At 42.7% G+C, this 144179-nt stretch overlaps 1 protein-coding gene across 8 annotated transcripts; it reads right to left on the bottom strand.

Annotated features, from left to right (window-relative positions):
• Positions 1-23215: 23215 nt before the first annotated feature.
• ELOVL7 (ELOVL fatty acid elongase 7) lies at positions 23216-82478 on the bottom strand. Of its 8 annotated transcripts, XM_043514990.1 has the most exons (10): positions 81778-81931; positions 78220-78326; positions 42504-42600; positions 38681-38899; positions 36879-37069; positions 33732-33812; positions 32878-32934; positions 30610-30715; positions 26626-26762; positions 23216-25268 (listed from the first exon to the last, which is right to left on the bottom strand). In XM_043514990.1, the coding sequence occupies exons 4-10, from the start codon at positions 38691-38693 to the stop codon at positions 25059-25061; spliced, it is 795 nt and encodes a 264-aa protein (XP_043370925.1). In that variant the 5' UTR covers positions 38694-38899; positions 42504-42600; positions 78220-78326; positions 81778-81931; the 3' UTR covers positions 23216-25058. The 8 variants fall into 8 exon arrangements, with proteins under 8 accessions (XP_043370925.1, XP_038259315.1, XP_038259316.1 ...); XM_038403387.1 differs by lacking the exons at positions 38681-38899; positions 81778-81931 and adding an exon at positions 82311-82478; XM_038403388.1 differs by lacking the exons at positions 38681-38899; positions 81778-81931 and adding an exon at positions 82080-82343.
• Between the last annotated feature and the right edge of the window lie 61701 nt (positions 82479-144179).

Here is a 144179-nt window from a genome sequence, read left to right on the forward strand (position 1 = left end):
GTAAATTGCACCTTTGATCTCCACCAAAGACAATGCCTGTAGCCAATCCTGTAACAAACTATCTCAAGATTTATTAACTAGGAAAAGGAAATAAGAGTTATTCACAAGTTCCCAGCTGGAGGTGGGTAGTGAGACAAAACAGGTAAAATACACAAACACACACACAAATGAGTTACAGTCTTTGGTTCCAAAAGATAATAGAGGCTGCTGTAATATGCAAGCTCTCTAAGTCCTTTAGGCTTAATCCACATAAGTAGCTGTGGATCCCTTGCTTATTCTTAGAAATCTTGCCATATCTAAGTCCAAGCAGCATAGAGATGTAGTTTTCCTGTCTGAGATTTTATTTCCTTCTTCCATAGTTCTAGCTGATGGGACCAGTCCCCATGCACATCTCCTCTTCATGAGCATGGGGAAGAAATGAAAGTAGTTTGTCCACTGATGTTCCACATTGGTTTGTCTGATGTTTATGGGCCTTCTTTTGTTGGACAGGTGATAACATTTCCTGTGGCAAACTAGTATTTCACACTTGGAAATGCTTTTCTCCTGACTCTGACAGTTTACAGTTCCAGGGCAAACACTTAAATGTTATCTTTTAACATGGGATATGGCTATTATAAGTGAGATTACTGCTTGCAGCAGCTTACAAGCATTCCATAAAGTCTAAACACTAAAACCATTTTCATAAACTTAATACCTATTTTAACAATGCTAACACACAGGTGAGCCAGATTGGTTTCCAGCTATTCATCTGTCAGTGTTCAGTGAGACCTAGGGGCCTTGGCATGAGCTGGCATCTAGTCTGCCAGCATTACAATATCTAAAAGATTTCCTACGTTCCTAAACAAAGATCACGTTCAGCAGCTCCGCTCCTCTGCAAATAGAACATCTCTCTACAATAAGGATGAAACTTGTCTGTGCAGTAGACAGAACTTTCTGAGGGGCTGAATGTCCCCAAGAGCTAAGGACCCTCATAAACCTCACCACCTTCTGCTCCAAGTGCAAGGCCTCTGTCTATGTATACTCTAATATAAACACATAGCAACATGTATATTCAAATAATTAAAACAAAACCTAAAATCCAGCCAGAACTAGACACTGCACTGCACACTCTTCGATCCTTGTGGAGAGGATGAAAGAACAAACACCATATGACAGATGTATAGTCGCTTTGCTTAGTGCACTATTGGAAGGCACTCAGATACTGCAGTGATGAGTTTGATATAGGACAATACAATAGATGTATATATTTAGACTACAGTCAGGCATTTGACACAGTACCATGTGACATTCTGATTGAAACGTGACCACTCTATACGTCATCATTAAAAGGTTTAAGAAATGGCTAATTGTCAAGGTAGTTGTCAGCGGGAAGTCATCACCGAATGGAGGTCTTTCTAGTGGGGGTTCTGCAGGGCTCAGTAGTAGGTCCAACACTATTTAACATTTTCACCAGTGACTGGGTAGTAAAATAAACTCACTCTTGATAAAATTTGTGGATGACCCAATGCTTGGCAAAGTGGTCAATAATGATGAGGCGAGAGTAGTCTTATAGAGAGATCTGGATTCAAGCAAAGCATGTTTAGGAACCAGGAACACAGGCCATACCTACCAAATGTGGGACTGGAAAGCAGTCACTCTGGAAAGGATCTAGAGGTCTGCGACTTACTGTTGTGCTGCGTAGCACTTAGGTCACGGGGTCCCAGCTCTCCCCGTCGCGTGTATCCCTTGCCAGCACTCCCTCCAGCTCTGCGGCTGTCCCTCTTCCAGTCAGTAGTAACTTGGCCCACCAGCCAGGTTACCAGTTGAGTCAATTCCCTTCAAAAGTAACAGAATCCAGCAAGATATAGGTGTCCAATGTCCCCACAAAATGAAGAGCCTCAGCCTCCTCTAGGCTCCTGTAGGCTGCCTGCCCTTGCCTCAGATCTCACAACATCTGTATTCCCCCTTAGTCTGGAGAAGGGTTTGTTCTTGTTTCATGAGAAAGGTTTGGCAGAGGAACGTGGGGCCTCCCTCTCCACTAGGCGCTGACCAAGGGCTCTGCAAGTGGCAGCAATATCAAGTGCCTCCCTGGGACACTTCCTACTACTTACTTTCCCAGGGCATGATTGCAGTACCAAACAATCCAAGTGAAGGCTTCCTTAATCCTTAGGGATAAATTAATCCCTGCTCTGGAATAGCTGCTGTTTGTGGACTCACCTTTCCTGCAGCAAGGGCTTCTGCTATATGCTTGCACATGAGCTGCTGGATTATTCCACTAGCCTATGTGCTATTTCCTCCCCTAACTGAGCTGCCTGGCTCTCTTTTAAACTCCTCTCTAGCTAGTGCAGGCTTTGCAGTGGCAGTGGTATGGGAGCCCAAAACTGCTTAGCCCAATTCTATCCCAGTGTGGGGTATATATACCCCAACGTAGGAGTATAGAATGATAGAAATATAGGGCTGGAAAGGTCCAGCCCCCTCCTGCTAACACAGAACCAAGTAAACCTACACCCTCCCTGTTTGTCCAACCTGTTCTTAAAAACTTCCAACAATATGGATTCTACAACTTCCCTTAGTATTTAACTATCCTGATAGTTATAAAGTTTTTTGTAATAGCTAACGGTCACAGGGTAACTGCTCTCTGGGGTTAGACTGAGTCTAGCACCTCTGCACTGGAACAGCTAATCCTAATCCAACTAATTAAAGAGGGCTGGGGAGCAAAGTCATGTTGGAGTAGAGCTAATGCTGGTGGTGGGTCCCTGGAGCAAGGTGGCCAGGAGCTCTAAGAAACAATCCTGTGGCTGCTGCTCCAAAAGGGGAGCACAGCTGGCAGAGGTGACGACGCTGCCAGGAGCTAGAGTACCAGAGTCCTGTGGGAGGGGTGGCCCTGAAGCCTGGGTAATGAGTTAAGATTGCCTTCTGTTTCTTTTGCTATCCTTTGTTATAAAAAAATTAAATAAATAAACCTCCTTTACTGAGACTGAATGTGGCAGCATGTGCTTAGAGCCAGGGAGTAGTGGTGGCTTACATGGTGACACTAACCTAAATCTCCCTTACTGTAGATTAAACCCATTATTCTTGTCCTATCTTCAGTGGACATGGAGTACAACTGATTACTGTCCTCTTTGTAGCAGCCCTTAACATATTTGAAGGCTGTTATCAGGTTCTACCCCATCTCCTACAGTCTTCTCTTCTCAAGACTAAACATGACCAGTTTTATTAACTTTTCCTCAGAGGTTAGGATTTCTAAACCTTTGATCACTTATGATGTTCTCCTCTGGACTCTCTCCAGTTTGTCCACATCTTATCAAAAGTGTGGCACCTACAATTGGACACCTTACTCCAGCTGAGGCCTCACCAGTGCCCAGTTACCTCCCATAGATATGATGCTTGTTAATACACCCCAGAATGATATTATTCTTTTTGCCATTGCATCACATTGTTAGCTCATACTCAGTTTGTGATCCATTATTATCCCCAGATTCTTTTCTATAGTAGTACTGGCTCGCCAGTTATTCCCCATTTTGTAGTTGTGCATTTGATTTTCTTCCTAAGTGTAGCACTTGTCTTTACTGACTTTATCTTGATTGCAGATGAATTCTCCAATTTATCAAGGCCCTTTGAATTATAATCCTGTCTTCTAATGTGCTTGCAACCCCTCCCAGTTTGGTGTCATCCACTAATTGTATAAGCATACTCCCCATCTTTTGCTCTGGTATCCAAGTCATTAATGAAGTGGAAAAGTAACTGAACAGGAGCTCGCAGTGCAGGGGCTAATGTGATTGTTGGATATATAAACAGGAAAAATGAATAAGAACATGAAGGTAATTTTACCTCTATTTATGGCAATGGTGAGACCAATACTGAAATACTGCATCCAGTTCTGGTGTCCACATTTTTTAACGGATTATCAAAAATTGGAGAGGGCACAGATCCAAGGGCTTGAGAAAATGCCTTACAGCGAGAGCGTTAAAGAGCGCCATCTGTTTAGTTTATCAAAAAGAACACTGAGATTTGACTTGATTAGGGTGTGTAAACACCTTCACAAGGACAAAATACTAGGCATTAAAGGGATCTTAAATCTAGCAGAGAAAGACAGAACAAGAATCAATGTCTGGAAGCTGAAGCCAGACAAACTTAAAATAGAAATTAGGCACAAATTTGTAACGAGAGTGATCAACCACTGGAGCAAACTACCAAGGGAAATGGTAGATTCTCCATATCTTCAAATCAAGAGTGGATGCCATTCTTGAATGTACATTTTAGTCAAAGACACTTTGTTACTGGGCTCAGGACAGGGGTAACTGGATGAAATTCTATGGTGATATACAGGATATCAAACTAGATTATCTAATGATTCTGTCTAGCCTGAAAATCCTTCAATCTATGAAACCCCATTATTGGCCCTTCTGCACACCTTTTTCAAAGCTTTCTCTTCCATGGGGATGTTTGGTGCAGTAGTTAATTGTGTTTGGAATACAGACCATAAAAACCTTTTTATGGAGAGACAGAGAGCACCACATTACAAAGAAACTTCCTTTCTGTGCAAAACAGGGTCATATGAATGCTTAAATATAGGTGTCATCAGTGATCGTCATTAACAACAATAGCAACAATTGCTCAATTAAAAAATATTTTTATAATAAATAGCAACTTTTTATTTTACAATTTCGGAGTCAAAGTAAACACGTGCGAATGATTACGTCAGTTGAGTACACATCATTTCATTAATGGTGAATCTTACTCATTACACTTGCAGTTAAGTCTGATTACAGAAAGATTCAAACATTTGATCCTTTGCTACTTCCATCAGAGATGTCTGTGCATGACAATAAGTTAAGTTGAAAGAAAACTAGACACATTTTGGTGGATACATCTCAAAAGTAATCATCTGCATCTTTTCAAATACCATTCACTGACTATTCAAACAAAAAATAAATGCCCCTACCCAGAAAATCTTTCATGTGCCCTTTCTGTAGCTCTTTTCCAAGTAAATTTAACATAGCATTAATATTTAAATAATGTTTCAAATATTGATTATTGCAATTAAGGTCATCAAAATATTGGCATAAATACTAGAGTTTATTAAAGCAAGGTGTTGTCATTATAGGTACAAAGTTTTTGGGATAACATACAACAGTGGTTCCAAAACTTGTTCTGCCGCTTTTGCAGGGAAAGCCCCTGGCAGGCCAGGCTGGTTTGTTTACCTGCTGCATCCACAGGTTCGGCTGATCAAGGCTCCCAGTGGCCGCAGTTCGCTGCTCCAATGGGGGGCTGCTGGAAGCAGCGCGGGCCGAGGGACGTACTGGCTGCCACTTCCAGCAGTTCCCATTGGCCTGGAGCAGTGAACCATGGCCATTGGGAGCTGCAATCGGCCAAACCTGCAGATGCTGCAGGTAAACAAACTGGCCGGCCCGCCAGGGGCTTTCCGTGTACAAGTGGTGGAACAAGTTTGGGAACCACTTACATACAACATTAGAAACCATTTTGTATGTTTCCACAAACTTGGTCAAATTGATGGCTGGCATGTCTGTGATGGAGTTCTGGAATTAAAACAGAAAGGAGGCTAAGATATTTCTAGCCACAAACAGAGTTTGCCACACTCCATTAAAGTGTACCAAGCCACATTGCCATTGCCTGAGTCTCATAGCAACACTAAAAGCACTAGCTACTTCAGCTAACTGTAGTATACAGGAATAGGATAGTATTCCTTTAAGTAGCTTGTGAGCACCTAGGGTGTTCACTGTTTTCTATGCTATTTGAAGCCCTGTGGATAGCACTAAAACTAACAATAATCAATTGTAATGTTTACTTGCTATTTAGGAAAGTGATGAACAGGAGAGGTAGGTACTGAATCTATTTGTGGGGTGGGGGGATAAAATAATACAATTTTTTTTAAAAGGCTGAAAGACGAATAGAGCACTGTAGATATTCACCAGTAGCCTGGAAGGTATGGGGAAGGGTATAGTGTTGTGGAGATGCCCCCTACTCACAGCATCTTGCAGGCTATATGGCAGTAGCATAAGAAAGAGGGCGATTCTTTCATCCAGCAGCTGAGGGTGGTTGCTTCACACCTATCAGACACTCACTAGACTTAGGGTGATATGAAATACGTAAAAGATGGAGCACATATGCAGTGTCCCAGAGCAGCACTCTGCTTAGATTATCTATATCTGGGCCCTGCCAAATTCACGGCCATGAAAAATGTGTCATGGACCATGAAATCTGGTCTCCAGCAATGAAATGTGGTCTCCTGTGTGCTTTAACCCTATACTATGCAGATTTAATGGGGAAGACCAACATTTCTCAAATGAGAATTCTGACCGAAAAGGGGATTGCAAGGTTATTTTAGGGGGGGTCATGGTGTAGCGACCCTTACTTCTGTGCTGCCTTCAGAGTTGGGCGGCCAGAGAGTGGCAGCTGCTGACCAAGGGCTCAGCTCAGCATACCATACTATGCCATCCTTACTTCTGCACTGCTGCTGGCTGTGACTTTGCCTTCAGACCTGGGCTCCTAGCCAGCAGCCGCTGCTCTCCGGCCACCCAGCTCCAAAGGCATTGCAGCAGAAGTAAGGGTAGCAGTACTGCAACCTCCCTACACGAACCTTGCAAACCACCACCCCTGCCCCCAGCAACTCCTTTTTGGGTCAGGACCCCTCCGGTCACAACACCATGAAATTTAAGATTTAAATTGCTGAAATCATTAAATTTATTATTTTAAAAATCCTATGACCATGAAATTGACCAAAATGGGCCACGAATTTGGTAGGGCCCTATCTGTATCCCTCTCCAGGAGCTGGTATCAGTGGTGAGCAGTGGACTTTTCATCATAGTATTTCCTTCGATCTTCCCGGTGGGGCCCCACCCACGCAGTTTTCATATCAGCTCTGACTTGTAGGTGTGTGGTAAAATGGTAAGACCCTGTGTTAATCCCGTATGTTCTACCGTTTCAGTAAGGGTGTTATCAAATGGATTTTTCTCCTCCATGTAATAACTTCAAAATGCAAGTGATGCTCTTTTTCTGAAGTTTGACTTAGTTTTCATGTTAGTTATTCTAATTTCATATTATCATCCAGTATCTAAACAAGCTCTGCCAACCTGGAAGTAACTGAAGTTTTGTTGAAGTAAGTGGTTTACTGCAACAAGTGCAAAAGACAGATTTTATCACATCTATTAGTTTTTGATCATCAAATCACACACAAGGCCCTGCAAACCAACAAGGTAACATTCTCCTGAACAGGAAAAGTACTTAGCACTACCTCCACTAGTTTGGAAAACATGAGAAATAAAAAATCATGGAATCATATTTGGGACGATGTCTTGTGAAATGCCAAAAATGCTGTAATTTCTATTAAGGGAGAGGAAGACAAAAGGTGTTTGGAGACCAAGGTAAAATTTAAAACCAAGCGACTTCATTGTGTACTCAAGCAGTGGAGCAAGAGAACACCTTCCAGCTGAACCACAGAACCTTAAGCAAAAGTGGTGCCAACCACTTTTTTCCCTCAGTTATTAATACATTAATGTGGAAATTAAAAGAAGGTTTTCTGAGGAAACGTCAATGCTTGCCAGAAGTGTAAATGCCATTCTGACTTGTGAATCTCTCACAATTGACAAGGTGCTGGAAACCTAAGGGAAGATCATAGCAAGCAATGCCAGTTTAGCAAAATCTGAAATGCAGATTGCACATACTGATACTGAATCTCATGGACAGGTTGTAATATTAGAAAATCTGAGATCCAAGCTAACAGCCTCAGATTTCTGTAAACTGATTCAGTTAGCTCTTCACTGTCTGCTGGCTCAGTAAAATCTCAAACATCCTTCTCAGCAATGCATCGAATTAAAAACATACTTGAGAACAATGAGCCAGGAAAGGTTTTCAGCTTTGGCTATCCTGAACATTGAATCTGACATCACTAAAGATCCTTCAGAAGCTGTGAAAATTTATGCTACCAAGGGAAACAGACAACTTCTACTGGAATAAGAAGGTAAGAGCAAGGTTTTTATTATTTGTGTTCTTGCTGAATGTGTTTACTATCAATGTAAGTGGACTAACACAAGATAAACAGACTGGCCACTGGGTTGTGGTCAAATGGTGTCTACAGTAAGCAAGCAATGTTTCTGTTTGCAGCTTGAATATATATGTAAGCAGGGGAATAGTCCTGCTATTGTGGGGAACTTTCCTGGCTTCTGCACTACCCCAGTGAAGTGGGCTGGCGAAAGGATCTGAGTCCTCGCTCCCACTTCCTTTACCCAGAGGCCTCCCTGCCTTGAGGACTCCCCTTCCACTCTCCTGTCTGGCAGAGTCCTCATAACCCCAACAAGGCTGGGCCCAGGATTCCTGGGGGGCTCAACCCACAACCCTGCTGTGGTCACCTTGGATAGGGGCTAGGGTGCCCCACTCTGGGTACTCTCTCTGCACTGGGCATCTCTGGCCCACTGACCATTACATACAATTTAAAGCAAATGCAAGTTATTTAATCAATTTATTTTAAAAAGAATAAGGAAAAATGGGAAAGGTTAAAGGAAACACGTCACCCTGCTGTGGCAGGGAACATCACACACAGCGTCTCTGGAACGTCAGGGCAGTTCAGTCTGTTCCTTGTAAGTCCCAGACCTTCTTCTCAGGCCCTGGCTGTGCTGCAGGGATGCTGTGGGCTGGACACTTGCTCTGGTGGTGGCCACACACTCTCAGGCTCTAGGTGGCAGGACCTTTCTTCCCAGCATTGCCCCCACCCTGTCAGGGTTACCAATCCCCCTCAGAGTCTGGCCTGCAGAGCCTCCTGGCTGAGGTGTCTCCCTGTGCTGGGCCCGCTGCCCAGGGTCCCCAGCTCTCCCCAGCAGCTCACCACACCCAGCTCTGGACTGCTCCAGCTCCAGCTCCACCACTCTGTCTCAGCTCCAGCCCCACTCTGTCTCAGCACAGCTGCAGCTCTGCCTCCAGCTCCCTGGGCTGCTTCTCTGGCCCCTCTGGCTCTGGTTGCTGCAGCTCTGCTCCCAGGACAGGTCTGCTCTGCAGGCTGCTTCTGAGACTCTGCTCCCAGCCCTGACCTGCTTCCTGGGCTGCTTCTCTGGCCCCTCTGGCTCTGGTTGCTGCAGCTCTGCTCCCAGGGCAAGTTTGCTCTCTCTGGGCTGTGCCTCTAGCTTTGGGGCTGCAGCTCTGCTCCCAGGACAGGGTCTGCTCTCTCTGGGCTGTACCTCTGGCTTTGGGGCTGCAGGTCTGCTCCCAGCTCTCTCTGGGCTGCTTTTCTGGACCCTCTGGATCTGGCACAGCTCTGCTCCCCAGCTCAGCTTGGGCACCTGTTTTCTCCTTAGCTCGGACCCACTCTATCTGACCCAGGTAATTCCAGCCTCCTTACTCCCTGATTAGTCTGCCTGCCCTGTCATTCAGGCTGACCTGGAGCATTGGCCTCTCCCCATTGTTCCTGGGGACTGTCAGTCTCAGGGTCCTGATTTCCCATCGACCTTCCCCTTTTAGTACTGGGAGCTAGCCAACCAAAACACCCCCACTGAATGTTAGTAAGGGGGCAACAGTCCCCTTACATATACACTATTATACACCAAAACCACTGCTGTCGGAATCGCACAATTTTGAATGGCACAAAATGTTCCTGAGCACAGTTGCTATTAAGTTTCATTCAGTCCCCCAAAGAATATTTTCACCAGTCACCTTTGCTGGCTGGAATGTGAGACTTTGTTCTACCCCCGCCCCCCCAAAGTTTCCTTCCTCCCCCCCCCACCCCAACTTATTTCTTCTTCTTATCCCTCTCCTTTTTCCTTCTGTCTAATAAAAGTCTGGCTCAGCCAGCCAATACTACATATTTTACAATACCACTGAAAGCCTGTGATCAGAAAACCAAGCAAAACAGTGCCCTACACAGCCCCACACTGGAACACACTCTCCAGGTTTTGGAGAGGCTGATAAAGCTGAAAGACTGTGCCGGTGTTTTTCCAGCAGAGAGGTTGCAAGTGAAAGTCAGCACCAGAGACAGAAGCTGCATTTGATATTTTTACTGTTCTTTTCTTTCCCCTTTTGTATGTGTTTGTCCTGTTTTGTCTTCTAGGAAACAGGAAACAGCAGTTTCAGCCCATATTAACTAGCATTTTCTCTTTTCCCCCTGTTATTACCAGTGATGTACTGCTAAATTTTATAGTACAGGAGCCCTGCAGAAATGATCTCACATTGGTAATTCTGCCACCCATGAGATAGTTTCCAAAATCTATCTTGTGTGACATCACATAAAGTACCCATATTCAAAACCTAACTAACATTTTACCAGTAAATTTTATCTAACTGAAAATCTGTGCAACAGCATTATGAGACTTCACACATTAGTAATACGTACACACATCTCATCAACATAAAAACACATAACTCATCTTATATGCCAAACAGTAAACTAAGGGTATGTCTACACGACAAATTAGTTTGAATTATAGAAATCGGTTTTTTAGAAATCGTTTTTATATAGTTGATTGTGCGTGTCCCCACACAAATGCTCTAAGTGCATTAACTCGGCAGAGAGCTTCCACAGTACTGAGGCTAGTGTCGATTTCCGGAGCGTTGCACTGTGGGCAGCAATCCCACAGTTCCCGCAGTCTCCAGCGCCCATTGGAATTCTGGGTTGAGATCCCAATGACTAATGGGGCAAAAACATTGTCGCAGGTGATTCTGGGTACATGTTGTCAGGTCCTCCCTCCCTCCTTCCCTCCGTGAAAGCAACAGCAGACAATCGTTTTGTGCCTTTTTTCCTGAGTTACCTGTGCAGATGCCATACCACGGCAAGCATGGAACCCGCTCAGCTCACTGTCACCATACGTCTCCTGGGTGCTGGCAGATGTGGTACTGCATTGCTACACAGCAACAACCATTGCCTTGTGGCAGCACACGGTGCAATAGGCCTGAAAACCATCGTCATCGTGTCCGAGGTGCTCCTGGCCGCCTCGGTAAGATCGGTCAGGAGCGCCTGGGCAGACATGGGCGCAGGGACTAAAATAGGAATGTCTCAAGCAGGTCATTCTCTTTAGTCCTGCTGCAGTCCTATTGTACCTTCTTCTGCTGAGCTGACAGGAGAGGATGACTAGCAGTCCTACTACCATCTGCTGCCAGCCAAAGATGTAAAAGATAGATGGAGTGGATCAAAACAAGAAATACACCAGATTTGTTTTCTATTCATTTGCTTCCCCCCTCCCTCCCTCTGTGAAATCAACAGCCGACAATCATTTCAGTGAGGTCTGTCAGGGGCATCTTGAAAAGTTTAATGGAGATTCAGTCCTGCTTGAAATACCAGGGGGAGGGATAGCTCGGTGGGTTGAGCATTGGCCTGCTAAACCCATGGTTTTGAGTTCAGTCCTTGAGGGGGCCATTCTGTGTGACAGTTGCTTTTGTTTCTCCTTAATGTAAAGCCACCCCCTTTGTTGATTTTAATTCCCTGTAAGCCAACACTGTAAGCCATGTCGTCAGTCGCCCCTCCCTCCATCAGAGCAACGGCAGACAATCGTCCGTGCCTTTTTTCTGTGCAGACGCCGTACACAGCAAGCATGGAGCCCGCTCAGATCACTTTGGCTATTAGGAGCACATTAAAACACCCACGCATTATCCAGCAGTATAAGCAGCACCAGAACCTGGCAAAGCAATATCGGGCAAGTAGGCGATGTCAGTGCGGTGACGAGAGTGATGAGGACATGGACACAGACTTCTCTCAAAGCATGGGCCCTGGCAATGTGGACATCATGGTGCTAATGGGGCAGATTCATGCAGTGGAATGCCGATTCTGGGCCCAGGAAACAAGCACAGACTGGTGGGACCGCATAGAGTTGCAAGTCTGGGACAATTCCCAGTGGCTGCGAAACTTTCGCATGCATAAGGGCACTTTCATGGACTTGTGACTTGCTTCCCCTGCCCTGAGGTGCAAGAATACCAAGATGAGAGCAGCCCTCACAGTTGAGAAGCGAGTGGCGATAACCCTGTGGAAGCTTGCAACACCAGACAGCTATCGGTCAGTCGGGAATCAATTTGGAGTGGGCAATCTACTGTGGGGGCTGCTGTGATGCAAGTAGCCAACGCTATCACTGAGCTGCTGATATCAAGGGTAGTGACCCCAGGAAATGTGCAGGTCATAGTAGATGGCTTTGCTGCAATGAGATTCCCTAACTGTGGTAGGCCATAGACGGAACCCGTATCCCTATCTGGCACCGGAGCACCAAGCCAGCGAGTACATAAACCGCAAGGGGTATTTTTCAATAGTGCTGCAAGCACTGGTGGATCACAAGGGACGTTTCACTACAACGTGGGAAAGGTAAATGACACTCGTATCTTCAGGAACTCTACTCTGTTTCAAAAGCTGCAGGAAGGGACTTTCTTCCCAGACCAGAAAATAACTGTTGGGGATGTTGAAATGCCTATAGTTATCCTTAGGGACCCAGCCTACCCCTTAATGCCATGGCTCATGAAGCCATACACAGGCAGCCTGGACAGTAGTCAGGAGATGTTTAACTACAGGCTGAGCAAGTGAAGAATGGTGGTAGAATGTGCATTTGGATGTTTAAAAGCGCACTGGTGCAGTTTACTGACTCAGTTAGACCTCAGCGAAACCATATTCCCACTGTTATTACGCTGCTTGCTGCGCTCCACAACATCTATGAGAGTAAGGGGGAGACATTTATGGCAGGGTGGGAGGTTGAGGCAAGTCGCCTGGTCGCTGGTTACATGCAGGCAGACACCAGGGCGGTTAAAAGAGCAGGAGGGCGCGTTGCGCATCAGAGAAGCTTTGAAAATCAGTTTCATACTGGCCAGGCTACGGTGAAAGTTCTGTTTGTTTCTCCTTGATGACCCCCCCACCCCACCCCCTTGGTTCACTCTACTTCCCTGTAAGCTAACCACCCTCCCCTCCTCCCTTCGATCACCACTTGCAGAGGCAATAAAGTTGCTTCACATTCATGCATTCTTTATTAATTCATCACATAAATAGGGGGATAACTGCCAAGGTAGCCTGGGAGGGGTGGTGGAGGAGGGAAGAACAAGGCCACACAGCACTTTAAAATTTTAAAAGTTTAAAACTTATTGAATGCCAGCCTTCTGTTACTTGGGCAATGCTCTGGGGTGGAGTGGCTGGGTGGCTGGAGGCCCCCCCACCGCGTTCTTGGGCATCTGGGTGAGGAGGCTATGGAACTTGGGGAGGAGGGCGGTTGGTTACACAGGGGGCTGTAGCGGCGGTCTGTGCTCCTGCTGCCTTTCCTGCAGCTCAACCATATGCTGGAGCATATTAGTTTGATCCTCCAGCAGCCTCAGCATTGAATCCTGCCTCCTCTCATCACGCTACCACCACCTTTCAGCTTCAGCCCTCTCTTCAGCCCGCCACTTACTCTCTTCAGCCCGCCACCTCTCCTCCCAGTCATTATATGTTTTCCTGCATTCTGACATTGTCTGCCTCCACGCATCCGTCTGTGCTCTGTCAGTGTAGGAGGACAGCATGAGCTCAGAGAACATTTCATTGTGAATGCGTTTTTTCCGTCTTCTAATCTTTGCTAGCCTCTGGGAAGGAGAAGATCCTGTGATCGTGAACACATCCAGCTGATGGAGAGAAAAAAGGGACAGTGGTATTTAAAAAGACACATTTATAGAACAATGGGTACACTCTTTCATGGTAAACCTTGCTGTTAACATTACATACATAGCACATGTGCTTTCGTTACAAGATCGCATTTTGCCCACACCCACCGTGGCTAACCCCTCACCCCTTCCCGTGGCTAACAGCAGGGAACATTTCTGTTCAGCCACAGGCAAACAGCCCAGCAGGAACAGCCACCTCTGCATGTTCCCTTAAGAAAAGCACCCTATTTCAACCAGTGACCATGATGATATCACTCTCCCGAGGATAACAGAGAGATAAAGAACGGATGTTTTGAATGCCAGCAAACATACACTGCAATGCTTTGTTCTGCAATGATTCCCGACTACGTGCTATTGGCCTGGCGTGGTAAAGTGTCCTACCATGGTGGACAGAATAAGGCTGCCCTCCCCAGAAACCTTTGGCAAAGGCTTTCAGAATACATCCAGGAGAGCTTTATGGAGATGTCCCTGGAGGATTTCCACTCCATCCCCAGACACGTATTCAGACTTTTCCAGTAGCTGTACTGGCCACAAATGCCAGGCAAATTAATCATTAACATGCTTGCTTTTAAACCATGTATACTATTTAAAAAGGTACACTCACCATAGGTCCCTTCTCCGCCTGGCGGGTACGAGAGGCAGCCTTGGGTGGGTTCGGGGGGTACTGGCTTCAGGTCCAGGGTGAGAAATAGTTCCTGGCTGTCGGGAAAACTGGTTTCTCCGCTTGCTTGCTGTGAGCTATCTACAACTTCATCATCATCATCATCTTCCTCGTCCCCAAAACCTGCTTCCATGTTGCCTCCATCTCCATTGAAGGAGTCAAACAACTCGGCTGAGGTAGTGGTGACTGAACCCCCTAAAATGGCATGCAGCTCATTATAGAAGCAGCATGTTTTGGGCTCTGACCCAGAGCGACCGTTTGCCTCTCTGGTTTTCTGGTAGGCTTGCCTCAGTTTCTTAAGTTTCACACAGCATTGCTTCAGGTCCCTGTTATGGCCTCTGTCCTTCATGCCCTGGGAGATTTTGACAAATGTTTTGGTATTTCAAAAACTGGAACGGAGTTCTGATAGCACAGATTTCGCTCCCCATACTGCGATCAGATCCCGTACGTCCTGTTCGGTCCATGCTGGAGCTTTTTTGTGATTCTGGGACTCCATCATGGTCACCTCTGCTGATGAGCTCTGCATGGTCTCCTGTAGCTTGTCACACTGGCCAAACAGGAAATGAAATTCAAAAGTTCGCGGGCCTTTTCCTGTCTAACTGGCCAGTGCATCTGAGTTGAAAGTGCTGTCCAGAGCAGTCACAATGAAGCACTCTGGGATAACTCCCGGAGACCAATACCGTCTAATTGCGTCCACAGTACCCCAAATTCGACCCGGCAAGGCCGGTTTCAGCACTAATCCCCTTGTGGAGGTGGAGTAAGGAAATCAATTTTAAGAGCCCTTTAAGTCGAAAAAAAGGGCTTTGTCGTGTGAACGGGTGCAGGGTTAAATCGATTTAACGCTGCTAAATTCGACCTCAACTCCTAGTGTAGACCAGGGTTAACTAGCAAGGCACTTCCAAAGCACATGTGCATTTTGTCAAAAGCTCATGGGCAATACATGTAATATACTGGTTTTACAACATTAATATGCTCTACAAACTTCAAATAAAGCATTTAAGTTTCCAAAAGAGTAATTGACGCTGATCTCTTTACATGGATTTTAAGTTTCGAGTCTGCAAATTTGGAATGGTATCAGGTGATTTACTTTATGGTAAAGGATTATACACTTCTCTTCTAGAGCAGGATTATGACCAAAGGTGCACAATGAGACATTTTCTGCCTGCTTAATGTCAGAGAGCTAATGATGAGAATTACCACTTTTTCCTTAGTTAATTTCACAAATGCTCATGGGCCTCTGTGGCATGTGAGTTTATGCTCAATTGGCTGAATTTTCAAAAGATTCTCACTGAAGTTCTTGAGTCACCTTTGTGTTACTTCAGTTTCAAGTTTGTGTAACTCTACTGGAACTAAATGAATGGAGTTACACCCCTGTAAAAGCAGAATTATTCAACAGAGATTCTGAACCCTCAGTTTTGCCCCTGGAAAAACTTGCAATTTGAGCACAAACAGCATTTGTTTGGCATTCCCCAGTCATGCAGGTGGGCACCAAATGCAAACAAGTGGTCATCACAAATATATATCCTGTTTTTGAAAATGTGTTCTCTGTGTCACAGAAATCAAATACTAAGGATCCATATTGCCATGCAATTTAAAAAAAATATTAAAACAACTAACCAAAAAAAAAGTCCCACGGTCAAACTTTACTTTATGCTTAATCAGTCTGAATTGTTCATGGAATGCTGAGAGAACTGGAAATACTCCTATTTGGTTTAAATTTGTCAGATTTTCATCATGTTTAGATAGACCTTTTCCTCCTATGATGTGTCTTAGGATAACACAGGGTTGTGAGCCCTTAGTGTCAGGAAGTCTTTTCCGTGCCTGCTATGAAGCAGCTCTCTGAATCCACCAGCCTCTGTCAACACAAACCTTCCAGGCCTCCACAAGCCTTGCTCTCTCTGTACAGGTTGCAATGGGCACACACTAACCTCTGAGTCCTCCAAGCTTCCCTCTGGAGTGCCCCGCTCCTGCTTCACTGAACACTCATAGAACACTCAGATCCACTACTCCTGAAGGAATAGTACTCCCTGCTTTCAAGATTCAGCTCCGGATCCGCAGCCTACTTAATACACGCCATTGGGGAGAGAAGAGAGCGAGAGAAAAAATACAAAAAATGAGTTTATCATCAAAGAACAATTCAAATGATAGAAAATAAGAATATTGAGGGGGGGAATGGATATGATAAAAAAAATCATAACACAATTTTTAAAGCCTAAGCTCACAAGGCATTCTGCCCCTATCTACTACAAAATAACTTACACCAGTCCTTTTCTTAGCCTTTCAACCAGTTTGGCTGAGATCCCTTCTCATAAGATCACACCATTGGCGGCTCGTCATCACACATTGAAGGAATAAGGGTGTACCTCCATACCCCTTAATTTATACTCACAAAAGTTCATTGTCCTTATTTCAAACAGGGCTCTCCCTTGTTTTCTTCTTCTCAATGTCCTGTCTTTGACGATTTCACAATCCTTCATTACCAATCCACTCAGACGCTAAATGACTGCCCCTTCTGAACCATACAATACCTAATTTACATCTAAACAGACAGATGGATAAACATTTGTTGCCTGAAAGGAAACCTGCTTTTTACTTCTCTGGTGACCAGTCCCTAGTCACAGAATTTAAGAACGTAATTTTCAGTAGATATACATAATTCCTTACACAACACCCATATATATATATACATATATATATATATATATGTGTTTTGCAGTGATTATGATGACCATGTGACATAGACTTTAAGTAGAGACCTGACAAGGTGTTCTTTTAGTGACTCAGGGGATCTCTGTATCCCTGTACCCTCTACCACTGGGCATCCAGAAGTTCTTGCTCACATGTAGGACGGAAGAATCCCATGCACTGCTATAGGGCTGGGGACCGACTGGCTAAGCGGGCAGTTCTGCAGAAAAGGACCTGGGGATTATAGTGGATGAGAAGCTGGATATGAGGCAAGCAGTGTGCCCTTGTTGCCAAGAAGTCTGCATTAGTCTGCATTAGTAGGAGCATTGCCAGCAGATCAAGGGAAGTGATTATTCCCCTCTGTTCAGCACTGGTGAGACCACATCTGGATTATTGCATCCAGTTTTGGCCCCCCCATTACAGAAAGGATGTGGACAAATTGGAGAGAGTCCAGCGGAGGGCAACAAAAATGATCAGGGGGTTGGGGCACATAACTTATGAGGAGAGGCTGAGGGAACTGGGCTTGTTTAGTCTTCAGAAAAGAAGAGTGAGGCGGGATTTGATAGCAGCCTTCAACTACCTGAAGGGGGGTTCTAAAGAGCATGGAGTTTGACTGTTCTCAGTGATGGAAATGACAGAACAAGGAGCAATGGTCTCAAGTTGCAATGTGGGAGCTCTAGGTTGGATATTAGGAAACACTATTTCACTAGGAGGGTGGTGAAGCACTGGAATGGATTACCTAGGGAGGTGGTGGAATCTCCATCCTTAGAGGTTTTTAAGACCCGGCTTGACAAAGCCCTTGCTGGGATGATTTAGTTGGAGTGGTCCTGCTTTGAGCAGGGGGTTGGACCAGATGACCTCCTGAGGTCTCTTCTAACCCTAATCTTCCATGATTCTATGAAATCTATTCATTTTAATTATCTAGTCAATTTGTAATTAGACACCATATCTTCCATTCTGTCGATACTGTGTTGAAAAGGATCAAGTTCACACCAACTTCTTTGAAATGTAGCACAGACTTAAGGCCATGCCATAGGTAAAATATTGAAATCAATTCTTTTTCTCATGGCACAAATAAAAGTACATGTTTTCTTGCTCTGTTGAGTGTTTCATTCCCTAAAGCTAGCATCTGTGCAGGATTCTAACTCCAGGATCCTAATAGCAAGACTAGTGGAACTCTCCTCGTTTGCTGCCTCCCCCACACCCAGAGGCTGCCCTACCTACAGGCAGTTGAACAGGGTGGCAGCTGCCTATGGGGTGGCAGATTTCTGGGAGAAGTGGCTCTGCAGATGGGAGTGTGAATTGCAGAGCACCGACAACGCTGTGTAGACTCTGCTGGCATGAACTAAAAGGTACCTTTGTGTGTGGGTTGACATATTCCTTCGCTGCGGTTAGAACCATCTTTATAGCCATCCAAGAGACTGTCAGATAGTGGGTTCCCTCTAAAAGCTCTCTTCAGCTCGAGAGAAAAGGAACAAAGCATGTTGTTAAAATGAAAGCCTTATTTAATACTTTACATTTGAAATGCTTTAACTGGTTTTTCCTTTTTTCTTGTATTTTAATAAAGAGTTAAAAAGATTTTTAATGATGTGTTTGCCATGGTATTAAGCAGGCTGAGGTCTCTGTATACCAAACCCCAACCCTTGTTTAAAACTGTTTAATGTTAGACAGTTGCAGGGTCATGTTAACACCTTTGACTCTCTGGGCCCATTTATTCAAATTAAATGAATACAACTCCCCTGTTTAGCAGTGTGCCTTGTCTACACTAGACTCTTCTAACGTATGCTAGCAACACATGTTTTATTCAGGGGTGAAAGTAACATAAAAAAGTTACTGGTATGGGGGCCCAGCTCTGGGCCCCTGGAAGGGGCGGGGCCTTGGCAGAAGGGGTGGGGCTGGGGTCAGCCTCCCCCAGCCAGCCCTTCCACAGTGCCCAGCTTGTACCACCTGGGGTTCCGGTTGTGATTTAAAGGGCCTGGGGCTCCAGCCGCTGCCATGATAGCAGCGGCTGTGGCCGGGAGCCATGGGCCCTTTTAAATAGCCGGGCCCTGGGGCAGAGGCCCCTTTTGCCCTCTCCCCCCCACATTGGTGGCCCTGGAAGGGGGGGGCAAAAGGAGCAGCAACATTAAAGCACTGCCATGGCAGTGTTTAAACATCTGCTGTGTACAGGCTGGTCCTGGCGCCCACATCTTAGTGATACACCATACCAGCCCACTTTCACCTCTGGTTTTACCCTAATGTAGGTAAGGCCTGGGAGAGCAGTATAGCACCTGCTGCCTCCATGGGACAGAAGTGGAGGAGAGAATGAGTTAACATGGCCACCACAGGCAGAAATGTGAGAGAGAGAATGGGAAGTCTCTGCTTGCAGCAGGCAGCAGCCACGCCTCTCTCAGCAGCCTAGAGTAGTGTCTTTATCTAAAAGAAGTAGTTACAGAAAAAGGCCAGGCTCTGAAGCATCTAGAGTTCGAGAGAGATATTTACAATGCTGGTTCTAGTTAGAACCAGCATTGTAAATATTACTGCCTAACATCACTGCCAAGCTTTGTGCAACTCCATGTGACATTTTATGCAAATGATTTGCAAATTGGCTCATCATCAAATTTGTATAGGATCATAAACTTCAGCTCCAAGTCAATACACCTTTCTCCAAGCAGTGCCAGGGGTAGGACAAGGAACAACACAAAACGTGGCAGCTGCTGTTGGTAAGTGAGTGCCAAAGGGTATTTTAGGAGCACAGGCAAAAGGCTATTGAGGGCAAGAAACAGGGCAGCTGGGTTTGGGGGAGTATCTGAGTGGAACTAGTGATAATTGAGGGCTGGTGGAGGGGCTGGTAGAGGATAGGTAAGGGAAGCCATGGGGAAAAGATGTGGGGAGATGTGGGTGTAGGAGTATGTCCATAGGTGGTTGGCTGAATGGCAGTGTATAGCTGTTGCTTCTACTTTCTACTGGTTGCTGTCTCCAGGACATCTGCTTAGCAAGCCCTGGATAACATGTGAATCATTTGCAGGAACCTGGAAACTTTCCTCCAGTGAAAACTTTGATGGCTATACAAAAAGCACTGGAAGGTACCAGACTACAGCGGTACCTACACACCTAAGGCCCAGTTTTAGGTACCACCGTGATTCACAAAACACCATGCAGCTGCAGCCTACCACTGTAGGTGCATAAACTCACTCAGCACCTAAATTTCCACTGTAAAAGTTCCCTAGGTGCCTATGGCTACATCTACACAGCAAGCAGAAAACCTGAGCACCGAGTCTCAGAGCCTGGGTCTACAGACTTGGGCTTGAAGGGCTTACGCTATGACACTGAAAATAGCTGTGTAGATGTTCAGATGGGGTGGAGGTCATAGCCTGAGCACAAACCTCCACACAGCTATTTTTAGCACCATCACATAAGCCCAAGTCTGTAGACCTGGGCTATGAGACGCTACCATATTTTTTTGCTTGCTGTGTTGAGATACCCGAAGTTTCTGCCCCTGGGCACGTGCGCTGACTCATTCTGGGCATCCATATGTCTATCTCACACCTAAATCCTTGTGCTATCCATGAACCCAGACAAGATTGGCCAAGGAGCACCTAGCTCACTTGTGAGACCCAGTCCCGTAGGTGTGCTCAGAAGTTACTTTCAGGCCTGAATCTCAATCGCGAGCTGGCTGCCAGAGGAGGTGGAGGTGCTGCTACCACCTCTGTTATAACTTTTAGCCCAGTGGTTAAAGCACTCATCGGGACTGTAGGAGACCCAGGTTCAATTCCCCCCCCTTCTGCTGCTAGGGAAAATGGGTTTGAACACAGGTCTCCCACACATCTCAGTTGAGTGCTCTAATCACTGAACTAGGGGCTGTTCTGATGCACAGCTCCTCAAGCATCTCCTGTTAAAACTGTTCCAATGTGTATAACTAAACAGAGTCACTGGAGTAGGGGGACTGGACCTGGCCTCTGTCACCTCCTGTCAGGGGTGACCTGGAAGGCTGTAGCGTTATTCTCAGTCCCTCTCTTTCTGACCCAATGACTATTTAAATATTTATACAGCAGTGCTCTTAAAGGTGGTTGATACCATTTTTCCTCACGCAGTAATGCTGACAAACAGGAAATTTTACTGACAATTACTACAATTTGTACTTTCAAGTAGTACATGTCCAAATCTCATTGGTAATAGCAGTATATGTCTGTGAAGAAAGGGTAGTATATGGCTCCAATGTTGTTGGCACGGTTTATGGACCAAAATTTAAAATTGAATTTGGTTCTCACAAGGGAATGACTTATGGACTAGTGGCTGAGGGGGCTTTTAGTTTGTTTTCCTAGCCAGAAGAGTAGTAACTTTTTTCTTAATGATACTAAAACTATATTAAAATTCTCTGCTGCTACTTTAAGAAAATTCAAGATGCACACACAACCTAGAGCCACTTATGAGCTACCAGTGGTGCACTCTATTTTAGAGAATTTTCAGCCTTGTGAAAAGTTTGCTACATCTGATAATCTTGGCAATGGGAAACTGATTGTTTCAGGATAACATAGCATCTACAAATTCTTGCTGATTTCTCCCCCGCTCATCTTTTCAATCAAATTTTTTTCTTGGTCACTTTTTCCTAACACTCTTATTACAGGTAGCCACCTCTGGCCTCCAAGACATCCACCTTTCTACCCCAGAGCTGTCCAAAATAATCTCCCCTCACCAGCCACTCGAACTCCCTTCAATATTTTTCTCCCCATTGCGAGAGTCATATTTAAACTAGGCCTAATCTACTGCCCTCTATGCTTTCACCCTCTCTTCTAAATTGCTCTTTCTTGCAGGAGGCCAATAAACCCTAAAACATGCCTTGCTTCGCTTCACTAAGGAACAGTATTGTTTTACTTGTTCTTTCTCTCACTTCCCTATTTGGACATTATCTAGATAAGTTTGTAAACTCTTCAGCACAGGAGCTTAGTCTTCATATATGTCTAGAAAGCACCTTTCCCAATAAGACATTAATCCTGCTCTGGGAACTGATTTTAGCCACTATTTTATAAAGTGAAGATGTCATGTACACTATGTAGTACAGACAGTGCAAGCACTAGGTTTTCAGGTAACTCTTAAAGTTAGAGTTTCATCCAGCAGAGGGCTCTAATACCTCAGCTAAACCTTTGAAACAAAACTCAAACCAATTTCCCTCAGTATCAGTAGACACCCCTTCATACTGATTGTTCCATTTTCTCTACCCACTTATTCTGACCTAAAACATAATAGAGAGTGGGTCTGAGTTTTTCCAAGCATGGTTTGGGCACAGAGACAAACTGATTCTTTTTATACAAATATGTACTAGCCTTAGGGAGAAGCCCGTCTAGTTATTAAAGAGGAGTGTCACGAAAAATGCTACATCAGGCTCTGTAGTTTGGAGTAGCCAAAGGGTTTTGTGCACTGTAGTGAATTTGAGAATAATTTGAAGTACTTAAACTATTACAACATACTGCACATACATTCAAACCTATCGAATGAGTCAGGACCACCCCTCTGAAAGGATGAGTTCCCCTTCAAGTGTTACCAACTCAGATGTTTACTTTCAACAACTTTGAGGTGGAGAGAAGTAGGCCAAAGGACTTGTGAAACTAAAAGTTGACTCTGCTCTTGCTTAGGGGTGAGCCAGGTGTGTATACCATGATGGAGCTAGGATTGTTTTTCACATCACTACTCACCTTCCAGAAATAGGTCAGCAACATTCTTTTCTTATTGTCTACCTACTCTTTTGTTTGCTGGTTAAATAAGACTTCCTGGGAAAGAGGCTGGCTACAGCGTCTGGCCTGGCCACATAAAAGTTATGGAAAAATATTCCAGAATGTGGATAAGAAATTACTGAAGTAGAGAATGTTTGCTCTTCAGGGGTCTGTTAGAACAGCAGTGCTTTTACCGTAAGAAAACTAAGCAGTAGCAGCCTCTCCTCACCACACATACACAGAAGGAAAATGTAGCTTTATTTCCCTTTCCCCGCCTCCACCAGCTCCTGAAAATGTTTTCCAGAAATTAACAGGCATGAGGCGTAATTTTTGGAAACCTGATATTCCATGTAAATTGTGGGTGTACATACATTACTCTCATAGAAAGATGGGCATTGCTAGCACAAGTGTGTATCTTGGTCTTCCCCAAGATTTGTTTGCCAATTCATCTAGTTTGTGCAAGATGAAGGGCTTAAAAAAAATAAAATAAAAAAAATCCACCAAAACAGTAAATCAAAACTTCACTCACCCAGCAAGTTTGGAAATATGAGTAATAAAACACTAATTTAAGAGATTAATAACTATATGCTGGAAGATAGGTATAAATCATAGTTCTTTAATATCTTATTACAGTATTTCAAAACAACTGACGGAGTTTTTTCATCATGTTATTAAAAACCACCTTATTGGGGGTATTGGTCTTTTACACAGATTAAGATAAAATTAATGAAGAAATTCAAACTAAGCATTGCCGCATTGTGATCTATTTTGTTACAAGAAAACAGTATTAGAAATGTATGTCTAATAGACCTAAAATAGCAACTAAGTCCCCCCATGACACTTGAACATTGTAGGAATACAAGGCCGAAAGACAAGCAGCAAATCTCTGTTTATTAGTTCAATAAGGAAGACTCAGATATATATTATTTTATAAGAAGTCACTTGCAACACTATTGTGGTAATCATGTCCATATAAACAACTAAACATGCCTTTTTGGAGTTCTTCAACCACCAATACAAACGGGTGGGTCAGAAGACATGTTAGAGAACATCACAACTCCAGCAGATTGGAGCAGAGTACAAGACAGATTTCAGCCCACTACTCCCAGGAGTTGTCACAAAAAACAAAATCAATCAATGCTGTATGGTGTGCATCTCAAGGCAGAATATAGCTCCTAGTTTAGTTCTGCATAACACAGTCATTCCTTGACCATCTCACGGAAGTAGAGAGATAGTATCTGCATATAGCTCTAGGTCCTATAAATTGCTACTAAGCCAGCTAACATGTCTCTCTGACCAGTCCCTGGAGATACCTTATCAGTTCATTCTGCATAGTTCAGAGTTTACTACACAATCATCTGTCCCTTCTCCCTTTCCATAAATCTGTGTAGTTTCCAATCTCTTTGGACAGTTCATTTAGTACCACAGGGCAAAAACAAGGCACTAGTGCTATTAACAGAGAAACAGCCATGAATTATACAAAACAATTTCTCATTAGGCACCATTCATTTCCACAGGCAGTGGAAAGGAGAAAGAATACAGCAAAATAAAGTAATGAAACTGCCATTTGTATTTTACACAAAACCTGTTCTAAAAATGTAATAAGGTTTTGGTTGTTGAATTGCATGGTGTTTTCCCAGTAAACATTCCTATTTGCTGATATCAAAATACATCCACAGACAATTTTGAATATTATTCTACTTCAATGAATCAATCACTATTTTTTTGACTGGATGTTAAATCAAAAGACAGTTTTTATGATTATAATGTTCAATTAAGTAAATGCAAACATTTTTAAAAGTTCATTAACAATCATTTTAGTTAAAAAAACGTTATAATCCAAAATCCATCTTTTTTAAAAAAACACATTCAATCTGTCAAGGTTTTATTTAACTTACATTCTTTAATATGGTACAGTGCGTACAAAAATATGAATGTTTACAGGTATTAACAATGTGTTTTAGTCTCTAAGTTATGCATGTAACAATGATTTTTCATTGATATTTCAATAAAATTAAACTATAGTTTCAACATCTTATGATATCAGTTAAAATATTAATGCTCTTTATACCCTTTCTTAGTGCTCAAAGTATTCTGTACTTATCATACACATTTTCTTAAAGAAGATCTTTTTATTTATATGCATCTCACCTGTAAAAATGCAACTAAATATTCATTTCTTCTAGGCATAAAGAGAAAATTTCTCTAGATACGTGCAGCAAGTTGCTGAAAATCTGCAAATCTTTAATCAGAAAATTACCCCTCCCCCACCCCTCCGCAACATCAGAAACCCAAATAACTTATGGTAAAAATACAAGCTCTTTGTTTTGGAAAAACATAAAATGTACACATTGTAGTGCGCACCTAAATATCTTGATTGTCAAGTAGTACAAGTTACTGATCTGAGATGTACACATTCATATAGATGAGACATTGCTTCAGTGATCTTTGCTTTTGCTGATTCCGTTTTTCACAGTCTTTGGTGGTCTCTGGCCCCTTGTGTAAGCATGATACCAGAAGTGGAGAAACAGGATTAAAAACATAGAGCCATAGAGCCAAATAACGAATATGAAAACTGGATACTGGTATGGACAATCATCCATAAAGTAGATTTGTCCTATGTGAACTGTAACCATAAGAAACTGAACCTGGAGGAAACAGACAAGGAAAAATATGCTCAGTTATTCATTGCAGTTTTAAAAATGTAAAAAGATATACTAGAGAGAAGTTTAAATAGCTGTCAGCATAATGTGCGCACACACAAAAAGAGAAGGTTGGTGAGAAATAGAATTTGTGTAGTCCTGCAAAACTTCACTCTCCTACTTGGCCAGGGAGAGGTGGTTTTTTGATGAAGTAATTTTTGTTTGTTTGTTTAAGTTATAAACATTATCATGGTGCAAGGATAGGGGAGCAGATCCATATCAGGGGGACCAGGGACGGAACTCTCCCTAACAGTCAGAGGGAAAGGCCTGGCTGGAGCTATTTACAAGGTGGCACATTCTCAGAGGGATTGATTCTGCCACCCCTTAAGTTGACTAGTCCCACTGACTACTTGCGTGATAATGTGGTAAACTAAAAGTATTAGGCCATTGAGCAGAGGCATAAACAAACTTCTCTTCCTATAGAAGATTTTAATAGTTAGGGATTACATCTGTTTAGTTTAGAGAGGAAACAAAAATGGTAACGTCTAAAGTATATAAAATCGAACAGAAGGTCAGTGGGGTACTCTTGTTTAGTTCAAGAACAAAATGGCAGCCAAAGAAATTTAAAAGGTAACCAAGTTAATAATGGTTAAAAAAAAAAGTTTACTTGCTTTCCCCTTTCCACCCTATGATTTATTTGGAGAACTCAGGGCCAAATAATATTGAGGCACAGAATTTAAAAGGGTTTTTTAAGAAAAAGATTTTCATATGAAAATCATAATGCACAATTACAATAGCTATGATAAAAATGCTTGAGATCATTCAGTTATTTCTTCATAAGGCCAAATCCAAATTAAAGAGATCATCAGCTTCTGTAGACCCAAATGTTTACCTTACTCTAAAGTAAGATAAACCCTAAGAAATAGTCCTTTTGTTTTTAAATTTAAAACTGTTACTCTATTTAATACTGTTTTGCAAATTTCTTAAAAAAAAAAACAAACAACCAAAAACACTTTGTTCCTAGTATAAGTCCATACTCCAACAGTTCTTAAAATGGACAAATAGTTCTTTATCAATACACTTAGAGTACAAAGCAATTAAATACACTGAGTACCTACAACTCCTACTGACTTCAGAGATAACTGTGGGTTCTCAGAACCTCTGGAAATCAGGTCAACAGATTTTATTTACACAGTTGACTGGTCTCATGACTTCTGCTGAACTCAGTTGAAAAATGAAGGTAAAACTCTTTTGTGCCATTGTAAAAAATAATTCTTAACCATGTTCATAGAAGTGACATTAAAAACTCACTCACATACAGCTTGACTGACTGCAAAAAGTCTGGCTCAGACACAATACTCACAAGCTGTATAGTTGTCATGTGTTTTTTCCACCACAAGTATTTATAATAGGCTGGTCCCAGTGAACAGAGTCCATAGTAGCTGTACATGATGACGTGCACAACACAGTTTAACAGAGCATGGAATGTTCCTAACCCACCTGTAGAATAATAAAAATAGTCTAAGATTGTTACACCAGGGATTCTAAAAAACCCAACCCTGCGTCTAGCTACCAAGCAAGGTTTTTGCCTTGCGTTAGTTAGTAGAAAACTAGATAAAAGCATGAGGCTCTATTTGGAGGGGTCTCCAACTTTCACTAGCACATAAAATACAAAGATTCAAGTTAAGCTCTGTAGTTACCAACTCTGAAGGATTTTAGTAGTTCCCTCTCTTCTCAGCAAATGCTTATGTAAATATTTTAGCCAATACCCTAGTAAAATGCTGCAATGTTTTAAAATCAATTTTCCAAAGCTGTAATAAAAGTCTAATTAGTTTTACTGAATGCAAATAAGTTTTTTGTTAGTGTGTTACATGAAGGGGACTCAAACACCTCTGCAGCATCACCCCTCTTGCTCTACCTCTTTTCTAGATCCCATGACTGGCTTTTCACAAGTCTAGGGTTGCAACCATGTAGCAATACTATCTCTAGCCCTTAGAGGTTCCCAGTAAAGGTACTACAGCTCAAGGCTCTACTCTCTATTCTTTTGAGTCACTCTCTGGGGACAACAAGGAGTCCTTGTGGCACCTTAGAGACTAACAAATTTATTTGGACATAAGCTTTCATGGGCTATAACCCACTTCATCAGATGCATGGAGTAGAAAATACAGTAAGCAGGTATAAATATACAGCACATGAAAAGTTGGGAGATGTCTTACCAAGAGGGGGTGGGGTCAGTGCTAACAAGGCCAATTCAATTAGGGTGAACATGGCCCATTCCAAACAGTTGACAAGAAGGGGAACATTACTTTTTGTAGTGCTAACGAGGCCAGTTCAATCATATGGATGTGGCCCATTCCCAAACAATTGACAAGAAGGTGTGAGTATCAACAGAGAAAATTTTTTGTAGTGACCCAGCCATTTCCAGACTTTATTCATGCCTAATTTGATCGTGTCCAGTTAGCAAATTAATTCCAGTTCTGCAGTTTCTCGTTGAAGTCTGTTTTTGAAAGTTTTTTTTCAAAAAAGCTGGGGACAGCTCCAGAGCATCCATGTTCCCAGGACCAGGGACGACCCAAGGGGCAGAGGTGTGGGACCTTAGCTGCCCATGCAACCCTCAAGTTTGGGACCAAACCCATTAAACAGAATGTTAATGAAGGAACTTGTCATTGAGGGGATCCATGCAGATATTTCCTTCTTCAGAACCCTCTCTCCTGCTCGGTTTCCAATAGGGTTAGATTATCTTGGCCATAGTAGTAATATTTAAGAAGTGAATTGAGTTTTAAATATAGCTGGTCAAAAAAATGGTTGAGAGAGAGAGAGAGAGAAAAGCATTTTGATTATTTGGTGGAAATTCAAAATACAAAAAACATTCTACATTTCCAGGTGAGAAGTCCATGAAAAAACTTAGCAAAAAAATAATTTGGTTGAAAGCCCAATTAGATATCAAAACCAGTTTCAACTAGCCCAATTTTAAAAACTAAATGTTTCCTTTATTAATGATTAGAGCACTTAGTGGAGCTTTCCCCCTCCACAGATGACCATCACCAGTTTCAATTGCAAATTCTCTCTGAAATGTTGTGTTTCTAGATCACATATTCCCAAACAATTTGACTGCTTTTCTGAGACTAATGTATTTACTTTTTTGCACAGTGAAAATTCATGGAAGAAGCCTCAAAATGAGTTACGTTAGGAAAAAAAGCTACTAGACATTACAAAAATACTGTTACACAAGAAAGTCACTGCACAAAAATGGTTTTCAATTCTCTACGTCAAGTCCTAAGAAGGAGAAGATCCCATCTCTTCACAATCTCATTTGGATGATTTGGAGTAAGAACAAGTTCAGAAGGCTGGGCAGTAGACAATTATAATGCCATTATTTAAAGGAAAGAAACAACTAGGAAATGAAATGCAAGATAAACAGTTGTACTGAAATTCTTGGAAATTATTTTAAGGTGTCAAAGAACATTTGGAAAGGTTAGTTTAAAGACAGGCAATAAAGCTTTGAGAAAGAAACAATACTCTAAGATTACATGAGGGAATATTACTGACTCAAGTCAAAATGGATCTCTCATACTTTGTGGAAACTATTTGCCAGATTACTACAGAGGAGATTTAAATCAGATGCCTTGTCATGGAACAAGTGCACAGCTGGTACACTGTTCTGAAGCCCAGCTAAAGAGCAGGAAATTAACAGTATGGGTAACGTAATCTTTTTTTGGGGGGGAGGGGGGACGGGAGACGTAGTATTAAGTACTGGGAATACCAGATTAATGTGTTTTATATTAACAGATCTAAAATGGTCTGATTTGTAAGCAGAGGAAGGTAACTCCAATTTTAGCATTACCATACCACTGATTTGGGGAAAAGGATGCAGTTCAAAACATGAGAGTTTCTTTATAGGGGGTTTCAAAGAGGATGGATCTAGACTGTTCTCAGTGGTAGCAGATGACAGAATGAGGAGTAGTGATCTCAAGTTGCAGTGGGGGAGGTTTAGGTTGGATATTAGGAAAAACTTTTTCACTAGGAGGGTGGTGAAACACTGGAATGCGTTACCTAGGGAGGTAGTAGAATCTCCTTCCTTAGAAGTTTTTAAGGTCAGGCTTGCCAAAGGCCTGGCTGGGATGATTTAGTTGGGGATTGGTCCTGCTTTGAGCAGGCGGTTGGACTAGATGACCTCCTGAGGTCCCTTCCAACCCTGATATTCTATATATTAGAAACTGGACTCAAATACAGTGAAAATGTAGCAGTCTCCTTCATTAGCTGCACATTAGATAACTTTTCATGGAATCCATGCAAAGCTTTTGAACCTCTTTCAGAACATATTTTTGTATGCATGCAACTAATATACATAGGAGGGATCAGGTAGGCAAAGGTTCAATCCTTCAATTAAGCATCAAAGTTGTGGGAGAAAAACAATGCCAAGGAAAATGGGTGAAATGTTACAGAAAAGAAAACTATGTCCAGACAAGTACTGCTGTTGTCTCCACTGATTTTTCAACTTGTAACCTCTTCCAGACACACCACCACTAGGAATAAAATCCCCCACCAAGGGTTCCACCAGGTTTGCATTCTCTCTGCAGGTTTCAAGCTGTATGCTCTTTTTAGGCTACGTTTACACTACAAGGAAGGGGTACGATTCCCCAGCTCACATACACATTTGCAGTAGCTTGATGAGAGCTAGCACGAGTATAAATATTAGCATCACTGTGGTACAATGGGCAGCAGCAACACAATTTAGCTAGTATGTGCCCACTCTTTTCAGGAATGCTTATACTCTTCATGGCAAGCCATGCCCGACACTGCCTGTCTGGCTGCAGTAAGGTTACTATTTATATGTGCACTAGCACTCATCAAGCTACTGCAGGTATATGTATGCGAGCTGGGGAAATCATACTCCTAGCTCAAGATGCAGCCTTAAGTCCATTACACTGTAAAGCCCCAGGTTAGAAAGACCATGCATTCTACAAGCTTCTTATGCAAGGATCTCTCTGGATTTTTGTCATTTCTGTTCTGTGGAGAGATTATTGAGGAGAGTGGAGGAATTTGTAAGGATAGGGTAAACAAGAGAGTATAAAGACCAAGATGAGGGGAAAACAGCAACCCCCAGCAACAGGGGAAAATGACTATATACAAAGTGTTGTCGAATGAACCAACTGGAAGATTTCCCCTCCCTTATAATCTAGTTCAGGTACAGTAATCTTTGGGCATTGCTTGTAACTCTAGTAGATACAAATTATGACAAAGTAATTTTTTTTTTAAATTGACAGTGTCCATTTTAACTTGTTTTTCATTTAGAGTATGGAGGTTTTACTACTACACTTAAAGTATAATTTCAGCTCTCGACTACCTGCAGCAAATTTGACTCCAAACCACCAGGTCCACGGCATGATTGAATGATGCAAGACATGCAGGAATGTAATTTGGCCCTCTTTCTTTCGCAAAACAAAAAAGATCTGAAATAGTTTTAAGAATAAGAGATTAGAAAAGTCACATGTGAAAGTAGTTTGCAGTTAGTTGTACACACAAACATAGGTTGCTCAATACCGTACATATAGGTTGCTCAATACCATACATTAAAATTCTTTGCACTTATGCTCATTTTATGTATGTGGAAATTGAGTGACAGACTGAGGGGCTAATTTTCAAAGGCACTGAATAATCTAAACTTCTATTACAAATAATGCAAGATGCAGAAGACCAGCATTTCTAATCAATCATCAGTTCAGATGTCTCAACTCCTAGCTCCATGCTCAAGCCACTAGACCACAACCACCTCTCCTAGGACTCTTCATCCACACTATTACAAAAAACTGTCCATACAAGATATTTCCAAAAAATAGTCATACTGGTTCACTGTTTCATCACTGAAGAGAGGGTCTGAAAATCAGGCCCAGGTACCCCCACCATTCTTCAATTTCTGATCTGTATTAGGGTTATAATGGTACTTCACCTTTTTAAAGTCCTTGAGATCTATGAATGAGAAACATTAAGTTCAAAATTGAACTTATGTGAAGCATGTAGGCAAGGTTTAGAAAGAATTGTCAGCAAGAGAAGTGTGGCTTTCAACATATTTAGCAAGGAAGTCAATTCCAGATGCAGCAAAGTGACATCCATTTTATGGTGACTAGTTACTGGGAAGGAACTTAAGAGGCCAAGACCTAGGAATGAGAGTGTGCAGGATGAAGAGGTGGATCTAAAATCAGAGGGTTGAATGAAATAAATCCATATAGAGTCCTGAAAGCCAGAAAAGGCACTTAATACATCAGGGATGGCTATGAAGCCAGTGCAAGTAATGGAGGATGAAGGAAAGATGGCCCCAATTCCAGGACTGAACTGTCCAGCCAGAGTATTTTAGACCTCTTGAAGTTCTGAGTATAACAGGTTGAGAAGAGTATCGGAGGCAATTGAAAAGAAAGGATGATTTAAAGATCTGACTTTAAGGCACAGAAGAGGTACACAGAAGACAGAAAAGATTAAATCAGAACCATCATGTAACTAAAGAAAGACTATCTAGCGCCTGACATGTTAAAAGCACTACAGAGACAATAACTACCCAAAGATGTGAAAAGAAAGGTGCGATAGTATTGAGAGGCTTGAACGTGGATATTCTCTACGGACATAGTGCTGCCATAGTAAATGTCCATCAATCTGCTGAGGAAAACTTAAGGGAGAAAAGGGCAAAAACATTCTAAAAGCAGAATCCAATAGATGGGAATAAATGTGGCAATGAGAAGAGTAGAGTCAGATGGCAAGAGCAGGTAGAAGATGGCACCCAAAAAGAGGGGAATAGAGTGGTCAGATGTGACAGAGAAAACACAGACAAAACTGTTTTCATATGGCTAGAAACAGTAAATTAAGCAGCACAATAGTAACACGTTAGAGTGTTGCCAAAGTTCCAAACATTTAAACTTCCACAATCAAACTAAAAAGAAGCCGAGATATAGGTACAAGTATACAACTAGAAAGATTCAGATGAAGAAAATATCTTTTCAGGTCCAGGCCTAATTCAAGATCACCAGTCAGTAGATAGTAGAGAAGACAGGAAAGTCACTCAACTTCCTTTTCCAGCATTCCTGGTCCCTCCAACAGGAGATCTGAGATCTAGTTAGTTGGGCCTTAGAAACAGTCCAGAGTGGTCAGGCTAACTTTGTATTACTACTCATGACTACCAGGATAGGTATTTTAAATTGAGGCAGGTGGGTACAGTCGGCTATGCCATACCACTAACTGCCAATGTTTGAGAAACAGGAGGGAAAGTTGTTGTGGAGGAAGACTTGAAGCATAACTAACCAGCACTTGTTACCAGCCCACCTACCCTAACAGAGCACTTCCCAGGACAGTTTAAGAGAGACATACCATGCTACCATTTTTAGAGACTTCCCCTTGTAACTAATGGGAAGATATGCTTAAAAGTTTGTGGTACAGAAATGCCTGAAATGTTTCTCCGCTCTCACTGTTATCCGTTACTAACGGATTCTGTTGATTGAATATATGAAGTCTGATTAGCGAGCAAACAGAGTAAAGTGACTGTGTGATCCAACTGCTATAAACACCAGTGTCCTTTTTTCTCTATGGAGATCACAGTATTTAGCAGGTTGGGTCACTACATACTTACAGTGTCTAATAATTCAATGAATTTGGAGAAGTAGTACAGCCAACAAGTCCGAACCATCTAAGAAATCCAAAAAATACACAGGGTCAAGTCTAATGAAGTCATGAGAACATCAGTCTAATTTTTGTTGGTTTTCTTCAAAAACAAGGAAGCAAAACAAATGCCTTTTCAGCATCCGGGAACTTTAAAATGTTGAACTGAATAAGCAAACACTGGATAAATAAAAATATTTAAAAAAAAAAATAAACCATTTTAATGAAATCTGAATGTCACACAAAAGATATGTCAAGACAACACTTCATATAAATTTCTTAAAACATTTGAATAAAAAAAAAATATCCTGAATCCATGAGTCTCTATCAAAACTGAGTTAAAAGCTGCTTTTCCATAAAAAGAAAATCTGGGGAAAAACATTTGATTTTGGAGGTCAAGCTTTATAAATATGGCACAATACATCATGTAATGTATAAAGGGCTTGTTTTGTTTACAAACTTACGTTCTCCTAGGTAGAAAAAGATATACCAAATCTAGGATAAAGGTTCTATTTAGTTGTAAATCAACGTGTTTTAAGGGTTATATGAAGCAATGAAAATATACCTTTCTTTAGAAAATAACTGAAGAACAAATAGAAAAGTTGATTAATATTGAAGATTTAAATCAAGGCTTCCACTTGGTGATTTAAGTCATGGATTTAAAATCAATCCACCCTACTGGCACAGGTTGCCTCCAACATCCCTTTCATCCCCCTTTATAGTCACTTACATGCTCTTCATTATGCATCAAGGCATTTTCATTAAAAGCATTTAAAAAATATAAAGTTAACGTAGCATAACAATTAGCTTCATTTGGTTACTTACTCTCAGAGCTGTAGGTGACCTGGAGTAGTCAACAAGGTCACATCGGAATGAATAACCTGTGGCCCAACCAGACATAAGAAACTGTAACAAGGAGAAGGGGGAGAGGAAAGATTTAGTTGATCACTTGAGAAAATTCATGAATTTCAGTTGACCTTAATAATCACGTAATGATTAAAGAAAGCCTGTGGATTCAGTCAGCTTGTCAGCTATTATCTACCTCAATGTGGGATGGTAACACTATAAAAAACTCTGTTGCTGTAGCTCTGTAGAAAGATTTGAATCTCATAACTTGACAATATGGATGAGAACCCCAACTATACCCACTTCAGTGTGCCTAACCCTCAGTGCCACAAGAGAAGAAATAGTTGCTCCCCCGAGCAGACATTAGATCAGTGTCTCTCTTCCCACTATGGGAAGCAGGTGATTGAAACAAAAACTATCCCAAAAGAGTGAGTATTGGTATTGAATCCAGGCATTTCAATACATAAGACACTTAAAAAAGAGTCAAGTACTAACACAGAACCACACACTTTTATTATTTAGAAGTTAACTCAATTCTTCATAGATTTTCTACAAATGGAAATATGCAGGACCAGGGAATTCAGCTAATTAAGTCTTTGTATTACAATTTAACCTGTTCACCATGTATTTGTGACTGACCAACAGTGTAATAAAATAATATCACACCATGATGAGGAAATCCTAATAAGAACCAACATCCAAAGCTTTTTGGGGTCATTAGAAGTTACCATGTCCACATAGAATTAGAACTGCAATTTTTATGTTTGCCAGAGATGCCCTATGTACTTAATGATTTTGGCCAATTCACATACCAGGTTGAACTGCATATAGTTTCTTAGATCGATTTGCAACAAGTCCATAAAGGGGGACAAAAAGACCATAAAAGACAATCCAAAAAAAGTTAAGCAAAGTAAATAATGTTCTGCCATGGGTTTTCCCCACCTCCATTTACAACATCCAGCTGAACTTTAGTTTATACACATACAACCTCTGTTTCAACAACTGTTTTAATGAGTTTGATTATCTGTAGCCCACAGAAGGGGCTTGAGGCTAGAGAACAATCAGCACTGGACTTCTTTTATTTGGTACCATAGTACCTCAATTTCTTGTCAAACATATTTACTTTTTGATGCAAGTTAGACTAGAACTGTCAGAAGATATGGGGAGCCGTTTTCAGATCACATGCAGATGTACATTATCAATGGATTGTAAGAGGCGTCACATCTAATACTCCTTCTATTACTATATTAAAACTCAGCCAAGAGTAGCACTGTAAATATTATATTTTATTTGCGTCTTCTCTTCCTCTCCCACCCCAAATCCCAGCCAATACTATAAAAACTCCACTTGGGTTGAATAAGTATTCGTTAATTAATCATAATTATCCATGCATGTATAATAGGAAGCCAAGTTTTCCTGGTAGGTGAAGAGTTGTAGTTTCAATCAAACATCACTTGAATAAGACAAGTAAAAGATTACTCATTTAACAAGTCAGACGCCGAAACCAACAGGATTTCAAACATTGTAAGCGAACATAATCCCAACACACCCACAAAATGGCTTATATCCAATGAGGAAAAGAATTAATTCTATCTGGTATACAGTATCTGTGCATTCTTTTGTGGCATTTTAAATAAAGGCTTAATGATAGACAAATCAATAATCATGTTAGCGTCAAAAGTGAAACAGGCAAGTGTTTATTTTTTAAATACTCCTAAAAACAGCACAATACTAACAAGATCTGTAGAAGCAGGAAGTGCAAAAGGAAAGCATGCTTTCATCCTTCTTTGCATTTATGGTATTTGCACAACAATTATTAGCCAATGTATCAGTTTCTTTTTAAACAACAGATGTAAAGACTTTGGAGCACTGTTTTTAAAAGCAAAAGCTCAGTCTAATCCATTATGAAGGTTATGGGAATTGGGTTAACTGAAGTACAGCCAATTTGGCAGCAGTATCTGAACAATTCCCTAAACAGTATGCCAAAGATGAAAATAGCTACCACAATAGTGTTGTTTCAGCTGGCCAGTTGTAGAAAACTAATCAGGCAGCTGCTTGTAGCCACACTGTTTATTGCAACAGTGTCCCAATTTCGTCTCTTTACACACTTAAAGAAATGCCAGTTTAAGAGTTAACTCTAAATGACTATTTGCAGGTGCCCACCATGTACATATAATAATTTATTTTCTCGATCATTAAACCCAATGCATCTCACTTGATCACAGTCTAATAAAAATGTTCTTTTCTCCTAAAAAGTCTCGCTTTTTGTTGAGCCACAAGTTGAGGGGGAAAAAAAACAATACCCCAGAACTCTTCTAGGAAAGATTTTATTAATTATTCTAAAAACCTTGTTTTATGTGGATTGAGACCCTAGACTAAATTTTGTAAATAAAAGGATCATTTACAAACATTAGGAAAGTGTGATTGTGCAATCTGAAAACCAAAATCTAATTGAAGAGGATCTTGCATGTAAATATTCCTTGTGCAATGTGGAAAATGTCAACATATTCTATCATGTGGCAGCCAAAAAAGTAAGAGACTATAAACCAAGCATGCAACCTACCAGTCTAGTTCAACCTTCCTTGCCCAAAAGTTCAAAAACTAAACATCTAAATACTTTCCATTCTTTAAAGCAGGGGTTCTCAAACTGGGGGTTGGGACCCCTCCGGGAGTCGCAAGGTTATTACATGGGGATGTCAGCCTCCACTCCAAACCCTGCTTTGCCTCCAGCATTTATATTGGTGTTAAATATATTAAAACATGTTTTTAATTTATAAGGGAGTGCGGGGGGGTCACACTCGGAGGCTTGCTATGTAAAAGGGGTCACCAGGACAAAAGTTGGAGAACCACTGTTTTAAAGCATTCTATTATGGTCTTTCTAATATAAAATATACAATCACCCTCTTGACTCTGTTTAACTTTCATTTACAGTCATTGTTAAATTTCTTTTTTGTGTCTAACTATATCTGTAATATGTCCTAAGAAAAATGTCAAATGATTTTTCTTGAGGAGGTTCTCTCTAATCTATTATGCTAAATGTCGCAATTAGGGTATCCAAAAATTACATAATAGTAGCTGAGCTAGCTGAAGTTAAACAAGTAAATTATAGAAAAAATAAATACTTACTTCATAAGTCATATACACTGAAAGGGCTACTACACCAAAATTGTAAAATGCCATTATTTGCCTGAGTTCAAAAGGTTTTCTGTTTTCCATGAGTTTTGGTCCCAAAGAAGTGACAAAATAAATATAGGCTCCAATGATAATAGTCTGTGGCACAGGTGAAGACATGAGTAGGAAGCCTTCCACTCTTGGATCTAGAAGAAGGGGGAGGGGGAAAAAAAGTCACAGGTATTTCATAATGCTTTTTACATCTACATTAACTTAATGAGGATATTCTTTTCTCAAATTCCTGATTAAATTATTTTCTTAAATTGTTTCTGCTTTCACTGCTCAGGTTTTAGAATCACTTACTAGCTTCAGATTTTTATAACTTGCTTTAATAAGATTTAGTGCCTCCAGGTTCTTAGCCTCTTCATAAACCAACATTGGTCCTTGCCAGATTTTTTGGAATACCACTCAAGGTAAGCAATTAAAGCCATTGCTGCCCTTGACCACAATCTCTGGAGACCAGAGGTCAGTTTTTTTCCATTCATCACCTAGCAGTGATTTATTCTCAGTTTAAGTCTTCACATTCAACTCAAATTGAAAAGGACATTTTATTGGCAACAGTGTGAAGAAGCTCTGTCCTTGCCTCCGTGGGTCCCGCGTTTCCTGGCAGATTTCGCTAGCCTCAGAGGCTCACTGTGACCCTGCACATAACCCTTCTTTCTCTAGAGAGAAGGGTCACAGTTTACTGAGCCATTTTCATAAGCCAGCAAGGGAGGTGAGGAGAAGTTATCCTTCCTTGCACAGTTTCTGTTGTCTCCCAGTCTCAGTGATTAATCAGGGGACAAAGGGAGGGGAGCCCAGGCCCACCCTCTACTCCGGGCTCCAGCCCAGGGACCTTAATAGTATCAGCTATGGTAGCTGACCTTTTAGAAACATTTACATGTACAATTCCCTGGGCTACTTCCCCCACAGCAGCCCTCACTTCAAGCTCCACTTCACCTTTACCTCAGGGCCTCCTTCCTTGTGCCTGATATGGTGTGTACTACTCAGCCTCTCCAACAGCACAACTTCTTTCCACAGCTCCTGACATGCCCTCCCACCTGACTAACTGGGAGGTTTTTAACTAGTTTCAGCCAGCCCCTGGTTGGCTTCAGGTGTCCCAATCAACCTAGCCTTCTCCCTGCCTTCTGGAAAGTTCTTAATTGGCCCCAGGTGTCTTAATTGACCTGGAGCAGCTTCCATTTCACTTAACCTGGTACCAGGGATTTGTTTAGCCTGGAGCTAATATATCTATCTCCCACTACTTTTCCATAGCCATCTGGCCTTGCCCCATCACAGTAGAGAAAAACGTTAATATATACTAAGCTACACTAATACTATAAATTGCACCATTAACCAGGCACAAAAATCTTACACTTAAAGTTTACATATGTGTTCACCTCTACTGTGCACCACATCATCCTCATAGGTACAATTTGCTGTTCTGTCCCACACATTAGTACAGATAGTCGTTAAAAGGATATTGCCTAATTCCCCACTTCCAATCTCATATGCATTGTCAGGCAATTCTCAGTCCACACCTTGAAGAAAATTCTGGGCATGCTGGCTAAGCAACCCTTGCCCAACAGACTCCTATGGAATTCTAAAGCTATTTGCCCAGATAGAGTCATCCTTCACATACTCCTCCCTCGCCAAGATAAAAACCAACAGAAATCTATTAACAGGTATACTTCGCAGATTTATTCATCCATAGATGGTAAGCAGAGTTCACCCTCCCCCTGCTCTTGGTCTATGGAGTTTGTTTCACTTGAAGTTACCCCTTAAACTCATCTGGCACAGAGTTATGTCCTCTGCACATATGACATTTGTAGCGTTCCTTCTAAGACATTTTTGATGCCGTCTGTTGGTGCGACAGTCTTCCCAGCAAAGGTTTTGGTTAGTGGGAGTCTGCAGGGCTTCCAATTAATCTGGCTATAGAGTGACTTTCAAGGCTGTTTGCTGGTTGTCTTTGGGATGAAAACTCCAGTTATTGGATGCTGTCAGTTGGAGCCCAAGTTTTGACCACCCCGCCCCCCCCAAAAAAAAAACCACTTTAGAAGCAGGGTTTCCATGCTGATAAAAGTGTGTGTGTCACATCATCACTCTCCTCCTCCATCCATCCATTCAGTGCTAGATTGGGTCTGACACTCACCTCAATCTCCACCCCATGGAAAGTATGTATTGTCACAAGACAATGTAGTTCAAAAGCAAAAAGAGGAAGAGGTCTTGCAAGCAACTGATCCAGGCTGCGTATCAGTGAAATTAAACTCTTTTGGGAAAATGTGAACATTTTTAAAGAACTTTAAATTGTAAATTGGGAAATGCCCCTATTTTTAAGAACCTTGTCCCTTCTTGTGTTTAAGCATACTTGAGTTACTAGTTTGGAGAATGGCTTTAAACCTGGAAGTTTTAAGCAGATGATTTGACCCACTCCCTACCACTTGTAGAGCTATAACATAGTGCCTGTTAAATTTTGCAGTTCCTGAAAGTTGTCCCCAACCTTCTCTCAGAAATATCTGTTTTTTTGCAGGGATTGGTGGGTCCAGAGTTGAGTCTGGATGGTAAAACAGGGAGAACTCACATTAAAATTATCCATATGGAGAAAATGCTGTGATTCCCTCCCCAGGTAGCTTACAAGGATGTTAAGTGCTGTGTCTAGAGTTGCTCCATACAAGCCCCATTTCCCTCATTAACAGTTGACATTGTTTGGAGCTACATTCAAGCTTTTAACAGTGACATCATCATGGAGATCTGGAAGGCTTGACTATTTCTTCTTCACTGGGAAGCATAGTCACCTGGTTAGTGTTTTGGACCCCTGCTTTTACCAATTACCTTTTGGGGGAAGGGGTTAGGTTTTTGAAAAATTCCAACATGGCTTTTGAATTAGTATTCTGCTGCTTTTGTGGCTTGCTGTCATATTATGGGGTGAAGTCACGAATCCAGACCTTCAACTTACTGTTGCAATGTTTTAAAAGAACTGCTCAATTCTCTAATTTATTTGTTCACATTTACAAAGCACTAGTCAAGTGCTCTAGGCACTATAAACAAACAAACATACATTAGATAAATAATCAGAACTGTAAGAGGATCACCACACCCTCACAACAAGCCACTCCCTTTCGCCCACTCCACCAGCTCCTTCCCAATAATCCCTCTGTCTGTGCTGGGAGAACAAATGTCTTCATCACATCATGATGCAAGACACCATATCCAAGCTCTGGCAGGCTGTGGGGTGAGCAACTCAAGTTCCAGAGTCAAGGATACTTCAGCAAGAGTGCCCTGCCACCAGATCCATTCCATTTTAAACCAAAGGGCTGTTATCTTGAGCACTTATCTGATCCTAACTGCTATGATGCTGCACAAGGAGAGAAGTGGCTTTCAGGTAATCTGTCCAAAACCCAACTATGTATTGTGTTTATGGGTCAAAACTAGCACCTCAATTAAATGCAACTCCCTCAGGGATCAATTAACTCCTTAATGTACCCTATGCCAGTGATGGGCAGCAGAACAAAACCCTAACACAAGCAGCATACAACATTAGCAGGGAGACCCGGTCTCAGTCATCTCCTTCGGGGACCCACACAACCACTTGTTAAAGGGCTCAAGTTTTAATTCAAGAATTTTATTTGTCTTGTTTCCTAACAAAGCAGTTTTAAATTTCAGTACACATAATCAGAACCTGACAAACTATATACACTCTTAAAACCTTACTGCTCAAAAGAGAATTAAAAATCTCCACTAACCCATCCAAAATCCTACATAAGGCTGCCATCTTAACACCGCAGAAGTCAGAGTGTTAGATGAGAAGCTTCCATGTTAGTTTACGAGGTTATTAGATTCGCTTGGTGCAGTATCTGCATCTTCACTTCATGGTGTATTTTTAGGCTGAAGCAGAACTCACTCTGTGACACCCCGGGCTCCAAATAAATTTTCTCCCACTCCAGGTCTATAGTCTTCCAGTTGCTCTACCTACATTGTCCTTATCAGCTCCTTGTTCTCATCCTGATCATCTAATTCTCCTTCACTGTATTTTCCACTGAATGCATCCGATGAAGGGAGCTGTAGCTCACGAAAGCTTATGCTCAAATTTGTTAGTCTCCAAGGTGCCACAAGTACTCCTTTCCTCCTTCTCTGGTCCATCAGAGCTAACCTCTGGGCTAGCATCTCCATTCACTTTCAACTTGCCCCCTGGCACCAGCTGTGCCCAATTCCCACTGATGATGGTGAAAAAGCTTTCAGCTATGGTACTAATCTGAAATCATTCATCCCAGTCCCAGATGTACAGCATCTTTCAGCCATTCATATTTACAGTGAATTTCTGTTCAGATTTCACCATATTTGTCCAGTTCAAGGCAACATATGCTCTACAGCCATGGTATTTTCCTGCATCTAGTTCCATAGCTATAGAATTATGAAAAGTCAGGACATTCAACATGTACAAGTTGGATAGCTCAGTGGTTTGAGCATTGGTCTGCTAAACCCAGGGTTGAGCGTTCAATCTTTGACAGCGTCATTTAGGGATCTGGGGTAAAAATTGGAGATTGGTCCTGCTTTGAGCAGGAGGTTGGACTAGATGACCTCCTGAGGTCCCTTCCAACCCTAATATTCTATGAAAGTTCAGAATAGGTTTCAGAGTAGCAGCCATGTTAGTCTGTATTTGCAAAAAGTTCAGAATAGGAACTAAGCAGATATACAGCACTATAAAACGTTCACTGTAAACTATAGAATGATTTATATACTTATTTCCTGAACTTTGTGAGAGTATGAATACTCCCTTTCAAAACAGGAACTTGATGCAGTGAATCACTTACAGGAGTTTGCAACAGACAATGATAAATTATCAAGGTTTACATTTTCTTTCACTTGCTACTTTAGTACCAGGAGAGCAAAATACATCACTTTGTAACAGAATACTTTAATTCAGTTAACTAAGAAAACGTAACTCCATTTATAATTAAATAAAATTAAAAGTTTTAGACTGTCCCAGTACAATTTCAAAATGTAAAGTGCAATTCTGCCGATAGTAGAGATCCTTTTAGGAGAGCCATTCTGTACTCATAGGGCACGTTTACACTTACCTCCAGAGTGATCAATCCAGCGGGGGTCGATTTATCATGTCTAGTGAAGATGCGATAAATCGACCGCCGAGTGCACTCCTGTTGACTCCAGTACTCCACCAAAGCGAGAAGCATAGACTGAGTCGACAGGGGAGCATCAGCAGTCGACCTACCACAGTGAAGACACTGCGGTAAGTAGGTCTAAGTACGTCAACTTCAGCTATGTTTATTTACATAGCTGAAGTTGCATAACTTAGATCAATCCCCCTCCCCGCCCCTGTGTGTAGACCAGGCCATAGTGCCTGTAGTTTTAAATCCTTAACAAAATCAACTTTTGTAATTGCAAAAGTTACACCTATAAAGTCTGCATGACATTATACTACTTTTCTTTACAGTTAGACATGTGAACATTTAGCTTGACAACTTAGGTGTAATTAGAGGAAAAAATGCTATTTTAAGTTAGCAATACAAAATTATGCTTAACACAACTCCACATCTGTTGAAAAGCCTTAACTTTAGTGGACATTAGGATTTAATGACTCACCAGCACCTTTAATCCATTCATCATAAAGCAGTGCAGCTTTTGAAGTCAAATTGCTAAAGGCCATTTTCTCTGGGATAAGTGGATATTATGACTTCTCCTGCAAACAAAAACAAAAAAAACTTTTTAAAAAAATCTATGCTGAAAAGATCAAGTATTCTTGGTGGAAGATTTTCAAAGGCAGCCCTGAAATAATGTAACAGGGAAGGTCAGCAGTACACTGATTAATTAGACTAGTGAGCATTAATTAGCTAACTGCATTATACTCTGCTTGATACAACTTGTAACCTATTCAGCTAGTACAACCATATTATTTGTTAATCTCCGTATACTGAAGTGTTACAATACCACAAGGCTCTACAGTTGAAGAAGCCATGTGGTGGTTAATCATTACAGGTAAGAGAATAATAAGAAGCAGGTGATCTTATTCACGCTTATCAGTCTTCCTTTTAAAATCCAACACAGTGATGCTATGAGAGCAGAGTTGAAAAATTACTCATCTTCATTTTCCAGCTGGCAAATATATGGAAGACATGGCAGGAGAGGAGCTCGTCCCTCCCCACACTTCATTTAGATGTGCATTTACAGCTAGTATGTAAATTACAGTCTGCCAATGCAGATTTAATCACTATTTTTACTGCAAGATTCTCTCCTGGGATTAGCACCATTAAAACATGCTACTTACCCAGTTAGAATGAGGCAGGAGGATCATTCACACGCACAAAACTATATTAATTAAAAATGTGAGACTATAGATAGATTTCTATAGAGCTGGAGAATGGATGAGTATTTGCACACTGCCTAACCAGGACAGAGAAAAATCATTGATTTTTTTCTGGGTGGGGAGGAAAAGGAATCTGATTTTATTTAAAATTGGAGTTTTTTTATTCTGTTATTTAAATTATAAAGAGTATTTCCTTTAAAAAAATAAGCCTGTTTAAAAAAAAATCTGAATTTACTACAAAATATGTTAAGACCTAAATTTATAATAAGCTCTTAAAACATTTAAATAAAAATAAATATGCTGAATCCATAAACCTCTAACAAAACACTGAATTAAAGGCTGCTTTTCTATATAAAGAAATAATCAGGAGAAAAACATCCAACTTCAGAGGTCAAGTTTTCTAAATATTATACTATAGATCATATACTGTATTAAGGACTTGATCCTGTGGGGGATCTAGGGGCTGTGTACTGGGTGCAACAGACTGGCAATTTCATCACAGTTGTTGGAACCAGGCCCCTGCTTCCAGAAGGCACTATCAGTTATCTCATCAGGATCATCTCCTGAGCCCACCTGGGTAGGATGACCACCTTTTCAAAATGCAAGAACAGGACACATGCAGGACCCCTGTCCCCAGTTGTGATCCCACTCCTGCTCTTCCTCTTCCCCCTGGGGGAAGAAGGAGGAGGAGCAGGGGGTGGCGTCTTCTGGCTAGGGGTGCTAAGGCCCACCTCAACCCCCCTGACCGGGAAGAGATTGCTGCCATCCCTAAGCCACAGGCAGATGCAGAGTGATGCCAAAGGGAATCCAGGACAAATGCTGTCCTGTAGTCATTCAGCCTTGGACCAGGACTTGAAATGTCCCAACCAATTAAGGATGGGTGGTCACCCTACACCTGGGTGGTCTCATACTTCTATTTTCTAGCTTCTTCCTACAGGAGCTCTGATTGGCAGAGTTCTCAAATTATGAACATTTATGACTCCATCCATTATGGAAATTTACTCTCCAGCTCATAGGAAAAAAGAATCTGTCCAGTAACGACCAGCTCTTGCTTTTGGATGGTTCTGGGCACTTCAGGTAAATGGCCTTGCTCTGTCTGCTTGCATGTATACACAGACAGATAAACAGAAACCCATTAGTTTCTCAACTGCCTTCCTCGGTCTCCAAACAAATAAAATACTGCAGTGCAAAAGGCTTGTGGGTTACATGAGCAAAAGTCTTGCATTGTTGTGAGGTCTTTTGTTTTTCTGGGGGTTGAGTTCTGTAACAAAGTGAGAAGGAGCAGAGCACACAACCAGAAAGGAGCAATACTGGTATCAAAGCAGAACACTATGGGAAGAAGGGACAACGTTCTTCAGAATGCAGCCTGTAGGGTTGATTTCAACACCTGGGAACTGGAGAAAAAACTGGGTTTCAGATCATAAAAAGAGCCTATTTGGAAATAATTTTCAAGGAATTGCTATACCTCTTGTAAAAATGGTACACGTGCCAAATGTAAACAGTGCAAAGAGATGCAAGGCCTGATTGTCAGAATGAAACAACATTCTATAAAATGCTCCTCAGAAGGTAGTGTTTTTCATAATGATGTGAACATGTCTGAACAATGTGGATCAGCTGGTTAGTAAAATTATTTTTCCACCACTCTTATGGACTGACTACCATGTCCTATTATATTAGTTATGATAATTTAGGATTGTCATCAATCTGTGTTTTGGGCGATTTACTTATGAATTTCAAAATATAATTGGTATGTTTGTTGTGGGAGTATTTATCAATTATATTTTTACTACTTGTGCTGGATTTCTGTCATAATTTTTTATTGATCAATATAATCAAACATCCTAGGCATAGATTTCCTGTTTAAAAGTAAAGTTTTTACACATTTTACACATTTCACACATTACACATTTTACACATTGTAAATTACACATTTACAAATTTTAAATATTTTTTTTTAAAATTTCCAAGCTATTTGGTATGTTGCTAAAGATAAGCATTGAAATAGTTTCAGATAATCCTATATTCCCTACAAAACTGGGTTTAGAATAAATTATATCATTTCAACAGTGGTACAAAGAGCTGCAGGAGGAGGAATCTTTCATTTAGAATCTCTCTTTTTTTTTTTTTTTTTTAAAAAGCAGTGCATTGAATAATACTTAGTGACTTTTGTTTTAAAACCATTTTGTTTCAGGGTCCAGTTCAGGTATCAGGGGTTATCAACGTCCGTCTGCAACATAGGGGGTTGGACTAGATGATCTCCTGAGGTCCCTTCCAACCCTGATATTCTATGATTCTATGATTCTGATCTACAATTTCAGAATCATCTGCTGGTATCACCAGCAGTGCTGCAACTCAACATACCTCAGGCGCTGACTCATTTTTCTGTGTGGGTGCTCCACCAATGCTTCACCAGAGGCCTCGCCCCCACTCTCTCTCTTCCCCCAAGACCCTGCCCTCACTCACTCACTCTTCCCGCCCTCACTCCAACCCCTCTCCCACACCTCCTGCCAGCTGATTGGCAGGGCCCACCAAACAGCTGTGGCAATATTTTTTTCCATAGATACTCCAGTCCCAGATCATCCACAGAGTCAGCACCTATAATAGTAAATTACCTGAACAATGAAATAATAATAGTAATAAGACTTTCTTCATCATCCAGTAAAACCGTGGATGAGTTCGTTATCAGGATCAGCAAATTCCAACAAGACTCCATAGATGAAAAGATTGCAATAAACTCTCCCTTTCATCTTCTTCAGAACAAACATTTCACTGACATTGGTCAATCATTACAACCAGATTACACTCTACCCAGTGGAGCAAACATTGCTGGAAGGTTGCTGGATACAGTATCTGATAAGGAAATTGAACCGTGTACAAAAAAAAACTATGATAGGAAATTCATTAATAGGAGTCTTGATAGGTGGAGCAACAAACAGAAGCACTTATTATTGGATCATTGTGTAACAGCAGAAGATGGGGTTGTCTATCTTACAGAAACAATTGAGACATCTAGAGATGGCCATACAGAATACTTAAAAGTAGCAGCAGTAAAAGCTATAACTAAACAAAAATTCAAGGGTGTAGCTTTGTCACAGACAATGTTGCAAATGTAGCAAAGATGAGAAGACATCTAGAATGAGGTAAAGGGAAACCTGAAACTTACAACATATGGGCGCAATGCTCATTTGATGCTTCTTTTAGCCAAAGACCTCTTCAGGACAACTCCAGGAATAAAGAAAAATGTTGAAATTGCTAAATACTTCTGGTAACAACCACTTTGCTTCAACTTCACTGGAAGAACAGGAGGATGCAAACTAATTCTCTGCCCAAGACACATGATGGAATTCAGTGGCTGACTGTTTTGAGCTACTTAAGCTCTGGTCTATTCTGATAATGTCACAATCTCAGGGGTTCTCCAGGGAAGGTAGATCGACACTGTATGTGGCTAACACTGTTGCAAGCATCACAAAGCATTTTGGGGAGGGTCAAAGATGTGCGAGTGGAGAGTGGAAGGTTCCTTTGCAGAATACAAGAGGCCAGGGAGGAGGAGGAGGAGGAGGAGGAATGGAGCAGAGAATGAGTTAACTCAACCCTGGAGTGCTAGCTCAGTGTGAAGATAAAGATGCTGGCCCCCGCCCAAGGACACCATTCACAGCCAAGACTTAGCTGACGGCCGAGAAAGACGGGGGCTTGCGGTGCCCGAGCAGCCATGAGAAAGAAGATTCCAACTGCACAAATCTGCAAGACAGCAAGGTCAGCACAGAAGACAACAAAGTCTAAGACTGCAGAGAGCACCAGGAGCAGAGGTCCTCGAACGGAATGCCACCCCCCCCCATGAGAATCCAGAACTTAAAACCGTCCTGAAAGCTGGAGCAATTTGGAGAGCACAGCAGATCATTGGATGGCCTGGGCTCAGGACAGCACTCCCATCTACCTTTCCCTCCCCCCTTCTTCTGACGTTACACTCAGACTTGGCCAGTCTGGGTCATGAGTGTGAGAGTATGAAAGTGGGTTAGGGCTTGGGGCATTAACGCTTTCTTTCTTCTCCTGAGTGGCGTGGGAGTGTTCCCAACACTCTGCTGTTATATTTTATTAATAAAGCTTTAAAATTTAGACACTTGGTGTGTCTCGTCATCTCCTCCCCAAAAAGATCCTGTGGCCCCAGCCTGATCAACTGTGGCCCCAAGTAACGAAACTCTGTCACAACGACAAGCTGTGAAAAAAATTGTGACAACACAGATGGAATTATCACAGCCAAAGTCGTCAACACTGGAGTAAAGAGAAATGTAGAAGATGCAATGAATATACTGAAGCCTATTTCCATAGCCTTTGCAAACTGCAGAAAGATTCCTGCTGTACTGCTCTTGCTGCTGAAATTTCAAAAGAATTGCCAGAGCCATTCAGGAGTTACCCAACAACAACATTATATTGCAGGCAGTTAAGCAGCAGATGGATCAAGCACATACTCCACCTCATTTTCTTGCCAAGTCTCAACCCAAAGTACCAGGATAGATGCCTCATTGTTACAGAAGATGCTGCTATGACATGGAAATCTAATAATCACGCATCGATCATAATACATTTCAGGACTGGAGGCAAACCATTCAAGCAGTACACATTTGCTGATGAGGTTTTAAACAAAGTCACATCCCTGAACCGATGGAAATCCCTAGCTAAGCACCTGGAACCAGAGTTTGTTAGATGGTTAAGCCAGCTTGTGACAGAAGTAACCTCTTCTGAAGGCAGAGAAAGATTATTTTCTTCCTTTGGACTAATTCATTCAAAGTTGAGAAACTAACTGGACGTTGAAAAAGCAGCAAAAGTTGTCTCTCTCTCCTAGTCTATGAGAAAAAATGAGGAGGGAGAGGATTTGGTTTACTTAAAATAAAGTTTATATGCTGTTTGTGTGTTTAAATAAATTATAGTTACTATCCTAATACAGCTTGACACAAATAAGCAATATTCATTCACCATTTTCTAACATAATAATGTACAGTTAAAAATCTGAAAATAAGTATACATTTAAGCAATTATGTAATAGTTATAGTACTTAGCAAAAAGATGTACAAAATCTTATATAAAGACTCTATTTAGCTTATATATAGATATAACATGTTTTAATGGTTATATCAACCAATGAGAATGCACCTTGCTTTCAGAAAATAATTGAAATATGAAGAGAAAATTTATTAAAATTCTCCAGACTACACTTCTGGAAGTAATTTCTCCGACATCGCTCTGACCCGGTCTCAAATCACTCTTTACTGGTTTCTTCTCGTACCTCTGCCCTCCCTTCAATGTCCCACAAAATGTCACTTCCGTCTAGATATCTGCTTTAATTTTCCTCCACTCCCTCATATCCTATATTGAGTTTTGAGCACCTGGAAGCATGCTAGGTTCTTCATCACAGGAAGCAGAACTGACATATCCCTTCCCCCAGAGGGCTTACAACATACCTTCTTCTCAACTCAACTGTTACTCTTCTTTGCACTTCCAGCTTTGTATCTTCTGTCACATTGCTTCCTATGCCTGAAACTACCTCAAATTTCTTGTCTACCAAGAATTCTCCCATTGCAAATTTTTCCTCAGAAGCCCAGAAATACCCCCTCTGCCTTCTCCTCCTCTCCAAATCTCTTCTTAACCTACCCTTTCCAGAATCACTGACCAATATCACATCTTATCTTTTTCTTGTCCATGTTCTTTAGTATCATCTTTGGTGCAGGGATTATTCTAATCTAGCTTTTTTAAGTGCCATGTTTATTTACAGTGCTACATAAGTAACATTTAATTAAAATGGTCTAAAAATAAATGTAGTGATATTATGTAAGTGATTTATTTATTCATAGCGGCTATCTGAAAGGGTACGTCTATGCAGTAGAAGCTGCGCATGGGCTAGCCTACCCAAGCTAGCTTGAATCCAGGTAGCACAGGTAACGATAGCAGCAAAGACAGAGCAGCGTGGACTTCAGAGTGGGCTAGACAGTTGACTATGCACCCAGAATCCATGCCAGGCTTGTGACACCTGCACTGAAGCCTGCCTTGTGCTGTTCTTCACTGCTATTGTAACCCGTGCTAGATTCAAGCTAGCTCGAGCAGGCTAGCTGTGCACCACTTTCACTATGCGGACATGCTCTAAGACATTATACATTAGCTATTTCTCGCACCTGAAAGATGCTGCAAGCTTATTCTTGGATGCATCTGTAACATGAATGCTGACCCAATAAGACTGCTGTCACTGGCAGAGATTATCAGTCTCATATTGTAGATCACTTTAAAGAAGACACAGTGAAGATATTTTTCCTTTTCATTTCTAGACAAACCAACAAAAATAATCACCATGGTAACAGTTGTGCATATTGCTGTAAACCAAGTACTGTACTGAGCCAATGATCATCATAATTATAGTTAGACTGACTCCCCACTGCTCATCCAAAAAGGCAAAACAAAAAAGCAACTACAACGCAGAGGATTGTCTCACAAATCCCTAAGAAAGTCTGTTCATCATACTGCTGAGTTCACACAAGCAGCTTTCTATTGTAGTGCTGATCTGAACTCTGATATCAATTTAGTCTCCTGGGCAAATAACTTGTATATGGAGAACTGCAGAAATAGTTCAGAGCATGTAAATCTTTTAAACTCAAGACAGATCTCACTGAACACCACCAAATGTCACTGTTTTGCTTTTGTGTGCATATGTAGATGGATCAATTATTAGGTAAATTCTACCACCACCACTGATCTCTATTAGGCTCTTAATATTTACATGAACCCCTGTACTGACCTGGTTTCAGAGTAGCAACCACGTTAGTCTGTATCATGCATCCGATGAAGTGAGCTGTAGCTCACGAAAACTTACGCTCAAATAAATTTGTTAGTCTCTAAGGTGCCACAAGTACTGCTTTTCTTTCTGTAGTGAACTGTGACTCTAAGCATATTGCTTCACTTATGTAAATATGGTTTGCTTATATGGACAAAACAGTACAAAACCCTAACCAAAAAACATATGTGATATACAGCAGGGGATAGAACCAAGTGAAGATTCCCCTTATTACATTACAGGTCAGGCATAAGCATCTGCTGCCCTCAGCAAACTACAAAATATACATCCTCCATAATTGTAGCTGCTCTCACCAAGCCCCAACTGCTGAATTCATTCACAACTGTAATACATGCATATACATCTATACACTTATCTTACCTAGTCATCTATCAACACATTCGCAAAGTGCATATATTTTCAGATCAGTATACTCTATTATCTTAATCTTTTAAGAGGTATGATGTTTTACAAAGCATTCTAGATCATTATAAAAGTGACCATTATGAGAAGGATAGGGACATGAAAGTGGTAAGTGGTAAAAGACATCTTCTTCCTACTCTCCACAAAGGAGGAAGAACAATGGTTTCTTCCTCTTTGGCACTGGCTACCCAGGCAAGGAAACAGAATTTTCCTACCAGAGACACATTACAAAATGTGAACATCCCTGCTGTCTTGTCTGTAGTTTTTCTGGGTACAGCAACACCCAACACAAACCCTACCTCTTCTGAAGCACTGAGCCCACTACAAAATTCTTAAAGACTCATGTACAACACAAGTGAGTGTGTGTTCTTGTGGTGTGTGTTTGTCCGCTCCCTTTCTCCCTCCCTCCCTTTATATTATTTACATTACTTAAAATTATTAAAAGCTTAACTGATACTCATCCATTTTCATTTTATATAAGCACTATATTAATAGGCAAATGAAGGATACCTGCGTTAGTAATATGGAAGATAACTATTTGGTGCTTCTATTAAACCAAATGCTATCCTTTTTGGTACCCAATGAACAGGTTTTAAACAAAAAATTATGTTGCTCAAAATCATGTTACATTTAAATTTAGTAATGCCTTTAAAAAAAGAATCAGTCACTCACTCAGTATACTGAATTCATAGCATATCCATAGGCTATCTGACACAATGGAAATAGAAACCTTATTGCAACACAGATTCACTGACAGTCATTAATTTATATAACATTTTAGTAAATTAAAGATTTCAATTATTTTAAATAGAAACTTAAAAAGCCATAGGACTTGGGAAACAGCTACTGCTGCCAAAGTGGTTGCCATTTATATGGTATTATTTTTGTACCAATGCAAACACCTCTCATTCCAACAATTGCATTGTAAATGCACACATGATTTATATTCATCTTGTAAACACTGTTTTAGTTATGTGTTGGGAGCTAGTGAAATAGCGTGTCTAGATTTAAATGGTTTTTATATGCCTGCTAAACATTGCAGCCAAGAGCAAGGGGTTTTTTGGTTTTAACCTGGAAACATCAATCTCGGAGTGCTTTTAATATATAGCCTCTGACCTACACAACGAACCTGCAGTGGATGAAAAATTTCTTTTCCACCCTCCTCAGTCCATTCCAATGGCAAAAAGCATCTTTTTTCTGGCCCTGGCCCACCCGCAACACTGGACTGAACTCTGTCCTTCCCTCTGTTCCATAATTTAAAACACTTAGAATGCAATGCTGCTGGGATCCCTGTGGGAGAAATTGAAGCAGGGACTCTTCTCCTTCAAAGTCCACTTTGTTTCTAGCCTAGCAAAGAGGCAGGGATGTGACTCCAGAGCAGCTGCTTAGCTATTTAGAGAGCAGCAGCCTGACAATTCTTCTACTCTCCAGAAGGGAAGGAGAGTCCAGTTGGAAAGCAGCCAACTGCCCAGAGGGTGGGCTCAGCTCCAGAGCAGAAGAAAGGAAGAAACTGTTCAGCAGCAGGTGGGTGAACTGCTAAATGGTTGAGCAACTAGGGTTGACCCAGATGTCAAGAAATGGCAACGGGCTGAGTTTAAGACGTCCTATCACATGAAAAATTGGCATTAACAAAATATAACATTGGGACTGAAACAGAGTTATGTTTTGCTTAACAATTCAAACAAAGGTCAGCAAACCACCTTGCAGGTTAAAGGGCTAAGACACAACGCGATTTTATCAGATCTAACCACCTTCCCAGATTCAAGCGACTTCTCTGTAGTATTACACGGTTGAGGGAAACGAAACCATTGTCTGCCTTGGCTACTAGCAGTCTATTATTGGAGGAGCTGAAACACAATGAATTTCATATAATGATAGCAATGAAACCAAGTCTGAATTAAAATTCCATGGCAGAAATGGATTTGAATAGAAGTTGGATTGCAATGCGGATTCAACATCAAGACGAACTATGAATAGGTCAGGGACAAGTTCACTAACAAAGAGAATCCAAGCTCAAATCTGGAGTTCTAACAGTGAGCAGGGGGGTGGGAAAAGAGAGACAACATTTGGCAGCAATGCAACAGGTTTAGCGCTCCAAGAACATACAAATATTCTTTTGCTTAAATCTAGCAAGGCTTTTAGGAAGACCTTAGATTTCATAATGCATAGCTTCGATTTCTCTCTAGATTTTTTAAATAAGGTAATGGTTATTTAAAAGGTAACTTTGGAGCTAGATAGTCACTAAAGATAACCAATGAGAGTAGTGGTAAAAAAAAAAAAAAAAAAACAATAGGCAAATCAACTTCTGACCTTTAGTAAGAGGCAAGAGGTACCTGGCCTGAATCTCCTGATCAAAGGCATAGGCCAGTATGATGCCCATTCCCAAAAGGTGATGCTAAGACAAGATGTGAGATAATCTGGGTGCACAGGAAAAGCCTAGTAATCATCAGGAGCAATAGGAATGGGAATCTGAAGGCTGCATCAAGTAGCATGAGATTCGAGCAAAATCTTTCAGTGTTATAGACTTCAAAGCAAAGATAAAGTAGTTTTATCCAGCAGTAAACTTAAAATTGCTGGAACAGGTGGGAGATACTACAAAGAGATGCTACAGTAAGAGGCAGAGAAAATACATTAATACTATATTCAAAAGACTAAATCTTCACAGAAAAATCAGTTTGCATGTACGTATTACTTCTAAGCTGCCAATAGATGACTTGCTAAAAGTTGAATGAATATATGAAAAAGCCATCTCAGATTACTGCCTCTTCAGTTTTTTAACTAGTCTGCGTCCAATGTAATTGTGACATCTTAGCGGCACACCCAAAGCCATCAGAAGATATTTTCAGAGCTCTCTAAAGTTGGCTAGCTGGAGGGAAGGGAGCAACTCCTGCACAATGCTTTTTATGTAGGAATTGCACTCCCTGCCTGATACTACAAAGGTTGCTAGCATGACACCACCTTTTTATTATTGAGCCTTATGTGGCACTAACATGCATTTTCTTTTCTATTTAAAAAGGTATTCAAGGTAACCAGCTCTCTATCCCATCCAGGGATTGACCTCAACTTTAGTTTTACTACAAGTAAAGTGCCTAGTCTCGGCCGAGTCTTTACCTCAGGAACGTTACCCACCCCAAGGTAACAAAACATTTTTTTTTTTTTTTTTTTAGCCGTGAAGATGAGACTTGCGTAACATTAGTGCTCCATGTTACTATCACAGGCAGCAGAAAACATACATGTGCACAATAGCTGTATGACAGCAGCCTGCATATGCAGCATGAAGGGTACCGAGATAGTAGTCAGTGCCTTATACTGTTGAACCTCAGCGTTATGAACACCTTGGGAATGTAAGTTTAGGGTTGTTCTTTCAAAAATGTGCAACTGAACATTGACTTCATACTGCTTTGAAACTTTGCTACGCAGAAGAAAAAATTGCTTGTAGCTATCTTAATTTAAGTGAAACAAGCACAAACAATTTTCTGACCTTGTCAAAAAAATTTTTTTTAAACTTTTCCCTTTAATTTTTAGTAGTTTAACACAGTACTGTACGTGCTGCTTTAGGATGAGAGGGGGTGTCTCTGCTGCTGCCTGATTGTGTACTTTCAGTTCTAAAAGAGGTGTGTGGTTGATTGGTCAGTTTGTAACTTTGTTCATAACTGAGGTTCTACTGTAAAAAAAATTTGTAACATTCTCTCTGCATTCAATAATTGGGCCTTGAGTTACAACATGTGATGATCATAAAACTGATCCAGAGAATATCAGTTTTTGCTGTAATCAAAATTTGTATTTCCGTTTCACCCAGACTAGATCATATTTGGGTATACCCTAAAATAAAGCTATTCATTCTGTCCAGTCCTACTTCTGCCCCAGTCACATTAACCTTGATAGTTTGGCAGCTTAAAGGGAGAGACCATCTGTGCTTTCCAGAGTCCAAAAAAGAGAGATGACAATGACAACTCCATCTCCTACTTCTTAAGAGTGTAATATGGCTTGAAAAGTGTCCCTCACCATTTGGTATCAGTAATCGCCAAACTAGGTCACAAGTAGGGTCACCAACATTGTATTTCAAAAAAAAATATTCTCAGCACCCTCACCTCAACCCTCCCCATATTATTATTAATCGGCAGCAGCAGAATTATTATTATTAACGCTGATAAATAGTAATAATAGGCCATTCTCCAGGTGAAATACCAGCTGGGAGAGGCTAGCACCCAGCCCCGCACCTTCTGCCCAAGGACCCGCCCCTTCTCCTCCCCCGCCCCCACTGGAGCCCAGAGCGCCCCCCCCATCACCAGCCCCTGCCCCAGGCTAGCACCCCTTTGGGCCCCCCAGTGCCAGGAGCACTGGTAGTGCGGCCCTGGCTCCAGCCCAAGCCGGGGCCACCGCATGGGGGAGCCACAGAAGGGGACCTGGGGGCAGAGTGTGGCCAGGGCCACTCCTGGCTGTTTGGGGACAGACAGCCTCCCCCATCCTATGATACCCACCGCTCATGCTGTTCTCACCTACATTTGCCAGGAGCATTTCTTGCTGTTTTTTGCAGCACTCAGCAACTCCCGATCTTGTTGTACAGAGATGAAAAAAATAAAGGGATGTCCCTTGTAATAAGAGACACTTGACAACTGTAGCACAAGTCATCTCAGCAAATTCTCTCTTCAGCTTCTTTAAACATTCAGATTTCTCCCTAATTTGCTCACTTAGATACCAATGTGTAAGTAAAGAGATACATTTAAAGGCACACCATCAGCGGGGCCCACATATCACCTTAAGTATTAATATTACATCTACATATTGGTATTTGCTACACCAGCATTCTCTCCAAAACAGAGAGACTTTGCAAGAAGTAAATGGATAATAATTACTGTAATATAAGTCACACTTAAGTTATCTTTTACAACTTATGCCATAGATATAAACCTTATATCTTGATCTCGAAATGCAAGTTTATTTTTAATAAGGCTATTTAATTGAGAATTGGATCTATTTTATACCTTAAAAGGGGCTAATTACATAAGAACTTAATAATGAATTCTAGGAATAGAAGTAATGTCTCTACAGGGCTTTAGAAGAAAGGATAAAATAATTACTTTTTAAATAAAAATACCCAATTGATTTTTCTGTACATGTTGCTAGTTCTTCACTTTGACACCATTTTCAGTTCAAAATTACTGAAGTCTTTGTTTACTACTTGTCAGCAGAACTGCAGTTTTTACATAGAGATTTGAAAATTCAATACATCACAAGGTGGCATTGGTTGCAACCATAGCACGAGCTATTTGCTTTTCAGATTTATGTGTATTTATGTTCTTCTCATAAGAATATTAATAAGGCCCTGGGCTTGCCTTGTTAAGCATAGATTAGTATCTTAAACATTAAACACCTTTACAAAAAAGACTCTGTGGATGATATGATCACAGTTGTTCAAACATGTATGTACAAATGTACATTCATGTCCTGAACAAGGTACTAATGGCAAAGCAAACACTAGTTAGGAGGTCATCTTCTGATGGAGGTTCCCATGTAAATACAATTATTATAGTTCAATTAGCATGATGAAACTTAGTGAAGATTACTGTAATTAGAATCACTGGCATGCATAGATAGCTATTGCTCCCTTTAAAAAAAAAAAAGGGAAGAATTTCTGACATTCTTTGCTTAAACAACCCACATGACAAATATTTGTCATTCTTTATCCTCCTTTATTCTCCCTACATAACATTTAATGTAAAAGGGCTACTAAAAATATACATTTTTTAAATTAAATTAAAAATACACCACCAAGGCAATTTACACACAAATATTTGCATCCCCATGATAAATGTTTGGGATTTTTTACAATCCAATTGTTTCAGGGAAAAATTCTTCTGCCCTGTTGAGTGAAAGATCCATGCAAGCAGCAAAACTGACTATACAAAGCAGACACACACTTATCATAATCTCTTTCAGTGTCAAATATTTGTATGACCATAGCGTTTAAAGGCCCTAACAAGGACCAGTGCCTCAATGTGTCCAATGCCATACAAAATGAGAGATGCTTTCTCTTCTCTTGAGAATTTAGAATCCGAGGCCCTGATCCTGCAGACCCACATGGGCGCAGATAGAGCCCAACTGAATTCAATGGATTTTGCAAAACCACAAGGGTCTACCCACGTTGATTACAAGATCAGGGCCTAAGGGGCAACCTTTATACTTAAGTGTTATGACACGGGTGCAAATTCTGATGTTCATAGCCCTAGTCTACACTAGGTGTTGAGTTCGAATTTAGCAGCGTTAAATCGATGCAACCCTGCACCCATCCACATGACGAAGCCCTTTTTTCGACTTAAAGGGCTCTTAAAATCATTTTCCTTACTCCACCCCCAACAAGGGGATTAGCACTGAAATCGGTTTTGCTGGGTCGAATTTGGGGTACTGTGGACGCAATTAGACGGTATTGGTCTCCGGGAGCTATTCCAGAGTGTTCCATTGTGACCGCTCTGAACAGCACTCTCAACTGAGATGCACTGATCAGGTAAACAGGAAAAGGCCTGCAAACTTTTGAATTTCAATTTCCTGTTTGGCCAATGTGGCAAGCTGCAGGTGACCATGCAGAGCTCATCAGCAGAGGTGACCATGATGGAGTCCCAAAATCGCAGAAGAGCTCCAGCATGGACCAAACTGGAGGTATGGGATCTGATCGCTGTATGGGGAGAGGAATTCATGCTATCAGAACTCCGTTCCAGTTTTCGAAATACCAAAACATTTGTCAAAATCTCCCAGGGCATGAAGGACAGAGGCCATAACAGGGACCCGAAGCAGTGCCGCGTGAAACTTAAGGAGCTGAGGCAAGCCTACCAGAAAACCAGAGAGGCGAACGGCCGCTCCGGGTCAGAGCCCCAAACATGCCGCTTCTATGATGAGCTGCATGCCATTTTAGGGGGTTCAGCCACCACTATCCCAGCCGTGTTGTCTGACTCCTTCAATGGAGATGGAGGCAGGTTTTGGGGACGAGGAAGACGATGAGGAGGAGGTTGTAGATAGCTCACAGCAAACAAGCAGAGAAACCAGTTTTCCCGACAGCCAGGAACTGTTTCTCACCCTGGACCTGGAGCAAGTACCCCCCGAACCCACCCAAGGCTGCCTCTCAGACCCGCCAGGCGGAGAAGGGACCTGTGGTGAGTGTACCTTTTAAAATACTATACAAGATTTAAAAGCCAGCATGTTTAATGATTAATTTGCCCTAGCATTTGTGGCTCTCCTGGATATACTCCCAAAGCCTTTGCAAAAGGTTTCTGGGGAGGGCAGCCTTATTCCATCCACCATGGTAGGACACTTTACCACTCCAGGCCAGTTGCACGTACTTGGGAATCATTGTAGAACAAAGCATTGCAGTGTATGTTTGCTGGCGTTCAAACAGCATCTGTTCTTTATCTCTCTGTATTATCCTCAGGAGTGATATCATTCATGGTCACCAGATTGAAATAGGGTGCTTTTCTTAAGGGGACATTCAGAGGTGCCCGTTCCTGCTGGGCTGTTTGCCTATGGCTGAACAGAAATGTTCCCCGCTGTTAGCCACGTGGTGGGGGGAGGCAAAATGCGACCTTGTAACGAAAGCACATGTGCTATGTATGTAATGTTAACAGCAAGGTTTACCGTGAAAGAATGTACCCATTGATCCATAAAATGCATCTTTTCAAATACCACTGTCCCTTTTTTTTTTCCCCTCCACCAGTTGCATGTGTTTCAAGGATCACAGGATCTTCTCCCTCCCAGAGTCTAGAGAAGATTAGAAGGCGAAAAAAAATGCACTGGCAATGAAATGTTCTCTGAGCTCATGCTGTCCTCCCACACTGACAGAGCACAGAGGAATGCGTGGAGGCAGACAATGTCAGAGGGCAGGAAAACACAAAATGACAGGGAGGAGAGGTGGCGGGATGAAGAGAGGGCTGAAGCTGAAAGGTGGCAGCAGTATGATGAGAGGAGGCAGGATTCAATGCTGAGGCTGCTGGAAGATCAAACTAATATGCTCCAGCATATGGTTGAGATGCAGGAAAGGCAGCAGGAGCACAGACCGCCGCTACAGCCCCCTGTGTAACCAACCGCCCTCCTCCCCAAGTTCCATAGCCTCCTCACCCAGACGCCCAAGAACGCGGTGGGGGGGGCCTTCAGCCACCCAGCCACTCCACCCCAGAGGGTTGCCCAAGCAACAGAAGGCTGGCATTCAATAAGTTATAAACTTTTAAAGTGCTGTGTAGCCTTGTCTTTCCCTCCTCCACCACCCCTCCTGGGCTACCTTGGTAATTATCCCCCCATTTGTGTGATGAATTAATAAAGAATGCATGAATGTGAAGCAAGAATGACTTTATTGCCTCTGCAAGCAGTGATTGAAGGGAGGCCGGGAGGGTGGTTAGCTTACAGGGAAGTAGAGTGAACCAAGGGGCGGGGGGGTTTCATCAAGGATAAACAAACAGAACTTTCAGACCGTAGCCTGGCCAGTCATGAAACTGGTTTTCAAAGCTTCTCCGATGCGCACCGCACCCTCCTGTGCTCTTCTAACTGCCCTGGTGTCTGGCTGTGCGTAACCAGCAGCCAGGCGATTTGCCTCAACCTTCCATCCCGCCATAAACGTCTCCCCCTTACTCTCATAGATATTGTGGAGCACACAGCAAGCAGCAATAAAAGTGGGAATATTGGTTATGCTGAGGTCTGAGTCAGTAAACTGCTCCAGCGCGCTTTTAAACGTCCAAATGCACATTCTACCACCATTCTTCACTTGCTCAGCCTGTAGTTGAACAGCTCCTGACTACTGTCCAGGCTGCTTATGTATGGCTTCATAAGCCAGGGCATTAAGGGGTAGGCTGGGTCCCCAAGGATAACTGTAGGCATTTCAACATCCCCAATGGTTATTTTCTGGTCTGGGAAGAAAGTCCCTTCCTGCAGCTTTTGAAACAGACCAGAGTTCCTGAAGATGCAAGCGTCATGTACCTTTCCCGGCCATCCCATGTTGATGTTGGTGAAACGTCCCTTGTGATCCACCAGTGCTTGCAGCACTATTGAAAAGTACTCCTTGCGGTTTACGTACTCGCTGGCTTGGTGCTCCGGTGCCAAGATAGGGATATGGGTTCCGTCTATGGTCCCACCACAGTTAGGGAATCCCATTGCAGCAAAGCCATCCACTATGACCTGCACATTTCCTGGGGTCACTACCCTTGATATCAGCAGCTCAGTGATAGCGTTGGCTACTTGCATCACAGCAGCCCCCACAGTAGATTTGCCCACTCCAAATTGATTCCCGACTGACCGATAGCTGTCTGGTGTTGCAAGCTTCCACAGGGTTATCACCACTCGCTTCTCAACTGTGAGGGCTGCTCTCATCTTGGTATTCTTTCACCTCAGGGCAGGGGAGAGCAAGTCACAAAGTTCCATGCAAGTGCCCTTATGCATGCGAAAGTTTCGCAGCCACTGGGAATCATCCCAGACCTGCAACACTATGCGGTCCCACCAGTCTGTGCTTGTTTCCCGGGCCCAGAATCGGCGTTCCACCGCATGAGCCTGCCCCATTGGCACCATGATGCCCACATTGCCAGGGCACATGCTTTGAGAGAAGTCTGTGTCTATGTCCTCATCACTCTCGTAACCGCACTGACATTGCCTACTTGCCCGGTTTCATTTTGCCAGGTTCTGATGCTGCATATACTGCTGGATAATGCGTGTGGTGTGCTCTTAATTACCAAAGTGATCTGAGCGGGCTCCATGCTTGCCGTGGTATGGCGTCTGCACAGAAAAAAGGCGCGGAATGATTGTCTGCTGTTGCCCTGATGAAGGGAGGGGTGACTGACAACATGGCATACAGGGTTGGCTTACAGGGAATTAAAAATCAACAAAAGGGGTGGCTTTGCGAGAAACTGAATGGCTGCCTTAAGGACAGAACTCAAAACTGGGTTTAGCAGGCTATTGATTTCACAGAGGGAGGGAGGAGAAAATAAATACAAAACAAATCTGATCTATTTCTTGTTTTGAGCCACTTCATCTATCTTTATAAATCTTGCTGGCAGCAGACTGTGCAGTACGACCGCTAGCCATCGTCACCTCCTGGGTGCTTGGCAGAAGACGGTGCAGTACGACTACTGGCCATCGTCTTCTGCTGGCTGCAGATTAAAAGACAGTGCACTGCCGGTAGGACTCAATCGCCATGAGACGAAACAAGGGAAATGACCTGGCTGAGTCACTCCCATGTTTGCCCAGGTGCCCTGTTAAAAGAGCACCCAGGACTACGTCGACGACGGCTACCAGTCATACTGCACTGTCTGCTGCCAAAAGGCAATAAGCTGCTGCTGTGTAGCAATGCAGTACCACGTCTGCCAGCACCCAGGAAACATACGGTGAGGGTTAGCTGAGCAGGCTCCATGCTTGCTGTGGTATGGCGTCTGCACAGGTAACTCAAGAAAAAAGGCGCAAAACGATTGTCTGCCCTTGCTTTTACGGAGGGAAGGAGGGAATGGGGGCCTGACGATATGTACCCAGAACCACCTGCGACAATGTTTTAGCCCCATCAGACACTGGGATTTCTACCCAGAATTCAAATGGGTGGTGGAGACTGCAGGAACTGTGGGATAGCTACCCACAGTGCAAAGCTCCGGAAGTTGACGCTTGCCTCAGTACTGTGGACACAGTCCATCGACTACATGCACTTAGAGCATTTGTGTGGGGACACACACACACTCGACTGTATAAAAATGCTTTCTACAAAACTGACTTCTATAAATTCGACCCAATTTCGTAGTGTAGACATACCCATAGTGTCACTTCAACGAAAGAGCATAGTCATAGTCGTGTGCAAAGGAGAAAGCTCAAAAGGCAATTAAATCTAGACACTTCAAACATTATCAGCATTACCCAGAAAACATTAACTCCACCCTTTCTTTCTTACAGGGTCAAGTAGTTATGCTATTTTTAACTGCATTATCACCTCACGTCACAGAGCACACAAATGCAGACCATCCGCAATGTGCAGACTAGCCGTATTATTTGTATTGTGTAACTGGTTCTAAATTTCAATTGGGTGCTGGCTGTAACTGCTGGTTTTATTGAGAGGAGTTCAGTTTTCAGAACAGATTGAGCTGGGCTGTTGCATTACCCTTATTTATTTTAGAAAATAATTTGCTATAGTATCCCATGACAGCCCACGAGTGGCAAATCCAGTATCACAATGGATGGAGGGAGAGGGAACAGTATACAAGTAAGGAGCATTATGCACATGTTCTGCACTTTACATCTGCATCTTTACAACAGATAGTGAATAGCACATCTAAAATTTTACACCAGCAATAATCTTCCAGGTCTTGTGGCCTTGCAAAAAAGCAAGTTTTCTATCAGTTCATTGCTATCTTGTATCAACTTTCAAACATACATCAAAAGCTAGTCCATTTAGAGTTCTTATTCATTGTAGTGCATCAACAATGTTTCACCTAAAGGAACAAGGCAAAGAACATTCTGCAGTAGCTGGAGTTGGAGGCAGAGTAGCAAATATTCCCAATGAGCAGATGTTGCTAAAAAGTTTTGTTACACTAGAGCAAAGTTTCAGTAATGGCATTGGGAACAGCCTCCTTTCCTTGTCAATATCCTCTGTTGCTAGTACTCAAGAGACCGATACTTACAGTACACAGCAATTGGTTGTTCAAGTTGACTCTAGTTAATTTGTTGAAATATACATAGAAAAGCAATAAACAGGGAGGCACTTTTCCTGCAAGCACCTAATCTGTCACTTAGATTAATACGTAAAAGCAGTGGTAAATGGCAGAAATAGCCAACACATACTTCATTTTAGTCAGACTTTATATTCACTCTCGTTCTCTGCAAATCCAGTGGATTTTATGTTCTTTTCCCTCCTGGGATGTGAAAAGATCAGCTCATGGTCCCCTCACCCGCTGCCTATCAAGTCAATTGTTAACAAAATCAATATTTAAGTTAACTTTCAAAGGCAGTCTAATACCCCATCCATGTAAAGTGGTAGGGGCAGACTGAGAAAATCTGAGTTCGTACATCTTATGGGTACTGTTTCAGGTTCTCTGGCTGCAACAGATTCAGCACTAGTTTTAACTCAGGCCTCGGCTACACTTACAGATGTACAGCGCTGTGAGTTAAACCCGCCTTCGTACAGCTGAGTAGGGAAAGCACTGCAGTCTGTCCACACTGACAGCTGACAGCGCACTGTTGTGGCCACATTTGCAGCTGCATTGGGAGCGGTGCATTATGGGCAGCCATCCCAGCATTCAAGTAGCTGCAACGTGCTTTTCAAATGGGGGTGGGGTGGAGTGTGACAGGGAGCATGGGGGGAGAGAGAGTGGGTTTTTGGGGTGCTGAGAGTGTGTCAGCACGCTGTCTTGTAAGAACTGTAAGTACTCCCTCCCCCGCCTCTCTCACTCACTGAAAGCAAACGGCAGCTGTTTCTTTTTTTCCTCATAGACGAGATAAGCAGCTGCTCCCCAAAACAGACCGCAACCCCCCTTTTCCTTCCCCTCCCTCCGCCTCTCTCTTCAAGCAAACATCAGCTGTCAGCACTCCAAACGTAGCCCCCCGCCTACCTCTCACTCATTCAAAGCACAGTAGTTGTGTTTGGTTTTTTGATAAGCAGCCCCCCAAAAGAGCTTTGAAACGGCACTTCCACATCCTGAGTTTACAACAGAACAAGAGACTATGCTTCAGTTAAAAGGCTTATGGGGAGTTTCCAGAGATCAATCAGTGCGTAATAACGTTACTCCCCGTTTACACTGGAGCTGGAGCGTCTCAGCCAATGCGCAACAGCTGTTAATCCTCTTGGAGAGGAGGAGTACCAGGAGCATTCCAGTCAGGGAATCAGAGCGCTCTGGGAGGCTTTTTTGTGGTACAAAGTGCAAATGTAGCCAAAGCCTCAGCTCCTATGTACGGTTTCAGAGTAGCAGCCGTGTTAGTCTGTATTCGCAAAAAGAAAAGGAGTACTTGTGGCACCTTAGAGACTAACAAATTTATTAGAGCATAAGCTTTCGTGAGCTACAGCTCACTTCATCGGATGCATTTGGTGGAAAAAACAGAGGAGAGATTTATATACACACACACAGAGAACATGAAACAATGGGTTTATCATACACACTGTAAGGAGAGTGATCACTTAAGATAAGCCATCACCAACAGGAGGGGGGGGGAAGGAGGAAAACCTTTCATGGTGACAAGCAGGTAGGCTAATTCCAGCAGTTAACAAGAATATCAGAGGAACAGTGGGGGGTGGGGTGGGAGGGAGAAATACCATGGGGAAATAGTTTTACTTTGTGTAATGACTCATCCATTCCCAGTCTCTATTCAAGCCTAAGTTAATTGTATCCAGTTTGCAAATTAATTCCAATTCAGCAGTCTCTCGTTGGAGTCTGTTTTTGAAGCTTTTTTGTTGAAGTATAGCCACTCTTAGGTCTGTGATCGAGTGACCAGAGAGATTGAAGTGTTCTCCAACTGGTTTTTGAATGTTATAATTCTTGACGTCTGATTTGTGTCCATTCATTCTTTTACGTAGAGACTGTCCAGTTTGGCCAATGTACATGGCAGAGGGGCATTGCTGGCACATGATGGCATATATCACATTGGTAGATGCGCAGGTGAACGAGCCTCTGATAGTGTGGCTGATGTGATTAGGCCCTACGATGGTATCCCCTGAATAGATATATGGACAGAGTTGGCAACGGGCTTTGTTGCAAGGATAGGTTCCTGGGTTAGTGGTTCTGTTGTGTGGTGTGTGGTTGCTGGTGAGTATTTGCTTCAGATTGGGGGGCTGTCTGTAAGCAAGGACTGGTCTGTCTCCCAAGATCTGAGAGAGCGATGGCTCGTCCTTCAGGATAGGTTGTAGATCCTTGATGATGCGTTGGAGAGGTTTTAGTTGGGGGCTGAAGGTGATGGCTAGTGGCGTTCTGTTGTTTTCTTTGTTGGGCCTGTCCTGTAGTAGGTGACTTCTGGGTACTCTTCTGGCTCTGTCAATCTGTTTCTTCACTTCAGCAGGTGGGTATTGTAGTTGTAGGAATGCATGATAGAGATCTTGTAGGTGTTTGTCTCTGTCTGAGGGTTTGGAGCAAATGCGGTTATATCGTAGCGCTTGGCTGTAGACAATGGATCGAGTGGTATGATCTGGATGAAAGCTAGAGGCATGTAGGTAGGAATAGCGGTCAGTAGGTTTCCGATATAGGGTGGTGTTTATGTGACCATCGCTTATTAGCACCGTAGTGTCCAGGAAGGTTTTCTTCAGAACCACCGGGGATAAAAATCTTTAATTTTAAATTAAAAGCTTAGATTCTGCAGATGCTGATGAAACTCGTGAGGGGAGGGGGGGGAAAAAGGAGGTTTTCCTTAGTCCCCCATGTCTGAAAAACAACAAAGTATAAAGCAGAACAATACATCTATTTACACTGACCAACTCCGTTAATTTAATTCACCATCAGTACAGCTTCATTAGTGGTAGGAATGATATAAACTCTATTCTGGACTGGACTTTTTTTTTTTTTTTTTTTTTTTTTACACTGTGAAGTTTGCTAGCACTGACAGTCTAAATGAATGAAAAACTAGCAAAATGTGCACAGTTTATAAGAATGGTCAGAATTAAACAACTTTTAAGTTAATTTAGTTTATTTAAAATAATTTAAGTTTAAGTGAAAGTATAAAATGAGAACCCACTGGCTAGACTAACAATCAACACACAGACGCAATACTGTACGTATACTCCTATGAGAGTAAACATAATGAAGGACTTCACCCAAGTATGGATGTTCTTATTGGTCTCACTGTTGTTGTAGTCATGTCAGTCACAAGATATTACAGAGACCAGGGGGCTCAAACGCTTGTCTCTCGGACCTACAGAAGCTGGTCCAACAAAAGATATTCCCTCACCCATCTTGTCTCTCTTATGGTCTCAGTATTTCTGGGGCTGTTGGCAATATATGAAAACATGATCAATGACTGGTATTTCTAGACTGCATACATCACTAATATTTAAGCAAAGCACCAGTGTCTGATACCATACTCAACTCGGGGGGCAAACGTAAAAGCTGCACTGAAAGACAACATGCACTGTTTATGTCAAAACACAGTTGTTGACCACTACACTCATAGGAAGATACTGGTCTTCTACTTATGAAGCACAAACATTTTAATCCATGAACAGGTTACATACTGTAACGATAATACTGAAAAAAGGTCTAGATGAGTTAGAAAACAATCTGCTGACTGGATTTGTCTAGACTAAAAACCAATCTCCAAGGTGCCCAACGAGATTACAAGTTACTATGTTGGTAGACTTGAAATATAATGAATGGGATGAATAGGTCTCTGTAAAATAGGGATAAAGCATTTTACAAGGAGGTCAGTATCATTAAGATCTACTGGTGAACAGTGCTTATACCTGGGGACAATAAAAGACATTTCATTGGACATTTTGGTAGGACACTGACAGTCAACCATTTCCCTGCTGGGCACTTCTTTTGGGGAAGCATTTGGAATGAACATGCAGATATCAATCCACAACACCTTTCATGGGTTTCTTCATACATCCTGGCTATAAGCATACTATGAGAAAACCAGAGATCAAGCCAAGGACAGCCATTACCACCAAGACTCATGTAAGCTTTATAATTCTCATTACCTCTTTCTAGCATATCATTAAACCCCATTCTATTTTATCCACCATCTTTTCTGCCTTTTAAAGACTTTCTAAATTAGTCAGTTTTGGAACAGACTCAGCTTCTTTGTACCACTGCTGTAATCAACATGACAGCTAAACACTGCACTGATGTGAGAACTTGTGGAAAGAAACTAGACGACCGCCTAACATCATCCCAACATGGGCAGCTGAGCTGTGATTTGGAGACTTCAGGTCCTGTTTATGATTGATCTGTCCAAACAACAAGCCAGTGAAGCAAACATCAGAGACTGACCTTTTCTATCCTCCATCTCTTCCTCCTGTATGAGTTTAATCACATCTGTCCTCAGAGGCTGATTCATTCTAAAACTAAATTGTGGGTCAACAGTTAACAAGCTCTCTCTCTTTTCTTCCCTCTCTCCCTCCCCCCCGCCCTTCCCCACTTATCCAAGAAGCACATTTGGTATTATCCAGAGGCTATGGGAAAATCCAGATAGAGAAACACTCCATGCAAAAGAGGAAGGAATTTCTCCAAAATTGATATTCCTTTAACTTTTGATTTCCAGGTATTTGTGAATGTTTTTATTTAGTGAATGTTTAATCATTTTTAGAGGATATTTTTGATTGGTTGCTTATAAGTGAACAAAAGTCCATTAAAAAACCTTCCACCTAAAATTATTAAGTGTTGTGGTAGTAAATAGGTGACTAATTCCATCTTTGAGTTCCACATTCAATCAATACAAGAAGCAAGAACTGTTTGTTATTGAATCAAAGCAAGAACTGTTTGTTATTCAGAACTGGTGGAATCCTTAGTTTCTGTTTACTCATCATTTAGCAGAAGAATGAAACAGATAGTCAAGTTGTTACTACAAGGGTGCTGCATTCCTTACATAGTGAGAGATATGCAAACCTGGGATACACCTATGGGCAGAGATTACTTATCAGTGATTCTTATGATGTGGGAAAGATGAGCAGCTTCATTTTCAAAACTATCTTGTACCCACAAACTTCACTAATGTCAATGGCACCTCTGGGTACTCAGCACTTGTGAAAATCATGCCATAAATCTTCATAAACTGGTTTTGGGGAAGGTGGTGTAATGTGTAAGAACTCTTCTGTAGCTGCCAAGATATAGGATGAGTAGCAGCTGTAGAGAGAACAAAAAAATACAATTGCTATAAAACACAGAATTATCTCTTGGAATGGAGAAGGCAGAGTCAGAGACAGATGCCAACACCCTTATGAGAGGGATTATAAGTGACTTTATGTTAAGGTCTTATCTTAAATGTGGATTTGACCCACTTACAACCACTGGTGGCCAGCAACCATTGCAGCTCCACAGTCTAAACCTAACGTAAACAGAGTAAAGCGCTATAAGCTATGCTTTGTGCCTTCAGTTTATGCTTATTTCAAGCTGGGTTAAGCAGCAGCGCAAATTAACAGCTTAGTTTGTCTGCACTGGGGCCGAGGCCATTGCATCAATGCAGCTACACTGGTAACTTAACATAGATGGCTGAGATCAAGACAAGTTCTATATCGGATTTTGAAAAAGTGCAACAGTAGAAACTTTCTAGCCCATCTAGTGATATTTATTAATATTAGTCTATGGCATGTTTATGCTCATCTCTATTTTCTTCTAATAAAAAAAAAATTAAGTAACTCAGCAGAGTCCTGTTCATTTTAAACTAGAGCTAGTCATTGCTAGACCTTCCGGAAAAAACAAAACTCACTTCTCATCTTTGGAAAGGTGAAATGTCAATAAGGCATAATCACAGAAGACCCATTAACCCACTGCTCAAAAGAAGATGCTGGTTGCAATTCGTTGGAGCATAGGGAAAAGCTCAAGACCCAGAGGATGGAGGGAGTTGGTTACAGGGAACACAGAACTGGAACACCAAAAGTTGAAATACAGATCAAGATTGCCTTGACATCTTAGTCACCCTGAAGTCTATGGGCCCTCAGTCAGTTCTCTACTAAACCCTTCCCCCAGCCACATTTGACATGCATCATCACTACATCTCACAGATCAAGTGGTGCATAGAGCTGCACGTCTAATGAACACACTAACTAAAATAGGATCAATGGAAAAAAAACCCTAAACAAATGCAATCTCATGGCTGATGTTATATAGTCACAGGAGGTAAACATTAAGTTTTATTTCCCATCTAGAAAATTCAGATTGAGTTCCTGATTCTATTCCAACATTCCCTGTCCATTATTTTCCCCAAATGCTCATAACTTCCTTGAACAATTCTTTTGGGGCCAAAATTTTCCATTTTTGGCTTTGGTCCAAATGACTTTTTCCGTGCAAGTTTGAAAAGAAGTAGTTTAATTCTTGGAGTTAAAAAACAAAGATCGCACACTTTGCCCACATGTACCAATCATAATGACATTCTGACAGGTTTCAGAGTAGCAGCCGTGTTAGTCTGTATTCGCAAAAAGAAAAGGAGTACCCGTGGCACCTTAGAGACTAACAAATTTATTTGAGCACAAGTTTTCGTGAGCTACAGCTCACTTCATCGGATGCATTCTGATGAAGTGAGCTGTAGCTCACGAAAGCTTATGCTCTAATAAATTTGTTAGTCTCTAAGGTGCCACGGGTACTCCTTTTCTTTTTTAGTAGTTTTAAAGTTACAAATGTTTGAAGTACAGAATTGTGCATGCACATGAGTCTTTGCAGGAGAGATGGAGTTCAAGGGAGCAAAACTTTTGCTTCACTAAGCAAAGCTGCAACCTGACTCAAGTGTGTAAAATGTAAAACAATATTCCATTTTTAAAAACTGGTTCTCACTATACAAACTCAACTGTAAACAACGCCTGCTGTCTTGGTCCAATCTCTTATCAATTAGTTTAAAGCAAAATGCAAAGTTGGTGGTGTTGAGGAGGGAGAGGGGCTTCCTAGAGAACAAAAAGCAGGTGGACAAAAAAAAAAAAAAAAAAAAAAGACATGCATGACTGTACACAACTGTTAATGTCCATCAAATTTTCTAGGTCTAATCATCTAAAATGTCCCTGCTAAAAGAATGATTTAAAAAAAATAGTTATCTAGACTAACAGGACAAAACTATGCAGTAATAAAAAAATATATACATTTAGTATGTTTTGAGACACGAGTCTATCAGAGAAAGGTACGTGATATTTTCTATTTCATAACACAATTCTCAAGAGCACACAATTTAAATTTAAATATTTATGCTCTTGCTAAGCACTTAAATGCCACAAAGAACTGTGTCTATGTCTCCACAGTTTAAACAGCTCAACTTATACTGATATAATACAAAGGACAAACCTGGTAGATCTGGCCACCTAGAAACACTGCATTTCCTAGGATATACTGCACTGTGATTTCCCTTCCCCATACCCAAAGATGGACAAGTATAAATAGCTCAAGAAATTCATTCAAACAAAAGTATATCAGGAGATGGATATGCCATGTTATCAGAACATTACAGACGACTGTTATACTTCCAAAACACATCCTTGATGAGAGGACCAAGAAACACTTAAGTTGGTATTCAGCATTGTAATACAAGTCTATATTGTTGAAATCAAATATGTTCAGTAAAAATGTCAATGTGCTAGAAACAGACCCTGCTAGGCAAGTGTTTAAGTATCGTCTAATCCCATTATTCCCAAATTTGTTACAACACTGCGACTCCTCAACAGATATTTTAAATCTTGGGTGACGCCCTTAAAAAAAAAAAAAAAGTCTTATGTTACTAGAGTCAAGAGTTCAGGACACTAGATTCAAGAGGGACATGAGTTTTTCTGACTATTCGATTACATGCAGTTTAATATTATAATATTAATATAATGTTATATATTCTAATCTAATTCAGGGTTTTAATACTATAATTTGAAAACATGGATTTTTTTGCACGTTCAGATACAGTCTAAGATTCTAGCGAGAAGAATGGGCCTGTTTCAAAATGCATAGTTGTGTAGTGTTTGGTTGAATCTGATAGTGCTGGTGTTTAAGTTGTTTTCATAGAGCATCAGGGTTGGAAGGGACCTCAGAAGGTCATCTAGTCCAACCCCCTGCTCAAAGCAGGACCAATCCCCAATTTTCGCCCCAGATCCCTAAATGGCCCCCTCAAGCATTGAACTCACAATCCTGGGTTTAGCAGGCTAATGCTCAAACCACTGAGCTATCCCTTCCCCGAAGTTTTCCCAAGTTAAAACCATTTTTATGTTTAGTTTTCACAGAAATCATTGCTGAAAATCTAGAATCAGAATTGGCTGGAAGCACACTGAAACAATGTGTATTCACTGCCTGAGATTTTAGAATATTAACGTCAAGGGCCTTATGTACTTCAGGATGCAATTTCTTTGATACCAAAGCTTAATAATAAATCATGCAGCGTATCCAAATTGCTGCTAGCGCTTTTCTTCACTCACGCTGAAACCCCACTGTTCTTTCAGGTCATGGTTACTGCCCCTACAGTGTGTAGCCCCAAATATGCAGACCTTCATCCACTACAAATTTATCAAGGATCTTGATTATTTTTTCACCAGCTGTTTGGACTCTTATTGCTTTGCCAAATAAAAGTTTTTCAGCTATTGTACCTTCTTTGACAAATATCAGTTAACAGAAGCTGAGCCAGGTTGGTTATATCTGTGAAATCATCAAGCTGCAGTGCAAAATATTGACTTTCAACACATTCTGCTCATTTTCTGCAAGGTCATCAGTGCTTCAATGGATGGTATTTGCCACAGGAATGGTTTTCAGTGCCATAACTGCTCGTCTCCCAGTCATAATTCTATACGCCTATTGCCACTGAAATTAGGAGGATCTCATCAAGAGCGAGGGTTTGTTTGCCTTTTGCAATTTGCTTGACCACAACATAAGATGCCTTTAAGGCTTTCTGAGGAACAGCTGATTCTTTAGACATGACTTTTATTGCCACTTATAACTCTTTTTGTTTCTGAAAGAAAAACATCACAGTTCTCATTTACAAATTCCAGGTGTTTGGTTTCTAAATATCTCTGTAGTTTCTCTGGCTTCATACTTCACAAATGACATGTTGTGGCTGTGTATTTTCTGCAATAGTATCAAGGCACAAAAATCTACACATAATGAACCTACCATGTCTGCTAGTGCTGCTGCTGCCACTGGGAACGTTCTTATCCTTTCACTCCAGCAGGGGGCTTTTACCAGAAAGCCTTCCTGCTGAATGTTTACCCTGCAGGACATCTCTCTGCTGAAGGCCCCCTGCAGGAACAGAGGGGAGAGAGATGCTCCCAGCCCCATAGAATATCAGGGTTGGAAGGGACCTCAGGAGGTCATCTAGTCCAATCTCCTGCTCAAAGCAGGACCAATCCCCAACTAAATCTTCCCAACCAGGGCTTTGGCAAGCCTGACCTTAAAAACTTCTAAGAAAGGAGATTCCACCACCTCACTAGGTAACACATTCCAATGTTTCACCACCCTCCTAGTGAAAAAGTTTCTCCTAATATCCAACCTAAACCTCCCCCACTGCAACTTGAGATCACTACTCCTCATTCTGTCATCTGCTACCACTGAGAACAGTCTAGATCCATCCTCTTTGGAACCCCCTTTCAGGTAGTTGAAAGCAGCTATCAAATCCCCCCTCGTTCTTCTCTTCCACAGACTAAATTCCAGTTCCCTCAGCTTTCAGAGTAGCAGCCGTGTTAGTCTGTATTCGCAAAAAAGAAAAGGAGTACTTTGGCACCTTAGAGACTAACAAATTTATTTGAGCATAAGCTTTCATGAGCTACAGCTCACTTCTCCTCATAAGTCATGTGTTCCAGTCCCCTAATCATTTGTGTTGCACTCCGCTGGACGTTTTCCAATTTTTCCACATCCTTCTTGTAGTGTGGGGCCCAAAACTGGACACAGTACTCCAGATGAGGCCTCATCAATGTCGAATAAAGAGGAACAATCATGTCCCTCCATCTGCTGGCAATGTCCCTACTTATACATCCCAAAATGCCCTTGGCCTTCTTGGCAACGAGGGCACACTGTTGACTCATATCCAGCTTCTCGTCCACTGTAACCCCTAGGTCCTTTTCTGCAGAACTGCTGCCTAGCCATTCAGTCCCTAGTCTGTAGCGGTGCATGGGATTCTTCCATCTTAAGTGCAGGACTCTGCACTTGTCCTTGTTGAACCTCATCAGATTTCTAGCAGCAGCTAGAAATAAAGCTCAGACCCATGGATAAGATACAGGTGATTTTTAAGCCTAGTTTAATAGTCTCGTATTTAGAAAAGAACAGAAATAGGTATATGGATTCAATTTTTTTTCCCCCAACCACTTGTGGCTCCCCCATGACCCCTTCAGAGCTCTCCAAGCGAGTTTTGGAAGCACTGGTCTAATCACTGTGGAACAGGTGGGGCAAGGAGGCAAACACTAGAATCTTTCTAATACAGTGGAAGACAAAGAATTTGTCGAGATATTTTATTCTTAAGTATCAGGTTTTCACTATCATGTACACAGCATCTACCTCTTATATACAACTTTTCATCCACAAGTCTCAGTGCTTGACAAAGGAAGTCAGTATCCTTATTTTACATGTGGGGAAACTGAGGCATGGAAAGTAACATCTCCAGAATCACCCAGCAAGTGAATCCAGGTCTCCCAAGTCCCAGACCAGTGGTCTAACCACTAGGTAACACTGACTCTCTACATAGGACTGACTGAACCAAGAATGGCACCACAGACTTCATCATTTTACTCCAGTATGAAGCTTCTGAGCATGGTAACAGCGATCCCTCTGGTCATTACATCACTGCAAGACAACTTCAGAGGAGGATACACCATCACTGGCAATTTTTAAATCAAGGCTGGATTTTAAAGGTATGTTCTAGTTCAAAAGGAATTATTTTGGGGAAGTTCTATGGTCTGTGTTATACAGGAGGTCAGACTAGATGATCATAATGGTCCCTTCTGGCCTTGGAATCTATTAATCTAAAACATAAGCCCTTAAATATTAGCCATTGCGAAAAGAAGACTTCTGAACTGCATTAGTAAAAAAAAATCCACCTACTGAAGTATCTGGAAGAAAATTCAAAAAACAAAACAAAACAAAAAAAACCACAATGACTCTCTTTCCCAAGACTGAGCCAAGTATTTTCAAGGCAGACATGAACAAGAGTCTAGTATCAATTCACAATTTATAATAGACATTCTAACAACAACTAACTCTGACCTCGTGCTTTTCATCAGTAGAACTCAAAGCAGTTCACTGAGATACATATCTCCATTTTTTAAACAAATAGGGAAACTGAGGTATAGAGAGGTGAAGTGACTTGCTCAAGGTCACACAAGAGGCAAGTGGCAGAGCCAGTAATAGAACCCAGGTCCCCCGAATCCCAGTGCAGTCTGTCCATTCAGCTATACAGTACAACTGTCCAAGAAATTGCCAGTTTCTTCATCGTCAAACCAAGATAATAGAAATTGTACTGCTTTGCAAAGTACAGAAATTTTTATATTTTGGGATATAAAATATGTAATCTCCATGCCTTCTCATTAAAAAGGAACCATGGCAACAATTCAGTTCTTGTGGCCTGAGTCAGACTCAGATCCAGAAAGATCTTCCCATTTTCAAGCAGCATTATTTGTGTAGCATGAGTCCTTTTTACAGTAGCAAAAATACTTAAAAAAAAAAAAGCTTGTTACGAAGAGCTTACAGCGGCTGCTTTAGGATTCTAGATACTTTTAGAGAATGCCCACAATTGCTAGAGCCCATGTCATAATTGGTGTCCTACAGTATATATTTCACTTGCAAATTCAGTGAAATGGGATGTAAAAACTCCCCACATATACCGCTTCCCAGCAGCTGTCAAAGGGGATAGGAAGAAAGAAGACTGAAGCTTTTCCCTCCAACTAGAAAAACAGAGCTTCCTTTCAACTCTCAGGAAGGCAAGTTTGTCTTTATAAACACATAATGTAACTGCAAAGTTATTCAACAATGTATCCCACAAAGACTGCTGTTTTAAGTGGTTACAGCAGACTTGGGATCTATCCCTCCTCTGCCACTGACATGCTAAGGGACTCAAGATCACACAATTTCCCCATTTGTAAAATGGATATCTTCCCAATCTCAGAAGGTTGTTTTAACTTTTAATTCATTATTTGTCTAATGCTCTGGGTCCTTGAATGAAAGCTACTGTTGACATGCAAGTACATAGTTCAATGATGCAGAGAAAGTCTCCATTAGGAGGAACGAGGAGCAACAAATTGCAGGAGACCCAAGCATCCAAAGGCAATTTTCCACTGGATAATTTGAAAGGTAGGTCAAAATTTGGGCCTGAGCTACTTAGTTTTAACAATGCAGTAGAAGAACTCACGGGAATAATGTTGAGTTGAGAAGAATCCAAAGAATAAATTGGGGCAAAACTCATTTTCCCATTCACATTTTAGGTGGGTTTTGTTTGCATTTGTTTTTTGTTGGTGGTTGTTTTTGTTTTTTAAAAACAAAACTTGTAAATGAATTCCTCAAATTTCCTGTTGTCCAATTACAGCTCATGAGAAGTGGTGCGAGGTTAGGTTGAGGGATTTCCTCCAAGCCTGTAGTGATTCTTTGCAAGGCTTTGAAGCAAGATACGGAAAGTTCCTACAACTTGTACATTTCAAATTTTAAGAGTTTATTTTTAAATACTACAATTTAAAAGTTGTGATCAAGACTGGATAAAGAAAACGTTAAAGGAGTGGACTTACAATACATCAAAGATATACAATAAGTGATTTCCAAGATTCTCCTACCAGTAGTTTTATGTCGTCTCAAAGGAAAAAAGTTCAATAGATTTAAACCTAAGGAGACTTCTTTTTAACTACCTAGTTTTATATGGAATAAAAAGCTCCATCTTCTTGGTACATTAATATCAATTTAAGTGACCTAAGGAATTAATTTCAGCAGAAGCAGGCTAAGAATACAATTTTTGGCCTCAATTAAAATAAAATCTGTTAATTAAACTCGCACAGGATCCAGGTATCTAAAACCAACCAATATTCCTTCGGAACATTGTAAAACCCAAGGTACAGAAAGTAACTTTGGCAATGAATTTGCCATCAATAGCTCCACAAGAGAATCTAAAGCAGCTTTATACCATTCCTCAGAATATTTGCATGGAAGAGAGCAACATGCAGATTTGTGAATCCTTAAGGCAGAGTCATCCAATGATTAGAGTAAAGTGCACTTTAAAAGGAGCTCAACTTGAAAAATATTTCAGCATTCAAAAATTTTCAATCTTCAACTTAAAAAAAAAAACAACACACTATCAGTGTTCCCACATGATTATCAATGACCTATTAACAGAAGCCTCAGGATGGAACAAATACATGTCAGACAGCATAAAAACTAGCAGGTCTTAACTGTAACCCTATATTTTGATGTTTCAGCTAACGCCTTTCCAATAGGCAAAGCTTTTTTAAGACAAGAAAACAGCAAAGGTGATGGCTGATTAAGGGCTGTGTGAAGTATATAAATGCACATTAGAGATAGTTGAAAATGTATTTCAAATTTTAACAAAAACCAGGGAAAAGTTTTCCACAAACTGGTTTCATGAAAAAATATCCCTTATTTTTCAAACCAGCTCCAAGGGTATATTTCAAAATCCTTTTTTAATTGGGTGTCCTGTATTCCTATCAGTTACAAGTCACAAAGCATCAATTCTGGCCACTTATAAACACTTCCAGTTTTTCATACTCCAAGTGAAACAACCAAAAAAAAAATTCACTTACATGAAGATTAATTCTTAGAGGAAAAAAAAAAACAAAAAAAAAGCACAGGCAAATGGAGAGTTCCAAAATGGAATATATCCAAATAAAAAAAGAGCACATTAAAATACTAAATCAAATTAATCCAGCATTAGTTTAAGCCATTTTTGGATTTTCACTTTATAATCCAAGTTATTGCCAAGTCAATAACAAATCAATCCTTTGTGTTTCAGACTTTGAAATGGGAATTGCTTGCTCCTTTCTTCGGTTAGGAGATGAGAGTAACAGGGAGGGAATTCTTCAATGTAGCTGTGTTCTTGTCTTGGAGATATTCATAGACTACAGTAAACAATTATGTAAAAGTAGTATTTTCTCAGACCCCAGTCCTGCAAAGACTCTCATATATACTTAAATTTTATGAATTGTGAGTAGCCCTATTCACTTCAATGCATTTGTTAAGCATACGCATAAACCTTACAAAATTATAACCTCACTCAACACATCTATTCTCTGGGTATTCAGAATCATTTTATAGTAGTGCCTAGAGATCCCAATCAGGGATCAAGGTCTCATTTTGTTAGGTGCCATATACACATAAGAAAGATAGTCCCTGCCCCAATAATACACACCTGTAAAACAAAGGGACAAAACATAAGAGGTGTGAGGAGGACAAAGTAGCAGCCAGATTACAACAACTGCATGACCACTGTCAAGTGATTTGCAGACGTAGCAAAATGGAGTGTAAGAATCTATAGAGCCACTACAAAGAACTCCTCTCAAGTACAGAACAGATGGGCGGGGTGGGGGGAGGACTACAGGGCCATGTCCACATCAATTTTTTCCTGCCTTAAGGATGAGCGACAGGGGTGGGGCAGAGAGGAGTGAGCAGCGGGTAGTGACCCGGGGGAAAAAGGCGGAACAAGAATGGTGGGGCCACGGCTCAGGCAAGGGAGGAGCTCGCCCACACACACTTCTCAGGAGCTTCCAGCACTCCTGCCAGAGGGCAGCATCAGTGAAAGATAAGGCTGGTTGAGGGAAAGTAAAACTAATGTGCAGTAATGGTAGCACTGTTTCCACAGAGGAGGCAGAGTTGTTTTGTTTTTGTTTTTTTAAATTAAAAGGTACATTTTTACTGCTTTGTACTTTTGTTAGCAATGCAGAAGTAATGCAGTTAAGAGGTATAGTCTTGATTCCCCTCCTTCTTGTGAATCATCAAAACAATTTACCAAGTTCCATTCACCGACACCCGAGTTTGAACAGTTATCATAATGAGAACTATAGGGCTACAAAGTTGGATCCAAGAGATTCATTCGGCCTGGATAACCTTTATTATGAGTAATAGTGCATGAAGAGCCCCTACCTTGTGTTTGCTTCAGTGGCATTTAGATTAATATCTTGTTGGGGGGGGATCCTCAGAGGAGCCTAAGCAAATTAGGCACCCAAATCCCACTGAAATTCAACCCCTGTTGGTATTCTGAGCACGTTTACATGGAAATCAAGATAATTGATAATCAATGCTATTTTTACAGTGCTGCTTTTCAGAACAGAACAAAACTAAGTTATGCTAGTTACGGGCCTTAAAATATAATGGTCGTTTTTCATAAAAAACATTAATATCACTTAAAATGTGTATGCATCTTAGCCCACATTTGACCTTCATCTTCATAAGGAGCCAAGATGTAGCTAACAAAGTTGCAACAATGTATGAAACCAATAAAATCCCATTCCAGATATACTCCAGCAGTTCACACAGAACAGCTTTTACTATATTAAACATGTTTTGAGTGAAACAACACTAGCTCTGCAGCAAGTAAAGTTATATTCTGAAACCAAAGAATGCTCAAACAAGAAGACAGCATTCAGACAGACTAGTCTTTGTCTGGGCTTGCTTTAAGCCAGTGGTTCTCAAACTTTTGTACTGGTGACCCCTTTTACATAGCAAGCCTCTGAGTGTGACCCCCCCTTTATAAATTAAAGCACTTTTTAATACATTTAACACCATTATAAAGGCTGGAGGCAAAGCAGGGTTTTGCGTGGAGGCTGACAGATCGCAACCCCCCCATGTAATAAGCTCATGACCTCCTGAGGGGTTCCGACCCCCAGTTTGAGAATCCCTGGACTAGTGGCATGACCCAGGTGAAAAACTGCAGATTTTGCATTATCTTAAATAATCTCTATTATTCTTGGATTTTACCTCGATTTTTCTCCCCCTTTGTTATTTAACTATTATATCATTCAGTTCTGTAAAGCATTTTGAGTACAGCAGGCATGACAGAGAATATCCAAAATAAAGTTGTCTTGTATTACCTTTCTTAGCTACTATTTTCTTGCTCAAAAGATTAACTTAACTAAAGAAACATCAGTTTTACAAAATAAGATCATTTATTTGTTTGAATAATCCAATAATACTAAAAATGTAAAGTTTACTTTTCACCATTAATATTGCATTTACCTTTTTTATCACACTCAAGTTTGGACAATAAAAGCACGTCGGCTGGTCAGTTTCACTTTCCCCTTCTCATGCACAAGTACAATGCTTTCACGTTCTGATTTCCAGGGCTATAAGGGAATGCATAATAACTTAGTTTTTAAGTGACATTAAATGATTTCATTTAAAAAAAAATTATAGAAATCTATTAACATTAAATGTAAAATAATAATGAGGCTTTAACAATTATTCTTGACACTTAAAAACACTTTCTACCAGTATTACAGTTCTGATCTTTGTGGTTGCAAAGAAAACTTTCCAAATTCAAACTTATTAGTCTCCTCCTGAATTTGCAGACAGACATAACAGAGTTTCTGTGAACTACAGCAAAGTGAAAATTGTTCAGTGTTGTCAGTTTTCACTGTTTTTCAGATCCCCACAGTAGTGAAACTGACAAATCTTATACCAATTCTACTCTGCTGTGGCTTTAAAACAAAAAGGGGGGGGGGGGGATTCCAGCAATAACAGGCTAGCGCAGCTGTTAAAACTGAGTGGGAAAGGTAGAGTAGCAGAACCTTCCTTCCCATTGCACTAGTCAGGAGGAGGTGTAACACAGTGAAAAACCTCACCTCCAAATCATTTAACAGGCTCTGGGATGGGGGAAACCCTATGAGACACCTTGGTCGTCCTGTTTTTTATAGCCAGCTAGAGTTGAACAGAGAGGCTGTAAATTTATCAGGCACCTACTAGCTCTGGAGGCTGATATGAAGTTAGAGTACCCAAGTAAAGTTCAGGGTAAAGATTCCAGCACTCTGCTGCTTCCTACACAAGGAAAGGGCATCAGGACTGACTCCATTCCTGCTGTTCCCCCTGCACATTTTGTATCAATCTATGGCTAATAGAGTTGAACCCACTCTGGCTTTTAGGCAAATTTCAAAATCCTATGTGTGAGTGCACAAAGGGGATGAGCAGAAGTGACTGATTAGGTAAGTTAGAGAAAGGAAGTGCTGCGCAGAAGGAGGGCTTGAAAAAAAAGAAAGATAAGATGAAAAAAATATAGTAATGGAGCAAAGGGGGAAAAAATAAAAAGGAATGACACGGATGACAACTCACAAAGCATATACAATAGATTACTGTAGTAAAAAGAGTAGAGTGAAGCCAAGAAGGAAAAGGAGGTAAGAAGAAAAAAAAAAAATGTATCAGGGAAATGTACTAAGCAGAGCTGGTCACATGGTGCTTAGAAAAATCTATTTAGTTACTTTTACTGATACTTGACTACTTTGATTAATACTTTGTAGTATGCAGCTACCTTTATAGCTGGTTAAATGCTAGTCTGCAAATATTAGTAGATTAATGCCAATGGAATTTTTAAAATACATTCCGTGCATAATCTGCTATTCAACCTGTCCTACTGTACTAATAAAATTTAAGAAGCATTTAATAGAAGGTTGATTGACAATGGTATAATGAAATAACATACAATTGTTTTACTTCTTTCTACTGCAGGGGTGCAGCCTTGGAGGAGTAGAGCAGGCACAGGTTTCCGTTTTAGACCCTGGCTTTGTCTATACAGGGACACTCAGGAAAGTTAATACAAATACACTAAAGGTGCAAAGTTAGCTGTCAAAAGTTAAAGTGCATTAAACTACCATGTGTGCACCAATTCAGAAGTGAAATGGCATTAGTTTGCGGTAGCTTAGGTCTGGCATAAAACTGACTTAATTTTCTAGTGTAACTATGTAGCTCAGAGAAGGAGTACTCGTGGCACCTTAGAGACTAACAAATTTATTAGAACATAAGCTTTCGTGAGCTACAGTTCACTTCATCGAATGCATTTGCTGATTGCATCTGTTGAAGTGAGCTGTAGCTCACGAAAGCTTATGCTCTAATAAATTTGTTAGTCTCTAAGGTGCCACAAGTACTCCTTTTCTTTTTGCGAATACAGACTAACACGGCTGCTACTCTGAAACCTGTCATTATGTAGCTCAGGGATGTGAAAAATCCATAGCTCTGAGCAGCATAGTTAAGCCAACCTAACACCTAATGCTGACACTGCTAGGTCAACAGAAGTATTATTCCATCAACCTAGCTACCTACTCGGATGGGAGAACCCCTCCTGTTGGTGTAGGTAGTGTCTATGTGAAAGCAGTGCAGATATGCTGTTGTAACATTTTAAGTGTAGACATAGCCTTAATCTTCTTTGGATTAAGGTCATTTCACTTCTTTAATTTATGCCAATTAACTTCACACTTTTAGTTAATTCATTTTAACTCCCCCATATAGAGAAGTCTGGTCTAGCTAATAGGTAGAGTCCTCAGTCTAGTATATTTTTCAAGCCCTGAGCTAGTTAGTTCTATGTTAGTATGGCGGAAAGCAAGGCACAGAGAAGCTAAGTGATTTGTCCAACAAGGTCAGACAAAGTCTACAGCAAATCCAAGTGTACAGGCTCTCAGTGCTCTACCTTAACCATACCCACCATCCTCTTCCTCCCTCCCTCTCTCTCTCTCCATTTGTATGTAGCCTGTTGAGGAGTCCTGGATCTACAGACCCTCCCTTGAGTTTCTCTCTTTGGGCAGGGTGTAGAGTTTGTCAAAGCCAACCACACATTTCCCAGCAGAGAAAGCCACTGATGTAGTCTCTTGCACAATACAAGTGTTCCATTCCCCTCTCCCATCCTCGGCATGACTTGTTTTGCAAGTTGGGCTCATTATCTTAACGCACGCAGCAGTTTGGAGGAAAGAGAATGAGTTCGGGATATTATCAAGCAAGCCCAACCCACAGTTTATACCAGCTTCACGAGCGCACAGCCACTGTAGGAGCGTGCGGGGAATGGAAAGAGAAATGAAGAATTCAGACCAGTACTGGGCAGGAGTGGGACGGCTTCACTCAGGAAAAAGCTCTGCTCATAGGGTGACCAGATGTCCCGATCGGGGGGTGGGGGGGGGGGCTTTTTCTTATAGAGACGCCTATTACCCCCTACCCGCATTGTTCACACTTGTCCTGTGGTCACCCTATCTGCTCGTGTCCAGTGAAAGTCCTACATTACTCAGCGGGCGAAGGGCTTACGACCTGAAACAACCACACGCCGCACCCGTCTCTCCCTCTCCTGCCCTGCCGGACGGGCAAACAAGCGTGCAGTCCCACGGCAGGCAGCCATGTGGCGCGGCTTGGTAGGTCAGCCGAGAACCACCTTTTTGTCCCTTGCATTCTGCCTGCAGCCGCCGCGGCTTCCAGCCTCCCCGTCAGCGACCGTTTGTGAGAGCGGGGCCCGGGCAACGCGCACAGGGGCGGCAGCTCACCCGCGCCTCTGCCCGGAGCCGGGCGCGGAGGGGATGGGGAACGAGCAGCCCCCGTCCCCCAAATCCACCTCCGATTAGACCTACCCCCCCCCGCAGCCCCTAAAATCCCCCCCCATTCCTACCGCCCCCTGCCCCCGCCCCCCGCCTGTCCCCTAGCCCGCCCCGCACAGCAGGTGACGGGGAAGCCACGTTGCCCCGCCCTTGGCGACCCAACCTCACTCCCCGGCCCGAAAGTTTGCGGGAAGTTGCCCGGAGCCCCCCCCCCGCCCCCGCGGCCACTCACCAGCGCCGAGACCCGAGCGCGCACCGCACCTGCCCCGGCAGCCAGCCAGCGCGTGAGTGGCAGCGGCGCCGGCCGCACACTCGCTCCCCAGCGGGCGGGGAGGGGGAGCCCTGAGTCACCTTCCCCCCCACCCATGTGACCGGCCGCGCCCTGCTGGGCCGGCCCAGCCCAGCGCCCGCCCCTCCGGCGGCAGGTGGGAGCCGCCGCTCGCGGGCTCGGGCCCTGAGGGGCGAGGCGCCGTCCAGTGTGAACGCAGGCTCCAGGCTGGTTCTGGGCGCCCGCCCCTGCTCCCAGGGGCTCACCCATCCGTTCCTCTTCTCTGCACAGCCCCGCCTTCACCGAAGCCCGGGGGGGGGGGGGATTGGTAAATGGCTGGACCTGAACCGCTCCCCTCCCAAGCATCAGGGATGGCCCTGGTTGGAGATGGGACATTGGACCCAGGGAGCCAGAGCCCTGCCCGCGGCATGGAGCACGCACCCCCCCCCCCCCCCCGTCTGCTTCAACCTTCATACACGCAGGCTCGAACTGCTGACCAGAGGTTGGGTCAGAAGGAATTTTCTCCCAGCTCGGATGGGCAGCGACCTTGGGGTTTTTTACAACTTCCTCTGCAGCGTGCAGGTCACTTGCCAGGATTATGTGGGTGTAGCTCACTTAATCATTTCCGGCCATAATGGGGCCCTGAGGCATTGGCCCACTGGCCCAGTCTAGTCTCCACCTGTGGCACACCATAGTCAAGTTGGGCTATTGTGCTCGAGTGGGAGCGAAGCGAGGGCGCTGAGTAAATGCCATGGGGCTGTCAATGAACCCTCAACATTGATAGGTATGAAAATCGAGGGATTGCACATTAGGATTAATGAAAGCAGCACAGCTGGGGTTCTCCGCACAGGAGCTGGCCGAATTCAGTTTGCTAGGAGGATCATTAGCTTCCCCGCCCGGTGGTAGGTACTGACAGAAGGGATGATGAGAATATTGATCCGTTGCCACCCACAGTATCCTATGCCAGTATTCAGGAGTAGCAGCTGTGTTAGTCTGTATCCGCAAAAAGAAAAGGAGTACGTGTGGCACCTTAGAGACTAACAAATTTATTAGAGCATAAGCTTTCGTGAGCTACAGCTCACTTCGTGGGATGCATTCGGTGGAAAAAACAGAGGAGAAATTTATATACACACACACAGAGAACATGAAACAATGGGTTTATCATACACACCGTAAGGAGAGTGATCACTTAAGATAAGCCATCACCAGCAGCGGGGGGGGGGGGGGAAAGAAGGAAAACCTTTCATGGTGACAAGCAGATAGGCTAATTCCAGCAGCTAACAAGAACATCAGAGGAACAGTGGGGGGCGGGGCAGGAGGGAGAAACACCATGGGGAAACAGCCCCACTCCGTGCAATGACCCATCCACCCCCAGTCCCCACCCAAGCCCAAGTCAACTGCATCCAGCCCGCAAACCAAACACGGCTGCTACTCTGAAACCTGTCATCATACACACTGTAAGCAGAGTGATCACTTAAGATAAGTCATCACCAGCAGCAGGGGGGGGAAGGAGGAAAACCTTTCATGGTGACAAGTAAGGTAGGCTATTTCCAGCAGTTAACAAGAATATCTGAGGAACAGTGGGGGTGGGGTGGGGTGGGGGGCAGAAATAACATAGGGAAATAGTTTTACTTTGTGTAATGACTCATCCATTCCCAGTCTCTATTCAAGCCTAAGTTAATTGTATCCAGTTTGCAAATTAATTCCAATTCAGCAGTCTCTCGTTGGAGTCTGTTTTTGAAGCTTTTTTGTTGAAGTATAGCCACTCTTAGGTCTGTGATCGAGTGACCAGAGAGATTGAAGTGTTCTCCAACTGGTTTTTGAATGTTATAATTCTTGACGTCTGATTTGTGTCCATTCATTCTTTTACGTAGAGACTGTCCAGTTTGGCCAATGTACATGGCAGAGGGGCATTGCTGGCACATGATGGCATATATCACATTGGTAGATGCGCAGGTGAACGAGCCTCTGATAGTATGGCTGATGTGATTAGGCCCTACGATGGTATCCCCTGAATAGATATGTGGACAGAGTTGGCAACGGGCTTTGTTGCAAGGATAGGTTCCTGGGTTAGTGGTTCTGTTGTGTGGTGTGTGGTTGCTGGTGAGTATTTGCTTCAGATTGGGGGGCTGTCTGTAAGCAAGGACTGGCCTGTCTCCCAAGATCTGTGAGAGTGATGGGACGTCCTTCAGGATAGGTTGTAGATCCTTGATGATGCGTTGGAGAGGTTTTAGTTGGGGGCTGAAGGTGATGGCTAGTGGCGTTCTGTTGTTTTCTTTGTTGGGCCTGTCCTGTAGTAGGTGACTTCTGGGTACTCTTCTGGCTCTGTCAATCTGTTTCTTCACTTCAGCAGGTGGGTATTGTAGTTGTAGGAATGCATGATAGAGATCTTGTAGGTGTTTGTCTCTGTCTGAGGGTTTGGAGCAAATGCGGTTATATCGTAGCGCTTGGCTGTAGACAATGGATCGAGTGGTATGATCTGGATGAAAGCTAGAGGCATGTAGGTAGGAATAGCGGTCAGTAGGTTTCTGATATAGGGTGGTGTTTATGTGACCATCGCTTATTAGCCCCGTAGTGTCCAGGAAGTGGATCTCTTGTGAGGACTGGTCCAGGCTGAGGTTGATGGTGGGATGGAAATTGTTGAAATCATGGTGGAATTCCTCAAGAGCTTCTTTTCCATGGGTCCAGATGATGAAGATGTCATCAATGTCGCGCAAGTAGAGTAGGGGCATTAGGGGATGAGAGCTGAGGAAGCCTTGTTCTAAGTCAGCCATAAAAATGTTGGCATACTGTGGGGCCATGCGGGTACCCATCGCAGTGCCGCTGATTTGAAGGTATACATTGTCACCAAATGTGAAATAGTTATGGGTCAGGACAAAGTCACAAAGTTCAGCCACCAGGTTAGCCGTGACGTTATCGGGGATACTGTTCCTGACGGCTTGTAGTCCATCTTTGTGTGGAATGTTGGTGTAGAGGGCTTCTACATCCATAGTGGCTAGGATGGTGTTTTTAGGAAGATCACCAATGGACTGTAGTTTCCTCAGGAAGTCAGTGGTGTCTCGAAGATAGCTGGGAGTGCTGGTAACGAAGGGCCTGAGGAGGGAGTCTACATAGCCAGACAATCCTTCTGTCAGGGTGCCAATGCCTGAGATGATGGGGCGTCCAGGATTTCCAGGTTTATGGATCTTGGGTAGCAGATAGAATACCCCAGGTCGGGGCTCCAGGGGTGTGTCTGTGCGGATTTGTTCTTGTGCTTTTTCAGGGAGTTTCTTGAGCAAATGCTGTAGTTTCTTTTGGTAACTCTCTGTGGGATCAGAGGGTAATGGCTTGTAGAAAGTGGTGTTGGAGAGCTGCCTAGTAGCCTCTTGTTCATACTCCGACCTATTCATGGTGACGACAGCACCTCCTTTGTCAGCCTTTTTGATTATGATGTCAGAGTTGTTTCTGAGGCTGTGGATGGCACTGTGTTCTGCATGGCTGAGGTTATGGGGTAAGCGATGCTGCTTTTCCACAATTTCAGCTCGTGCACGTCGGCGGAAGCAGTCTATGTAGAAATCCAGGCTGCTGTTTCGACCTTCAGGAGGAGTCCACCTAGAATTTATTTATTTGAGCATAAGCTTTCGTGAGCTACAGCTCACTTCATTGGATGCATAGAACGGAACATATAGTAAGAAGATATAGATATACATATAGAGAAGGTGGAAGTTGCCATACAAACTGTAAGAGGCTCATTAATTAAGATGAGCTATTAGCAGCAGGAGAAAAAATCTGTGGTTAAGGCTGTCACCAGGACATGACAGTGCAGTCCTTGTGGCAGGAAGACTGGTGCTTAACATCAACCACCAATCAGTTCCTTGTCACAGACCCTACTGCTCACCTGCCCAGCTTCAACCTGCCACATCATCAGCTGGCCCTTCTTAACCAGTTCCGACCCCGCACTGTTGGGGTCTTTGAGACAATCCAAGCTGCAGCACAGATCAAACAATGATATACATTGTCGAGGAGTGTCAGCTAACCAAATTCACTTAGCCTTCCATAGAGTGCTAGGTCATCCGCTACAGCTTAGAAAAGAGCAGATAACACATAGACCTGCAAGAGCAAGAAGATGTGAGGGTAAAGTTGCAAAGAGTAGGAAGAGGGGGCAGGAGAGGTTTGTTGCTTTGTTAGACCAGAGAAAAGGTTGTAATCATAGATAGGGTTTGATAATCAGCCTCCAGCCACCCCAAGGAGAAAACAGAAGGTTTAAACCCAACAAAGAAGTAGTTAAATCAATTGATTGTACTATAAAATAGATCAAGTAATGTCTTTTATGAAAGCTTGTAATATTCTGACCTTGATACTCACTATGAAATATCCATACAGACTATGGTTATGAATTTATGTATATAGAAAACTGGGCTCATAATCTGTGGGTCAACTTCAACTACACCTCACAATAGATCAATCAAGCAGGGAGGAGCACTTCCCAAGACTGTTGTTCAGAAGAAACTTGCTTCAAATGAATGCAAATCCATCCAATGAAGTAAGCTGTAGCGCACGAAAGCTTATGCTCAAATAAATTTGTCGGTGGGGGGGGGTCACACTCAGAGACTTGCTATGTGAAAGGGGTCACGAGTACATAAGTTTGAGGACCACTGGCTTAAAGCAAGCCCAGACAAAAGACTCTGCAGAAGCAGAGGGGCAATTCACACCTCATCGGGGCGTGGATGAGACAAACCCAGCCGAGCCTCACAGGAACAAAGGGTGCTGGCCTAAGCAGCAACAAAAGAATCTGTTAGACTATCAAGGAAGTCACCCCCACCCCTTTGGTCAGTTTGGAATTGCAATGTGGTAATGCTCACCTGACTCTGAAAGGGGGTGGGTGGGGGACAAAACCAAGAGGGAAGAAAGGACATGATAAAAGAGAGAGACATTTGCCATGCTCTCTCTCTCACCTTCATCTACTGACACCACCACCAAGTGACTGAAGTGTTGATCAAAGGGGAGAACCTGACTGAAGAGCAACTAGCCAGCCTGTGGTGAGAAGCATCTAAGTTTGTAAAGACATTGAAAGTGTTAAAATCAGCTTTGAATGCTTTTTCCTTTTTTTCATTTGACTAAATCTGACTTACATTTAGATTTTAAGTGATTATACGTCAATTTTTATAGTTAATAAATTGTTTGTTCTATCTGAAGCAGTGTGTTTGGTTTGAAGTGTGTCAGAGGCTCCCCTTGGGATAACAAGATACCACAAGTACTCCTTTTCTTTTTGTGGATGCTGACTAACATGGCTGCTACTCTGAAACTTGCTTCAAATAATTATCCATTGTCCAACCCAGGAAAGGGCAATGGTGGGAAACTGTTTAAGGCAAATAGGTAACTTGTCTTAAAAAAGGAATTTTATCTAATTTGCAAGTATAAAACCTGAAGTTGCATCTATGTTTATTTTCTGTGTAATTTGGACATGTTTGCTTCCTTTACTATTTCATCATTGACTCTGTATTTGTTAAATAAACTTTTTGTTTATTTTCATCCCAAGCAGTTTGCTGGTGTGCAAACTGTCTGGAGTGTATATGCCAATGTAAGCTGGTATCAGAGGGACTGGTGTCATGCCTTTAGGGAAAATGAAGCAGAACAGAGTGGTCCACTTGTCTGGTAGTTTGGAACTCAGGGAGGATGTATTTGGGGAGACTCAGGACTGGAAGAGCTGTTGGTGTCACCATACAAGGAGTAACTAGGCCGATGAGAACTAGGGCGAGACCTTATGCTTGGAGGCAGGCTACTGGCATCAGAAATCTGCACCATAGCTGCACAGCACAAAGCTCCCCAATGTCACATGATAGGTGGTGATCTGGAGAGGAAAAGACTACTTGAGGAGGAGAGATGGATGGATGGAGCTGGAGGCCAGACATCACAGTGAGGGGGCAGAGCTGGATCAACAAAAAACTTGCTGAGCAGGACAAACACTGGCAGCTTGAAAAGAAGAGGTCAAGCCAGACCCATGGACCTGGGAAGGAAGGACATACAGATATGCCTGATCAAGAACGAGCAGACAAACAGATATGGATGCGATGGACCCCATCGTTCAGTCTGTAGCGTGAGTCATTATGGACTCTAAACTTGTTCTGAGATTCTGACAGTGGTAATGTGGGAAGTTATTTTTCTTGACATGTTATTTCCTGCAATAATATAATAGGGTTAAACCCGGAGAACTCAGATACAAGGCTGCCATGGCCAGACTCAGTTGTCAAGGGAGTGAACTCAGTGTCTCCTCTGGCAAGTGCTGATTATGTTTGTGGCACAGCTGAAAGTGCTGTGACCCAGAATCTTCTGGGGGCAGGGAGTCACTGGTACAGCTAGGAAACGCTGTGGGCCAGAACCCTGTTGGCAGCAGGGAAGACTGCTGGGGGTGGTAAGACACTGGTACAACTAAAAGGTGCTGTGAGCCAGAACACCACTGGGAACAGGGAAACTAGGCATGGCTGTTATGTGCCGTGTCAGAGCTGCCCTGGAATGAGAGAGACTCTGGGTGATAAAAGCACAGACAAACTCATGCTACCCAGTAAAGAATGGGAACAAGCACTGACAGAAGTATAGATGTCAAGGAGAGGGAAAGATGTCCCTTAACCTATTGGTTTAGGGTGGTCATTTGTGATGTAATTAAATCTGAAAGGAATGGAATAAAATAATAAGAAACATCCCATGACATTTCTCAGCAAAAAACTTTCCCACTAAACAGAATTATTCCATAATAAGAAAGGAATGTTATGCTATACTGTGGGCTGTAAAGCAACTCAAACCCTACCTGTTCAATAGGTGGTTCCAGTTGTTAACAGACCACTCACCATTAGTATGGCTCAATAGAACAAAAGGAACCAACTCCACCTTGCTATGCTGCAACATAACTTTGTAGGAGTAGGTTGTGGAGATTAAACATGGGGAGAGATTGCAGAACAAGATAGCCAACACCCTATCCAAAAACAGAGGAGCAGAGATGAACCTTAGGTCTTGGCCAGAGACCAAAACTCCAGCCTCAAACTCACAAGGGGCTGTGTAACAAGCAGGGTCAAGACACCACAAGGGGAGAACAGAAGGTTTACCCCAAAAATAAGCAGGTAAATCAACTAATTGCATACAGTGTTACTATACTATAAAATATATCAAGTAAGGTCTTTTATGAAAGCTTGTAATGTTCTGAATTTGATGCTTATTATGAGATATACAAACTATGGCTATGAATTTGTGTACACAGAAAACTGTGCTCAATCTGTGGGGCCAAATCAACTACACCCCACACCAGAGTGGTGAAGCAATCAAGCAGGGAGGGGTATTTTCCAAGCCAGTTGTTTACACAACCTTGGCTTCAAGTAATTATCCATTGTAGGGAAAGGACAATGGTGGACCATTAGGCTTAATGGAAAGACATTGAGATAACCTATAACTGGAAAAAAATGCCCCTCCCCCCATCCCCTGCATCAAGTCAAGAGGGAATTTCACTAATCTGAATAACCATTAGTCAATATGGTGTGAGAGGAAAAGAAAACTACCATTTAAAAAGAGGCTTGGAACAGAGGTTTTTTCATCCAGAACTTGAGGGCCAGTGTCCAGGTGGGAGGCTGTCTGTGAAAGCTAGATCCTGCCCAGTAGCCAGGTAGTACACTGGGAAACTGGTTTAAGATAAGAGATTTTTATCTAATTTGAAAGTGTAAAGATTGGAAAGGTTGTGTCTTTATTTTCTGTGCAACTTGAGTAGGTTTGCTTCCTTTACTGTCTCATCTTTGAATCTGTGTTTTTTTTTCTATTAAATAAACTTTGTTTATTTTCTTCCCAAGCAGTTCTCTGGTGTGCAAACTGCATGGAGTGTGTGCTCCAAAGTAAACTGGTATCAGGGGGGCTGGTTTCACACCTGTGGGGTGACAAACCAGAGGGGAATGATCCAAATTTCCCATAGTTAGGAACTGAGGGAGGACATATTTTGGAATACTCTGGACTGAAAGGCCTCTTGGTGTCACCTTATAAAGTGTAACTAGGCTGATGAGAGCCAGGCTGAGATAGGGTGACCAGAGGGCAAGTGTGAAAAATCAGGACAGGGGGTAGAAGGTAATAGGTGCCCATATAAGAAAAAAAAACCCAAAATCGGAACTGTCCCTATAAAATCGGGACATCTGGTCACCCTAGGCTGAGACCTTATTCTTGCAGTCAGGCTATTGAACCATACACTACAGAACCAGACTACTGAACCATGCACAGCATTAAGGCCTGCAAGGTTACAGAGCAACAAGTGACAGAACCACTTACTGGCTGGGTGGTTGCCAAAACATCACACGGAGAATGAAAGAGGGAGGAGGTTTAGAAAGAAGCAATGCTGAGGCTGACTGTTCAGTAGAGACAGAGGAAAGGCTGAGGAGGATATGTTCAGACCATAGGAACTCCGGGTAAATTTTTTAAAAGTGCCTAAGTCCCATTTTCAAAAGTAACTTTGGCATTTAGGAGCTTAGAGGGAAAATTTTCAGAAGTTTAAATCATGGGCAGGAACCAAGTCAAGTACGTAAGTTGTTATTCATTAATGGGATTTACGGAAGGGTCTAAGCAGATTAGGTCCTACCTCAATGGAAGTTAGGCATCTAACCTGCTCAGGAAGTTTTGTAAATCCCAGTGGATACTTATCGGCATTTTTAGGCACCTAAATACCATTGTAAATCTGGCCATTAAGGACCTAGGGGCTTGTCAGCACTTGCAGCTGCACCACTGCAGCTCTTCAGTATAGATACTATCTATGCCAGTGGGAGGGATCGCCCATTGGCATATGCACTCCACCTCCCCAAGAGGCGGTAGCTAGGTCAACAGAAGACTTTTGTTCAACTAGCACTGTCCATGTGGTGATTTAGATCCACCTAATTATGCCACCCAGGTATGTAGATTTTTCACACCCCTGAGCAATGTAGTTATGCCAACTTAATTTTTGAGTTTAGACCAGGCCTGATTTCCATTAACTGTCAAAGAAATTTAGGTTCCAAGGCACCTAGGTCCATTTTTGGAAATGGGATTCATAGATACTAATGTCAGAAGGGACCATTCTGATCATCTAGTCCGACCTCCTGCACAGCGCAGGCCACAGAATGTCACCCACTCACTCCTATGAAAAACCTCACCCATGTCTGAGCTATTGAAGTCCTTAAATCATGGTTCAAAACTTCAAGGAGCAGAGAAGCCTCCCTCCAGTCAACCATGCCCCATGCTACAGAGGAAGGCAAAAAAACCTCCAGGGCCTCTCCAATCTGCCCTGGAGGAAAATTCCTTCCCGACCCCAAATATGGCAATCAGCTAAACCCTGAGCACATGGGCAAGATTCACCAGCCAGATACCCAGGAAAGAATTTTCTGTAGTAAATCAGATCCCATCCATCTAATATCCCATCTCAGGGGATTTGGCCTATTTACCCTGAATATTTAAAGATCAATTACTTACCAAAATCCCATTATCCCATCATACCATCTCCTCCATAAACTTATCGAGTAGAATCTTAAAACCAGATAGATCTTTTGCCCCCACTGCTTCCCTTGGAAGGTTATTCCAAAACTTGACTCCTCTGATGGTTAAAAACCTTCATCTGATTTCAAGTCTAAACTTCCTGGTGGCCAGTTTATACCCATTTGTTCTTGTGTCCACATTGGTGCTGAGCTGAAATAATTCCTCTCCCTCTCCTATATTTATCCCTCTGATATATTTATAGAGAGCAATCATATCTCCCCTCAACCTTCTTTTAGTTAGGCTAAACAAGCCAAGCTCCTTAAGTCTCCTTTCATAAGACAAGTTTTCCATTCCTCGGATCATCCTAGTAGCCCTTCTCTGTACCTGCTCCAGTTTGAATTCATCCTTTTTAAACATGGGAGACCAGAACTGCACACAGTATTCTAGGTGAGGTCTCACCAGTGCCTTGTATAATGGTACTAAAACCTCCTTATCCCTACTGGAAATGCCTCTCCTGATGCATCCCAAAACCGCATTAGCTTTTTTCACAGCCATATCACATTGGCAGCTCATAGTCATCCTATGATCAACCAATACTCCAAGGTCCTTCTCCTCTTCCGTTACTTCTAATTGATGCGTCCCCAGCTTATAACTAAAATTCTTGTTATTAATCCCTAAATGCATAACCTTACACTTCTCACTATTAAATTTCATCTTATTACTATTACTCCAGTTTACAAGGTCATCCAGATCCTCCTGTATAATATCCCGATCCTTCTCCGAATTGGCAATACCTCCCAGCTTTGTATCATCTGCAAACTTTATTAGCACACTCCCACTTTTTGTGCCAAGGTCAGTAATAAAAAGATTAAAGAAGATTGGTCCCAAAACCGATCCCTGAGGAACTCCACTGGTAACCTCCCTCCAACCTGACAGTTCACCTTTCAGTAGGACCCGTTGCAGTCTCCCCTTTAACCAATTCCTTATCCACCTTTTGATGTTCATACTGATCCCCATCTTCTCCAATTTAACTAATAATTCCCCATGTGGCACGGTATCAAATGCCTTACTGAAATCTCGGTAAATTAGATCCACTGCATTTCCTTTATCTAAAAAATCTGTTACTTTTTCAAAAAAGGAGATTAGGTTGGTTTGGCACGATCTACCTTTTGTAAAACCATGTTGTATATTGTCCCATTTACCATTGACTTCAATGTCCTTAACTAATTTCTCCTTCAAAATTTTTTCCAGGACCTTGCATACTACAGATGTCAAACTAACTGGCCTGTAGTTACCCGGATCACTTTTTTTTCCTTTCTTAAAAATAGGAACTATATTAGCAATTCTCCAATCATTCGGTACTATTCCTGAGTTTACAGATTCATTAAAAATTCTTGCTAATGGGCTTGCAATTTCAGGTGCCAATTCCTTTAATATTCTTGGATGAAGATTATCTGGGCCCCCCGATTTAGTCCCATTAAGCTGTTTCAGTTTCGCTTCTACCTCTGATATGGTAATATCTACCTCTATATCCTCCTTCCCATTTGTCATGCTACCATTATCCCCGAGATCCTCTTTAGCCTTATTAAAGACTGAGGCAAAGTATTTGTTTAGATATTGGGCCATGCCTAGATTATCTTTAACCTCCGCTCCATCCTCAGTGTTAAGCGGCCCCACTTCTTCCTTCTTAGTTTTCTTCTTATTTATATGGCTATAGAACCTTTTACTATTGGTTTTAATTCCCTTTGCAAGGTCCAACTCTACTCGACTTTTAGCCTCTCTCACTTTATCCCTACATCTTCTGACCTCAATTAGGTAGCTTTCCTTGCTGATCCCTCCCATCTTCCACTCCCTGTATGCTTTCTGCTTCTTCATAATCACCTCTCTAAGATGCTTGCTCATCCAGCTTGGTCTACAACTCCTTCCTATGAATTTTTTCCCCTTTCTTGGGATACAGGCTTCCGATAGCTTCTGCAGTTTTGATTTAAAGTAATCCCAGGCCTCCTCTACCTTTAGATCCATAAGTTCTTCAGTCCAATCCACTTCCCTAACTAATTTCCTTAATTTATGAAAGTCAGCCCTTTTGAAATCAAAAACCCTAGTTGCAGATTTATTTTTGTTAATCCTTCCATTTAGTTTGAACTGAATTAACTCATGAGCACTTGAGCCAAGATTGTCCCCTACAACCATTTCTTCTATGAGGTCCTCGCTACTCACCAAAATTAAATCTAAAATGGCATCCCCTCTAGTCGGTTCAGCAACTACTTGGTGAAGGAATCTATCAGCTATCGCATCTAGGAAAATCTGAGCCCTATTATTATTACTAGCACTGGTCCTCCAGTCTATATCTGGGAAGTTAAAGTCTCCCATGATCACGCAGTTTCCATTAGTATTTACTTTATTAAAGACATTAAAAAGGGCTCTATCCATATCCAAATTAGATCCCGGAGGTCTCTAGCACACCCCAAGCACTATCGTAGGAGAGGCTTTACTAGTTTTCTTCCCCAATGTAATTTTTGCCCAGACAGACTCTGTCTTATCCATTGCATCGCTTCTTATTTCTTTACATTCTACCTCATCATTGATATACAATGCTACTCCACCCCCTTTACCTTTGTTTCTGTCTTTCCTAAACAGCACATACCCTTCAATACCTGTAGTCCAGTCATGACTACCATTCCACCATGTTTCTGTTATCCCTATAATATCTGGTTTCACTTCCTGCACCAGTAGCTCTAGTTCCTCCATTTTGTTACCTAGACTCCTCGCATTGGTGTACAAACATCTTAATTTTTGCTGTTTGGACTCGCTCACATTTTGTACCCTATTAGGCACAGTCATTCTACAGCCAGTATAACCTATTAGACTAGTATCCACACCGCCCTCGCTCCTTATATACATTCTCCTACCTATGGCTGTATCCTTTCTTACTTCATCCTCTTCCCTCTCAATGCTAAAATCTGGCGTGGAGATTTTCTGGACATCTCCCATCCATCTCCCCCCAATTCCTAGTTTAAAGCTCTCTTTATCAGTTGTGCCAGCCTCGATCCTAAGGGATGTAGGCACCTAAATCACTTTGACACATTTGAAAACTAGCCCCTTCCTGGACATGAGAAAAAGTTAGTGGTGTTTCAGAGGTACAGGCTGATCCAAGAAGTGGTTTAGGAAATATGCAATGAGTTGAAGAAGACTATTGGATGAGCCAGCCAAGCCACAACCTGTCAGGGTCTATGATATTCATATGAACGCATTCTGATGGACCACTAGAGATGCCAGCAGTATCAGTCAATCCTCTGCATCCAAACTCCTTGACTGGTTTCAGGCACTGTTTGGTAGGACCTGCAACCACATCACTTTATACATGAACAGGCAGAGTCAGCAGTAAGCCACAGAGGAATGCTATGCAACTGCAGTTTCCATTATTTCTGTTCCTCTTAGACTTTCCTCACCTTCCCCTGAGGTTACACAAGAGTATATAGTGTGGCCTATATAAATAGAAAATCAATTAACTACATGAACATGCTGGCTGGCTGCAACATCAGGATGATCTGTGCTGTTGTGGTGTTCAAGTATCTAGAAGAAGGAACGAGGAGTCCTTGTTGCACCTTAGAGACTAAAATTTTTTGAGCATAAGCTTTCGTGGGCTACAGCCCACTTCATCAGATGCATTCAGTGGAATATGCAGTAGGAAGATATATATCTTAATCAATTGGTCTTGTTAAGAGTTGGTATGGCAACCCCCATTTTTTCACATTCTCTGTGTGTGTGTGTGTGTGTGTGTGTGTGTGTGTGTGTGTGTGTGTGTGTCTATCTATCTATCTATCTTCGTACTATATTTCCCACTGCATGCATCTGATGAAGTGGGCTGTAGCCCACGAAAGCTTATGCTCAGATAAATTTGTTACTCTAAGGTGCCACAAGTCCTCCTCGTTCTTTCTGCTAATACAGCTACCACTCTGAAATGAGTATCTAGAGTAAATGGTGGATTCTCTGTAACTTGAAGTCTTTAAAGTATTATTTGAGAACTTCAGTAACTCAGCCAGAGGCTATGGGTCTATTACAGGAGTGGATGGGTGAGGTTCTATGGCCTGTGATGTGCAGCAAATAAGACTAGATGATCATGATGGTTCCTTCTGCCCTGAAAGTCTGAGTCTCTCTCTTCAGGTACAGATGTAGCCCTCACTAGTATAGTATCGGAGCATGGAGAATTACATAATTTTATCATGACTTCTTCATCCTAAAGAACCCATGACTACTGAGCCTCATTGAGGGCAGATAAATCTGGGAGGAGACAATGTTGCTGAATTTCTCAAATTTGTAATGCCATATCCAACATGTGCAAGGTATATTAGACTTGGCTCCTGTCTCAAAATGTTTACAATCTATATTTTCCTATCACTGAGGCATCATAGATGCAGGGGATGACTGTGATAAAAAGAATAATTCCTAATACAAGGAAAATGAATAGAAATATGTGGTTGCAGAGCATAAAAGGGTTTACGAACTACAAACACATTGTTAATCTTGGTTTGCATGCTTTCTAAATGCTCTAGATATTTGGAGGGCTGGGGGGAGGTTAAGGAGAACCTGGGTGGGAAGATTATGAGATGGGGCAACTGAGTTGGAAAAAGTTGGAAGAGGTGATGATCATCAGAGGAAAGAAGCAGTGGGGGAGAAGAGATGTTAATGAGGAACAGAGAGGCCCCGTGAGAGGGAAGATAAGGGGATGGAGAAAGAAATGATACAGCGAGATGCATGGCAGGAAGTGGGCAGGTGCAGAGGGGGCCTATGGGGCAGAAGATAGCCCTAAGTTGGAAACAATAATAGAGAGAGAAGCCAATATAGAAAGTTTGGTAATTAGAATCCAGGTACCACACGGACTGCTAGGGCTGAAAGATGTTCCAGAAGGGAAAGGCCATGTTGGTAATGGAGAGGCCACAGAACCTCTATGGCTTGAAGAAATCCTTTATTAGTTCAGTCAGAGACCGGAAGGAGGACCTAGAGTGCCTGATTTTCTCCTATAGCTCTTGGTGGGACTGAAGGCCATGTTAGTGTTCTGGGGAATGAAAATATTCTATGGCCTTTAAAGGGCACGTCAGGAAGAGTTCTAGGTGTGGTGGGGAAGGTGTGATGTTCCCCTCTGATGTTATCTAGACCTGTGATGTGCTAGGCCACTCCAATCCTTGACTCTGGGAGCCAGCCTTACCCTGCTCTGCTGCGAGAACTCCCACTCCTGGGCTGTTCATGCACAGCCTCTGGCATGTAAGCTGCTCCCAGCTACATGCAAGCAATGACACTAGCCAGTATCTCCGGTCCCAGACACAACCCTAGGAACCTCCGTCTTGCAGTATCCAGTTATGCCCACTGGACGCTGCAAGTTATATGAGTTTGTCAATTTAACAAAGAAATGGATATGTACCAGGCTTGTTATCCCAAGAGGAGCCTCTGACACACTTCAAACCAAACGCACTGCTTCAGATAGAACAAACAAACAAATTTATTAACTATAAAAATTGACTTATCACTTAAAATCTAAATGCAAGTCAGATTTAGTCAAATGAAATAAAAAGAAAAAGCATTCTAAGCTGATTTTAACACTTTCAATGTCTTTACAAACTTAGATGCTTCTCACCACAGGCTGGCTGGTTGCTCTTCAGTCAGGTTCTCCCCTTTGATCAGCACTTCAGTCACTTGGTGGTGGTGTCTGTAGATGAAGGTGAGAGACAGAGAGAGAGAGAGAGAGAGAGAGCATGGCAAATGTCTCTCTCTTTTATCATGTCCTTTCTTCCCTCTTGGCTTTGTCCCTCACCCACCCCCTTTCAGAGTCAGGTGAGCTTTACCTCATCGCAATTCCAAACTGACCAAAGGTGGGGGAGGTGACTTCCTCGAGAGTCTAACAGATTCTTTTGTTGCTGCTTAGGCCAGCACCCTTTGTTCCTGTGAGGCTCGGCTGGGTTTGTCCCATCCACGCCCCGCTGAGATGTGAATTGCCCCTCTGCTTCTGCAGAGTCTTTGTCTGGGCTTGCTTTAAACCAGTGGTTCTCAAACTTTTGTACTGGTGAGCCCTTTCATATAGCAAGCCTCTGAGTGTGACCCCCCCCCCAATAAATTAAAAATACTTTCTTTATATATTTAACACCATTATAAATGCTGGAGGCAAAGCGGGGTTTGGGATGGAGGCTGACAGCTCATGACCCCCTCAGGTAATAATCTTGGGATCCACTGAGGGGTCCTGACCCCCAGTTTGAGAGCCCCTGCTTTAAGACATGAGGATATATTTTCAGCCTCATAACTATATACACAAAATTATAACCTATAACATTACTGTAACAATTAATATAACATCACTATAACAACCATGCTCAGTGCATCATGAGTCTTCCGAAGACACCTGTCAAGGTTCCTTCCCCACTCTGAACTCTAAGGTACAGATGTGAGGACCTGCATGAAAACCCCCCTAAATTTATTTTTACCAGCTTAGGTTAAAACTCCCCCAAGGTACAAACTATTTTACCTTTTGTGCCTGGACCTTATTGCTGCCACCACCAAGTGTCTAACAAATATAACAGGCAAAGAGGCCACTTGGAAATGTCTTTCCCCCCAAAATCCCCCCAAGCCCTACACCCTCTTTTCTGGGGAAGGCTTGATAAAAAATCCTCACCAATTTGCATTGGTGAACACAGACCCAAACCCTTGGATCTTAAAAACAATGAAAAAGCAATCAGGTTCTTAAAAGAAGAATTTTAATTAAAGAAAAAGTAAAAGAATCACCTCTGTAAAATCAGGATGGTAAATACCTTACTGGGTAATCAGATTCAAAACACAGAGAATCCCTCTAGGCAAAACCTTAAGTTACAAAAAGACACAAAAATAGGAATATACATTCCATTCAGCACAACTTATTTTATCAGCCATTTAAACAAAACAGAATCTAATGCATATCTAACTAGATTTCTTATTAACCCTTTACAGGAGGTCTGTCCTGCATTCCTGTTCTGGTCCCAGCAAAAGACAGCACAGACAGAGAGAACCCTTTGTCCCCCCCCCGCAGCTTTGAAAGTATCTTGTCTCCTCATTGGTCATTTTGGTCAGGTGCCAGCGAGATTGTCTTAGCTTCTTAACCCTTTACAGGTGAAAGGGTTTTTCCTCTGGCCAGGAGGGATTTAAAGATGTTTACCCTTCCTTTTATATTTATGACAATACCCAACAAAGTGTCACAGAAGGACCATGTGGAAACTGTCTTACTTGGGAAAAACCTTCCACTTCCAGGAGACTGAAGCTTTCTGTTGGGTCTTTGGCTCAAGTCTACCTCCTACCAGATTATGAGATGGGGCAACTGAGTTGGAAAAGAACCACCCAATTACTCAAAAGTCTTTGGTAACCGGTAACCTTAAGACACTTCAGGGTGTCTTGATCTATCCAGTGGGATGCAGTTCCATGGCTCAGAGAGCAGATGAGATATTTGTCATATTGTAATTTCCATGTTGCCATACCTGATTGGGCTGACATGGCTGAGAGAGTGGGAGGAGGCCTTGCCGCAGTGTACAACCCAACAAGACTATGACACAATATGATGTAGTTGCGCAAAAAAAAAAAAAGGCTAATAGTCTGGGTATTAACAGGAGTATTGTATGCAAGACACAGGAGGCAGGACTGGCTCTCGGTACCAGCAAAGCAAGCACATGCTTGCGGTGGCACATTTCCAGGGGCAACATTCCAGCCTTTTCTTTTCGGGGCAGTTGTACTCTCAGAGCTGCGCCACTTAGATGGGGCGAGGGCGCCGCGCCCCTGGCCGCAGCGGGAAGGGGAATCCCCAGCTCTGGGATGCTGAGCTGCCAGGGCCCAGCCGCCATCTGGGGAGGAGAGGGCAAATCCTGCCGGGGAGTCAGGGCTGCACCGCTTCATCTGTGCACTGGCTGCTGCACTGCCTTGTGCACCCCTTATATCGGGGCTTCTCTGTGCGTCCAGGAGGGGGTAAAACCCCTGCAGGCGCTGGGAGAAGGTGACATCACTCCCTCCGCTTCCAGTGCCACCTGTGAGCCCCAGCCCCACCTGAGCTTGGGGCGGCAAATTTTTTGCTTGGGGCAGCAAAAAACCTAGAGCCAGCCTGGACAGGAGGTAATTGTCCCTCTCTGCTCGCCACTGGTGAGGTCTCAGCTGGAGTACTATGCGGTGCCCAGAACTGGATACTTCAGGAAAGACGAGGACAAGTTGGCGACAGTCCAGAGAGCAACAAAAATGATACAAGGTTTAATAAACCTGACCCATGAGGAAAGGTTAAAAAAAATGGGCAAGTTTAGTCTTGAGAAAAGAAGACCGAGGAGGTACCCAATGAGTGTTCAAATACATTAGGGCTATTACAAAGACAATGGTGATCAATTGTTCTCCAGGCCCACTAAAGGCAGGACAAGCAGTAATGGGCTTAATCTGCAGCAATGAAAATTTAGATTGGATATCAGGAAAAACTTACTTTCTAACTGTAAGGATATTTAAGCTGTGGAATAAGCTTCCAAAGGAGATAGTGGAACCTCCATCATTGGAGGTTAAGAACAGTTGGATAAACATCAGGGATGGTTTAGGTTTACTTGGTCCAGTCTCAGCGCAGGGGGCTGGACTTGATGACTTCTGAATGTCCCTTCCAGCCCTACATTTCTATGTTTGTATGAAGGGCAGTTAAGGAGTTCACATTGACCCTTTAAAATACAAACATTTTCTCTCTCTTTTTTTGGGGGGGAAAGGGGGAGGAGAATGCAAGCCAAGAGTTCTGAAAGGTTTGGCTTAGAGAAAGTGCAATATTGCACCTTCTACTCTGCATACATAGAAAGAGAAGTGCAGGTCAATTTAGAAGTGTTGAGAGACATTTAGAGGAGGGGATGTAGTAGTTACTACTAGGTGTGCTCAGTAATGGTTTCTGAAGCTGTACAGAAAGTTTCCACTGTGTGGAACCTGCAAAATTGTTTGCCCTTGTCCACCATCTGAGAGCAGAGCCAGTCAGAGCTCAGAGGAAAAGAGTTATAAATATGGGAGTTGGAAAAAGCCCTGAGGACTCAGTTGCTGATCAATGCTATGCCAAGACATGTCTTACATGAATAGGGTTACCACCTCAGATGTACAAAAGGCCCCCGGGATATCAGAGATAATCCTGAGCCTGCAAAACTGGACAGCTGGTAGTGTGTACTGAGCATCCTTACAGATTTCTCAAAATAACTACCTCAAAAAACGATGATCTGAGGCAATTCTGTACAGGTGGCAACTCTAGCTGTTAAGGCTCCTTCCCAGTACCTATACACTTTGGATATGGGTAACAGATTTCCTCTCTTGCAAGAAATCAAGGAGAGAATAAATTATTATTCCGGGATTGGAACTTGCTGCTGACTGCAAGAATCTTATTCATAGATTCCAAAGTTAGAAAGCATAACTGATCATCTAGTCCAGTGGTTCCCAAACTGGGGTTCGTGAAATGTTACAGGGGGTTCTCAGGAAAAAATTCCCTAATGGCGGCCAGAGCTGTCCCTAGGGATCCCAGGCAGCACGGGGCCAGCAGTCTCGAGCACCTGGACTCCAAGAGCTAAGCAGATGAAAGCAAGCATATCTATCACACTGAGGAGATTTAAAGTTCAAGACTTCTTAGAAGAAATGGAAAGAAAGGTGGATTTTTTTTGCTGTTTTTAAAATTAAATAGGCAGCTAGTATTGTTTTTAAAATTATTATGAAGAACAAGCTTAAGCTTTGTTGTAACATGCTTTGTTTGTCTGGACTGCTCAAGACCTGAATGCTTGTGTAGGAGGAACTCTTTGAGTTGACTTCTTAAATACCTTCATGCTGTTTCACATCTGATACTCCTTGATGAAACATAGGAGCCTTGTCTTATAACAGGCTTATTCAAAGTGATACAAGTTATAAAAGTGAGATCTTGGAAGAGTGTTGCTATTTTCATAATGTAATAAAATACTCTAATGATAAATAATAATAATAAATAGTGTGTAATAAGCATGTCATAAACACAAATTTTATATTTCCAAGATCACTGCTTTTATAATTTTATAATTATTCAGGTAAAGGAGAAAATCCCTGGAAATATTCATTTTTAGAAGGGGGTTCATGAGACTTGACATTTTAATGAAAGGGATTCACAGGTTGTTAAAGTTTGGGAACCACTGATCTAGTCTGATCTCCTGTATAACACTGGCCATAGAACTTCCCCAAAATAATGTCTAGAGCAGATCTTTTAGAAAGAATATCCAATCTTGCTTTTAAAATGATCAGTGATGGAGAATCCACCATTACCCTTGCTAAATTGTTCCAATGGTTAATTACTCTCATAATTAAAAATGTACACCTTATTTCCAGTCTGAAATTGTCTAGCTTCAACTTCCACCCATTGGATTGTGCTATGCCTTTCTCTCTAGATTGAAGAGTCCATTATTAAATATTTATTGCCCAGGTAGATACGTACAGACTCTAATCAAGTCACCCCTTAACCTTCTCTTTGTTAACCTAAAAAGATTGAGCTCCTTGAGTCTCTCACTATAAGGCATGTTTTCTAATCCTTTAATAATTCTTGTGGCTCTTCTCTGAGCCCACTCTAGCATGTCAACATCCTCCTTAAATTGTGGGCACCACAAGTGGCCCCAGTATTACTGCAGCAGTCAGACCAGTGCCAAATACAAAAGGTAAGAAACCTCCCAGCTCCTACTCAAGATTCCTGTTTATGCATCTCAGGATTGCATAAGCACTTTTGACCACAAGGTCATACTGGGAGCTTATGTTCAACTGATTATCCACCACAACCCCAAAAATCTTTCAGTCACTGCTTCCCAGGAAAGAGTCCCCCATCCTGTAAGTATGGCCTACGTTCTTTGTTCCTAGGCATATACATTTAGCCATTTTAAAATGCATATTGTTTGCTTGTGGCCCATTTACTAAGTGATCCAAATGTGTACATATATTCCTTCAGACTGTTCTTACTTTGGAGGAGGTTACCCTGAGGTGGGTCCCCAAAACGCAGAGAAGGATTCTGTTCAAATAGGCAAGCTGGGAAGATATCCCATGCTGTTGTTTGAACATAAAAGAGTGGCCATACCGGGTCAGACCAAAGGTCCATCTAGCCCAGTATCCTGTCATCCGACAGTGGCCAATGCCAGGTGCCCCAGAGGGAATGATCAGAACAGGTAATCATCCAGTGATCCATCCCATCACCCATTCCCAGCCTCTGGCAAACAGGCTAGGGACACCATCACTGCCCATCCTGGCTAATAGCCATTGATGGACCTATCCCTCCATGAATTTATCTAGTTCTTTTTTGAACCATGTAGTTCTTTAATGGTGTCCCCAGAGCTGCTGTAGGAGTGGAAGGTAAACACCATCTATATGGGCACTCTGAAACTATCTATATGGGCATTGATGTGCAATCTTTAGGCCAAATTAGTGCACTGCCATAAGTAAAAACTTCAGCCAAACACCTATGACTCAACATAAAATGCACTGCAAAGGAAATAGAATTCTGCAGTAACCCAAGGGGGATGAGTGCCTTAAGAATCTTTTTTTTTTTTTTTTTTTTTGAAGTTCTTGTGTAGCATGAGTTAGATGAATTACCTCGTAATACCTCACATTTGCTCACTGCTGACAGGAATTAATGAAACCATGAGTCACATACATGATTCCAATGCGTTTTCTTTTCCATATCTGCTGTTACAATAAAAGTGCCTTTCCTTCCAACCATCTGCTCCTTAACCCACACAATGCATTCATCTTGGCTGGGACGAGTTTGGGGGTGAGGCTGGATCAGGCAGGTAGGAGAGCAAGAAGCCACCCCAGTAGGGGGATGTGGGAGAGGACCCAAAGCTGAAGCAGTGGTTGTCTTTAAATATTTACAGAAGAAAGGGAATAGAGAATGTTTACATTCTCGAGGACAGCTGCCATTATGAGCAACAGGTGGTGGGAGGACTGGGTCGGAAGGCAGTTTAAAAACATAGGAAGAGAAGAGAGGGTAAAGCAATACAGTGATCTCCTGCTGATACTCTGAACAAAGCTGTTTAAGATGCCCCTGTTCAGTTTTACCAAAATATACAATACAATAATTACTGGAAGTGGTCCCCTCTCCAGTTTGGATCCTCACCTGTGCTTCAGATTGAGCCACAAGCTGTGACTGAGGAGGGGGCTGGTGGGTCCTGGTGTCCATGACTGCATCTGTTTCAGGGTTCATCAGGCTGATGAAATCCTGTATTTGAGGATCAATCAAGGGGTCCACAAAATGCTGAAAATGAGTACTGGGTTCTCCCACAAACATGCAGTCCAGCTCCTTGTGGAATGCAGCTACTCTAAAAGCTCTCCTAGCAATTTTATTATTGTCCTTAGTCCTTATAGCCCGATCACAGCTCCACTGCATTATTACAGCACTGGCGTGGGTCCAGTGGAACCCCCTGTCCTGCATTTGTTGTGATTCCCACTTGCAGACCTGTCCTAAGTGAATGTCATTCAGATAGGCCTGATGGCCACTGTTATTGGTTCCTAGAGGAGCTGCAGTAACCCTCCATCCTGGAGTGTCAGACAACCCCTTGCCCATAGCGATACATTCACTTACTACAATGTAGCTGACTGGGCCACAGAAAGAAGCAGCTAAAGGTTCCTGGTCACACTGATTTTCTGTCTCCTGAACGTCAGCGGGAGATGATTCTTGCATAAGAGAAACAGCTATAAGAGGAGAGAACAGATTCCCCAAATCATCTCTCCCTTGTTCTCTACCCCTGGCACCATCAACCAATGCAGAACAAAGGAAGCAGCACTGGACTGGGGTGGGGATGAGATCCTGACTCAAAGTGGATCAGTCAGTAACACTTCTGGAACATGCGGTGAGACACCTTTGCTTTGTATTCACTTAGCTTGTTAAGTTAGGCGTTAGTTGCATTTTACCTTTTATTTCTTTGTAACCAATTCTGATTTATGCACCTTAAAAATCTCTCTTTCTGTAGTTAATAAATTCATTTAGTCAGGGCTGTCCCGAGCCATTTTGGTACACCACGCAGCCCCAGGCCTATGCATGGGGGCTGTGTGGGGCTGGCCCCAGGCCTCCGCGGGGTGGGGATGTGGGGGCTGGCCATTTCCTGTGGGAAGTGGAGTGACCTGGCCCCAGCCTGCTCTGCTCCCTTAGGTCCCAGGCTTGGGTGGGGGCATGGGGGGATTGTCCTCCAGCACTTGCCAGCGCAGCTGGGAGCCAAGGGAGCAGAGCAGGCTGGGGTTGGGTCACTCTACTTACTGCTGCCGGTGAGTTCAGGGAGCCCCATCCCTGCTGCAGTCCTCAGGGGAAGGGCTGGCTGGAGCAGGGGCGGGAAGAGGCAGGGTGCGGGCTTTGGGGAAGAGTGGAGTGGGGTTGGGGCTGGGGCAGAGCAGGAGTGGGAAGAGGCAGGGCTGGGGCGGAGCATGGGGTGAAGCAGCATGCAGCTGCACAGGGCACCAGGAAATTTGGTGCCCCAAATTTCCTGGTGCCCTACGCAGCTGCGTACTTTGTGTATAGGTAGGGACGGCCCTGTGTTTAGTTGTTTTATCTAAATCAGTGTGTTTTGGAAACTCAGTTTGGGATAACAAGATTTGTGTACATCATTTTCTATTAATAAATGACAGACTTTATAGTCCATGGGGTTGCTGGGCAGTACAAGACACACATTTCTGGGGGCCTGGGAGTTTTCTGGTATAGTTCTACAGTATAATTCATAAGTAGAAGGCTATAGCACTCATACAGAATAGCTGGGAGTGATTTACATGGTGGGGGCTACATGTGAGCAGACAAGGAGTGGTTGCTCTCACAATGAAGCAGTGTAAAAGGCACCCCAGGCTGGGGAATTAAGGGGACATAGCTATCCATTAGCCCAGATTGTACCCTGGGTAATGTCATAGGTAGTCTTTGATTAAATTATGACGTATTGTTTCCACAGAAACCCAGCTCATTCACTATGCATATTAGATCGTACTGTGATACTGGAATGGCTGACATGAAGCAGTCTGATCTATATAGTTACAGGCTTGGTCCAAGCTGACGGGTGTTGTGATAACCATACAGCTAAGGGTAGCCTAGAATTCCTCCTTACCTCTAAGGGGTTAAGAAGCTCAAATAACCTGGTTGGCACCTGACCAAAAGGACGAATGGGGAAAGAAGATACTTTCAAATCTGAGGCGGGGAAGGCTTTGTTTTGTGTGTTCTCTTAGGAAGCAGAGAGTCACCAGGTCAGAAAACTCCTTCTTCTATAAACCATCCTAAAGTGAGTCTCAATATTGCAAAAAGAGTAAGTAAATAAGGCAGGGCGCACTAGATTACCTTTTGTTTTCAACTTGTGAATTTTCCCTGTGCTAAGAGGGAGGTTTATCCCTGTTTTTTGTAACTTTAAAATTTTGCCTAGAGGGGAATCCTTTGTGTTTTGAATCTGATTGCCCTGTAAAGTTACCTTCCATCCTGATTTTATAGAGGTGGTGCTTTTACTTTTTTTTTCTTTACAATAAAGTTCTGTTTAAGAATCTGGTTTACCTATTTGGTTAGTATATTATTCTCAAGCCTTCCCAGGAAGGGGGAGTAGGGCTTGGGAGGATATTTTGGGGGAATAGAAATTCCAGGTGGTCAGTTCTCTGATTCTTTGTCTAAATCACTTGGTGGCGGCAGCATACCATCCAAGGACAAAGGATTTGTGCCTTGGGGAAGTTTTTAACCTAAGCTGGTAGAAATAAGCTTAGGGAGCTTTCATGCAGGTCCCGACATCTGTACCCTAGAGTTCAGAGAGGGGAGGGAACCCTGACAGGTGTATTAAGTGCCCTTTTTCCAGACGGAATAGAAGGAGCAATTAAGCCCTTTTATGAAGCGAGATTGTCTCTAGCTACCACTCACTGAGCAGGGCTAAGCTGTGTGGTCTGAGAGGTTTCGTTGGGACTGATTGCAAACATAGGGGCTAAGTAATTGATTGAATGAGGGGATGAGGGACAGAAAACCAGAAGAAAGTGAAGCAGTGGTGAGCATTGCCCTGGGGAGGAAGACAAGAGAGAGACCTTCTCTTGGGGACAGGATATGCTGGAAAGTCAGACTTGGATTTCTGAGTAAGGAAACTGCCTGCCTTGTTCCTATTGAGTTCAGGGAAACAGGACTCTGTATACATTCTTTGATGCAATCCTGTCGATTGACTGAGAAATACCTGGCTTGTATCATCAATTTCTCCTCCTAAATGAAACAATCCAGCAAGGCCCTGAATGTTAGCTAACCACCCAGACCAAAAGGGGTCAACAGTACATAAGAATGAGGCAGCTGAGCAATGCTTACTATTCTGTGAATCTTCAGGTGACAGAACAGTGAGTCAGTGACTATGTAATTGGCAGCCACAATTCCACAGTCACAGCACATTTGTTCTTCTGCTGGATACCAGAGTTCCTGAGGGTACTTCGCCAAGTGTTATCCTTTCCTGCATGCTCATTGAAGTCACTCAGGACCATGACAACATCTCTTCTTGAAGTTTCATTAGGGACTCACTGCAGTTGCTGGCAAAATGTATATGCCACTGCCTCATTCACTGCCTTGACATTAGTGGGACTGTACACTCCAATGATGATAAGATGCACACCGGTGGCAGAGAATCCAACCTTGATAAATTGCTTATTAATCACCTACCAATTCTGCAAGGCCTGTTGGGTATAGGGTGAAAGTACAAGGGCCACCCCTTGCTGGAGCAACCATCAGGGGAACCTGAGAACAAAAACGTGTAGTCCTCAACTTTCTTTTCACCATTTCCTGGCCAGCTTTAGCTGTTTCAGACAATGCTCTAACATTCTAGGCACCAATTGTACATTTGTTGCCAGCATGCAGGATATAAGATTGGCCCTTCTGGAATGGGACATCAAGCAGCTGGCAACTGTCAAATACTTGGACAGTGTCACAGACAATACTAGAGGATGCTCAAAAGATGAGGACGTTCATATAGCAGCACCATCCACCATATTTTGTGCCCTTCAACAGCCTCTGTGAGGATGTCATGCTACAAAGGTGTGGATCTATAGAACTACATCTCTATCAACTCCATTGTACAACAGTGAAACGTCGGCACAGATGAAGGTTGAAGAGTAGCAGACTGACTGTTTTGATTCTCATCATTTTCATCAGCTGTTCCATATTAAGTGGCAAACAAAATCAACAATGAGGAGAGTTGTAGTTGAACCCAGCAACAGCATCCATCAGCACTGGTACAGTTTTTGCAGCTTTCTTGGTATGGATATATTACAATTATACTATAATTGAAGGCCAATGAATTACAAAGCACATTTACCAAGGAATGCCACTTCACAGCCGGTGATCACATGGTCCCCAAAAACCTTGGTGGCTCAATAAGATTACCAGTGATGGACAAAATGAATATCCAGTCAGATTACCATAAGGGCCTTGCTAGAGATCAATCCAGGTAGCACTCTATCACAACTGCAAACGTTTGTGATTTGCCCTGATGGTGATGTTTATTTACAGCACTCTGTGCATATAAATTCACCTCTGCTCAGTTACTTACATGTACATTTGCAGTAAATTCATTAGTTCAATGGATTTACTTTGAAAAGACCAGAGAGGTAATTCAAACAGAGTTTGGCCAAGAATGAGACATAGGTGCACAGAATGTCTCAATCCCTGTGTATCCTCCAACTGGGCACTGACTGATGGCTGATATTATGGAAATAGAAGTGCATAATCATGTAATTAAAGGCTCTTATAATACGCAAGCACAAGAGAGCATGGTAAAAGTTGACTGATTAGCTTTGGCATTTCCTGACTTGAGTACTTAAGTTTGTAATCTTAATGTTGGTAAGAAATTAAATTTCCTAAGAAGCTATTAAAAAAAAAAGTTCTTTAAATGTTCTAATATGGGACTAAATGATGAATAGCATGCATGGGGTTGCTAGAATTCTGGTGGCTGTAGGATTTACAAAGTTAGGCTCAAACACAGTTGGTCATTAAATGATGTTTAAATCCCTCCAACTTGTCTGGAATAACTCACACCCTGGTTCTGTAGATCAAAAAGCAGTCCAAAGCAGAATAAATTCAGTCTTTCACTATCCCCACTTTAACTGTACCAAGCACGGTGGGGAGAAGTTATCGTGGGCTGAGGTTGATGCAGAGCATATTCCTTCCAAGAAAGGTCTTCTCCTAAAGTCCAGTCTCCCCCCTCCCCTTTTTTTAAAATGTATATAAACAGGGCTACTTCCTTAAGGACTCCAAAAAAAGAAAAGGAGTACTTGTGGCACCTTAGAGGCTAACAAATTTATTTGAGCATAAGCTTTCGTGAGCTACAGCTCCTTCATCAGATCCAATGAAGTGAGCTGTAGCTCACGAAAGCTTATGCTCAAATAAATTTGTTAGTCTCTAAGGCGCCACAAGTACTCCTTTTCTTTTTGCGAATACAGACCAACACGGTTGCTACTCTGAAACCTGTCTTTGAGGACTCCAGTTGTCAGTCGCTTCCTCCAAGTAGGACTGTCTGTACACTCCCTTCGGTCTGGCAGATGTTAATTTCCCTCACCTCCAAGGAAGTTTACTAATCCTTTCTTCACCTGGCTGGGGATGAAGTACATACACCAGGCACATAGCACTAGAGAGCCCTGTCTTGCACAAGATGTACAAGACTGTCAGTGACAGTCATCTCTGTGCAGAGGGCAAGCAGAACGTGTATGCACCACATAAACTCTTTGGAACTTAAGTGGTATATAGGCCTTGGGGTGGCCTTTTGCACAGTGAAGGAGCCCTTGCCACATTGAAGGTCTGACGCAGCTTCTTTTATGGTCACTGGAAGCTGGTTTTACACGTTGAATGAGGCTGGATTATGTGTACACATTTACTGACACAAGTCTTACCAAGTTTTTGTAGGCCATCCACTTATATACAGTTTACAGACACCCCTGCACGCTTCATTACAACAGTGGGAGGTGGTTGATGAACTGTTAACACTGTTGGGATGGTGCCAAATTGGTGTGGCCATATTGAATGAATGGTGAGAACATGGCTTGACATGACTGAACTGCGAAAGAGAATTCTGGGAGCAGAATCCTTTTCTTAGCATTAGGCAGATGCCAGAGGTGAAAATGACTGGCTCCATACTGCATGTATGATCAATATGGATCTTTGAGTCAGCAAATATGTCCACTTGAAAGCAAACATCTGGAGTGGAGCATGGGCTGAGTGGAGCATGGGCTGACTGGGGCATCTCGACCCTGTTGAAGGACATCACAGAGGGGGCTGATGTGAATGAATGATAAGGGAGTGAATGTGGATTAATGTTCAGTTGACACCACTCTGCAGTCTCCTCCTAAAGTATTACCGCACGCCACTGGGCACGCTTTTAAGAATATGTGATTCCCTTGAGGAAAAAAGAGTATAAAAATCAAGCAAATTAAATTACTGTGGAGGGCTTCCTTAATTAACGCTTAAAGAAGCAGTGCTGCTAGACAGAGTAGCCAAAACTCTGCTCCGTTGGCTCAAGTAGGACTGTGAACCAGAGAGGTCTCCAGGCAGCCAAGACCTTGCCTCAAGGAAAACTGAGACAGACCAGAGGGCTGAGGAGACCAGACCTGGAAAGAAGAAGTTGTCCATAGAATTGGTAACCACTTTCTCTGTTTGCCAAGGAGGAACTGTATGAGGCTAGCACAGGGCCCGTTTGTGTATGTTTGTGAAAGAGAGGCACGCTAAGAGGAACATATAGCTCTTAATGTAGAGTTCTTAATGTCTAAGGTAAGAGTTGTGTGCTTAATGTAACCCTTTACAGCTTGTGTAATTCCTTCTCAAACAAACTGCAGTGTATACAAGATAATCACTGTGGACCTTTTTCACGGGTTTGACAGTAATCTGCTCCACTGGTGCCAACATTTGGTAGTAGAGGATAGTTACTGTTATGTCAAAAAAAAAAAAAAGCTCTTTAAACTGAATCAAACTGTTTCTGAACTGGTTACCTGTGAAGAGCTTGGCATCCAGAATCACTGGTGTTAACCAATTAGTTTAAATATTGTTCTGAATCAGTTCTGACATATTAATTTTAGCTCAGGGTCCAGATTTAGTGACAGTACGCAGAAAGGGAAATATACAAATAGCGGGGTTACATTGGTCGTTCCTAGAGTCGATGATGTTTCACAAACACAGACAGGGAAGGGTTGTTGAACTGGAGGACGAGGGGGATGCCCGAAGTGTGGTTGATGAGTTTGTTAAGACAGGTGTTTAAAAGCTTGGGGGTCTGATCCATGTCTGACTGATGCAGTCCCCACACTGCATGAGAAAGTTTTGGATAACTTGCTATTGAGGTACCAAAAGGGTTACACTCCCAAGAAAGCCTGTGCTATGTATTGTGCTGTAGATAAGCTTGAAAAGGAGCGAGATGTTTTGGAACCATCAGCAAGATGTTGTGCAAGAAAGTTTGGAACAGGAATTGGAAAAACTAAAATTGCAGAATGAAAGCCTGAAACGTGACTTGCAAATTGCTGTAGCACAAAATGTAACTAAGGCTCGGCAGGTAACAGCTTTAACCCATACATGTCCGGAAAGAATAAATATACAGGTGGAAGAGGAGGAGGAGCCCCTTCCAGGACCTCCAGCATCCCAGCGAGGAGTGATAGCAAAAATGCCTCAGCCTTCATGGCAAATACAAGAGGAAGTAAAATCATCCTCTGACAAACTAAAAACAGGCACTGGCTAAACAAATGGACTCTTTGACTAAGAGAATGTATTTGTCTTGGCTGTTAGAATACACAGTTAAAAACATTTAGATAACTGATAACTTGTGCTGGCCCTATGGAAGGAACGGGTGTTCTGGCAGAAACTGAGGCAGAGTTAAACAAAGGTGACAGAGCTGGTGTTATCCAGAAGGTAGCTCGACACTTTCTGACCCCCCTCTGAATTGAGAAGGACAGCTGGTTCGGAACAGCGTGACTGAAAAAGCTATATTAACAATAGATCTTGTACAACAGGAAAAGTGAATGATTAATTTGGCAGAAAGCCTGGTTGTAAAGAAAGAGACTGTAAATAACCAGGTTATTTCAGAAGGATTGAGAAAGTGAGCGTGTAAAGCTACGGCAGCTGTGGCACTGTCAGGAAGAAGTGAGTAAGGAAATTTCTTATGGTTTGGGCTAGAAAGAAAAGGCAGTAGTAAAGATAGTGAAGGGGGAAAAAAACGTGTAAAGCCAGCTCCTCAGTATTCCTATACAGCAGAAGCTGTTCCCCACATTAAAAAAAAAAACCTGTTGCAGGATCTAAAAGCACAAGGGGCAATAGTAAAGCGTCAAAGCCCCTGCAACTCCCCAATCTGCCTTGTACAGAAAGCGAATGGCAGACGACATCCCATGATTATATTATAAAAATATCATTGTAAATCTTCCCTTGTTGTAGCCAACAATCCAACTATAATAGCCACAGCAGCGGCCAGGGCTAAATGGTTCTCTGTACTGAACTTGTTAGTTGTTTCTTTGTTATGGTATTAACCTCTTTGAATTAATAACAGGCTAAATTATAAGAACTCCTGAGTTCCTGTTAACACCAAAGAAACAGATGCCTGAGCAGGTACAAAAGAAGTTCTGGGAAGCAAATTTGATGCAAACATTGGAAAACATTTGGACAGAGAAATCAATATAAACAAAAGGAAGAGCCAAAGGAATCATTAAACTATCGATGAAAAATAGAAGACACAGTGATGCTTAAAATTGGTAAACAAAGGTAAAATAAACCCTTAACTGTTAAGTATATGGCCAGTCCCATCGCAGTTTTAGTAACCTCTCTGGATGGAGACATGTAAAACATTCTGATGAAATCCAATTATACTTGCCAACAGACTAAATATAACAATTTTCAGAAATGAAAGCACGGTATGTACTAACCTATGAGGTCTGGTCAGAGGCCTTGTGTGTTTTGTTTTGTTTGCTTATGTTTTTGCAGGTTAATCTATAAATTTATGGAAGCAAGAAGTATGCTGTGAAATTTGTTATGGCTTGTTGGCGATGTGATTACTAGACCTGTCTGTGCCACCAGATTCCAGCTGAAGAATAAACCAGAAGATTGTTAAGTTACTCAAATGTCAGTACAATGAGCACCCTTCTTAGGGGCATAAGCATAAAAACATGCTGGGTCAAACTAAAGGTCCACCTAGCCCCGCGTCCTGTCTTTTAACCATGACCAATGCCACGTGTTTCAGAGAAAACAAACAGAACAGACAATGATCAAGTAATCATTGCAGCCCGTTCTCAGCTTCTAGCAAATGGAGGCCAGGGACACCATCCCTGCCCATCTTGGCTAATAGAGACATTCCTAAAGGCTCTTTCTTTTGCAACAATACAAAAAACAAAAACCACCTTGTTATAGTCTTGGCCATTACAACATTTCCTGTCAAGAAGTTCCACAGGCTAATTTTCCTGTGTTTATTTCCTTTCTTTTAAACCTGCTGCTTAGCAATTTAACCTCTAGTTCTTGTGTTATAAAATAAAAGATGTAAACAACACTTTCTTATTTACTTTCTTGACCACAGTCAGGATTTCATAGACCTCAATTGTATCCCCCCTTTAGTTATCTAAAGCAGGAAAGTCCTAGTCTTGTGAATATTTTCTTATAGGAAGTTGTTCCAGATCCCTGATTATTTTTGTTGCTTTTTTCCAGATATGGCTGTTGCACATTAAGTGAATGTTTTTAGGGATCTATACACAATGATTCCAGAACGCTTTTTATTTTGGGTGGTAGCAGCTAATTTAGACCCAATTCTTTTATATGTATAGTTGGAATTATGCATTACTTTGCATTTGTCAGCATTGAATTTCATCTCCTTAGTCACCCTGTTTTGTAAGATCCCTTTACAACTCTTTAAAGTCTGTTTTGGACTTTACTATCTTGAAGTTTTGTATCAGCTGCATATTTTTCCAACTTCATTGTTTGCCTTTTTAATATATAGTTAATTTAACAGTACTGCCTTTTCCCAGTATAGACCCATGGAAACACCACTGTTTACCTCTTTCCCTTCTGAAAACTAATCAATTATTCTTGCCTTTTGTCTCTTATCTTTTAACCAGTTATTGATCCGTAAAGAATTTTCTCTCTTATCCTATAACTCAACTTAAAAACCTTCAGTAAGGATTCAAAGACTTCCTGAAAATCTGAGAACACTATATTCACTAAATCACCTTGTCTATATCCTTGTTGATCGTCTCAAAGAATTCTAGTAAACTAATCTTTACTATAATTTCTTTACTGTAAAGATGAATGCAAATTTATTTAGTTCTTCTATATTGGCTTTATTCTTTTTGGGTGTCCCAAGTGGTAAGGAGACCTTAATTACCCAGTGACCTCACTGGTTGTGTAGTAGGCTTCCTGCTTTTGATATACTATCAGTACAGGAAAAAATCTCAAAACCTGAAAACAGGCTCCAGGCTTAATTCTCTGAGGAGGGGAAAGTTTTAAAAAAAGCTTTTGGAAAGTCTAAATTCCAATATTGGGATAGATAATAGTGCAGATTTAATCAAAGTCCTAGCCAGAGTAAACCTTACTTTGGGCAACAACTTGAAGCCAACCTCTGCAACAAGCCCTGTACAAAAGTCATATTAGGGTTGTTTCCCTGATAATAAATGCTGCTAGAGTAAACATTATCAGTAGAATCTGGCTGTCTCTCCCCAGGTGTTGCCAGGTATGCAAATTGGCCTCTCAGGTCAACATTAACCCCACCACAGGCAGACACACAAAAACCGTCAGAAAAGTGCAAATTTGACAGAGCAATAAACCGAACAAGGCAACTGGAGAAGGGAAAAGCTTTGGCCATCTTAACCATAGTTGTTGCAACACACTCCACCTATAACAATGTAAAAGAAACATAAATACATGCACATGGCAGAACTGAGTAATGGCGTTAACTTATTATTATAATCCTTGAAACACTCACCATGCTTATTCATTTCCTTCAGGTGTGCCATTTTTAAAACTTTAGACTACAAACTCTTCAGGGCAGGAGCCTGTTCTCATAAATAGACCATAAGTCACCTAGCACATGCACAAATACCCAACTACACACACATCTATTAGGGTTTATATAATAAAAACGTCCAGCATCTATCTCCTCTTGGAACTGAACTATGCTATAGAATTAAAACTGTTATTCAAAGATCTCTTGCAGCTTCAACTACTTTCCTTCTTTCCTTGCAACTTCATTGTCAATTAAATCCAACATGCAAAACACATGTACAAATCACATCCCCATACAAACAAGCAACCCCCCACCCATGCTTAAGCTTCACCCCTAGCTTCTGAGTCAGAATCCTCTGTCCCAAGATTGGGCTCATTTGCTCTTTAAGAATCTGAGCCTACCAAGGCTCATCTGCACCTAATTAGCTCAATCAGGGAGAATCTCCCTGAGCCCTGGTCTACACCATGGGGTTAGGTCAAATTTACAATGAACGTATCTACACAAGCAACCCTGTTCCGTCAGCCTAAAGGGCTCTTAAAATCGATGTCTGTACTCCTCCCTGACCAGGGGAGTAGTGCTAAAATTGACCTTGCTGGCTCGAATTTGGGGTATTGCAGACACAATTTGACATATTGGCCTCCGGGAACTATCCCAGAGTGTTCCAATGTGACCACTCTGGACAGCACTTTCAACTCCGATGCACTAGCCAGGTACACAGGAAAAGCCGTGGGAAATTTTGAATTTCATTTCCTGTTTGATCAGTGTAGCAAGCTCAGCAGCACAGGTGACCATGCAGTCCCCCCAGAATCACAAACGAGCTCCAGCATGGACCAAACGGGAGACACTGGATCTGATTGCTGTATAAGGAGAAGAATCTGTGCAGGCCCAACTCCGATCAAAAAGAAGAAATGCTTATATATATGCCAAAATCGCACAGGGCGTGGTGGAGAGAGGCTACAACAGGGACACACAGCAGTGCCACGTGAAAGTCAAGGCGCTCAGGCAAGCCTACCAAAAACCAAAGGAGGCAAACGGTTGCTCCAGGTCAGAGCCCCATACGTGCCGCTTCTATGATCAGCTGCATGGCATTCTGGTGGGGATACTACGACTACCCCACCACTGTCGGTGGACACCTGCAAGGGGGGAGTCTCATGCAACAGGGAGGAGGATTTTGTGGATGAGAAGGAAGAGGAGGAGGAGAAGAAGAATGTGCAGCAGCCAAGCAGTGAATCCATTATCCCCGGCAGCCAGGACCTTTTCATCACCCTGGAGCCAATACCCTCCCAAGGCAGGATTCCCAACCCGGAAGCCAGAGAAGGCAGCTCTGGTGAGTGCACATTTGTAACTACTGTACAGGGTTTAAAAGCAATAGTGTTTAATGTTTTATTTGCCCTGAAGAATCGGGATGCATTCACGGTCAGTACAGCTATTGGAAAAGTCTTTTAACATGTCTGGGGATGGAGCGGGAATCCTCCAGGGACATCTCCATGAAGCTTTCCTGGAGGTACTCTGAAAGCCTTTGCAGAAGGTTTCTAGGGAGGGCTGCCTTATTTTGTCCTCCACGGTAGGACACTTTACCACACCAAGCCAGTAGCAAGTAGTCTGGAATCATTGCAACACAAAGCATGGCAGCGAATGGTCTTGGGTTTTGGTCACATTCAAGCAACATTTAGTCTTTATCTTTCTGTGTTAGCCTCAGGTGAGTGATATCATTCATGGTCACCTGGTTGAAATAGGGGAATTTTTGTAAGGGAACAGTAAAAGGACCCCGTTCATGCTGGGTTGTTTGCGTTTAGCTATCCCGGAGAATAGCCATGTGGTGGGGTGGGGGGAGGTGTGTGCTGCACATTCACCCGAAAACCACAGCTTCTCCTTTTAAATGTGAAACCCAACCAGCATTGCTTGCTATGGGAAAGGATGGCGCTGCAGTTTGAAACCATTCCCACATGTGATGAAGGCAGAAAAAGCCAACCCCACATACCAAAAGGCTTACCATGGCTGCCTGGAAACTTAATTCTGTTGCCCAGCCATTTGTGAAGTGTCACCGTACCAGCAGGCTCTCAACATAAAGGCAAAATGCGATCTTCTACCTAAAGCACATGTGCTGTCTGCTGTGAATTGCTTAATTCACCGTGAACGAGTCTCCCTTTTATTCTCAAAAATGTATCTTAAATTTTACTCTCCCTTTTTATCTCCCCCAGGTGCAAATGTTTCTATCCTCCCCCATCTTCTCTGTCCCTGAGGATATCTCAGATTAGAAGGTGAAAAAAATGCACTCACGATGACATGTTTTCTGAGCTCATGCAGTGATAGGACACAGCTTAATGCATGGAGGCATTCAGTGACAGAGGCCAGGAAAGCATTAAGTGAGCGCGATGAGAAGAGGCAGGAGGTGATGCTGAGGCTAATGGGGGAGCAAACGGACATGACGAAGTGTCTGTTGGAGCTGCAGGAAAGCCAACAAGAGCACAGACCCCCACTGCATCCATTGTATAACCGCCTGCCCTCCTCCCCAAGTTCATTATCCTCTTCACCCAGATGCCCAAGAACGCAGGGGGAGGGAGGGGAGGCTCTGGGCATCCAGCCACTCCACTCCAGAGGATGGCCCAAGCAACAGAAGGCTGTCATTCAAACAGTTTTGATTTGTAGTGTGGCTACAATAAGCAATGTGGCCTTGTCCTCCTGCACCCTGGCACTCAACTCCCAGGCTACCTTGTCAGTTATCTCACTTTTTTTTTTTTAAATTAAGAAAGAAAGAAAGAATGAATGGTTTCAAAACAATAGTTACTTTATTTCCTTTACAAGCTGATCAAAGGGGGCGAGAGTGGTTGTCTTACAGGGAATTAAAATCAACAAAGGGGGCGGGTTTGCAGCAAGGAGAAACACACACAACTGTCACACCGTAGCCTGGCCAGTCATGAAACTGGTTTTCAAAGCCCCTCCGATGCACAGTGCGCCTAGCTGTGCTCTTCTAATTGTCCTGGTCTCTGTCTGCTCAAAATCAGCTGCCAGGTGATTTGCCTCAACCTCCCACCCCGCCATAAACATCTCCCCCTTACTTTCACAGATATTGTGGAGCACACAGCAAGCAGCAATAACAATGGGAAGATTAGGTTAGACCTCAGCGTAACCAGTCAACAAACAGTGCCAGCGAAGTTTTAAACATCCAAAGGCACATTCTACAACCATTCTGCACTCGCTCAGCCTATAGTTGAACTGCTCCTTACTACTGTTCAGGCTGCCTGTGTATGGCTTCATGAGTCACGGGAGCAAGGAGTAGGATGGGTCCCCCAGGATAACTATTGGCATTTCAACATCCCCAACAGTAATTTTCTGGTCTGGGAAGTGAGTCCCTTCTTGCAGCTGCTCAAACAGCCCAGAGTTCCTAAAGATGCGAGTGTCATGCACCTTTCCCGGCCATCCCACGTTGTCGGTGAAATGTCCCTTGTGATCCACCAGTGCTTGCAGCACCATTGAGAAGTACCCCTTGTGATTTACCTACTGCTTGGCAAGGTGGTCCTGTGCCAAGATAGGGGTATGTGTTCCGTCTGTCGCCCCACCACAGTTAGGGAACCCCATTGCCGCAAAGCCATCCAGTATGACCTGCACATTTCCCAGAGTCACTACTCTTAATAACAGAATGTCAGTGATTACATTGGCTACTTGGATTACAGCAGTCCCCATAGTAGACTTGCCCACTCCAAATTGATTCCCGACTGACCGGTAGCAGTCAGGCATTGCAAGCTTCCAAAAGGCTATCGCCACTTGCTTCTCAACTGTTAGGGTAAATCTCATATTGGTATTCCTGCGCTTGGGTGAGTGGGGGTAAGCAACTCACAAAGTTCAAGGAAGGTGGCCTTACGCATGCAAAAGTTTCGCAGCCACTGTGAATCATCCCACACCTGCAACACTATGTCTGTGCTTGTTTGCCAGGCCCAGAATCAGCGTTCCACTGTATCAACCAGCCCCACTGCCACCATGATGTCCCAATTGCCACAGCTGGTGCTTCAGAATGTCTGTGTTCATGTCCTCATCACAATCGTCCTCCGGCTGGTGTCTCTTAGCCTGGTTCTACACATATTCCAGAATAATGCGCAAGGTGTTTACAATGCTCGCAACAGCAGCGGTGACCTCAGTGGGCTCCATGCTTGCCGTGGTATGGAGTCTGCATGGGTAACCCAGGAAAAAAGGCGCGAAACGATTGTCTGCTGTTGCTTTCACAGAGGGAGGGGCAACTGACAACATGTACCCAAAACCACCTTTGACAATGTTTTTGCCCCATCAGGAATTGGGTGCTTAACCCAGAATTGCAATGGGCAGCAGAGACTGCGGGAACTGTTGGATAGCTGCCCACAGTGCACTGCTCCATAAGTCGATGCGAGCCACGGTATTGAGGACATACTCCGCCAACTTAATGCACTTAGTGGGGACATACACAATCTATTTCTAAAAATTAATTTCTATAAAATCGACCTAATTTCATAGTGTAGACATATGAGATAACTGAAGATTGCTCCGAGTTAACCCACAAAATCCAAGCTGCTATCTAGTTCAGCTTTACCTCTTTGTAGGGACGCTACTGTGGGTGCAGCAGGATTTTCCTCACCAAGAGGCACCAAGAGACCCAGACCCTAATCACAGACCTGACAGAGTCCTAAATACAAAGAGATAATTTTGATTGAATTATCCAGTCACAGGCTCATTCCCATAAGATCATGGATCAGGAAAGCATGTCCATCTTTTTTTTGTCATAATGGTGTTTTGAACATAATCCTAGAGTTTTTCTTTTAGAAATAGGTTGCTTGCAGAGATGACATAAATAGTCTGAATATTTCCATGCACAGAAAATTCTCTTACTCAACAGAAAAGCACAGTAAGGCTCTCTCACACTTATGCCTGGTCTATACTAAGAAGTTACGTTGCTCAGGGGGGGTGAAAAATCCACAGTTATTTTAGGACTGGTAAAAGCTACATTAGCATAACTATCTCTCTCAGGGTTATGAAAAATCCAAACCCCTAAATAGAGTTAAGCAGACCTAGCCTGGTGTAGACAGCACTAGGTCGCCATACCTACCATCTCTCAGGAAGAACCTCTCCCATCACTATAGCAAGCGTCTACACTGTGCTGCTGTAGAGTTTCAAGTGTAGACATAGCACCAATACACTTCAGCATCACAGTTGCAGCATTGCAGTTGTGCCACTGTAGTGCTTCAGTGTTGACACTCAATACAGCGATTGGAGGACTTCTTCCATCCATGTAGGTAATGCCACCTCCACAAGAGGTGGTAGCTAGGTCAACAGAAGAATTCTTCTGTTGACCTAGTGCCGTCTACACTAGGGGTTAGGTCAGCTTAACTACGTTACTTGGGGTGTGGATTTTTCACATCCCTGAGAGACATAGCTATGCTAATGAAACTTTTCAGTTTAGACCAGCCCTCAGAAAACATCTCACAATGCTAAATTTTAGTAGCTAAGGTGGTTTCTGGTGATATTTGTTTAAATGCTTGCATCATGGCTGTCAAACAACAATCCTTCAGGGGAGTTTTTGGAAACTAAGGCTATATCTCCGCTAGCACTTTTGTAGGTCGGGGTGCGGAAAAAAAAAATCACACCCTGACCAACATAATTTATACTGACAGAATCGCCAGTGTGGACAGTCCTAGGTTGGCAGGAGACCTCGCCTGTCGGCACAGAGTGGCAAGGTCTCCCATGTACACATAGCAGAAATGTAGCACTGTAGCGGGGTGGGTACCCGCTCCTGCCCTGTGGGCCTTAAAAGCCAGCCCTGGGAGAGAGCCGGGGCTGAGGACAAGAGAAGTTTGGCTGATTGGGGAAATGGCCGCAGCTGGGCCTATAAAGGGGCTGCTAGGCTGAAGCTTAGCCAGAGTCTCTCTCTGTGTTCACGTTTCAGAATACTAACAAATTTATTTGAGCATAAGCTTTCGTGAGCTACAGCTCACTTCATCGGATGCATTCGGTGGAAAATACAGTGGAGAGATTTATATACACACACAGAGAACATGAAACAATGGGTTTTATCATACACGGAGAGTAAGGAGAGTGATCACTTAAGATGAGCTATTACCAGCAGGAAGGGGGGAGGGGGAAAACCTTTCATGGTGATAATCAAGGTGGGCCATTTCCAGCAGTTAACAAGAACGTCTGAGGAACAGTGGGGGGTAGGGTGGGGTGGGGGGAGAAACAACATGGGGAAATAGTTTTACTTTGTGTAATGACCCATCCACTCCCAGTCTCTATTCAAGCCTAAGTTAATTGTATCCAGTTTGTAAGGCACTGAATTTAGCCGTATGGAGTGGAAATCTATCAGCTTCATGAAAAAACTCGTACAGATACAGACAGATAGACATCTTCCTCTCCAAATGCAAACAGATGGACATCATACCAAAAGGACTGAAGGTAAAAAATCCATTACAATCTACATACCACACAGACTATGCTGACAGCTTGTGCCACACACTCTCAAAGAAACTGCGGAACCACCTGATCAACATCCTCTACAGCAAACAGGGAAAGATTAAGAATGAGCTCTCAAAACTGGATACTCTCATAAAGAACCAACCTTCCACACAAACTTCCTCGTGGCTGGACTTTACAAAAACTAGACAAACCATTTACAACACACACTTTGCTTCTCTACAAAAGAAAAAGGACACTGAACTATCTAAACTACTACTACATGCCACAAGGGGCCACAACAGTCGTTCCCTTAACCCACCCAGCAATATTGTTAATCTATCCAACTATACTCTTAGCCCAGCAGAAGAATCTGTCCCATCTCGGGGCCTCTCCTTTTGCCCCTCCACTGCCTCGAACATGATACAGTTCTTTGGTGACCTAGAATCCTATTTTCGACATCTCCAACTCAAGGAATATTTCCAACACCTCTGAACAACATATTAACCCACAGAGACCTTCCTCCCAACACTACAAAAAGAAGGATTCTGGATGCACTCCTCCTGAAGGTCGAAACAACAGACTGGACTTCCACATAGAGTGCTTCCGCCAACATGCACGAGCTGAAATTGTAGAAAAGCAGCATCACTTGCCCCATAACCTCAGCCGTGCAGAACACAATGCCATCATATGAACAAGAGGCTACTAGGCAGCTCTCCAACACCGCTTTCTACAAGCCATTACCCTCTGATCCTACTGAGGGTTACCAAAAGAAACTAACCGTTTGCTGAAGATACTCCCTGAAAAAGCACAAGAACAAATCCGCACAGACACACCCCTGGAACCCCAACCTGGGGTATTCTATCTGCTACCCAAGATCCATAAACCTGGAAATCCTGGATGCCCCATCATCTCAGGCATTGGCACCCTGACAGCAGGATTGTCTGGCTATGTAGACTCCCTCCTCAGGCCCTACGCTACCAGCACTCCCAGCTATCTTCGAGACACCACTGACTTCCTGAGGAAACTACTATCCATCGGTGATCTTCCTAAAAACACCATCCTAGCCACTATGGATGTAGAAGCCCTCTACACCAACATTCCACACAAAGATGGACTACAAGCCATCAGGAACAGTATCCCCGATAATGTCACGGCTAACCTGGTGGCTCAACTTAGTGACTTTGTCCTCACCCATAACTATTTCACATTTGGGGACAATGTATACCTTCAAATCAGCGGCACTGCGATGGGTACCCGCATGGCCCCACAGTATGCCAACATTTTTATGGCCGACTTAGAACAACGCTTCCTCAGCTCTCGTCCTCTAATGCCCCTACTCTACTTGCACTACATTGATGACATCTTCATCATCTGGACCCATGGGAAGGAAGCCCTTGCAGAATTCCACCATGATTTCAACAATTTCCATCCCACCATCAACCTCAGCCTGGACCAGTCCACACAAGATATCCACTTCCTGGACACTATGGTGCTAATAAGTGATGGTCACATAAACATCACCCTATATCGGAAACCTACTGACCGTTATTCCTACCTACATGCCTCTAGCTTTCATCCAAATCACACCACATGATCCGTTGTCTACAGCCAAGCTCTACGATATAACCGCATTTGCTCCAACCCCTCAGACAGAGAAACACCTACAAGATCTCTATCATGCATTCTTACAACTACAATACCCACCTGCTGAAGCAAAGAAACAGATTGACAGAGCCAGAAGAGTACCCAAAAGTCACCTATTACAGGACAGGCCCAACAAAGAAAATAACAGACCACCACTAGTCATCACCTTCAGCCCCCAACTAAAACCTCTCCAACGCATCATCAAGGATCTACAATCTATCCTGAAGGACGACCCATCACTCTCACAGATCTTGGGAGACAGGCCAGTCCTTGCTTACAGACAGCCCCCTAACCTGAAGCAAATATTCACCAGCAACCACACACCACACAACAGAACCACTAACCCAGGAACCTATCCTTGCCCGTTGCCAACTCTGTCCACATATCTATTCGGGGACACCAATATAGGGCCTAATCACATCAGCCATACTATCAGAGGCTCGTTCACCTGCGTATCTACCAATGTGATATATGCCATCATGTGCCAGCAATGCCCCTCTGCCATGTACATTGGTTAAAATGGACAGTCTCTATGTAAAAGAATAAATAGACACAAATCAGATGTCAAGAATTATAACATTCAAAAACCAGTCGGAGAACACTTCAATTTCTCCGGTCACTCGATTATAGACATGAGAGTGGCTATCCTTCAACAAAAAAACTTCAAAAACAGACTCCAGCGAAAGACTGCTGAATTGGAATTAATTTGCAAAAACTGGATACAATTAACTTAGGCTTGAATAGAGACTGGGAATGGATGGGTCATTACACAAAGTAAAACTGTTTCCCCATGTTATTTCTCCCCCCCCCCCCACTGTTCCTCAGACATTCTTTTAAACTGCTGGAAATGGCCCACCTTGATTATCACCACAAAATGTTTTCCTCCTCCCCCCCCGCCCTTCCCTTCCTGCTGGTAATAGCTCATCTTAAGTGATCATTCTCCTTACATGTGTATGATAAAAACCCATTGTTTCATGTTCTCTGTGTGTGTATATAAATCTCTCCACTGTATTTGAATGCATCCGATGAAGTGAGCTGTAGCTCACAAAAGCTTATGTTCAAATAAATTTGTTAGTCTCTAAGGTGCCACAAGTACTCCTTTTCTCTCTGTGTTCAGAGAGGGAAGGGCTGGGCTGCAGGGACCTGAGGGAATACCTAGATTGGAGTAGGGCAGGGCTGAGGGGGAAAGGCCTTGGGAGCAGGGGAGCTCTGGCCTGGAAACCCCCAGGCTGCGAGGCCTAGGTTAGGGCCTATTAGGTACTGGGATTGCAAGGGGGCAGCCTACAGGTAGACAGAGGCAGCAGGTCCAAACCCCCTCGCCTGTGATGAGTGGCTGATACGCTGCAGTCTGCACTGGGGAGCGGGGCTAAGCTGATGACAGGCAGTAGCCAAGACTGAGGAGAGGTGTGGGTAATGGGTGGGGGGTTCTCCTGGGTGGAGAGACCCTGAGACTGAGGGGTTGCTGCCAGAGAGGCAGCACTCCAGACAAAGGGGCACCAGGTCCGAGAGGGACATGAGGGCCAGTGACAGGCGGATCACCAGGTGGCAGAGGCTGCTCAGGAGGCTGGTGAGCTAACTCCCAAGGATGACCATCAGGAGGCGCCGCTGGGTGAGTCTGGCTCTATTACAAGCACATATTGAACAAAAATACCCTTTCTTTTAAGATTTGCCAGAAGACCTGAGTGTTCTTTTCAAAACGTCCAAAGTAAGAGAAGAAAAGAAGTTAAGAAAAAACAACAAAAAAGCAGTAAAAATCTTTGATCAACATGGTTCCTTAAAAGAAAGGTAAGTGTCTTCAAATTCTAACTGAGGCCTTGTCTACACTACAAATGCTTTGCCGGTAGAGATATACTGGCAGCGCACCCTAATGTAGATGCAGATTAAGTCAATAGAAGTGCTTCTGTCATCTTCATAAACCATTGCCCTGAACCACACTGCCTGTATTGACAGAAGCGCTTTTGTCAGCATAGAATCATAGAATATCAGGGTTGGAAGGGACCTCAGGAGGTCATCTAGTCCAACCCCCTGCTCAAAGCAGGACCAATCCCCTACTAAATCATCCCAGCCAGGACTTTGGCAAGCCTGACCTTAAAAACGTCTAAGGAAGGAGATTCCACCACCTCCCTAGGTAACGCATTCCAGTGTTTCACCACCCTCCTAGTGAAAAAGTTTTTCCTAATATCCAACCTAAACCTCCCCCACTGCAACTGGAGACCATTACTCCTCGTTCTGTCATCTGCTACCACTGAGAACAGTCTAGATCCATCCTCTTCGGAACCCCCTTCCAGGTAGTTGAAAGCAGCTATCAAATCCCCCCTCATTCTTCTCAGGTGGCAGTCCTAAAGGGGTTTCTGTGACTCAACACGTCACAGTCTCAATGCATGGATCAGACAATGGTGTATGGAGGAGAGTTTTAGATTGATTGGAAACTAGGGAATCTTTTGGGAAAGGAGGAGCCTGTACAGGAAGTATGGAAAATGGATTCAGACTCCTGGCATGTAAAATCAGAAAGGTAATAGAGGAGTTTTTAAACTAAGGGCTGGGTGGAAGTCAACAGGTGAAGAGGAGCACGTGGTTTGGACAGACACCCCCCACAGGGAGGATCTACTAATGGGGATTCTCTATATCCTAGTGAAGAGGAGAGGAAGCTAGTTAAATAGAAATCAAAAGGAACAATCACAAGAGTGAAATGCCTTCAAGCTGCATGGAAACTTTTTAAATACACCATAATAGAGGCTCAAATTAAATGTATACCCCAAATTAAAAAAAAAAAATAGGAAATGGACCCAAAAACCTCACAATGGCTAAATGGAGTAAAAGGGATGCGAAAATGCATCCCTTAAAACCTGGATTCAAATCCTACTGAGGAAAGTAGAAAGGAGCATAAACTCTGGCAAGTTAAGTGTAAAAGTATAATTAGGCAGGCCAATAAAGAATTTGAAGAGCAACTATAAAAAGACTCAAATTAACAGCAAAAGAATTTATGTATTTCAGAAGCAGGAAGCCTGCCAAACAATCTGTAGGTCCACTGGACGATGGAAGTACTAAAAGAGCACTCAAGGAAGATAAGACCATTGCGGAGAAGCTACATTAATTCTCTACATCAGCCTTCACTGCAGAGGATGAGAGGGCAATTCCCACACCTGAGCCTGTCTTTTTACGTGACAAATCTGACTATCTGTCCCAGATTGAGGTGTCAGTAAAGGAGGTTTTTGAACAAACTGATAAGTTGAACAGTAATAAGTCACCAGGACTAGATGATATTCACCCAAGAGTTCTGGAGGAACACAAATATGATATTGCAGAACTACTAACTGTGGCATGTAACCCATCACTTAAATCAGCTTCTGTACCAGATGGCTTGAGAATAGCTAATGTGATGCCAACTTTTAAAAAGGGCTCCAGAGGCAATCCTGGCAGTTATAGGCTAGTAAGTCTAACTTCAGTACCAGGTAAATTGGTAGAAACTATAGGTCACAGGGTTCACTACACACCACTAGGGGTTCCTCCTGCTGGTCGCTCTGCGGATTAGCTCTTTCAGCCTGATGCCCTCTTCTTGCAGTTTCTCAACCTGACATCTCACTCTGTCACCGTACTCTCTTGCTACTCAGGAGCTGTAGTACCTAGTCTTCATGGCTTAGCCCATCGGCCAAGTCAGAACAGTCTTCCCCTTCCAGAGTTCTATCACAATCCTTCACAGCATCCCAGACAGTCCTTAAATCCACTGCCCTGGCTAAGTCACTCCCTCAGTGACTGGGACAAATTATCCCAGACAGTCCTCAAGATCACTCCCCAGACTGGGCTACTCATTCAGTGGCTGGTAGGGGAACCCAGGCCCATCCTCTACTCAGGGATCCAGTTGAGAGTCCTATATCCAGAAACTAAGATCTGTACTATCTCAAACCTTCCTGCCTCTCCCCTGGAATACTTTCTACCTTGCCTATTCCAGGTTCTCATTCTCCACTCTACTAGCCAAACCCCTTTCCTCTGGGTCTGCTGGGCAAACTCTTTCTTTTAGGTCTAAGTCTCTTTCTCTCCCTTGTCCCAGGGAGAGTAACTACAGCCCCTTCCGATACCACCACTTGGTTTTATAGAAACCCCTTCTGTTCGTCCACTGGAAAGCTTCCCTTAATTAGGGCTCTTGTCTCAGCATAATTTCCCCCCATCTAGATGCCTAATAGGTTCATTGGCCCATCTGGCCTACATGAACCTCTTCAGGGTGAGTGTGGAGAACACACCACATCACATAGTAAAAAACAGAATTGTCAAATACATAGATGAAGTGATTTGTTATGGAAGAGTCTACCAGGCTTTTGAAAAGGGAAATCATGCCTCACCAATCCCTTAGAATTCTTTGAGGGTGTCAACAAACATGTGGACAAGAGTAATCCAGTGGATATAGTGTACTTGGATTTTCAGGAAGCTTTTGACAAGGTTCCTTACTAAAGGCTCATAAGAAAACTAAGCAGTCATGGGATAAGAGGAAGCTTCCTCTCATGGATCAGTAAACTGGTTGAGACAGGAAACAATGGGTAGGACTAACTGGCTAGTTTTCAGAATGGAGAGAAGTAAATAGTGGTGACCCCCAAGGACCTATCCTGGGACCAGTGCTGTACAACATATTCATAAATGATCTAGAAAAAGGGGTGAACAGTGAAGTGGCAAAGTTTGCAAATGATACAAAATTACTCAAGGTAGTTAAGTCCAAAGCAGCCTGAAGAGTTATAAAGCAATCTCACACAACTGGGTGATGGGGCAACAAAATGGCAGATGAAATTCAAGGTTGATAAATACAGTGTAATGCGTATTGGAAAACATAATCCCAACTATACATACAAAATGATATGGTCTAAATTAAGTGCTACTACCCAAGAAAGAGATCTTGGGGTCATCATGGGTAGTTTATCTAAAAAGTCTGCTCAATTTGCAGCAGCGGCAGTCAAAAAAGCTAAGGATCCTGTGATGGGTTGGACTAAGCCCTGAGGCCTCCTGCAGAAAAGAGCAATGGAGCGAGACCTCCAAGTGGGCTAGAGCAGCCAGTCAGAGAGGGGCTGCAGGGAGCAGCCAATCTGGGCCCAGCAGGCCATTTAAAAGGAGCTGCAGTGTGGCACCAAGAAGAGATCAGTCCCTTGCTAGAGCTGGAAGAGAGTGGATGGTCTACATGGCTGGCTCAGGGAGTGACAGAACCTTGGAGAGAGCTGTGCTGGCAGGGGCAGGGACAGGGCAGAATGGGATGGGACAGGACATGAAGGAGTTCTGGGCTGACTGCTGGGACTCAATCAGGACAAGCCTATCTGAAGTAAGAGTGAAGAATGTGCTGGGGACACAGGAAAGTGGCCCAGGAAATTGTACCATCATTGCAGTTTATTTAAAGGAACATGGCAGATGGCTGCTATCTATAGCGTTCCTAGGCTGGGACCCAGAGTAGAGGGTGAGCCTGGATTCTCCCAGCCACTGGGAAAGTGGCCTGGACTTTGATACACCCCAGAAGGGGAACCGAACTCTTTTAGTATGCCAGTTGGGGCCAGAAAGGCCCAGAGAGGTGAAAAGTCTCCAGGGAGGGAGCCTTGGTGGATGTGGCCCCACACCAGGTTCAGGACTGCTTGAAGAGCAGGGATGAGTCAAGGGAGCCCAGAAAGGGCTGAAAGACAGTTCGGACCCAGGGTATTGCGATCACTTTGCTGGACTGATTGAGGAGTGAGCTCAGGGATATGGATTTAGATAGAGACAGGCTCCATGTTGGACTTATATCCAAGAAGGCATTTGATTTATTTTATATATAGACTGTGTGTGACTTGGCCAGAGGGCTGGGCCACTGAAGACTCATCACAAAGCGGAAAAATAGTGCAGGCACATGCACTCGGCCAAGGGGCACTTGCAAGAGGTGAGTGCACCCCACTACAGACCATTAAGAGAAGGATAGGTAAGACAGTAAATATCATAATGCCACTATATAAATCCATGGTACACCCACAACTTGAATATTTTGTGCAATTCTGGTCACCCCATCTCAAAAAGAATATATTAGAAATGGAAAAGTTACAAAGAAGATGATTACAGGTATCAAAAATGATTGATTGAGTATGGAACAGCTTCCATATGAGGAAGGATTAAAAAGACTTGAGATTGTCAGATTGGAAAAGAGATGACTAAGAGGGGGATATGTTTGAGGTCTATATAATCGTGAATGGTGTGGAGAAAGTGAATAAGGAAGTGTTATTTACTCATTCACATAACACAATAACCAGGGGTCACCCAATGAAATTAATAGGTAGCAGGTTTAAAACAAACAAACAAACAGAACTACTACATTACACAATGCCCAGTCAATCCGTGGAACTCATTGTAAAGGACAAAGTATACTGTGTCCAAAAAATAATTAGAAAATATCATGGAGATTCCGTCCATCAGTAGCTACCAGGCAAGATGGTTAGGGATGAACCTCATGATCTGGTTTCAGAGTAGCAACCGTGTTAGTCTGTATTCGCAAAAAGAAAAGGAGTACTTGTGGCACCTTAGAGACTAACAAATTTATTAGAGCATAAGCTTTCGTGAGCTACAGCTCACTTCATCAGATGCATTTGGTGGAAAAAACAGAGGAGAGATTTATATACACACACACAGAGAACATGAAACAATGGGTTTATCATACACACTGTAAGGAGAGTGATCACTTAAGATAAGCCATCACCAGCAGCGGGGGGGGGGAAAGGAGGAAAACCTTTCATGGTGACAAGCAAGGTAGGCTAATTCCAGCAGTTAACAAGAATATCAGAGGAACAGTGGGGGTGGGGTGGGAGGGAGAAATACCATGGGGAAATAGTTTTACTTTGTGTAATGACTCATCCATTCCCAGTCTCTATTCAAGCCTAAATTAATTGTATCCAGTTTGCAAATTAATTCCAATTCAGCAGTCTCTCGTTGGAGTCTGTTTTTGAAGCTTTTTTGTTGAAGGATAGCCACTCTTAGGTCTGTGATCGAGTGACCAGAGAGATTGAAGTGTTCTCCAACTGGTTTTTGAATGTTATAATTCTTGACGTCTGATTTGTGTCCATTCATTCTTTTACATAGAGACTGTCCAGTTTGGCCAATGTACATGGCAGAGGGGCATTGCTGGCACATGATGGCATATATCACATTGGTAGATGCGCAGGTGAACGAGCCTCTGATAGTGTGGCTGATGTGATTAGGCCCTATGATGGTGTCCCCTGAATAGATATGTGGACAGAGTTGGCAACGGGCTTTGTTGCAAGGATAGGTTCCTGGGTTAGTGGTTCTGTTGTGTGGTGTGTGGTTGCTGGTGAGTATTTGCTTCAGATTGGGGGGCTGTCTGTAAGCAAGGACTGGTCTGTCTCCCAAGATCTGTGAGAGTGATGGGTCGTCCTTCAGGATAGGTTGTAGATCCTTGATGATGCGTTGGAGAGGTTTTAGTTGGGGGCTGAAGGTGATGGCTAGTGGCGTTCTGTTGTTTTCTTTGTTGGGCCTGTCCTGTAGTAGGTGACTTCTGGGTACTCTTCTGGCTCTGTCAATCTGTTTCTTCACTTCAGCAGGTGGGTACTGTAGTTGTAAGAATGCTTGATAGAGATCTTGTAGGTGTTTGTCTCTGTCTAAGGGATTGGAGCAAATGCAGTTGTATCTTAGAGCTTGGCTGTAGACAATGGATCATGTGGTGTGTCCTGGATGGAAGCTGGAGGCATGTAGGTAAGTATAGCAGTCACTAGGTTTCCAGTATAGGTTGGTGTTTATGTGACCATCACTTATTAGCAAAGTAGTGTCCAGGAAATGGACCGCTTGTGTAGATTGGTCTAGGCTGAGGTTGATGGTGGGATGGAAATTGTTGAAATCATGGTGGAATTCCTCAAGGGCTTCTTTTCCATGGATCCAGATGATGATGATGTCATCAATGTAGTGCAAGTAAAGTAGGGGCATAAGGGGACGAGAGCTAAGGAAGCCTTGTTCTAAGTCAGCCGTAAAAATGTTGGCATACTGTGGGGCCATGCGGGTACCCATAGCAGTGCCGCTGACTTGAAGGTATACATTGTCCCCAAATGTGAAATAGTTGTGGGTGAGGAAAAAGTCACATATTGAATCTATTTCCCCATGTTAAGTATCCTCACACCTTCTTGCCAACTGTCTAAATGGGCCATCTTTATTATCACTACAAAAGTTTTTTTCTTCCTGCTGATAATAGCTCATCTTCATTAATTAGCCACTTACTCCACCTTTTCATGTTCTCTGTATCTATCTATCTATCTATTTATATCTTCTTACAATATGTTCCATTCTATGCATCCGATGAAGTGGGCTATAGCCCACGAAAGTTTATGCTCAAATAAATTTGTTAGTCTCTAAGGTGCCACAAGTACTCCTGTTCTTTTTGTCAGAACACAGGATATTGGGCTAGATGGACCATTGGTCTCACCCAGTATGGCTGTACATATGTTCTTATTGCTTAGGCAGATATTCCTGCATTCAGCACTGCATCTGACTTTCTCCCAGAGTACCACTGTCATCTTCTGTGGTCTGTATCTGGGAAATTAGCAGGTGAGGGTGCTTAGGGTGAGCTTGGTGTTATGATCTGTGGTACTTTGCTCTGGGGAAAGGATTACTAATCCTCTCTCCTCTTCCTTTTGTAGTTTCTTTGCTGTGAGTCCAGAGGATTAAATATGTTAAAATGAACAGGTGGAGGCTGGATTGGTAGATCTCCTTCAGATTGCAGAATACTATTTAGTTAATTTTTAAAATTATTGGTTTATTTTTTTGGGGGGCCCCCACCTAGTATAGCAAGTTTTGACATGCCAGAGTAACCACAGGCAAAACAATGAATTGTGAGAACAGCCCTGCCAGAAATTGTCTGAAATTAATAAAACCTTAAATATAGTGTTCTGGAGTTTTGAAATAAGCTTATTATTTAGAATTATTGAGATTTAATGAAGCAGTACCTCTGCATTAGCCTTGGGCACACTATTATGTCGTAATACATAGCAGTTTCTCCCACTGAAAAACAGCATCTATCACTGAAACTGCTTAGATGTTTACTACCTTGACTGAGTGGTCAGGCAAGTATGGAGGGAGGTTCTTCCAGTCTTGGGGTTTCATATAGGTAGCACTCTGGTGGCTAATGCATGGAAAGGCCATTCTGAGCATGTCTATAACTGCTTCCAGGTGGGCCTGCATGGCAATAAACAATTTCTAAATGCATTACACAAGCATTGTGACAGTACAGTGTACAGCAAATGTAATTATCCAATGAATATAGGATAGCTTTGTTTTTCAACCAATTATATAGATTATCAAATCTTCTTTTCTCTTTCACTGCTCTGGATCAGACCGTGGTGGGGGTATTGAGTTTCTCTCCCATTCCTGCCACTTCCAACCTTTCCCTTGCCACTTTTTTTTTTGGGGGGGGGGGGAAGCAGCAGTGCATCTGACTCTTCGCTCCTCTCCCACCTCCATGTTGCTGTCATCTACCATCCAGCCAAATCCTCCCCCCATCAGCTTTCCTCTCTGATTTTGACTACTGACTCTCTCTCTCTCCTCAGTCTCCCACATAATTTTTGGTAATTTCACCTTCTATGTCGAATATCCATCCACCCCCTTAGCTGCATGTTGCCTCACCCTCACCTCTTCTTTCAAGCTGCAGCCCTAGTTCAACTTTCTCACTAACCAAAAGAGCTATTTAACTTGGTCTTTAACTTTCAACTTGGTCTTCAACAAGCACTGCTCTCTCTCTGACCTCTCTTGCGGAGTTTCCCCTCTGACCATCATCTGGTGTCTTTCAGCATTGCCCATCAGCCTCCTCCCTCAAACTCAGTACTCAGCCTTTCCTTGACTTCCAGTCCATTAGTATTGATGACTTCTTGTCTGCTCTCCTTCCTGACCTTTTTTCCATTAATACCATTGTTGATTCTCTCCATTCCTCTGTCTACTCCACTCTTGACTCTTCTGCCCCTCTCTCCCATTGCAAGGTCTGCTCCGCCAACTCCAAGTTCTGGCTCATTTGCAACATCTGCTTCCTCTGCTCCTGCTCTTGTGCTGCGGTACGGGGTCCTGTGACCAAACAGCCTTCCTCCATTACAAATCCATTCTCCCTGCTACCATCTTCCCAGCCAAAAAAATCTCAGTTTCTCCAATTTCTCCAATTTAATTGAATCTCACACCTACAATCCCAGCTGCCTTTTTGCCACCTATGACTCACTCCTCAAACTCTTCCCTCCTCCTGTCTCCACTTCTCTCTATGCACAGGGGATGTTGCCAAGATCATCATCATCATCATCATCATCATCTTTTTTTTTTTTATAAACAAAATTGACAAAATATGACAAACTTCCCCCTTCACTCAGCTCACCTTCCCTTCCCATGATGCTCTCCTCTTTCTCCCCATCACAGTTGCAGAAACTTCTCATCTGCTCTCCTCCTCTGACCCCCTCACTAGCCCCAGTAACCCCATCCCATCCCCTGATCTTCCTTGCACCCATTGTCATTCCCTCCCTTACTCTTTTCCTTAACCTCTCACTCTCTTCTGGCTCTTTCCCCTACAATACAAACCTGCTATAGTATCTCCCATGTTAAAAACTAAACAAAAAAACCCATCCTTGACCCCACTTCCCTCTTCAATTCTCTCTCCTTCATTTCTAAGCTTATTCAATTCCTCACCTCCTATTCCATCCTAGACCATCTCGAATGTGGCTTCTGCCCCTTACACTCAACTGAAACTGCTCTCAGAGTCTTTAATTATCTTGTGGGGGGTATTCAATCCCACACCAGCCCTGGAGGGACTAAGGTGGCGGGAGGCCAATTAACTGCCAAGGCTGCATCTGGAGGAGGAGCCAGGGAGCAAAGAAGACTAATTAAAGGATGAAGCTTACCTGGACAGGAAAAGATGGGGCTTGTATAAAGCCAGGTAGCTGAGGGCAGAATGGAACTGCAGTGAAGAGATCTGCGGTCATTCTCTCAGAAAACAAGGAGGGTGCTTGGCCCAGAGGAGGGTGGACAAGGAGGCGGATAGAGGCAAGGTAGGAAGCAGTCCAAGGAAACAGCAGCAAGATGTGGGACAATACAGACCTTAGTTGCTGTTTGTAGAGTCCCTGGGCTGGAACCTGAAGAGGGCAGGCCCAGGTTACCCTACAAGCCACTGGGGAAGTGATACCACTAAGCAGCACTGCACTGGAAGACTGCCTGGGACAGCTTATATAGAGAGACTTTGGGGCACACACCCCCGGAAAGGGAAAACTACAGTTACCTGGCTGGAGGGTTAAGCCAGAAAGAGGGAGCAGTCAAGTCCAGAGAGAGAGACAGAGTAAGCACCCACAGGAAGAGGCATCAGACTGGCAGAGCAAGTACCCAGCCATGGTCAAAATGAAACACCGCAGTGGTGAATAGAGTACCCCATGACACTCCTCTTAGCCAAATCTCAACCAGTACTCCAGTCTCATCCTCCTTGACATGTCAGGCATCTTTGACACAGTCAACCATGGCGGTCTTCTTAAAATCTTGTCCTCCTTGGCTTCCATGATGCTGTCCTCTCCTGGCTCTCCTCTTACCTCTCTAACTGCTCTTTCAGCACACCCTTCGGATCCTCCTCATCCCCCGCCCCTTCACATTTCTGTGAGGGAGCCACAGGACTCTGTCCTTGGTCCACATCTCTTCTACCGTCTCCCTTATTTCTGGGAAATCTCATCCACAAACACAAATTGAACTACCATCTCTATGTGGAATAATCACAGATTTCCCTCTACTCCAGGCCTGCTTCCTTCTGTCCAAATCTCAGCTTGTCTCTGACATGTTTGTGGACTTCTAGCAATCAGCTCTAGCTCAACATGACTAAAATAGAACTCTTAATCTTCACCCCCAAAACCCTCCCTGCTACCTCTTTTCTTGATCACTGTGCACAACATCATCATTCAACTCTTCATGCAGGCTCATAACCTCCATGTCACTCTCTAGGTCCTCACATCCAGGCTATGCCTAAATCTTGCAGATATTTTCTGCGTAACATTTAAGACACATTCTTTCCTATTCATCCTCACAGCTGAAAGTTTTCCAGTCTTCAGTCATCTCAAACAGTCAATCAGTACAGGGCAGAGTACCTGAGTCACTGCAGGCTCTGTTGGAAGGGTAAATCAGTGCAGCTGGGTTGTTGCCGCATGCCTGAGTGACTCCCCACAATTCTGGAGGTGCAGCTGAGTGAGCAGCCCTGGCTTGGCTGCAGGTTTGTCAATTACAATTTGGTTGATAAAGGTAATAGTGGGGGTGTAATATACTTAGACTTTTGTAAGCCATTTGACTTAGTATTGCATGATATTTTGACTTTTAAAAAACTAGAATACAAATTTAACATGACATACATTTTGGGACCAATCCATTTAATGTAACTGTACATGGGGAATCATCAAGTCTGTGTTTGTAGTGGAGTCCCGTAGGGATCCATTCTTGGCCTTATGCTATTTAACATTTTTATCAATGACCTGGCAGAATATGATGCCCCCAGTTTTTGGTTAATACTGAAGAGGACAGGTCACAACAATCTGGATCAATTGGCAAGCTGGCCACAAGCAAGTTGTGTGACACCCTTTTTTATTTTTTTTAAATACAGCTAAGTGTAAATTGATACATCCAGGACAAAGAATGTGGGGGAAACTCTGTCCTGAGAAGCAGTGACTCGAAAAAAGATTTGGGGGGTGTAGTGTCATCAGCTGAACATGAGCTACCTGTGTGATGCTGTGGTCAAAAGGGCAAATACAATCCTTGGATGCATAAATGGGGACTCTCAAAGAAGTAGACAGGTCATTTTATCTCTGTTTTTGGCACTGGTGCAAATGCTGCTGAAATACTGCATCCAGTTCTGGTGTCAATAATTCAAGAAAGATGTTGATAAATTGGAGAGTTTAGAGAAGAGCCACATAATGATTAAAGGATTAGAAAATGTGCTTTAGAAAGAGACTCAAGGACCTCAAACTATTTAGGTTAACAGAAAAGGTAAGGGGTGATGCGATCAAATCTGTAAGTATCTACATGAGGAGCAAAAATTTGATAATGGACTCTTCAGTCTAGCTGACAAAGGTGTAACATGATCTTACAGCTAGAAGTTGAAGTTAGGCAAATTAAGACAGGAAATCAGGGATACATTTTTTTTTTTTTTTAAAACAGTGAGGGACTGTTAACCATTGGAACAATTTACCAAGGGTTGCTATGGATTCTCCATTGCTGGCAATTTTTAAAATCAAGATAGGCTCTAGTTCAAAGGAATTATTTTAGGGCGGTTCTGTGGCCTGTGTTTTTCTAGATGTCAGACTAGAGGATCACAATAGTCCCTTCTGGCCTTGGAATCTATGACACATACTTGAAGAAAGAGCAGTGCTTCAAGCATAGCAGCGATGTTTTGAGAATCCCCAGGGGCTAGGTGCACAGCTGACCCTGAGCCACCCAGTACTGAGAATAAATTTTTTTCAGGGACAAACACCATCCCTTTTCTGCCTTTAAAATTCTCCTTGTTGTTTAAATACCTAAAAGTGAACCACACCTCTTCTGCTGAGTACCCAAAGGACCTTTTGTAAATTTCTCTGTGACTCAGTTTTCTCATTTGTAAAATACTGGCTATAATTATTCTCTAATTCACAGGAATGTTCTGCGGTCGTAGTTATTCACCTTGTACTTTGGGTCCTATTGTAGACATGCGAAGTATTATTATTGTTGTTGTTTTGATACTGGACAGGCCTGTTAAAAGCAGATCCAGCTAGCATCAAGTGCATCTTTGCTGCAAGTTTCCCGACTAACAACAGGAACCACAGCCCCCACACTGAAAGAGTAAGGTAGGGTGCCAGGAGGAGAGCTATGGCAGAACACCACTGCATTTTTTTCTGTCCTCCCCAACATGGCTGTGGAAATACTGTAGGAGATTTGTTTCTCACCAATTGCTAACACTGCCATCCACCAGGGCCCATCCTTGACCCATTGTGGGTGAGGTAAAATCACTATCAAATCCTTAACCACGGGTAGATTGTCAATAAAATGACAGAACTGAAATATGATGTTTATCCCAAACTTCTGCTCAAAATTCTGAGGCTCCTTTCTTTTAGACTTCTCTGGGCTGGGTCTTATTCATTACTATTTATATAATATAAGCTGAAAAGCTCAACAGCATCTGCAAATTGTATGAAGTGAAAATCTGTCCCTTCAGAGATAATGTCATTATGACACTGGGAAAGAACTAAATTGCTGCATTAGTGTGTCCTAATCGTAGGTTGATGTTCATTTGTGCATACTCTCCCTCCTTTCTCAGAACCAGAATTAGAGGGATAAAGAATAGCTTGAAATAACAAGTGCTTGTCTCCTTATGTCCTGGAGCCAGTGAAAAGAATTATACACTTAGGGCTGGAGGGGACCTCGAGAGGTCATCTTCTCCACCTCCCTGGTGCTGAAGAAGAATCAAATATACCTAGACCATCCCTGACAGACATTTGTCTAATCTGTTCTCAAAAACTTCCAGTGATTGTGCAATCCCTGTCTCCCTCGGTAACCCATTCCAACGCTTCACTATCCTTATAATTCCCCCTCTCCCCCCGCCAATATCTAACCAAAGGCCAGGTCCAAACTCAAAAGTTAAGTTGACCCAACTATGTTGCTCAGGGGTGTTAAAAATCGACACCCCTGAGTAAGGTAGTTAAGCCACCCTTATTACCACCTGTAGACAGTGCTAGGTGGACAGAATTCCATTGCTTCTTAGGGAGATGGATTAACTATGCTAATGGGAGAACCCTTCCTGGTGCTGTAGTGAGTGGTGACACATTGAGTTGCCAATGGTCACTTATTACAAGGGATGTCCCTTATTTTTTCATCTTTGTACAAACAGATCAGGAGTTGCTAAATCCTGCAAAAAGCAGCAAGAAATACTCCAGGCAAATGTAGGTGAGTACTGATTATTATTCATAATAATAATGATAATAATATGGAGAGGAGTGGTGGGGTGGCGGTGCTAAGAAAACAGTCCCTCATTTTTTAAATACGTTGGCAAACCTAAGTAGACAAGTTGCAAATCTCCCTTCCTGCAGATTAAGCTGATTTGCTTCTTACTTCTAAAAAGGTCTGTCATTTGTTTGTTTTTTAAACTTTCCTCATAGGTTATGCTTTCTAAATCTCTTAATTTTTGTGGCTGTCCTCTGGACTCTCTCCAATTTGTCTCTCTCTTAAAACGTGGCACTCAGAATTGGACACAGTACTCCAGCTGATGCGTCAGTGGAACAATTTTCTCCCATGCCTTACAGATGACACTCCTGTCAGGCAAATACTATTCTGGTGTATATTTTCTTGCTACTACATCACTTTGTCATGTCTTCAATTTGTGATCTAGTTGTACACCTCAACTCCTTTTCTGCACTACCATCACCTAGTTAGTAGTTCCCATTTTGTAGTTGTATGTTTGATTCTTCCTTAACTGTAATACTTTGCACTTATCTTTATTGAATTTCATTTTGTTGATTTCAGACCAATTCTCCAATTTATAAAGGTCATTTTGAATTCTAATCCTCTTATCCAAAGTGCTTCCAACCTCTCCTAGATTGATGTCATCCACACATTTTAGAAGCATACTTTCCACTCCATTATCCAAGTTATTAGTGAAAATATTTTCTACTAGATGCAGGACAGACTTCTGGAGGACCCCACTAGATATGACCTCATAGTTTGACAGTGAACCATTGATAACTTCTGACTACATTTTTTTAGTCAGTTGTACATACACCTTATAGTAATTTCATCTGGACCATATTTCCCTAATGTGCTTCTGAGACTGTCATATGGGATTGTGTCAAAAGCCTTACTAAAATCAAGATATCATGTCTACCACTTCATGCCATACCGTTGGCCAGTAACCCTGTTAAAAAAGGAAATTAGGTAGGTTTGGCAGGATTTGTTCTTGACAAATCTATATTGGCTATTATTTATCACCACATAGGTGTTGTGCACCTTTAAAAGAAGTCTGGCAGCTTAAATTCATAACTTTGCTAGACACTAAAAATTATGCACTGAACAGAGACAAGACTCTATTACAACAATCTATAACCCATTACCCTACCAACACATATCCCCTCTACAGTTCCTCTCCCTGCCCCCCAAATGACTGAAGAGGTATTAAGTGGCTACTTCATCTTGAATGGTCCCTTGAAATATGTTAATTACTTATGCTAAATAATGTGTTCCACCTTGTATTTAGCTATGATACTCTGAATACATTTCCCAGACCTAAAGAGCTCTGTGTAAACTCAAAAGCTTGTCTCTCACAAATAGAAGTTGGTCCAAGAAAAGATATTACCTCACCCACCTTGTCCCTCTAATATCCTGGAACCAACACTGCTACAACTCTTCTATGTGCAGAAACTTACAGGATATTTTGTAGGTGGTTTTGCAGTATTGCTTTTCCAACAGATGTCTGAATAGTCAAAGCCCCATTATTACCAGGTTTTGTGTTGTAATTATTAATGCTAAAACAAATGACAGAAATATCCACATCTGTCACTAATTAACAATTATAAAAGGAACAATTATTTTTCTCCCACTCTGTCTGTCTTGTCTTTTTTTAAATAGATCCTGCCCAATCATGCTGGGCCCTCTAGGGTCAACTGGAATTTAAATACATTAACAATAAAAGAACTAACGTTTTTCTTTTTAAAATAAAACTCAGATAATACTTAAGAAATTCTCAGAATCAAGGCAACTTCAAAGCCAGGCTTTGCCTGACACTATTTCTCCCTAAAAATCTAGCCACACTATTCTGAACAGCTAAATAAAATCCAACATAACTCTTTTGTCACATAGAAATGAAGGAGCTGTGCAGGAAAACTATTACTGTTAAAGAGGGAATAAGCAAAGCATTTCAGAGTAAAATATTTCCTTGAGGACCTGCTCCATGATTTTGCCAGGAATTGAAGTGAGGCTGACCGGTCTGTAGTTCCCTGGGCTCTCTTTCTTCCCTTTTTAAAATATGGGCACTATATTTTCCTTTTTCCAGTCGTCTGGGACCTCTCACAAAAGTGTTTACAGAATTCACACTACACAGTACCAACATATTTACAAAAATCGTCTTTCAGATGCTCCACACCCATACACAGCACAATCTCACATACTGTTTCATCCCCGCTCATGAATCATAGAATATTAGGCTTGGAAGGGACCTCAGGAGGTCATCTAGTCCAACCCCATACTCAAAGGAGGACCAATCCCCAACTAAATCATCCAGACAGGGCTTTTGCAAGCCAGACCTTGAAAACCTTTAAGGAAGGAGATTCCACCACCTCCCTAAGTAACCCATTCCAGTGCTTCACCACCCTCCTAGTGAAAAGGTTTTTTCCTAACATCCAACCTAAACCTCCCCCCCCTGAAACTTGAGACCATTACTCCTCATTCTGTCATCTGGTACCACTTAGAACAGTCTAGATCCATCCTCTTTGGAACCCCCTTTCAGGTAGTTGAAAGGAACTATCAAATCCCCCCTCATACTTCTCTTCCGCAGACTAAACAATCCCAGTTCCCTCAGCCTCTCCTCATAAGTAATGTGCTCCAGCCCCCTCATCATTTTTTTGCCCTCCACTGGAGGCTTTCCAATTTTTCCACATCCTTCTTGTAGCGTGGGGCCCAAAACTGGACACAGTACTCCAGGTGAGGCCTCACCAATGTTGAATAGAGGAGAACAATCACGTCCCTCGATCTGCTGGCAATGCCCCAACTTATACAGCACAAAATGCTGTTAGCTTTCTTGGCAACAAGGGCATATGTTGACTCATATCCAGTTTCTCATCCACTGTAACCCTTAGGTCCTTTTCTGAAGAACTTCTGCCTAGCCATTCGGTCCCTAGTCCGTAGCAGTGCATGGGATTCTTCCATCCTAAATGCAGGACTCTGCACTTGTCCTTGTTGAACCTCATCAGATTTATTTTGGCCCAATCCTCTAATTTGTCTATGTCCCTCTGTATCCTATCCTTACCCTCCAGTGTATCTACCCCTCCTCCCAGTTTAGTGTCACCTGCAAACTTGCTGAGGGTGCAGTCCACACCATCCTCCAGATCATTAATGAAGATATTGAACAAAACTGGCCTCAGGACCGACCCTTGGGGCACTCCACTTGATACTGGCTGCCAACTAGACATGGAGCCATTGATCACTACCGTTGAGCCCGACAATCTAGCCAGCTTTCTATCTACCTCATAGTCCATTCATCCAGCCCATACTTCTTTAACTTGCTGACAAGAATACTGTGGGACCATGCAAACTATTAGGTGGACACCCAAAGCATCCCTAAGTTCCGTTGCACATGATGAGCTAGCACTGTCTGACGGTGTGTACAAGCTCAGCTATCCAGCAGTGTCTTGAGGCCTCTCCTGGTGAGTGTGTTCCCCTTTGTCATCACAGACTTCGTGCAGAGCACAGCAGCCCTCAAAAACAAGGACTGCATTGATGACATTGGTATCCAAATGGTTTTGAAGGCAGTATCAATGAGATTTCACTTTGCCACATGCACAATTTCACCACCATCCTAATGTGTGTAATTGAACCTTATTTTGCCAGGTCCTCGGAAATCAGGACACTGTTTCATAGCATGGCAACAAGAGGTGCATTGGGTTCCCTAGAACAACAGTGGGGACAGTGACTTCACTTGTAACAATGTCATTTGGTGGAAATAATATCCCAGCTTCTCCATGAAGATAAAATCCTGATCACCCTGGCATCGTGCACCCTGCCAGTGCAGCACATATTTGTGTCCATCAATCTGCCCCTGTGATAGAAAAAGGGCCTGCATAACAATGGAGTAGTACTCCTTTGCAGTATGTGTACTCACGTGCTTCTTGCAAAAGGCAAATTTTAGGCATAAGTCCCATCCACAGCCCCAATGTAGTTTGGAAAGCCCATTCTCTGAAAGCCAACAATAATTACAGGAGCATAATGTTCATCATCTTTGGGTCCATAGAAGTCCTGATCACCTCAGAAACTTTTGCCAAAGCAATCCTGACAGTTGATTTGCTTGTCAACTCCAAACTGGTTAGTCATGAACTTGTCGCTGTCTTTGGTAGACAGCTTTCTGATGGCTATTGTGACCCACTTTTGGACTGGACTGGCCTCCCACCTGTGGGTGTCCTGGCACTGGAGGTCAAAGCAAGCTGATCACAAACCTCAGGGAAGGTCTGCTTCTTCATGTGAAAATTCTGGACCCACTGTTGGTAATCTCAAGTCTCCATAACAATGTGGCCCCACCAGTCTGTGCTTGTGGCCCTGCTCCAGAAGTACCGGTCTACACAGGGAAATCTGCGACTAAGGCAATCCTCTTGAGCAGCATCAGGTGGGTTGTGGCTGGCATATCTGCATCCCTCTCTAAGCAGTGCTTTTGGACGTTCAAAAACTGCCTCCAAAATGTTCACCAGCATCTTGCACGTGCTCTAGTGGATTCCCAAAATAGAACTGACACACCAGGTAGAGCATTTCTTCCACTGAGTCATGACCCACATTGATGGCTCTGGCTGCTGGGAGCATGCAGCCACAAAATGACTCAGGTGGATGTGTTTTCAGGCAAAAACCAGGCAAAAGACTTCTGTCAATTTCCACAGGATGGACAAACAAATTCTCCCACAGCCCACTGTGAAATAAGCCCTAAAATGGCTTCAGCTGGTAAGGCTGCTAAGAACCCTGAGATCTGATAGTATATGTTCACAGAAGCTGAAATTCTGACTCATGTCTGCGTAGTGCCAGCACAGTTGTGAGGTCCAGGATTGCAATGTAGCGTGGATGCTTGAGAGTGGGTGTGGAAACAGAGGCTGTAGGTGTAGGTCACACAGCCCCAGGCTTAAGTTAAGTGTCGACACTTCCGCCTATGTTGGCAAAACTTATGTCACTCAGGGATATGACTATTCCACTCCCTGAGTGACCTAAGTTACACTGATGTAAGTGTTTGTGAGCATAGCGCTATGTTAGTGGGAAAGCTTTTCCTACCAACAGTGCTTATGCTGCTCGTGGAGGTGGGGTTTTTTATGCCGATGGGAGAGCTCTCTCCCATCAGCACAGAGCATCTTCACCAGAAGCGCTTCAGCGGCACAGCTGTATCGGTGGCGCTGCAGTACTCTACATATAGCATACCTTTTGTGTGCTGTGTAGACAGACTCTAGATGGCTGGATAGCTTTACCAAAATCAAAATGTCTAACAAACTGTGGCACTAATAAGAGGAGTGCTAAATATTCCTGCTCAGCCACATCGTCTTTACTGTTTCCCTCCTAGCCCTCTCCTCCCACAAATCTGCGTCCGTACATTTTCCATGTAGACTCTAAGACTGTCTTAATATCAGTCTGGTAAATGTGAGCACACTGTTGAAGGCTTCATAATAGTAATGCAGTTTCAGAAGACAATGGCAGACTGAAGTCAAGTGTAGGGTAAGATGTGTCTCTGCTTTTCCATAGATGCTGACTGTTTAATCTTTAACAATTAGAATGGTTTGAAATTTTGCTTTATAAGAAGCAGCCTGAGGAGGGAAGTGAGCAAACATTCTAAAAATATGGAAGGGAGCTAGACTAGACAAGAAACAATGAAGGAAATATAAGTAGAGAAGAGCTGTTCACTACAAATTCCTTTAATTTTCTGGATTTCTTTTAAAGAAAAAGACACAAGACTCAGCCAAGCCACGGCCGGAAAAGGACCAAGTCCTCATCCACAACAAAGCTTTGCTTTGGGTCTCATTGAGAAAAAGGGAGGCAAAGGTGACTTTAAACCACCTTTGTCCCCCCTCTCCCACAATCTCCATGATTTGTGTGGGCCTGTTTGGCCCTCATCATGATTTAAAACCGCTTCAAGCTAAGTTCTAACAGCCTCTACAGGGGCTATTCTGGGGAAGGCTATAGCACAGCTCTGTTCACCCCTTTCCCCAGACCTTGCCCTCCCTGTTGTTGGGCAGGCCCCTGAGAAGGGGTGTCAGAGGTGCTGATGCCAGTACTACACCAGGGAATCTGTAAGTAGCCAGATCTACTGCTTTGTATTATCAGAGTGACACAGAGCTGCTAGAAAGTGGTGTGGGAGCATGAAGATCTGGATCTAGCTCTTTAAATCTCAGTAAAATTGACTCAACTGTTATGCTCTTTCCAAAGGAATATAGGGAAGCTAATCTGGTGATCTGTTTACACAGTCATTGGGAAAAAGGTTTATATTTTCTATTTAAGAGAAATAAATTTGCCTAACAGTCCTGTTACTTAATCACACCCTGTCAATCTATTTTACACCTGATGAAACACAAACCTGTAGCAAAGAAGAGAGATGGATCTTAGGAACTAAGTCTGAAGTTAAGAATGAGAGGAGAAGAACCCTCTTCCAATGAAAAAGCACCCAGCCACCTCCCAGATTTGCACAATGTGATTGTGGGAGTAGGATTGTGGTGAGTAAAAGAGTTCAGAAACATGACTGAATCAGCATTGCCGTACACCAAAATCACTAATACCGGAGCAAAGTGGGTGTGTAATACTATCATTCTTATCTGGTCGTATTTTACACAGGTGTCAGTAATTACACAGGGGAATACTGAATTGGGCCAAAAAGGAACAGACATGAGCCTAAAGCAGAGATTAGAAATTGGTGCAGTGAAGAGACTGGTTGCTTTGCTGATTAAGAGCTTTTGCATCACTTTCTTTAAAGAGATTCCAATAGCAAATATATTAAAATAGTAATTATCCTCTATAAAAACGGGCACACACATGCTTACTCGATTTAAGTCTATGGTTCTGCTTATTGAAACGGGTATATCCTGGGTGATGCTGTCATGCTCACTTTCTTGTGGGTAAAAAAACAAGAATAAGAGCTACAGCCACAATTGCAGCTTTCATGCTGGGGGGAGAGAGAGTAATGGCTGCATTTCAGCCCTGTATCTTAACCTGGATTGTGAGTTCACTGTCCTCCTTGTG

Source organism: Dermochelys coriacea, chromosome 5 (genome assembly GCF_009764565.3).
Source record: "Dermochelys coriacea isolate rDerCor1 chromosome 5, rDerCor1.pri.v4, whole genome shotgun sequence".
Lineage (NCBI taxonomy): Eukaryota > Metazoa > Chordata > Testudines > Dermochelyidae > Dermochelys > Dermochelys coriacea.

Bases quoted from the DNA above. Each gene is read 5' to 3' on its own strand.
- ELOVL7 (XM_038403387.1), bottom strand. From the start codon at position 42,567: ATGGCCTTTAGCAATTTGACTTCAAAAGCTGCACTGCTTTATGATGAA. The intron at 26,763-30,609 runs GTAGTCGAGAGC...ATTATTCTACAG, and splicing joins TGGAGTCAAATTTGCTGCAG to GTGGGTTAGGAACATTCCAT. The intron at 25,269-26,625 runs GTGAGTATTGTG...TGTTTCCTCCAG, and splicing joins ACATGACAACTATACAGCTT to GTTCAGTTTCTTATGGTTAC.